This window comes from Wasmannia auropunctata, unplaced genomic scaffold, assembly GCF_000956235.1.
Source record: "Wasmannia auropunctata unplaced genomic scaffold, wasmannia.A_1.0 LD336088.1, whole genome shotgun sequence".
Taxonomy (NCBI): domain Eukaryota; kingdom Metazoa; phylum Arthropoda; class Insecta; order Hymenoptera; family Formicidae; genus Wasmannia; species Wasmannia auropunctata.
The window spans coordinates 1135683-1279861 of NW_012026802.1; the positions used below are offsets into that span (position 1 = coordinate 1135683).

Genomic DNA, 144179 nt, shown 5'->3' on the forward strand with positions numbered 1-144179 from the left:
CACGAATTTATCGCAATGAGATCGCAATTTTTAAAATCATTTAATTATATCTTATAATTAATTCACGCGCAGTCAATTTGATGTAAAAAAATCATAAAGGAACGTAGCCCTGGAAGAGCGAGTAATTCAAAATTTTAAATGTCATTTTATCCCATCCTGCATAATATCGTTGAATTAATACCGGATAAACTGTCAACATCCATTCGGCTGCCGCGACATAAAAGGATTCACGATGGGGGTGGGGCCCGCGAAGGGTACCGCGGGTTCAAAGGGTTTTTCGGACCGACGGACAGAGAGGGAGAGAGAGAAAGAGAGAGCATTCTCGAGATTCAAGATAAAGGGGGATCGTCTTACTCGCGGACATTCGTTTAATTTGTCTTCGAGGTGTTGAGCTGTGATCAATGGCGAGGCAGCAGTATATCCTTTAATCGGGTTTTCACAAACCGACCAGACGGTCGCCACTTCTCCGATTTGGAATCCTGGATTGTCTTTTTATCTCGATTAACACAACGAGCGAAATGGTTGTAGAGAATTTACTTAGAATAGTTCTTAACATATAAATTGGAAAATGTTTTTACTGTAATGCATTGCAGTCAAATTAAAAACGGGAATTATTAATGCATTGTATAGTGGAATTAATTAAACGGAAATATTAATTATATTATCTCGAAATTGTTTGGAATGAACATTGTGCGCAAGGACTTCTTTTGATTGTCACCCTGTCAAGGATATGAGCTATTTAATATGAAATAAAGTGAAAATAATGATAGAAGACACTTTTGTGATAAATTACAAATATCGAAGAAGCGACAGCTCGCGCGCACGAATGGTCGTGCAAGGCTCGATGAGGCGCGCATGTGTAAACGAGGGATTTCTAGAACACCTAACGTCCAATCAGGCCTCGTGATAACGCCCACACACCAATGGGAGACCCGCAGAACGCCCATTGATTAGATAGCAGCTCAATTTCTCTCACTATCTGAAGGAAGAGAAATCGATGCCAAGCGCAAAAGTTACTAATTTTTTACGCTTATCGAGTTAACTGCTGAAACTCGTGTTTTATAGGGTCTAAGTTTAATTCGGAACGAGAGAAAGATAGTAAGAAAAATTGACTGACATCGATGAAAGCTTCTCATAATTCATATGAACGATATGTTAATTTCAACCGTAAATTGTAATTTTTCAAAGAATCAATCATAGATCGATTAAAATATGCCGTTTTCTTGGCCCGAGATTAAGACGAATACGTTCGAATAAATCGAGATAAACGCAGATACTTACAGAACTACCATAGTCGATGCTGTTTCGTAATTGATGTCTCAGTGCTTTGTCGTGCCAGCCACGGTAGACGATTCGCGATCACTATGGGCGTCCTCCCGATGATTTATCACAACTGCGGAAACGCGCCACTTCGGGAACCACCGACGGAACACGAGGAGACTGCACTTCACTCAGGAACAGTTTTTTGAAATCTTCGAGAATCGAAATCTCCGAACATTTCGATCACCGTCGCGGTATCATGGGAAATGACCAGTTTCTCTAGCATCTATCATTTTGACAGTCGGTGAATTTACAAGCGCTCGTAGATTCATATTGCCGATGATGTTTCCTAGGCCGTTTTAACCTTTGACTCTCTCTCTCTCTCTTAACGAGAAGTGAATTAGATTCTCGCAGGCGTCTGCGGTACGTCGATCGATTTTGACGTTTCCGTCGCTTCAGAGTGAACAGGTTGCGTGCCGATGCGTGCGGCACGGCGTCGCTGCGTGAACTGAGCCAGCTCCACCACGGTGGAAACTAGCTGGACTCCAGGCACGTTGTGCCCGGCAGAACGCGAGTTATACCGTGGTTGCCACCATATGTCGGCAGGCACCGCCTATGGGAGTGGCAGTGGCTAACCAATCGCTGGCTGTTTCCCTTTTGAGGGTGCCTAATCGACGATAGCAACCCCTCTCGACCCACGGAGGAATCGATCACCGGAGGTTCCTCCCTGTGGCAACCGGATTTCTCCCGAACTTCGTGGTCCAAGGCTTCACCGGTGCTCTGTTTCGATACATCGAGATTTGCACGAAAAATGATACAGATAGCTTCGGAAACACATCTTTTTTGGATCTCTGTCCTGTAAAGCAAAAAAAAAACGATATTTGCAAATATTTAGGTAGATTTTAGAAGAAATTGATAAATTTTAATAGTTTTTTATTTCTTATGTATTCAAGAGTTTTGTTTTAACAACATTAATTATTCGTGAAAGAGTTACAGAGACGACGAATGAAATAGTAACAAATCGAGTCTATGGTTTACAATTACTATTAAATATTTAACTTGTTAATTACATTAAAATTATTTAACACTTAATGATACATTACATAATATTTTAATTCTATCGGACGAATACTTAATATAAATGAAATATCGTTGAAATATCGTTCATTGTGAAAGAACCGAGTGTTAATTGATTAATCCTGTGGCGCGATGGTCTGAGTTCGTAATCAGCTGGCAAGAGGGTGTCCCTCGCAGGAACCTCCTACTTCCTACCTTCCCTATCCCGTTGCCTCCCCCAACCCCAGGTACCCGCATCCAAGACAACGGCCCGTTACGCTTCGATCGAACTCGAACCCACGACGCAAACATATCTGCCGAGGTGAACGCGTCCTCGGAATTGTGAAGTTGCGATCTCAACCCAGAAAGAGGACATAGAACAGACACACCGCCTGCCGCGGATATATCGCTGTAACTTTTCGAAAGCTAGAACAAACCGTTTCGACATTGTCCATTCTCTTTATACACATCGCAAACGCGATTCGCGGTCTTTGCCACACGTTTCATTTTGCAGAGCTTCCTATAAATCGTCTGACGATACAGGCATGTCAGGTTGCTTTCGAAAGTCTTATCTCACATTAGATAGCGTAAAAAAATGGTCTTTGAAGTTTTTGCGCAGTATTTCTGGTGTTTTCAATTAAATTTTCGACGTGGCTCACAACGTTTATTTTTTTTCGCGCTTTTATAAAATGAGGCTTATCGTGTCCGACAATCAACTTCCGCGCTTTACTCGCACGTGCGATTTGAGAGATGCGCTTACCTATTCTGGCACGTGCGTATTGTAATATTTTTGGCGTTACTTCCTCCCACGTGCACGCAGGTGCATGCTAAGACTAAGCTTAAGTGAAATTTATCTAGAAATTTTTATTCCTTAAATAAATGTAATTCTGAATAGAATATGAAGTTTTCGACCGAATTTCTTAATTTCTGTTTATAAAATTTCGACCTGACTGATTTTTGAGGTGTTCATCATTGCTGTGAAAGCGACATTGTGTATTAAGTAATAGAAATTTATTTTTATACTAATACAAGTGGTGTTTGATGCTTGATTCTGCGTTAAGCATTTTCTTGAAATCAAAACTAATTTTTTAACGTTTTATATTTTTTATAATTATATTTATATATATGAAATGTACAACTATCTTTGGCAATGTGAAGTCATTTAGAAGAAATCAGACACTACCCTTATGTTTTGTGCAAAGCCTTGGATATATTACAGCGTTTTAAATAAAACCAATTTTTCAAAGTTGGAATGTCGCTACATAGCGTTTTACACCGGATGATGTCTCTCTTCGCTCTGCCTGTCCCTTTCTCTCTCTCTCTCTCTCTCTCTCTCTCTCTCTCATCCCCCACATCCTCTGTAGATCCATTAAACATGGAAGGAACCGTGGAATCGGCCGGGGTGGTGAGGGGCAGCGGCGGGAGGAGAGAGACACAGTTCGAGGCTGTTTAAATACAGAGGGTGTGCAATCAGGAGTGTTTGCTGCCCCGCGCGAGTGAGTGAGCGAGCGAACGACTGAGCGGATCAAAGGATAAACGTTGGTGGGTTGGGGTGGCTGATAGCGAGCTGATTTGATTGTCGGCCTCCGCTATTGTCCCCGAAACTGGCCTATTGTACGCCTCCGTGACAGTACACTCTGGTTACTTGCACACAGGTACCGCTCGCGTGTACCGGCGAGGCGAGTACGTTCCTGTGCATGACACTATCTCCCCGTTCGCGACGTCGCGTCCCCGCCGTTTCTACGTAATAAACGCGCCGCGAGATTGCACGATGCCAGCGACCGCTCTCTCTCTCTCTCTCTTCCTCTCTCTACCTCTGTCTCTCTCGTCTTCCGTCTCTCGAGACAATTATTGCGAATTATTGTGAAAGAAAGAAAAAGATCGCGCCCATTAGAATTTTTACGAGGCTTTTCTGACAAGCCATTAATTTGCCTCGTCGCTTCGCGAAATTTCTTTTATTACGTTTTTAAACGAATTTTTTTCGTTTTTTTTAATATTCCATAAAATATCTTACAAATGTCAAGATTAATAATATGCAGCTGGGAATTATAATTATTTTTTGTTTTTTTTTTGCTCATTTCTTTATAATTGATTTTATAAACAGTTGCGAAGTGACGGCGTATCACACTATTCGAGAAGGTCAAATTTTCGGGCTTATCCGCGCATCTGCCTCGCATTTGCATACAATGCTAGTCGCGTGCCTTAGCCAGCAACGTGTAGGAGGAGACTAAATCCCCTCTCTCAAAACTCTTAAATATTCTGTCACCTGTCAGCTACGTGCGCGCGTCCTTAAACGCAATGTTCACTTAACAATCCATGATTTTCCAGCATTTATATCGATTAAACCATTCATTACATTCCATGCCATAATTTGGAGCAGTCTATTTTTTTTTTTAATATTTATTTAAGATACGTCTATTTTAGATCTTTAAAATTTACGTCTGTTTGGTGATGCAATTTCATTTACATTTCCGATGATCGCTGCTTTCAGCAACACTTACCTGGTTGAAAGCCAGATGACGAGAATATAACGTCGGTAACCCGCTCACGTCTCCGGACTCGTGCCGGCTGCTTCCGGTTTTTCAATGCGATGCTGCCTTCTGGGCCCCGAGATCTCTATGATCTGATGTGAACTCCATAATCCATTCAGTGCGAGTCAATCCTCCGGCTGCTTTGTAAATCGCTCTCGGGGAAGTTACGAACTCGCTCGACGGAAAATGTTATTGACATAAACATACATGTACACACACAACTCGGAGAAATCTATTTTTGTTACCGTTGTCGCACACTTCAATCACGTGAATTAATCCGCTGATAAACATCGGAATAAAATTAAATCGGAAGAAAATACTCACCGATATTTGTCAGATCGTTACTTTTCGCGTTTACTTTGCATCTCGATTTTTTCTTTCGACGGCGATTTCCGTCGGCGGAAGCTATGAAAACATTACGGGCTTCATAGCGTGCCCTCAAAAAAGTTGATATCTATTGTCCCGGCGTTTAACCGATGTTACCCCGGAAAACGCGCCCTTCAGGTCGAGGAAAAAAAACCACCCCTCTGCGTGATCCCTTCGAGGCATCGCGACATATGCCTCGGTACTACCCACGACGAGGAGTTTTCGTAATCGCCGGCCAATCATCTTTCACCTCGGCAGGAAACGCGTGCGCAAAAGGGTTGACTTCGACGAAGAGGCGGAAAGGACTCGTCACTCTTTCACTTTAATGTTCATAATGCGGTCGTACGATTTATCGGTAGAAAAAATGTTTATAGGTCGGACATGCTTTAGGATGATTCATGAAAAGGTTTTCCCTGATAATCTCCGCTGTCATTTAATTACGTAATTAAAAGATTCGTGGTTCACACGGATGATATCTCCGTCTCTTATCACTTTCTTCCTATTTTCCCACATTTATTACGTTGAATCGAGAATCTTATCTGTCAAGTATCGATACATGATTTCGATTACCAGAGTTGAGATTAATGACGCATCCTAACGACTGGTTGTGAGAAGAATGGGGGTACTCTTGGCGATCGTGAAATAATGTCATATCTCCAATAAAAAGAGTCAATGATTATCCAGAATATTTTGTGAGGTTATTTTTTTTTGGACAGCGTGGAGCGGTGTAGGAAGTTTTAAGATTTAAGTACCGTGTTGGTTTCCCTTCGGCCGAAGGACTCCCGGCTTCTCATTGTGTGCCAATTGAGCCTCGTTTAAGGAGGGGGTGGTAGGTTAAATTGATTTAAATTGGTCTCGAAGAGCGCGCCCGCTCTCGCGGAGCGGCGTGAAAGGCAGGGAAAAATATCTCGCTCCTATCGCCAAGTTGAATCTTTCTATGATACGGGAGCATTTATAGAAACTCCTTACCTGTCTCTTTTCGTAGGTCACTATTATACATTTTTTTCTGAAATTTCGTCGTGTTACGGAGTCACCCATTAGGGCACCCGTATGCGCTCAGCTGCGAATTCACGATAGGCGTGCACGCGTTATATCACGTATGAGCCTATTTATAGGTCAGCTATCGTAGTGTAGGATCTTTGGCTTCTCGATTTCGGCTGGTTTTTTTCTCCTTTTCTTTTCTTCCACGGAATTTATTTTCCGACCAGCGAGATCGAGATACATCTAAATACACGCCACCGCATTGTGATTCGTGAGCGGTTCGCCGAAACATTTTTTGTTACGTTGAATTCAACGAAAATCAATTTGACATTTCAAGAATCGAAAAAGTTATACGATACATTTGCGATGCAATTGATATCGTTGAAAAATGATGTGTAAAGTTATATTCAAAATATTAGATAATTCTGAAAGATTCGACTAAAAATCGTGATTTATGAGCTAGATTCACCTCTTCCCCCCCAAAAACCGCGTTATTAAAAATCGGTATTATTAATAAAAGATAATAATTGATTTAAATTAATGAAATACGGACATTATTATCTAAGCTTGATCTAAGAGATTTTTCAGATCACTTTTGAAAGGCTAACCCTTCGGTTAAAAGCTCGTCTCTTCCGTCTCTCTATTCGGATGCACGCGAGCATTACGGCGCAATGGTTTGCGCATAAATTAAAACATTTATCCGACCCTCCGAGTCCGAAAATGGCCGATACCCCGCGGGGAAGATCCTCCGCAACGGAAGTTGGACACGCGCGACCGATATAAATTTTACAATTTTTAAAAACCACCCTCTTTTCTTCATGCGACGGGCCAATCGCCGCTTGGTTTAATTTTACAGTTGGCGTTATTAAATAAGCGCGGCGGGGTGGACGCGGAAATATCGATCTCGAATGCAGAAATACCAGTCGGAATATTGTTCCACGATATGAGATTTGAAGAGTCACATCTCCGAAGTCTCGCTGCTTCTTCTCTATTTGTACTTTGTAAATCCCTGTAACTCTATACGATGGGTATCTTGCAAAAGGGGTTATCAACAAATGTGTTCAAACATATAGGGTGTCACCAGACGCGAAAGGGGCCCAGCTAAGACTAACCAACCCCTCGTGTCAATAATCAACCCTGTAATCCTTTCAGCACGAGGGATCCGACTGATGCGCTTGTAACCGTTGAGAATCGATTTACAAATGACTTCTTAATTTAATAATCGTAGCTACATTTTAAAGCTATACGTAAGACATTTAAACCTAAGTTCTTTCTTGAATGTAATTGCAAAACGAAGCAAAAAATCAGATGATTTTGATCCTTTCATGTTATATATTAATATTTATTGGCACACAAAAATACATATTAATAATATATTAAGTACAAAAAAATGTCGGACTGTAACGTTTCTAACTTTTGTAACTTACCTTAAGGTCGACAATAGTCCCTAACAAGCATTCTCATGATGGATCGTATAGGTATTCTTCTTTTAAATGCAGACACGAGTCACGACTCGACAAAGAGACAGGCAGAAAATGTGCGGTTCTGCGAAAAGGATCGCATCCTCGACATAAGGCGAATTCAATCCGGAAGCTAGGCCCCAATTACACCCACACTATTCGCGATAACAGTTTAACGTTCCAGACATCAAGTCCGAACTGAAATGCCAACAAAGTCGAGTTTTCAAAAGTTATGCCACTACATCATCGTCCGTTTCGACATGAGGTACATACTTCGAAAACGGTTGGTTCTCCGGTAACCGCAAAGAATCAGTCCCATCAGAGCCTTCTATTTTTGGCCGCCTTTGGCACGCGCCCCTTTTGGATAGGAAACGCTCGACTTCGTTTACGTCGGCTCTATGAATGGCCGATCCTGGTCTATTAAAGTGAAATGATTATCTTCCGTACTGACAGATTTCTGTAGAGGGGGCGAGGTATAGACGGTTGCCTGTCCGTAATTCTATATGGGAGCGCGTTTAGTGAAAAACGCATACGACATTGAGCTCGTAATAAATCTGTATATTGTACCGGGCTTCTCTAGACCATCCCACGATGTTTAGAAATTTTTCTTATTCCTTACATAGTTTATATATAAATTGAGCTTGATTAATTATTTCATAATTAAGCATTATACAGATTACTCCGCAAAGGATTTCACGTGAAATTGTTGTAAAATTTAAACTTTATTGTAAATATTGATGAGATATATTAATCTGTATTAATTTAATAGAAAAATTTATTAAAATGAATAAGATATTTTTATACATGCAAATATACATTCAATTCATATTCAATACATTCATTTTATACATGCAAATATACAAATGAATAAGATATTTTTATACATGCAAATTCTGACATTCAGTACAATAATTGAATACTAGATGCATTCACAATATTGCGAAAATGCGCTCATGCCTAAGAGTTGAATATAGCTTACGAATTTTATAGTCAGTCGCAGTTTTCTAAATAATACATCTCTTTATAATAACGTAATGAGATTTAAAATACCATGGAAAAGCGATGGAAAAGTAAGATACATTTCGCAACGTTCGTTCGTAACTACCGCGAAACCCTATCTCTATCAGCGATGTATTAAAAGCGCCATAAAGGGGGTTGTCAAACGGCAATCATCCCCTATTATATAACGTCACTCCCCTCGCGACGCTCCGCCGTCGTTGCTGACTCGTGTGAACTCTGCGGAAAAGATAGGAAGATAGCGGAACTGTGGCCGGGAAATAATGCCGCGGCTCACGGCAGAAGAGGTAAACTGATCGGTCATGTCATGCCTTATTGGCTCGTCAAGCCGCCCACATCGTACGATTAAAGCTTTCGCTTTTCGCGCGGTGACCTTCTTTTCGCAGCCTCCCACGATACTGTCATCAAATCCCCGGCTCGGTGAGCGACAAAACAGACATATGCAACAGTTCACCATTCGGAAAATAAGTGGATTAAAAGAAATCTTAGATATACTGCTAGTAACATTTATAAATTATCTAAAAACATTTGAAATTCTATGAAATTATTTAACAAACTACAGAACAGAATTTGGATTTCATATTTGAAATCGTAGTATTGAATTAAGCTCTTTAGAAGATTTATAATTCGCATTAGATTACAAAAACAAATTTTTATTTATAATTTTATATGCCGTACATGTATATTGGTATACATTGGTATATGTGTTTTAATATGTATAGGATATTTTTTTTTTATATAGATATGTATATAGATATGTATGTATCTTGAGTTTTCAACCGTTTTTTAAATTACAAGAGGCACAAGTTACAAATAGAATTACTGAATCTTTCGACGCGAAGTATATATAAAGTGAATTTATCTCGGTGGCTTTTATTATTCAAAGAGTGTGGAAATCACGCGTGCCTTCTAGATCTGCCGGGATAGCTTGCGGAAAAACGTCACTTTGCAGGGCGCGTCGGTGCGGCCTTATCAGGATATATCGTCGTTTAACGACACGGTGCATGACGGCGGAAGGACCACCTGGCGTCCGCAACCACGTGTCGGGCCTAGTGGACACGTGTCCGCCATGCATGCTTTCGAAAAGCTGCGCTCGTGCCATTCGCGTATCTACAGCCGTGGAAACGTCACTTCGCAAGCCCCTTGAAAATGTTATCACCATGTAGGTACCATTATCGCTCAGTAGCTAATCACCATCGCACGCTCACCGGCGAATGAGTCTTCATTATCGCGTTTATTCGCACGCTAAAAGAAATATTGTTACTTGGAATATTTCACAATTAATTACAAGCTGACAAGTGCGATTAAAAATCTATGAAACGAAGGAAATATACTCGGGGGACTTTAATGCGTGAACGCAGATAGTATTCTGAAGTTTGACGAATAATATACTCATTGGCTGTACGAACGGCTCATCATCAGATCAACGTTATATGCGAATGCATCTTCGAGCGTCCAAATAAACCAATATTTTTCCCATGGATATACATAAGCGATTCTTACGACGAGGGTGCACTTCACTGACAGCATGGGGGTACGGGTGCGCCGCGTACATGCCCCATGCTGCGCGGAGCAATACGCTACCAGTCCGAAAGCAGCCCCATAAACATCCCGCGCTCGCTTTACTCGGACCTCGAGTGCGCTCATGTGAATGCGCCGCTCGAGTGTCTCGCGAATCGAATCGTTACTACTTTAACAAACTGTTAACAGCCGTACGGGACAATTTATGTAGAATAGCAGACAGAGCGCGGATAATAATAATTCCGACGTGCCGCGCTCGTCCGCATTAAAGTGCGCCGTGTAATAGCTAATTGTGTTCCTTTTTTCCTCTGCTTTGGTGATAACATTTTCCATGATAAGCCATCTCTATCACTACAACTCTTTGCCCATAATATCCTGTCTTGAAGCATAAATAGTCAGTAATCCTCCAGTATAAAATATCTCCTGTCTGCAATATTTAAATAAATTTAAAACATGCAAAACGTGCCAGTGTATTTATTATGAGACAGTCGACAGATTATAAAAGGGTTGTCAATTTTGGTGGCCGATAGGGCGAAAGACAAGGAGATCGGTGATCGATTGGTTTGCAGGGAGACGAGGAAACATCGACTGGTAAGGACGTTGACAGCTCGAACCCTCCGCCTGACCTTCGATACGGATGCCAGCGGTACAAATGAACGGAATTAAGGGGCTTTTAGAGGCGTACGTGCACACACACGCTCGTCGCATTCAGCAGGGGTAGATAACTCCCGGGAGAATCACGAGGGGGGCAGGAGCGGCGGGCGCGGTGAACGGAGAGGGAACGTTCGAGGGGTGCTCTTTGATTGGTGTGGGAAGATTCACCGCCAGTTAAGCTCTGCCACTGACTGCTCCTGCTAGGGAATTTCCCGACGTAACACCCACAAAGGAAATGCGCGAAGGGTGGTCGTGTATATATTCTCTAATTGACGATTACTACCGCTGCTATTTACTTACGTTATACTTCGCTAAAATTAACCCTCTAGACTTGAGAAGGAGTTTCTCCGGTACCCCATACGTGTCAATCTTTCGCGAGTTCGAGAACTTCGACGTATACACGGGAAAATCAGAGATTTCGTCGTCGGATTCTGTGTCGGAGTTTGACTGCACTCTATTTTTCTTTAACATACTAACTTCCACGCGATCTCTCTCGATCTTTCGGTGATTGTGGGGGCCGTTGAATTACTGATTCATTAGATGACCAACAATCCGGAGGGGCTGCACGAAGTAGCGTTTATCTAACGGGTGTCATAAACACGCCCCTTCCGTCGTAGTCGTCTCCGTCGTCTGGCTCCCCATTGTCTTCCCGGTACAAAGCCACAAAGCGATCCTTGCTTCGCGCCCGGCGATGCAACTCGGCTCGGCCGAGAAATTGCACCAAGTCGGGCGGTTTGTACCGCGGTCGTGGTTTAAGATGTTTATCTTGCGGTAGCCGGGCCGGAATGACGTGCCTTCACTCAGTACATATCTCGAGAGAGCGACGCAGTTAGGAACAAACGCGCGTGCTCCCAGCTCCACCTAAGATCCTCATCATAGGGATGGACACTAATTGAAGCAGTTAAAAGGACTACCCTAATCAGGAGCCGGATCCGCAGCTATAGTGCCTTAAAGTGGCGTGGCGAGTAAAGCTCCCTTTAATTCGTTTATTGCCCTTATTATAAGCGCCGGGCAGTGGCGCATCAACTTACAAAACGAAGATTTTGTTACGAGATTTTCGATTACCGTAATTCAACGTAATTCGCTTTACCGAACGTCTAACATTTCTGACATCGTCCGATATCGATGACACGCATCGTCCTGATGGCCATCTAGACAGCACATCGCTGTACAACGATTTCAGAAACGATAAGCTATCATCGTTCGCTAATAATACGTCTACCGCGTCATTTTGCCGCTTTAGAGCATCGCGCGCGTGCGTCGCTCGTACCGTCGAGCGAAGGTATGACGCTCCGATGTTCTGGAATTCGGCCGACCATATGCCGATGAATCTACCCCCCGTGAAGTGGCGAGCGGTCTCCATTCACCGTGAAGAATTTATTCACCGCCGGCGCTAATTTGCCTAACCGTCGTGACGCGCGCCTGCCCGACGCGATGTTCGAGGTTGCAAAGTATATCGGTCTCTTCGCCGTTTGTCTTAAGCCTTTTCTCGGTCGCGCCACTTCTTGCTCGTTGGCAAACAATATCCATTGCTCTCTTTTGTCTCGCCCTTTCACGGCAAGGGACGCGGTCTCGAGAGCTCGGAAAGCGCTCTTGGGAGATCCTTTTACGCTTTCGTTTTCCTTTACAAATCTCACAATGCTGAAAGCAGCGAAATGATGCTGCTCTTTTAAAGCTTTAATTTAATATAAATATACATATGCTCTATCTCTGAAAATTATGTAAGATTATTGATGTTTTTAGATTATTGGAGAGAAAGAGAGATCTCTGAAACCAGGAAAAGCAAAAATTATAGTCGGGAGACTGGCGACTCGCCTCTATAATGAGAGCAAATCGAGTTAGCTCAAGTTTCGTGTACATATTCATTTAATTCGTGCCTCTCATAATCGAACAGAAGGAGCCGCATTAAGAGGTGAATCATAGGTTAACGCAACGCGGGTCTACGTTCTCTCTTTTTGTCTTTCTCCTCTTCTCTCCTCTCCGCGTCATAATAATTGCAGCTTGGATCAGGGGAACGGCAGCCGAAAAGAGGACGGTAAGGGAAGGATAGATCCTCGTGCGATACGTTTGTTCCCTCGTGCCACGACGCAATTTGTGGAAATAACGATTGTATAATTGCCCTTTTTTTTAGGGTTGCCCTAAAAATCGCGTGCCGCGTAAAACGTTTTCACGCTACTGATGGGGCCCCGACGGCTTTTCGAGAAGTTAATTGTCGTTCCGCTTACTCCTGCGTTCGGAGCTATTTTTAACTATATCTTTTCAGTTAAGAGAATACGTTTACCTTTATTAATAATAATCCTCAAGTGAAGCTCGCGTTAATATCTGACGGGAGAAAGTTCTTTTCAAAGAGGACCTCTCAGTTTATCGCGCGAGGAATCACATGCGAGATAGAAGAGGTGTGGTTTCATAGGACTCCATATTGCCACCCCCGCATCTGTCGTAAATACCTCACTAATTTATGCCGTTTTAAACGCTCGACACCCCCTTCGATGATGTGCATGAGTCCTTGCGTAAAGTATCTAAAAAAAAGGCATACGCGCGCGCGCTCTCATCGCATTCGGGAACAGAACTGCAGGCTGCGTAAGTAGGGGAGGCACGACGGAAGGCACCAGTTGCTCGGGACCATAATCGCTGCAATTACGTATGGAAATTCCTGATTCATCCGATCATGTCCGATAACGGCCCTGCTTTTCACGTGAATTGCCAATGCTTGGCTGCCCACGGGCCAGTTTCCGCCCCGTTCAATTCCTCACGCGTACTAAATTCGTACGAGCGAGCGAATTTACATTGGAATCGATTTTGGCTCGTCGCTCATGAGAGTCCGTATAAAGAATTTCTTTAATCCACAGATAGTACATCTGCATCGAACGCGTGTAAACACGCTGGATTTCTCGCGACGTGTTTTTCGTTATCGTCGTATTTTTCGGTACGACGCGTCAATAGAAAGATGATCTCGAGTGGGGCCCCTGAAAGGGACCTCCCTCTCCGCGAGGAGCCCTTTATGCAAAGACATGTCTGTCGCGATGCTGCGCGCGGCGGGGTTTAGGAGTTTCGGGTTACCGCGCCGCCGCGCGCCGTGTGTGGCGCCTCAGGTGTCTTCGATCCCTTTCATAAGCAAATACGCGATTCATAGCTTTCACAGTGATGGTTCACCGCGACGCGTCTGACAGCGCGTTACCGAGAAAAATTACGAATCGAAACCGCGAGTTCTTTTTAATAAAAAAATAATAATAATAAAACTGATGCCTAAATGTAATGCAAACGATATATTATCCGCTCTATTGCGTGTCTCATGCTATCTATATTTCATTATTGTTTTTCATGCTGTATATTTCGTGATCTCGCTTGTAAAGTGTTACAAGCTTCGTTTGGCGAAAGTTGCCGGGTATCAAAGGCGTAAAGGCGAACGACCTCATCAGGAACCAATGAATAATTATCGTCTAGTAACCAAGCGAAATATCGTGTACACTATATAGGAGCAATAATTACAAGCGCGCACGCGTTTCTGCTTCGACCGAGCAGGTGATGCACGAGGCGAAATAGATAATGGCTGAAACAAATACGCGATGATTATAACATACGGGCTGATTATCTGTCCTGGACTTTCCGTATTGGGCTTTTACCGCGCGCGCGTTTCCTGTACCGCGTATTTATTGGCCAATATCTGTCTTGCCAATTCATCTTTGAGCTTTTGCATCGCGATATCATTACAAATAAATACATTCTTTTTCCATCATGGAATATCTTGTACAGAATAGAGTCTTTTTGTTAAAACCGCGAGAAGATGATAATTCTGAAAAAGATAAGTAAAAAATATAAAAAAACTTTAAAATTCTATTATTTTTTTATTTATCTATATTTCATTGTTCACTATCGTTGTGTCTTACGTTTCAAAGAAAATGTTACTTTATCACTTGATTGTACATTTTGTTTTATCGAATATATTTATTTTTTATCTCTTGTTAAATCCGCGTGCTATTTAGATTTTACAATTTTAAAATTTCAACAAGAATTTTGGAACACGCGCGAGGTTCAAGCAAATGACTCGACCCGATTCGAGTGGCTAACAGCGTCACGAGATGATTAACTTTCCGTGGCACATTTGGAGCGTCATCAAAGCATCGTTTAGAATCATAACGAGTGTCGGTCGTGACTTGTATGTAATCCCTCCTTCGTTTATTAAACACAGGGCGACATCCCCCCACGTCTCGACACGAGTTTACTCACCTAGTCTGCATTTCCACATCAGCGCAATATGCCTCAGAATGCATTCGCTATGCTGCTGCAGCATCATTCCCATTTATTTTTGGAATCATCGAGTATCATGAGCGAAGGAAACTCCCCTCCCTCCCCTTTCCGTGTTTGATGGTCCATATGCGAGTATATGGAACCTGATGTCGTTGAAACGTTTCGATGCACTCCACGTAAAACACCCCCGTCATCGCCGAATAATATATATCCCAGTGGAGGAGTCATGTTTTTATAGATGCGTGCAACAAATAAAATTTCTATGACTATATGTTACCTGTGTGTTAAGAATATTCGAACAATTAAAATCCTTTAATGTTGAAAAAAGCATTTCGATGGTGAAACGATTAAAAATCGAACTTACAACTATGACAAAAATGATCATTTTGAATATTGAATTGAAGCGAATAGTGAAGCTTTATCTGAATTACTTTATCAGAATACTTTTAATGATTGCTTATATTTCTCACATCCTGGAAAAACTGGAGCGATTTTTTTGTACGAATAATAGGACCAAAAGTTATAATGCCGTTATAGGTAATGTATTATACCATTTGGTATTCTTCACCATATATTCCATCGTAATCCGCTTGGTCGCATTTGTGACGCGGGTTATCGCACATAATCTTTACCGGTAAAAAGACAAAATGAAAATCCGCCATTTTTCGTACGCTAGATACGGCAGATGCAATGACGAGTGCTTCAGCGTCAGAGCACCTGTCCGTACATTATAAGCGCAAATAGATAGCTGCCTTCCTGCGTACTTGCAATGCGATTTTCTCGCGTCAGCGCATCTGCCGAAGCCTACGATCGTTTGATTTTCAAGGTCTGAAGAAGATTTGAATAATCGATTGTACCCGTTGTGTCACGCACGAACTTTACCTTGATTGTGAGTTCGAGATTATAATAGTGTTTAAAGAAATTGCTTAATGTTTTAAGTATATACATAGACTCTTTTTTATAGATTAATGACCAAAATATATAATTATATATAAATAAGTAGTAATGGTATTTTAAATCAAGACTGAGCATATTGAACACGATGCTCCATCCATCTGTCTTCGTGAAAAGACGCGCAGGGAAGCGCGTGAGACGATAGAGCAGGGACGATCCTTTTAGCGCGTATTTAGCGCTGGTATTCAGTTTCGCACAATAAAGCGCTTTGTGAGGTATCCGTTTACGCGGGGGCACGTCGTGCGCGTGCCAAAATGAAAAAATTGCGAAATACAGCGCCGCGAGTCTTTTGTAAAGAAGACCTCGCAGGCCGCGGCGTGTGTGAACTGTGAAGTTAGCACCCTAACAATAAAATTCCACAGCTCTGATTAGAGTGCCTGCTTTATTTTGAAAAAACGAAGAGTTTTCTGTAGTTTACAATAAGTGTTTTAATTAATAACAATGTTTAATTTAAATTTAAAAAATGGGATGCTAATTTCTTAGTAAAATTCATGAATTAAAAATTGTTATTAAGTAGAACTCTTGTTATAAATCATAGAGAATTCTTTGTCTTTTTAAAATGAAGCGGAACTTTAATCAAAACTATGAAATTTTAATGTAGGGTGCAAACTTCATACACGCACGCAGGCCTCTTCCGCGTATTTTGCAGTCGGTACAGGACAACTTGCTTCAATTCGCTCGCTTTTGTCCTTCAGCTCGTGCTTTTCTCTAATGTAACATGCGATTTTGTTTATTTTTTACTTTTTCTCATAATTACAATTAATCATCCATCACTCAACTTGGTATTCCGAAGGTAGAGCTCGCCCGGTATCTTTTTAAGTTGCAGCCGGGTTCTCTCGCGTGCATCTGCTGGGTTTTCTAAGGAAAATGATCCGACAGCTAGCAGCGGCGAGAGGGTGAAATCTTCCGCGCGATAACATCTCTTTCGTGAATAGGAGAGGACCGGCGCGGCGCCCTACAGGATCTCCATCGCCGCCAACACGACATAAAGCGAGAGGCGGTCGCGCGGCGAACCGCGAGAGTCGTAAGGGCAAATTTTTTGACGACCGCCGAGCGAGCACGTCGAACGCGCGCGCCTGGTCTCCTCGTCGTCGCGAAGAGGAAGCTCCTCGCGCGCGTCGTGAAAGCTCCTCGCCTACATTCTTTTTCTTCTCCCCTTCCGCCCCTTTCGTTTTGTCGCCCTGTCTTCCAGTCCTCTTCAGTCCGCTGTTTTACGGTTCTGATATTTTTATTCGTCGGCGACAGAGTACCGGCGACACTTCGAGCAGGTGCTAGGCCCAGTGTGGTAGTCTATTTGCGTTGTCTGTCCCGGCCGTTTGCACGCCCGGTGAGTCCGCTCGCGCGCTCGCTCGTCGACGCGCGCGCGCGCGCGCACGCGCGTGTGCGTAAGCGTCGTTTTGTGTATTTGAGACACGTTGGTGGAGGACCGCCCGATGCGGGCTCATTACCGGCACGAGCCAAAGCCGCGCCATCGAGCTATCGGCTCGACGTGACGCGCTACCGTCTAGCAAATTATTTCTAACGGCGACGAGCGCGCTCGCTGGCTCGGGCTAGGTGATGATATCGTAATCGTATCGTGTCCTCGATGCGCGGTCTCCCAATATTTCCCATCGACGACGCGGTACTGTTTTCGTCGCGTAATCCAGGTCGATCGATTGAGAAACGGAAAAAAAAGAGAAACACGGAGTATCCATATATCCGATGTTTCTCAAACCATAGATTGCACCACATTTCATGTTCATTGGCTTCGTTCATTTCTAAGTGGCTCCCTGTTACAGGTTTTCCTTTGTTACCCTGAGAAAGAACGCTTTAGGCAAGGCCGCGGGTCACCGTCCCGTGAACGAACCAATTTCTCGCTAAGGACGCATTGGATCGCGCTGCTTATCTCGCCAAGTACAGATCCTTGTCGATTAAAAAAAAAATCCAGAGGACAGTAATCGATTGGCAATTCGGTGGCGGAGTCTCCATCGTCTTAATTACTATCATCGTATTCCCCGCGAATAATTACTACGCGAGTGTAATGCAAAGTTTCCTTGCTTCGAATGGCATACGCGGTGGCACGTACCACGGACGATATGAAACGCATTTCGAAGATTTATTGAACGAATTAAGCGCGTGCAGTTTATTTATCGTACATATAACAATTCTTTATTGCATTATACTTACCCTTGCTCTTATTGCCGCGCGTCATACCGCCACTCCTTATTAGTATTTCAATTTTTATTGCGCGTTATTATAAATTACCGACGGTAATCGTAACGACGCAGGGATCTTAACGCAGGGATCTACACTCGTATTTACGCCACGCGAAACCGGCCTGCGAATTAGATGTGGGTTAGGGATCCCAAGGACGCCGCCGTGACTCGTTCATCTCGGTATTCTCGGTCCTCCGGCCTCTCTTTTTCTTCCCATTACGCTTCTCGCGCCGGTCGGCGCGCGTTTGCCGTCTCCGTCGCATCGGTTCGTTTCTCTCCCTCGGGTCCGTCCGTCGGAGAAGCCGCGTGCGTCTCTCGGCGTTTCTGCTAACACCGGTTTGTGGCGGTCGCGTGCCGCAGACCCCCTCCGCGCGAAGCGGATCCGACGCTTTAATACTCATCTCTCGAGAGCGGCGAGGCAATCCTGTCAATATAAACGGCCTCGATTTTCTGCGTAAAAAATCGTGTCTCGCGAACGCAAAAAAAAAAATAACGCCGATCTGGGCTTCTACTGTATTGGTTCCCTTCGGACGCGCGGATTTTATTCAGATATACCCTTTCGAACGTGTAGTGAAACGAGAGGGATAATTTCGCGTAATTTGCAAGGCTATATAATTCCAGGGAAATTATATTCTGACAATTTCATTATTATTTATCATCTATACGAGCAACATTGTGATACGTTGGTGTCATTTACGCTATTATGAAGATGGGTCTACGTGTCAGAGGAACGTTTGATTATCTGATCAGGTTGAACCGCGGGAGGCGACCACCATCATCTCTTCTCGAACGGCGCGATCGCAACCCCTTAGAAAATAAATAATGCTTAATCGTCGGTGTCATCTGCGGCCGCTGTCGATCTCGCATCTGCTCGCTAAAAATTGATAGTGATGTGATAACTTTATCCTCGGGATACTGCACAGTTAATCACTTCCTTGAAAAAAGTATTTACTTTGTACGAGAATATTATCGTTCCTGCCTCGACCCGCGTTGATTCGATTCTCCCTAAGTAACGAATAACTGAAATTAACAGCGTATTTTTCATTGCTAATTTTATATAAACTTGCGAGGCTTAACGAGGTACTCGAACTTTAATGCGTGTCCAAGGTAACCGAGCCGAACGCGAGAAAAAGATAAAGCGGATAAGAACAAATCAACGTCAATGAAGGCAGGATTGGAATCAGCCTCCGTGTACACGCGTTTTGTTTTTGACATTCGTATCTTAATAAAGTCGTCTCAAAAGCCGGAGCACAGTACTTTCATGTCAAGATCGCGGCAGGTGCGACCGTAAGAAGTTTGTGTTATTACCGTTGACATTTAATAATTATTAAATGACGAACTTAATTGCCGGTGCTCGTAAAACCCGCAAAAGAAGCGTGACTGGGTCTCCCACGTCGCGAGACTGCTCATCGGAGACTGTTGGAGGCGCTCATACGTTGCAAAGATCTTCGTATCTTTGAACGGTCTCACTAAGCGACGCGCCCCCGTACGAAGGACGATCGTGGCTCCCGTGGATCTCGGAATAATCGACGTCGGACCATTTTGTACGGTTGACCACCGTGGAATTTCACCAGGACGAAAAAGCAGAGAGAGAGAGAGAGAGAGAGAGAGAGAGAGAGAGAGGGAGAAGGAGATCGGAGAGTTAGAGCGCCCGTGCACGGATTCCCGCGGAGACCATCGAGCGTCGAGATTGCAATAAATCAAACGCGCTAGTCGGGACCTACCTTGGAAGGAAGATAGGCGGAGGGCGGGGGCGAGAAAGAGCCGGGACAAGAAAAGGCACGCTCTGTTGTGACGTTGGATGATAATTTGTCCGGGCGTTCCGGCAGTTTGCAAGATTTAGACACAAAGATCTCTATACTCTCCGCGCGATATCTTCTTCTCCGGAGGGTTCCCGGAGCTGGTTCTTCGACAGTGGCAGGTTCTTCTTCAGAAATAATGAAGTTTGCATCTGCCCGCTCTCCCCTTGCCTTTTTCCACACTCGAAGAGTATATATCATATGTTAGTATAGGTATATAGACTAATGCATAGCGTTCATAGTAATGTAAGTAATCAAGATTTTATTGCGTTTCTTTGTCACGATATTGCGATTATAATAGAACGGTAAGCTTTTTTTAGCATCTAAATTATGAAGTCACATTCTATTATGATTAAATTATAATCATAATTAACCTTATTAAATAATTATGTGCAGAAGTTACGGTTGAAGTAATTTATGAAACAAGAAAGATTAAAATAAATTTATAATATTAATTTGGTTAGTAAAAAACTTTTACATATATATTTTATATGTACTTAAAATATTTTAAATATATATATATAAAACAGATGTGAGAGAGAGAGAGAAAGAAAGAAAATAGTTGGCGCATTTCATATAAACTCCAATCTGAATATTTGACATATAGTAAATGATTTTTAGTTGCGCGGAATTGTATAGGTATATTGTTTGTGGTTTTTTTAGCGCAATTACTGAACAGCGCCAGGTGAATCCTTACGTTTTGAAAAAATTCTTGCAGACTGTGTCGCACGCACCTATCCTGTTCGCGGCACTTACATGCGCGTGCACAAACGCGGCTAGAAAAATGTCGCAGCTGCAAAACTTTGAAAAAGAAAGAAAGAAGGAGAGAAAGAGAGAAAGAGAGAGAGAGGGAAGGGAAAGAGGGAGCAAAGAGGTAATACACTCAACCGTTAAGGTTGCCGCGCTGGCCATGAGCAAAATGTAATAACAGCAATTAACTTCTGTATCTTTATACGGCTCGTTATCTATCACCCAATTTATCGCGTATCAATCGTTTTTATATACAAATAAAATCCGTCTATAAAAATGCAATATAAATATCTTATATTTATTGAAAGTTAACGAGAAATTGTAGGAAGATTTTTCGAGGAGAGCGAGAATGGATTAAAGAATTCCCGAGTTGAAGAATATCTTTCTTAGCAGCAGACAACTGTGTTGTTGCCATGCCGCGAAACTGAGAGCCGGCGGGAAAAGTTCTGTGTCGCGTTCGCTATCGTTTCGTTTTCATAGATCCAGTAATGCTACCCCCATCGTCTCTTATCATGAGACTTCACGAATACCCGCGTGGCACCGACTCGCGCGTATAAAAAAAATGGAACAGGAGAGGTAAGAGGGAGAGAGAGAGAGAGAGAGAGAGAGAGAGAGAGAGAATTCGCCTTATCTGATCCTACGTTTTCACGACAGATTAATGTGGGATCGAGCCACGATGAAGCACGGTGAAGAAGTCACTGCGCCTTTTATTACTCGCGTGATGGATCACTAATATGGAATCCGCCGCACGCACGTGAGAGGGGGAGAGGAGACACCGAGCGATCATTGTTCACGAGATCCTTTCGACGCGTACGACGCGACTCTCGATATCCTTTTCATTCCATCATCCCCACCCGCACGTCGAGAAGAAGTCATCCTGAAAGAGGCACCGTCGCTTCCTTGAAATCGCGGATTCCCAGGCGATTATATCTGTATGAAGAGTTAGATCTGGACACGGATGACGCGTCCATTGTACCTTACCCCATATCGGAAGAATTTCTTCCCTCCTGCCCGCGCCCCTTCCCCCGTTCTCTTTCTTTCTTTCTTTCCGCGCCCTTCTTTATCGGGGAAAGTACCCCCTTTCACTCCTCTCCACCTCGTCGCGAAGAGTCAATGGCTTCGGCTACGAGGCCCGAGTTGAAACCCAGTCTGAATGAAGACCTCAAACCCGGGCCCGGGAAGAGAGAGAGGCAGGTAGTCCTTCTCTTCGGTAGGTGGCCCGGCACGACCGCACTTCCAAAACCGGCTACAAAACGTTTTATTTACGTAGTTCGAGGGGGACCCGCTCTCTTCGGTTCTCCGCTCCCTCGTCTTCTTCGCGGGTCCCATTCTGCTTTCTCACACTTTGCGGAACTCCTCGAGGCCTCTCTCTTTCTCTCTTTTATTTTTCTCTCGTGCCGCCTCGAGGGAATCGCGCAAGGTGCTACACGGACGACCTGATTTCGGGACTTTTGCAACAAGTGCTACTGTGGCGATCGGTCGGCCGCCGATCTTGTACATCTCGTGTCTGCTTTCAGATGTGACTAGTAAGATATACAAACCTTATTCTTGCTTTTCCTCACAAGTTATCGCCATTGAAAGATTCCTCTTCTCGTCACAATTTCTCTATACCTAATCTTTTGCAATTTTGTAGAGGAATATCGGACGGACTCGTGACTCGATTAACCGGAATCGGATCAATCGGCTTTTGAATTGCAAGAAGCGCAGAATGAGGAGATTCCTCTCTCCACTAATCTCCGTCTCTCTTTCTTAAGCAAATGCACACGCGTCTGCGTTTGTAATTAATGTGATAACTGGCAATTCATAATCGAATATTACGGGCTGTTCGAAGATGCGTTAAGAGAGATGCCAATAAATGACAATCAGGGATTATTCAGCGATTGATATTTTTTAAATTACTTGGAATTATCCTACAACTCGTGAAATCATGGATATTGGCGATGTTGCCAATTGTGCGAATAATTCTTGATCGAGAAGGTCGTGAAGATAAATTTTAATTTAACAATCTGTACGTTAATTAGATCCTCATTTTACGTATTTAATTAATTTGTGCATCTGAAATTAAGAGATTAACGAGATATTAATGGAATAATTTGTTAAAAGATAACCTTATATTCTTGGATCTTTCTTGGACGCATCCATTTATGAAAATCGTGCTTATTTGCGGTGCAAGCGAAGATTGCGTTTACTTGCGTCGTTGAGCCTCGTTAGGCCGACTATGCGTCGATATGCGCGGAGGGATGAATCGCGCGATGTCGAAGGAACGGCGGAACGGCCCAAAGAAATCGAATTTACGAGTGATGCGCGAGTATATATGTAAGCACCAGCTGTTCGTTCGAAATTAAACGCCGGCTTAATGTTGCACGGCACAAATATGTATAGGCATTCGCGCCCTTGACGTACGCGTTCGGGATCTCTTCGTGCCCGTAAACGACCGTCTCTCGCCGTTTTATAGCAGTAATCATTTTTCTCGGAGAGTCTTCCGTGTATTGTAAATAAGGAGATTTTTACGGTATAATGGAGACTACGCGAGCACGATAAAAGGATTGTTGATTTCCATTTTCAATTGTCTTAAACCAAGTAACATGCGAGCGAGATTATCGTGCATTTTAAATCAATTTCTCCGCCTTAGTCTCACGAGCGACGGTAATTGCTTTTCGCCCAACGCTGCGAATTCGATTCGCGATCGTTATTAAAGAACGCGCGTGCACTGGAAGATTACAAGGGGGGAAGCGCGCAAGAAGAAATAAAAGATGAACGTGTGCAGAAGGTGGGACCGAGGTGTGACCGTTCACGCGCCTCGATGACACGAGTATGCACGCGTACACGTATATACACGAGCCCGACGGAGATGCGAGAGCCCAGCAAGGTCCGCCGAGCGACCTTCGATCGATTGTTCATCGATGATCTCTACAGCTGTGATATGCATTTTTGGCCCGCGTGAATTTACAAGACGCCGCATCGAGAGAAATTTCGCAACTTTTTTTCACGGTAAATTCTAATATTAGAATATTGCAAAATATTTCTGCTGTTGAAAGATATAAAAGTGATTTTTTTAGTGCGCGTCTTATTGGAGAACAGAGGATAGATGTAAATCAGTAATTTGTCGGGAACAAAGTTTTCTCGATTGCGAATCCCAAAAGTGTCACGACGCGATGACGTGGGGGCGGGGGGAGGGGAGTGATGCGTCAATCGCAACGCAGTTTCGGGGCGAAAAACATCCTTTTGTAAGGCGATTCCCTCCCGGAACGGGCTTGCGCGTTTAAAAGGATTTTCATTGCGAACCCGAAGGGTTTCGGGCGAAGCCGCTTTTCACGGCCGTGAGTGCGGCAGGTCACGCATCCATTGTGGCGAGAACTTAATGTCGTTACGTGGAGTCGCGATGTTATATGAGCGCATTATGGCGACGCGCCGTACGACGGGGCGGTCTCGCGACCACAATACGTACGTTGCATCGATATTCATAGGGAGAGACATTGGAACCCCCCCCCCTCCTCGCCCTCCGCCTGAACCTTCCTGTCGGAGCAAAAGGCGCGTGCTCCTCGTCCAGGTGATGCCAGACTGGTTGCCAGACCGCCGCTGCTCGTCCGCCGTCCGTTTTTCTTCATCCTTCTCGCTCGTCTCCTCTCGTTTACTCCTTCACATACGTACGTTCACGGGAGAGAACATATGTTTACGAACAATGCGATTTCAACAAGGGCGCATTCTCGAAAAGCCAACAAACCTCGGCGATCGCGCCTCCGTGATTCGACAGCTCGTCCAAATTCACCCTCGCTTTCCTATTTCGCCGTTTGTCTTAATTGCTCTCGAGGTTAGTATGAATTTTTATTAAGTTTTTATATAATAATCTATAGATTCGAAAGTATTATAGACCTTAGGTATATGCATCATTACATTCTTTGTAATAAATAGGTAAGATCGTTTCTTCAACTCGATAGAAGAAACTGAATCACGTATGACAAAGGATCGTCGTCTCATTATCGCGATGTCGTTAAGGACGATCGAGAATTCGGATGGGCTGCCGGCTTATCGGCAAATGTACGTTTCTTATCGAGGCGCCAGTGATCCTTGGGGTCGAGCACGGAGATGGCTCTTTATCCCTCACCGTTAATTCCCTCTTAAGCCGTGATAAAGGCCGCCCTTAAAGATCAAGTAATCGCGACCCAATGGCAAACCGCGCGTTGCTCTTAATTGTCAGGAATTCTCGGTTTCGTTCGAGATACGATCTCTATCAATGGTGCAGTTCATTCTATTCGTATATATTCGTAGCTGTTGTAAAATACTTCCGAGATACATCTCGCGGTCTTAGTGGCTACAAATTATACGCCGCAAATTGAAAGTTAAAAGAAAAACGGCATTGAGTGCACGTGCAACTCGTAGCGCGCTCGCGCGTGGCAATTTCCAAGATGAATAATCTTGCGTGCTCGGTTGTGCGAAGAGATCATAATGAGGAACCGCGCCGAGAGTCACGGGTTGAAAGGTTAACCCGAGCGAGGCGCGTTGCAGGCTGCGACGCATGGATAAAAAGGAGTATATATAATTTCGCGAGACACGCAAAGCTAAGGAGATGCGCGAGCGAATCGGGCATCATTCTTCGAGAACGCATCTGCTCGCCTTGTAATCGCGAAAAATTCTGTCGCGGAAAAAAGCCGGCAGCTGCAAACCGCCTCATCATGTGGCACACGCCGAACGTTTATTAGCTCACGCACGGTACACGATCGCGCGCTTTCACGCCTATTTCAATCTATATCTATATGTTGTATCGCTGTATAATCGTCTCTTCTTCGCGCATAATTACGCAAATCACCGTCGCCGCACACCGGGAGGATGAATCATCATAAAAATGATAAAAATTATTTGAGCCGGAAAATGACCAAAAACTATGAAAAGATAGATTAAAGAAGCTTAATAGAAAACTTCGCATATTAAAAGAATATAAATTATTAATAGTTACGATATATTTTTTAAATAAATTTGTTAAAACGTGCACGGAGAGAAATTTTTTTAAAATTTACACTGAAAATCATGTTAATTGTGGGACAATATAGTATTTAAGCAAATTTTACTATGCACTACAATAAATTTTACTGTAAAATACTTATTATAGTGCACAGTAAAATTTGCCTAAATACTATATTGTCCCACAATTAACATGGTTTGCAGAGTAAATTTAAAAAAAAATTCTCTCCGTATGTTAAGAGAAACATACATCTTGGAAAATTTTTAATTTATGTACATATATATTGCTTTTCTGCATCAATTTATATAATATTTAATCTTGCGAAAGAGAGAGAAGGAAGGATACAAAAGAAATCGAGAGGGTGAGAGAATAATAAAAGTAGCTCACCAATATTATAAAAGAATTTTTAATTAAACTTTTAAATGGATTGTTTTCACGCATTAAATCTAAAGAATAAAATTTATTATCGTTTTTGGGTATTAAAAAAGTATTTATATATAGAACGTCATATATAGAAATATGTGTTATTTTTAGTCGCTGATGGCTTTAATGCAGTTTTTACGAAATTAATGCGCAGCTGATAATACAAGATAAACGACCTTCAAAGTAATGTGAACTTCCCATTTTTGTTTTAGCGACTGACTCGTTGTGATCGAACCAGTTTCTCTCGTATAACTGACCTACACTTAACACTTTTGAGATCGCAACAGTTTCTGTCGCCTCACTTGCCTCAGGCGCATCGTCGACAAGTCATCGAACTCTTTATATGGTGCATTCTTCTGAGTCGGGATTACATCTCCAATACCTTCTTTCTTTCCAATTGTAGATTCTTTGTCTCCAATTCTTTCAACTTTAATTTATCTCCATCTGTATTTTTCTCTATCAGATTTTCATTTATCTTTCCCATATGTCTGTCTCGCTCTTTCCCAACTTCTTCCTATTCGTCATTTTCTCCATCCGTCGGTATCCTTGAGACGCCAACGTTCGGTTCCTTTTCTTCTCGGTATAACCGTGAAAATATTTGACGTGTAATAAGGCGTCGCGTCGAGCAGAGAGGAAAGATCTTATTTAGCCCCGAGCGCGCTGGCCTGTTATTAAAGGAATCCTGAATTTAAGGGAAACGAAAGTGCTCGTTACAATGATTACGCGCTGAAGACGTATCAAATTGGTATGTAATATCTTCGCACGAAACCATTTTCTTCATCGTTCCATTGCCTTGAAATTGGCGCATTCTTCCGAAGGATTTTAATTGATTTCTATCTCATATCTGAAAGGAAAAACACAATTTCAAGACACGTCATTCGCGGAGGCGTCTTGATATCTTTATGTAATTAAATTGAGCTTGAAATCGTGTTCATTTTTAGAAAGAGTTTTTTCGCCTCAAATCACCGGTCACCTCAATCAAGTCCTCGACGGATCGTTTAAATGGCATCACGTGACGGCAGTCGTTTTACTGTTTTTAGACTTTCCCAAGCTTGCACGTTTAAGTCAAGTACCGCACGTCAAACCCTCCTTGTAGTGTGTGAACACGGCGGTCGCTACAATAACGTTGTTCGATCCCTCGAAAACCGCGGCGCGTTCAAGTAGCCTCGATAAGTGCACTTCGAACGATCAATCGTTCACGCCCGTGCCGGCGAAACTAGGAAATTGCTTCCGTTCTGAGTTAAAGCCGCTTTGCTTTAAACTCAGCGTGCTCGATAAAATTTCAATAAATAAAACAATTTGTTGTTTCTTTTGCCGTGTATAATTAACGTAAAATGCATCAAATACCGGGAGGTGAGTGAGCTTGGGCTAGCAGTTACCCTTCTGACTTTCTCTGTACGTTAGGTAACCCCCGCTGCTTCACAGCCGCGTTCCCCACTGTTTGGACAAATTCGATGCTATCTTCGAAAATCGCCTTGAATGTGCCAAGCAAGACGCGAATAAAGGAACGACAAGAGATCCGATCTCTCGACGTCGCCGATCGGAAAAACCTCGACTGTTACGATTTCCTGAATAGAATCGCGCTTCGAACATCGTCGCGTCGCATATATTTGTGGCACTTTATAGGTCTTACTTGATCGTAGAATGCCCGGCGTATCGGATTTCGAAAATCCCCGACCTCCACAGTAGCAAGCCAGTTTGACATGCGACAGGTATTTTCGACATTCGATCGACTGCGGATATTTAGTTTCGTACGAATTCAAATCGAGGGGAATAGTTGGAGCCAAGAAGATTATCGCGGTATTGAAATTCATAGAATTTCGTAGTCGACTGTTCCTCCACGACTTCATTTCTATTCTTGTAAATCGATAAACCGGAAGTCACAGATTTCGACAGGTATTCCGCGTACGGGTGCTTTTAATGCTCTCATCGTAGCACGGATAAAATATTTCTGTGACCGTCGCTCCTGCCGACGGGTGTACTGTTCTCTTCGTGAACGCACAAGGGATTATCACCTTGGCGAGATACATCGAGCGCATTCGCGTGAGATTTCGTGAATATCTATATGCAATTCTTCCTTATTCTACGTTCGCGTATTCAACTGATATTTTAAGGACGCGACGACGACGCGTGTTGGTTTATATACGGGCTATTTGAGGGCTGGCGAGGGCATTCTTAGGGTTGTTTCTCCACTGTGCTCGTTGCACAATGTAACACTATCCCCCTTTGTAACAGCGCAGTCTTGGAGTGTCTTTAATGCGAAACCGAGCGCGAGCACGCTTGCCGCCCTGCATTATTTTTTCATGAATAATCCCGTTATGAGCATCTAAGAGGCCGGAACTTTAAGGTGGTGTTTCACTTTTGTTCGCGCGTGTATGAGCGACGCTTGTCAATGCTCGAATTCACAGATTTTCTTTAATCTCTCTATATCTAGAATTTTATAAGATTATCATAAATGTTCGCGATCTCAGTCAATTAACTTGGATCGCAGATCATTTGTTATCTCCGAAATATTTTGACACACGTTAGATGTCACAATTACTCGTTAGTATTCATTGTCCTCCATTTGCAAAAGCTCGAAGCCCAACACGCATGTCACGGATTAGGGAAATTTATGTAGGATCGAACCCTACTCGATGCTCGTTATTTCTATTTTTGTCACAGTCACGTCTCGTATGAATCGACCGTAATTTTGGAATACATTCTACTACACGTTTAACTGATACGAACACATCGTACATATATTATTCTTAAATTTTTATAAAAATAATTGTTTCTCAAATAAGCGGTTTTCTCTGAAAGAGACTAAATACAAAGAAATCTTGTAACTCGGAAATGGCTAATTCTGGTCACGCTCGCCTTCCGGACGGCTTCCCATTAGAGCAGTGGAGAATGCACGCTGAATTTCGTTACAATCGAACGTTTTGCAGTAAGGGGTGTGTGTTTCGCGCTCACAATAAGTCCCTGAAGTGTCTTTAGCGCGTACAGTAGCGCGCCGTTCAATGGTCGGTGCTCACAAATGCGCAGCGGGGTGTCCGGGGGCCTCTCTCGAGATTCGCCACTTCGATATGAATGTCGGCGATCGGGAGAAGAATTAATGTCTACGCCGTCACGGCTTCGGACGAGTCCTCGCGGCCAATACTTTACCTCATGGGTCGGGACTTAATATGTTTATTGCTGTGAGAATGTCGGCCTCGGATAGGTAGTAGATTTTTATCTGCCAATGCGTCTTTTAACTCGTCCCGTAACATTCAACGACGATTGAGAGAGGCGCGTATCCGGATCCTCTCTTCGCTCGATTCGGCTTTCGTCTCTAGATCTAATGACGTTCTTTACGATGTCGCATTTTTTTATATCGTTCTGGTACGTGAATCTCTCGATATTTATAGAACGTTAAATACGCGCTTTTACGCAAATGTCTAATTAACGCAAATGAAAGGGGGCGAAGTAAAAATCAATTGCCTGATAATTGATTTATTCCTTATCAGTGAAACTATTATAATTAAATTATGATTCCTTTGTGAAATGCTTTTGTAACATGATACATATATGCAATAATGCAGTGATACAAATGAATATAAATGTATGAATACAGACGTTATCGTCATAATTTACATTGTATATCTGTATGCTTTTGAATAATTGCATCTAGATAATATTTGAACTTATAAATTAATTGATATATAAAATCGATTGTCGGGATATTTGTCATTATTTTCCTAAAACAAAATTTTTAAAAATGTAAATTATTTTTTGTAGAACTATTTGATGTATTTTTTGTCGTTTCACGAAAGAAATTCTGTAGATCTTTTAAAATTTTATAGTAAATACATACATAATAGTATAGTAGCTGCACTTAATATAATTATAAATTTAACAGAAATACAACAAAATTTTTTAAAGCAATGATAGAGTTATTTGTTATAAAAATAAATTATAAATTTAAATATTATAGATTATATACATATATACTTTTTCTTTTTTTTTTTCATAGTTCTACCGATAGAAACGATTTCTATACAAGGTCTGCATTGCGTAAAGGCTAGGTACTAAAGGCATCTGTTGGGTCAAGGAAGAACTAAAACTGGGGTTAATGCTCATAAAAGATATTAACTAATAGTGAATAATAGAATAATGAAGTATATAATGAAGTATAATGAATAATATTTATAAATAATTATTTAGGTTTATTTCCTCACAGCTTTATTTTTCTTATTTTTCTGTGAAAACATTTTTAATATACCGTGATACAGCGTAACAAATATATATAAAACTCAATTTAATTATTATATTTTTTGATTTAGATAAAATGCAACAGGCAAATAAAAAATTTTGTAAGCAATCAATCGCATTGTACGCCAATCAATATTTGGGTATTCGTGAGAAATATATCGAAATACCGATAGTCGACAATAAAGAGTTAAGGTAAAATATTTATTCAGAGCTGTGCTTGTATATTTTTTTACTATTTGCAAATAAATTGACGTCAACGTAAAATTACACAATCTATCGTAAAATTATAAATATCGTATTGTTGAATCTATTGTAATTCACTTTTTTTTTCGCGTATGGTGCCCAGGGAGAATTTAATCGCACGCATCGAAGCTGTTACGCTGAAAATAATAGAACAGATATCTGCCGAACAGGCACCGCGTATATCATATTTCAACGGCCAAAATATTATTTCGAAATTGAGCACACATGAAGAAAATGTTTATCCAGAAAGTTCATCCAGCTCGAATTCAAACTCACAATTAGTCCAACAGGAAACGATGTTTTTCAAAGATACCTTAACCGAAGAGCAAGATGCAGATAATAGGGATATTCCTCAAAAATCGGAAAAGACAATTATCGATTTCACAATGAGAAGCAGAAGAAACAAATTTGTTTTAATAGTGGTAATACTGGCCGAGATTCATTATTTGCTGATAAGGAACATTACCAAGACCAGACGATCGTTTTATTACAATCTAAAGAGTGAAGCAACTAAATTATATTTAGTACCTAGCCAAAGATATATCGATCGTGCGTTGAATGATATCGCTAATTTGTTAGGATGTGCGCCGTGGGATTTGGGTGAGTTTGTCAAACACTCTTTAATTAGAAAGAGTGATCGTAAATAAATGATTAAAAACTACTGAAGTGATAATAATAAATATGAAAAAAATAAAAGATATGAAACAAAAATTTAATAACTAGAAGTCCTTCCAGGACTGTTAGCGACGGCTAAAGGATTGATGGCAGGAAATATGACCATCACATTAGTCGGCAATCAAGTCATTGACTGTACGATATCGGGTGGCGTGCAAATTCCGCAAAATTCGAATATAACTTCCATTCGTGCGAAAGCCGAGTTCGTTTTAGTTATCGAGAAGGACGCGATTTTTCAAAAGTTGCTCGAAGAAAACTGCTCTCGCGCCCTAAGATGCATTCTAGTGACGGGCAAGGGTTATCCGGATGTAGCTACGAGGATGTTAGTCAAGATGCTATCCGAGAAGATGGACTTGCCGGTCTACATACTCGTAGACGCGGATCCTTTTGGCGTAGACATTATGTTAACTTATCGGTAATTTAACTGAAATTAGAGAGTGACGAAATTGTCGTCAATTTTTATTTTTTTCTATTAAAAAAAAAATATGCGAGTTTTATAACTTTAGCGCTTTATCATGATCTTTCGCAATACAAAAGTTGAATATATCGTAATTTCAGTCATCACAAATATTAATTTTGCATATGCTAATTTAATTTTTACTCGGGAAATATTCCGTTTCTTCATTTCTATTGGTTTCCGCAGCTTCGGCTCATCGACCCTTTGTAAGGAAAACGAGAGCTTGGCTTGTCCTAACGCACGTTGGCTCGGAATCCATCCCTCGGAACTGAACTCTCTTACAGGAGTGAAAACAATCCCTCTCACCGAAGCCGATCTCGTAAAACTGAGATCCATCGAAGCCCGGAGTTACGTAAACGCAGCTATATCGAAGGAATTGAGCATATTGCGAAAGGGCAAGGCAGAAATAGAGGCGATGTCCTCTTCGAAGGACTTTCTTACGCATACATATTTATTTTCCAAAATAAATGATCGGGATTATATTTAAAGCGATTATATTTAATCTGTTTGATAAGACTCTAGAATAATTTAGTAAGAAAATATTTAGTTGGAATTAAGATACATATAATTCTATAAAATTACGTTATCTTATCAAACGGTATATGAAAAATAAGAATTTAAAATTTATAATGTGAATACAACAAATATATGTGTACTTTAATTGACTTCTCATTTCTGGCGTTGATCCATGCTTCCGATTGAACAACTTTTTCGGGGAAGTTGTCGTTGCTATCCTCTAACGTTACAAGCTGCGGGGTTTTACGAAACGAGCCCAAATATGTAACACTACCATTGGATGACCGTCTCGACGGGATGAGAGATTTAACCAAGTCTGTTGACGTTTTTAACTCGCGAAGACTTTTCGAACGCGTCTCGTACGGATGCTTGTGCAGTCTTGAATATAAAGTTGCAAGCAAATCCTTCAAATAACGCACTGTAGGAGATATTTTAACAAAATTATATTTACCGGTTCTCCGAATAATTGATGGTTTTGTGCACGTAAGAATTTTTTTGTTTTGAACTGTTTGAGAAAATCGTGCGTTTCTTTCTTCTCGTTCGACGAGAAACCATAATTTCTCAAGCCTGCTCTGCAACGTGTCGAGGTTTTTTAATTATTATATGCGCTGTCAAAAGTCATCCGTCAAAAGCTGCATCGTTGAAGAAGAATTAAGAATACTTCAGATAATGTAACAGTTTATTGAAAACACTTTATCCACCCGGTGTCCGGGCCGAGCTTCGCTGATATTAAAAAACGCAGAATCTTAATAACATGATTATTTCGTGGATGTTACGTGGAAGGTAACTTGGACGACATCCGCGAAATCGGCGGCGCGTTATACTTATGAATCCACAAACGAAGTTAACCGCAATCGCTTTCGAAAATTTGATCGAGTTGGACTTCAATTTCTTGTCGATCTGTCGATTTGCAAAACAGATTTGAAATGGATTTGCGTATATTTCAATAAATTATGATAACTGAAATAAAATCACGAATAGACTCTGCAAAAATATAAATTTTAAAATAACATTTCTGATTTCTATTAAACGTGATAATTCAATTCTGTTCACAACAATAAGTTTCCTTCGAAACAATTTAAAAAGTTATATTCTCTGATAAAAAAGATTGCTAAAAAATTAAAAGTAAAATTTTCGAATTTTAATCAACACATAGTCCCCGTAGATCCAGCGCTTACTTTGATTAGCCAATTTCGTGGATGTTTCCGGTGCAGGTCCGTGCGAATATCGCCAAAAATCGAGTAGAAATAACTTTCCGTGCCCGTTTCGCTCTACTAATCGAAGGCGAGTATCCCGAACGACATCGGTGGCTCTCATGTGGAGCGCGTATCAAGCATTTCGATGAAATCGGATATAAAAAACAATCTTTCGAGACTGCCGGACACGCCTCCGAGCGGATACAGACGCGTTTGGAGTTACAAATCGTTGAAGAAAAGTGTCACTCGTCTTCAAGAAGTCAATTCGCTCTCTAGTCGCTAAACTGACATTGATCGTCAAACGATTAAAAATCGAAATTTTCTATTCGCCAACTTTAAATTTATAGAGAAAAAGAGACTAAAAGTTTGTAAATTATCTGAAATTTATATTTCCTTTAACAATCATCACAGATTTTTGCGGATAAAATGTCGTATATTTATTTTTCTTCTGTGAGAAATCAGTGAATATGTAACATATCTTTTTTTATATCTAAACTGCCGGGTTTAATTAACGCGTTCTGTTTGACGATCGTTCTGATCGGTCGATCGACCTATGCGACGAGTGTACTTAATTCACATTAATTTATTCATGCGTTCGCACGGGCCCAATCCCTTATATTGACTTCCGCGTGAGAAAGTTTATCCCTTTCTTTTAATATATTGCGTGTATATGTGTGTGTTTGCGTGTATCTTTATGTATGCCCATACGAGTGTATTTTTCATTGCCTTTTACGTTTTTTTTCTTTTTTAGCGGCGGTAATACGTTTACCAAAAGCTATAATACCCTTATGCGCTGCTACCAAGGTTTCTTTGTTGCGATTAATTTTCATAATTCGCATGCTTGTGTTGCGTGCCTGCCTTCGTGATAATTTTTTTTTCCCGATACCCTATGCTTACGTTTAACGATTTGCCTCACTTTCTGCCGTTATTATATTTAATAATTGATTGTGATTTACACACGCACACACTCTCTCTCTTTCTCGCTCTCATTCGCTCCACCATTATTTCTCTCTTTCTCTCCCTCCCCATTTTTTCCCCCTACGGCTCTCTCGCATTTCCGATTCCAATCGATCGATCAGTCACTCTTTCTGCCGCTTCTTAATAGGATCGAACAATTTCGCGTTTCGATCGCTCGCGTTATATTTATTCGGGAATAAATGGAAGCGATATTGTTGACAACGAACATTTTGTTTCACTACAAACGACCATTCATTTATCGCGAAATGGAGGAATCCGGTTAAAACATAATGCTTGTTGCGCATTGTACGTAACGTTGCACGTTAATTTTATTGGAAGATTCATTACAGCCGTCTGATTTTCAATGTTTAACATCGAAAGATAGCGAAAGGAGAATTGGAGCAGGTCCTCTCTATAAGGACAAATCCATTCGACGAAAAATTTTTCGAGGCCTCCATTACGCGTTACATCTTTGTACTTTCTACAGTCGACAGCGGGCACATCATCTCGACCTAACGACCCTTCGCATATCTCTAATATTTTTTTATCCTCGCAAAAATCGCTCTCGCGAAGTCTTCCCGATCGCGATAGTTTGGCAATATATACTAGACTTCGTCGCGGTTTACAATTTACGCCCGAACCACAGCGATCATTCACGAGTATTAAATTATTAAGTAATTTTCTCTTCTCTCCGTTTCTATTTATTATCGTTTGATTAGTTGCACTAGCCTTGATTGTCGGCATTTAAGGGCTGCTGGTACATGCAGCATACACATGGCGACATGCGCCACTTCTTCGTCTGAGCGCGCCTCTTCTCTAATTAACATTCAGGCTCGTAAATTATCTTTAGTTTCGTACTAGAAATTATATTGACGTATATAGTCTCGAACATTATCTGTGGTTCAATAAAATTCTTAAAATTGAAATCATACGTTTTTCGTTAGTATTCTATCATGCGCAATTAAGACGGCCAAGGTATATCTCGCGTCTTTGTAATAAAACTATAAATATTCTAATATATGCTAGATAAATCAGTAACAGTAAAATTATAAGTCATAAATTAAAAGATTTGTTCTGTTAAAATATCTACGTACAAGTCTATAACTTTTTTAACAATGCAAATAAACCGTGACATTAAATCGTAAGGCAATAATTTTCGAAGTTTTCATGTTTCGATTTTGGAAATCTCAAAGCTTTTATTAAATTTATGTAAAAAACATTAAATGTATATAAAAAAAACAATACAATTTATTAAATTTATTGTAAAAACATTGATGTTACCGCAGATATTTTCGAGACACTTACGAGCCCTGTTATTCTCCGACGACGTCGCGTTTATATAAGGTTTCCGAGCGTTCGCTTTTACAACAGTGGAGCAGCGAAGTCAAGTTATATGTGACAATAAGCGTACGGTGTCTCGCCATATCATGTCTTCTACTGTTCCACCAAAAGTACGGCAAGCAAGCAAGTACTCGGGAGCCTCAACGTCGTATGCCGATCGCGCCTGATCGATGATCGACAGCTAGTCCTGACGATTGCAAGTATACAAAGATCGTCTGTTTAGTCGTAGTCGTTCATCCATTCGGGATCGATCGATGTATTTCGAAGAGGTATACAATGAGTCTGGTACCCTGCACCTTCGACGAGATCCGAGTGTGCTCCGACAAGCATATTTTTCGTAAATCTTGTCGAAAATCGGTTATTTAAAAACAAGTGATATCACTCCTCTCTTATCTATGGATCACTCAGGATTCCCGCAAGCGGAGACCTCGTCGAAGGAGCTTCACGTTTCTCCTGGGTGTATATATATGTACAAATATTCAAAATTCAAACGGGGTAGGGAGAAGGGGGGAGGGGCGGGTCGAGATGGGGGGATACTAAGGATTGTGAAACAACTCTTTACGCGTGTAACATTATGGTACATAGAACTAGGCGCCAAGCTGTACAACACAAAACTCACAGTAGCCGTCCGGATTCTATATATATAATGGTAAATGTATGTCGATGCCTGTGGACGAACGTCACCGCTTATAGGCGTATATACTTTTTCTCCGTTTAAAATTGGGGAGGCACCAGTGACGTAGCTAGAAAAAAAGGAGTGTAAGACGGAAGCTTGCAAACTCTTTCTTCCGGGCATACGTAACTCGAGACTCGAGAGACCTTAGAGATCTGGGATTCTCAACCCCGCCGTAAAAGCATCGATCGCGGTCCGCAGAGCCGGTCCTCCCGGTATCGAGACACATATATATTGGAGTTATTCGAGCACTGTGTTTCGATATAAATTCCGTCTGGAAAGTGGGTTACACAAAGTAAAGTGCAAGTTTGCAGACTCCCAATAATAAGCTCTGTACGTTGAAGTGTTATACAATCCGTATTAATCTCGCTTTCAGTCGCTTGCACGAAATCTCAGGCCTTTCCTATGTGAGCGCCTTTGGGACGTGGAACACAGCAAGACGTGTCAAGTGACGAGCTCGCAAACATTCGGCGCCGGTTTCACAACGTCGTCCCGTTGGCGCTACCCGAACGACGCGGATTTGCAAGCCGTCGATAAGCTCCGCGCGTATATAATTCGGTCTGCGCTTCTGAACACGCGCCTCGTCTCTTCGTCCGCTTCTCGCGAAACTCGCCCGATTTCACGGCATGTACGCGCGTTTTTGTCCCTTCAGTACTTTTCGCGACGCGTTTCGTCATCGTCGAACAAGCCGCTCGCGCTGTTCGTATTGCCTGACAGACTATAGAACTATCGTATTGAATTTGCGCAGGAAACGCGAGCGACGTCGTCCGATAATTTACATACAAAAATTCCGTCAAGCAGAAGGCGATCCGTCGCTCCTCGTTCTTCCGTCGCTTATTCTTCGTGATTACCGGATTCTCTCGCGGTTTGACGATGTGAGTATCGCTAGATACGCATTCAGAGAGAAAAGTGAGTGATTTCCCCGTAATAAAGAGGAATCTTTAGGCAAATGATATACATCATAACGATATTGCTCATACAAATCCCACTTTACTTCAATTGTTTTAATTCTTCCTATCAATCTCCATTTTGCATGATGAACTCGTACGTACGCGCGTCAAACGGCGTTTCTTCTCTTCTTCGCCTGCTTCGCTTCAATAAACGATTGTTCTCGCTTCTCTCGCGTTCCTAGCGGCCTGACTTATATCGCGATTCAGGCTCTAAACGAGATCATCCCGTTTACGAGTGTAATTGCCGTGACCTCGAGGACGAGTCTCCGTATTAACGTCCGTTCTGGATGTATTGGAAATAGACGCACTAGAGACAACAAAGGATTCTTCGGCTTGAGGCACTAGGAGGCATCCAGGGCGAGGCACTCGGCGAGGAAGTCCTCCATGGAACGATAAGCGTGTTCGAGCACGCCTTTCAGGGCGTGATCTTCGTTCGCGTAACTCTGTTTAAAAGAGAAAAAGGGAAGCGACAGTTAGCTCGAATGTTAAGCTCGATTTTTATTTTTATTTTTCTACCTGATATCTAAAGATGACTCCCGCTTCGGACAAAGCCTTGGCGAAGGCAACGCCGTGCGTGTAAGGCGCTGTGAGGTCGGCTAGGCCGTGAAGAAGATAAAGGCTGTGACTGGGCACCAATCTCGCCCGTTGCGTGAGATCGGCCTCCACGTAGCCCTTAAAATTCTCGACTGGGGCACCGAGGACACGTTCCGTGAACGCGGAATCTGCAGTTGGGCAAAGCGATTATTAGTATAATAATGTCTCAGCGAGGTATCCTCGGGCAGAGGAAAACATTCAGGCGAGAATATAAACACACTCCATGCGCTTTTGTAAAATCTATATTCTTACTATAATACGTCCAATCGGCGATTGGATTCACCGCGACGCCGCACTTGAAGACATTCTCCTGGTTACCGAGGACCATAGCGGTCACGTATCCACCGTAACCCCATCCCCATACGCCGACTCTGGTGACGTCGAGATACTTGTGCGTTTTCAATAGGTATCTCAGCACAGTGAGCTGATCTTGCACCTCGACGCCGCCTATCCTCCTGAAGAGATCCTTCTTTCCCTGACCACGGGCGCCGCGTACGTCCAGTCTCACGTAGACCACGTCGTTGTGACTCGACATATACGTTCCCCAGTCTATTCGGAACTTGTCCGTGACGGACTCGCTACCGGGACGGCCGTTCACCTCGACGAGCACGGGAAACGCCGCGTCCCTGAGCTCTTCTCGCCACGAGGGGGGCAACAGCAGCTGCACCTGAGCTCGCCAGCCTTGAGGTAGCGGTACCTACCAATCATTTCGAATTTGTACCATCGGCATATGATTGATCGAGAGTGAGAACGGAATGGAGCAACACATCAGATATTCACCTCGAAGTTTCGCCTGAGGGGCAGTGCCAGTTCTGACAATTTATCCGCGCGTTGGATCCTTGTGTCGTACAGCACGCGCATCATTTTATGCGACAACATTTCGTGCAAGCCGGCGAGAGGGAGGCCAGGACCCTCGCAGTATAATACGTAGTAACCATGCGTGTCGTTACCCATCGATGGACTGACCGAAGCACCGAAATGTGTACAATTCGTGTAATAGGACCTGCGGTGGTCAACAAATTCGCTTGTTACTTTTACATGACCGAGAATCGATTGTATTCTATCTATATCTTTTCTTACGAAAATTGAACTTGCCTACTGTTCCAAAGAACGTTTTTAAAATCACATGTCACGCACAACGGCTCAAAGTGACGGGGATCGTCCGCGGCGGGATCGCGTACCACGTAGAGATGTCTTTGACCAGGTATCTTCTCTCTAGTGCCTAGATAATACACGAGATGCGCCTTGGTGTCCCACGCCAAGATCTCGCTCACCTGTTTCAGAAAGCACTTGCGCGATTAAATTCTTTTACTCTAACTTTATTTTTTATATACTATATATTTTTTAATCATTATATTATATTTTCTATATTCTGTATTAAATTTCTATAATTATTGTTTATAATTCGTGATCTACAATTTTAAAATGCGGGATTCAATTTTTAGTTTTATATATATCGTGTATATATATTTTGATAAATGTAAATATCCTGATTCTCTTTAAACACTTTTTCATTGCATAGCGCATAAAGTATTACAAATAGAATTCTACTCTAAATTCTGAAACGAAAGTGGGCCTAAAGTGCGCTTTATACTCACGATAATCATGTATCAATTCTAAAAACCGCTTACCTCGTAACGACCATGAGAGAGCACCGCTATTCTTTGTTGCGTGAGGGTGACATGTTTTATATGCGTGAAATGTTCCTTATCACCTTCCTGTACCGTGGCCAACAGCAGAAAGCTGTCGCCGTCCGGAGCGAAGAGAGGATGCGGTTGGGCGTCGAGCCACAGTCCTTCGGGCGCCCGCTCCGTGTGGGTCACCTCGCATTCCCACGTGGGAGCGCGGCACGCCGACACTATGGACAGGTTCTGCATCCTCGTCATCCAGACGACGGCGATCTGCGAAGCGTCCTCGCCAACCCAGCCGGCCGATATCAGATAGTAGTCTCTGAAAATATCCGTGAAAACGGATTTCATTAATACGAAAATCGTGAACGAGCGAAGCGGTATCTTATATCGTTCAATATCGAGTTTTATAAGTATTTTCTATAGAGATGTTATCCCGTACGTTTCATAATTAGAGCAGAACAAATCTCAAATAATTGAACATACTGTTCATCCAAGATCGTTGGCGGTCTCAGCTTCATCTTCGTTGACCACGTGACATTCCCGGTACCGTTGTAATTTAGCGAGCTCACGTTACCAAGGTCCATGATCCACAGTTCGACCTCCGGATTGGGCAAACCCGGTCTCGGGTATCTAACCGATCTGGAAGGTGGAAAGGATCTGGACGCGCTTAGGAAATTCGGGCCGACTCCGTCTTGACCCGACGTACCGAACCAAGGGAACTCCAACGCGCTCACTCTGGTGTCGTTGAACATGGCGTAGAGGATATGCGTGCCGTCCAGGCTGGGCCAGATCGCTTGTGGTTTCGGTAACACTTCCTCCTGATACAACCAGTCGGGCACGCCATTGTAGATCACCCCGGGTACGCCCGTGTCGGTCAAGCGGGTGTCGTCCGTGGCGGAGGGCCCCATTCTAAGAAAAATGTCGTTCTCAGAGATCATCAGGAGACTAGACGTGTTGCCCAACCAGGTGGCGTATTGCAATCGCGTCTGATGCAAGTGTCGTGACGCTTGGCGAAGGGGTGTGTGATGGCTGGAAAATAATGGATTATAAAAGACAAATGTATGATGCATGTTGTATTTAGTTTCAATTACATCCCAGTGTTTTTTTATACAAGTATATTTTTGAAACGCATTCAACGCGGAAAAATAGTAAAAAAGATTCAATAATAAATCAGAGAAAAAAAGAATAAAAATTTGTAATTTAATACTTTTTAAATTGTTTTTGAGTACTAAAATTGCTAAATTAATTTTTTATATATATAACTAACATATATATATATATATATTGTACTTCTATATTTTGATTATTTACACTTACTCGTTTGTGACATCGTAGACAGTGTAAAGAGCGGTGAAAGTGTTCCGAAAGACCTGCAACATTGTCGACATCTGTACCATATGAAATATAAAGGTTGGAAAAAAGGAGAGAGAGTCCGTAGAGTGCAAAAGGTGAATGTGTTTTCAATAGCGATAATCGACAGCTAACTGCAACTAAATTGCGCGGCGTCGTATTACACGTCCAAGCGTTATCGATAAGCGACGGATCAGAAAGTTAGGATGCAGCTGCCGCGCGAAAAACTTTCCCGGGAGAGACTTCCAACATTTAAGCTACTTACCGGCTTGACATTGTGCATGAACAATACATAACGTAGATCAGAGCTGCATTCGTAGCCCTGAACGTTCAGTTGTCTCTGAAAGCAACGTTTAATAAAGATTACATTACCTTCTGTGCAATATCGAGGAGAATTCGATCTCAACATTACAATTTAATTCAATTGCATTGCTATTAAAAGCTCTTTCTCGAAATGCTTTTATCGCAAAAAAAATATCTTTGATCTTTTTAATCATTTCTATCAGATCAATTTTTATTCCGATATAATATTAATAATTTTTTGCATATACATGTATTTTGTATTTTATTTCTTAAATTATATCAGTTTAAAATCCAGTGAGAAAAATTTTTTAAAATTAATTTTTAATGTCCAATATATCCATATTTTTGTAGAGCTCTTATTCATCTTGCGGTTTTAATGTTGAAAAAGAACGAACCTAAATTAAGAGATAAAATGTTCTCATGTGTACATAAAAGAGTAGTTATTTTATTATTAACATTCATCGCGCCCGAACACCTGCGTTTTTAACTCCAATCCGCCCCCGCTGCGTTTTTTTTCTTTTTTAATCCGCGAGGTAATTTTATTTCGTATCTATAGAATTTAATGGATTTGCAATTATTGTGTGCAATTATAACCGGCTTTATGAAGATTGGTCTCGACGCGGATACATCGCGTTTATCTTTGAGCTCAAGTTGTGTGGCGTCGTGCATAGATATAGCACGAATATCGCAGCCGGCAAGTCGATACTCGTATCCGAAAGAGCCGGCGAGACGAGCCGGACGAGCGGCGTGTCCTGGTGGACGCCAGATCAGATCAATGCGCCGTACACACTCGCGTCTGTACATCGCTTCTCGGTCCGTGAGGGAAAAAGAACGCGGATTTGGAACTTGTCCAGACTAAGTGGATCGGCTCTCTTGTATGCGCACGCATACTTATCATGCTACCACTACCTAGATCGATCACTCTTTCCGCCTCGTTATAAGCCGCTTCCCTCCTCGTTTCTCTTTTTTTTTCTCTCATTGCCCTCATGTCAGACCTCGCTATGGAGACATTTTGTATATTTCATTTCGTGATTCTCCCACATTTCTCTTAATTTTTTTTCCCCCCACAACGTCGTTGCGTTTCATTCCTCGTGGAACGTGGCGCGTTAAAATTCTCGAAATAATATTATTAAGCAAGAACGTTTAATCATCGCTTTTTCTCGCTCCGAGTCTATATTGTAATCGAAAATGCCTCGAGATACAGATGGTACGAGTATCATTGAACCTGAAGCGCAATATCGCAGTATCCGGAATACCTCATATTTATCCCAGGCGCGTGCCTGAAGCCCCGGGTAAACCGTGGGATGCCCCGGATTCCATTTTATATGCGGTCTAGTCTTTGTTTCGTAACGCGCCGCGAGGCACACTCGGCTAGTTTGCCGATCGGCAGAACAAAACTGACTTTCGATAAAGGGTTTTAGCTCCCCTTCCTATGTAAAAAATCTCTCCATACAGAAACGCTCGGCAATGCTGTTTGACTGTTTGTCTCAATTAAAAATCTACTGGGAGCTCAAAAGCGAGAGAGAGAGAGAGAGAGAGAGAGAGAGAGAGAGAGAGAGAGAGAGAGAGAGCAGGTTGAAAAAGCAGTATTTTGCGTGAAAATGTCTTCTTGTATCCTCGACCGAATCTCTCGAGGGAACCTTAAACTATTGCACAGGAGAAATTATCCGTGCTTCTGGCGGTACATATTTACTCCTGTTCGGCTGTTGCATATCTCCCCTACCCGTTCACGGGCAACAATAATAAAGAAGCTAAATCACAAATGGCTCCAAATTAGAAATTATTCTCTTCCTGAGGGATTTAAAATCCCACAAGTTAAACATTTTTTAATTCATAAATCCTCTCAAAAAGAAGAGCTCTCGCATATTTACTTCTTCCTCCTTTTTGTGATTTATTCCTTTTCCTGTTCCTTCCTTTTCGCATTTGCACGTTCCATATAGGAATATATCTGCACGTAGGCAGTTGGCGCGTAATTATCTGGCGAGTGCGAGGGTCATGTCACCAATTAATCCTGGGATAAGCGCGACAATAGCTTGGTATCGGCGGATTAGATACCAAGGGAGCTGAGATACCTCGGTGCATCACTAATGCGGATATTCCTGCTGTGGCCAGTGATTTAGGGCTCCGCCGAAATCTGATGGAAATAACGGTCTTCTCTTTGGCCGAGCGGCTTGGATGCGGCGAGGATTATTATCGGGTCGTGAATGAATTTGGCATCCGTTTTCGACAACGGAAAATTCGACAACTCATTCGCTCGAATATTTCCATTCGCGATGTGTGTCAATCGATTTTATTTGGCATGATATTCCAAACAGGATTTGTTTAATGTAACGCGAAGCAATTAACCTATATAAATGGAATTTATTCTTTAAACAAATTTATTTACTTTAGACAGTGCGCATTGATAACTCCTTCGAATAACACTTAATGTTTGATTTTGCCGCTGATTAAAATAATCAATGCTAATATATGCACGAGATGACGCATAGGTATATAGGTCCACAGAAGTTCAAATTAATTATAAATTTCACATTTGCATCTCATCTTTTATGTCTTACGGAGTTTCACGCACGATTGTTGCATAATTTAAAAACGATTACATTAGTTTCGGCATAATTAACTGCGTAGCGATTACGCAATCATTTCTGAGAAAATTTAATCGAAAACGCTAATTAATTCGCTGGTTAATCAAATGATGAATTCGAATCATATTTTAAGCGCTCTTTATTTATTCCAAAATTTGTACGTTTTAAGTTATATATTCATTTGTCGTTCATAATAATTCGGATATTCAATGACAAAGTCTAGATTTGATATTGAATATTTTACGTCCGAATCATCTCTTTCATCAAAATTGCATGTTTATGAAACGTCGAAACGAAGTGCAACCGAAGTTAAGTCGTACTGATGATTTTTTAAGAAGTTGTTTAATAAATAATAATTCTCGAGTCTCTCGAGGAAGAAGGTTTCAAGTTTCTTGTGCCTCGCCTTTTAGATTCCCATCCTTAAAGTGACTTTAATCTCCTAATTCTTTTCCGTCGCGTTAGAGCACAATACTTTTTTTTCTTCATAAATAATTTTTCTGATTGCTCGATTTCCATGGGGAACTCTCTTTCTCTTAGATAATTATTTTCCTCTTTTTAAAAATTACCCACTGTATTCAGTTTGTGTCATTAGGGATTTAATTGAGAAAAAATTCATATTCGTTGCTGTAGAATTTTGTGTTGAACCATATTATAAATCTGTTCTTTAGAATGTTTAATTTGCGAAAAACTCTGTTGCAATTTTATTGTTAAATGAGGTTTCAGATATATACACACATGTATATACAACAAAGAATTATTTAATAAACGCAGGCCGTTATATTTTATAATTTCCACGGGATGAATTTACGATTGAAAATTTATCATCAATGTTCAATATGCGATAATCTTTGTGTTTATACACAAAATTTACAGTCACGCCATATAATATCATCGGAAAAGTTTATCGTTATTTCGCAAAATGCAAAGAGCGCAGTATGTATACGCGTAGTATGTATATGTACGTACAAGCGTATGATTAGAGACTAAGAGGGACACGACGTTGTTGCGGGTGTCCAAAAGGGTGAGGGAACCATCGTCGGCTTGGTAGACGAACTTTTCGTGGGTTATCCAAGTCGGTGGTAACCTGTGCGGTGTCAGGTCATCACGAAGGCACTCGTCTAACGTAAGACGCCTGCCGCTCCAGTAAAGGAGCTCGTCGACGTATCTGTAAACAATAAATCAAAGAAAATTAAAAACAAATTTAAGAAGACAATACAAGCATTCTTAAAGCATTCGTAATAAACGGATGAAAACCATTTTGCTAGACTCGGCTATAAGAGAAACACACGTTATAATGTTTCATATTATCAGCGGAAAAGAGTTCTGTATCACCTTTCCTTATATTTTATAGTTGATTGAAGGAATAGATTAATAAAAGTTAAAATAAAGGGGAGACAAAGAGAGCGAGTAATGCGAACTCACCCGAGGAGATAAATTGCCGTGACGATGCCAGCGATAACGAAACCGATGACAAGCAGTGAGAAAACTATACTCCGCCAATTGTGGCCGCCGTCCGCGTACGTTAAATCCTGTGGAGGAAGACAATTTCGTACGTAATTATCGGTCGATCCGCGAGATCGATTGGCAAGCTATAGTGCATAAGCGGATTGGATACAAGAGAGCATGCAGATCACGAATATAGAGAGAAAGGTTCAGAGGAATAATTAGGAAAATTTAACAATGGGAAACGAGCGATTAACATCATTGTAAAGATTTTGTATCTAGAGTGTCTACACATCTAGAGTACCTTCATTGTGTATCATGAAGTCGCAATTATAATGAACATGTATACATAAAAAGTTTTGTAGAAATAAATTACATATGTATTATATTATGCACATATTTTATAGAAATATATATATTATATATGTAATATGTGTATAAAGATTAAATTATTATCTTAAAATTTTTTACATCTCGAAATGAAATCATGTGTGATTTTAATATATTGAGAAAAAAACGCGCCATATTCTCCGCGACATTTTAATTTAATTTTCTTCATTCGTTAAAATAACATAATTTCGCTGCTCTCGGGACATAAAATTTGAAAAAAAAAACAACAGTAAATTAATTTAGGTAAATATTCTCTTCTTTTATTTCTCTTCTTTTATTAAAATGAAGATAAATTTTATTGTTAAAATAAATTGAATTTAATGTGCAACAATAGCTTATTTATCGAAATTAATTTGAAATACGCAAGGAATAGAATATCCGACGTGCAGTCATTTTATAATAAATTAAATATTTCGTGGCGGTGACATTTCTGTTTTGCACGTGATGTTCGGCTCTCGACACTCGTTTTTTCGCGACGTACATACAGCTCGTCGCTGCGTGTCATACAAGGTCATCGTTTTGCCACTCGCGCGTTGTCACACTATCCCTCGGAACGTGCGACCATTTCCTTATTACAATTACCAATTATCAGGCGATTAATTTTTGCAATTAACGATTCATAATTGTATCGAAGCGACGGCTATTTATCGAAGCAGGTATTCCGCGTGAATTACTCGTTTCAAATAGAGGAATCAAAACGATTGAGTATGGAAATAAATTTTTGTTTTCTATTGCGCGTCGTTAAATAGTTATTTAACTGGCGAACAATTAACGACACTATCTTTCATCTTTCATTGCGCTTTGAATTTTTCATTCCGTCTAAATATAATTCGACCGTTGTTTTCGAATGGAGAGGACGAAATAATGTATATATGCCCCGCCGGATCATGTGACTCAAGTAACTAAAAGTCGGAGGAGCCGATGTACTTCGAGATGATACGCCGAAAAAAAAGAAACTCCATTTCGCGCGATCGCCGACGTAAGCCCGCATACGACTCTTTTCCGACTCTCTCAGCGTACAATTTCTTTTGAGAAAACCATTTGTACAATCAGACCTTCTTTACTGCTTGCGAAATCCGATCTTATCGGATGCTGAAATTCGCGATAATACTTCTAAAGGCGAATTTTTCGTTACAATAAAATTACGATTACCACTGCGATGAGAATGTATGCGACGTTTGGCATCGTTATCCTATTATCGATCTCTCCCGTTCGATTCATCGTTATAATCAGTTAAAGAATTGACGCGTCCGTTATTTATCCACAGTTAAGATTTTCCTTGCAAAATATCGTGTTTTGTTTGCAGAAACGCATTTTATTCTCGTGGATCGTAAAAGTGTTTTTGAGGTCGCGACGTTCGATCGCGCCGCCGTCAAGAATACCGCGGTTTTCGGTCGCGCTCTCATGAAATACGTCACCGGCTGTGTTATGCATATTGCATACGGGTTATGTCCGGCGTCTGTGTAGTCGTCCTTCTCCTGTCGTTCACCGGCACCGGGCCGGATAACACGTGCAGGTCATGTAATACAGATGAGTCGCGCCAGATTTCGTACCAGGCGTGAGCTATACGACGTGCGGATCGTTATGTACCTGTTAGAATAGCCCCCGCACGTGTTCCTACACGCGAATTTGCCCTCGCTTTAGGTAAACGCTAGAAGGGACATTTATCTTTGATACATTCGGAGATTGGTGCTGAGTGCTGTCTCTTAAGAGGAACGGAAGAAGGATTGATTGTCAAACGCGTGCTTTACCGAATAATTTAATTACACGTTGGGATAGATTTCCTAATCGATTCTTGGTTGTAAATATTTAATTTAAAAATTGATGCAACCGTGTGTATCCTATTATGTATTTTTCCTTCTCCGTAGTATTTGTAAAGTTCACTCTGCAATAAGACAGTTACGGTTGTGCGATACAAACGTCATAACTACCTCCTATTGCTCGCAATAACCGATAACTTCGCGCGTTTGGAAAATAAACGTAAGGGAGTATAGCGTTTTCCTTCTCTTTCTCTCTCGACTGCGCGCCATTAGCGATGCAAGAAATTCCAGCCCTGAAATGTAGTTTAAAACGATTTATCCCCTCAAAATAATCCTCCATTTTATCTCGGATATCGCGCCGATAATGATGTTGCTAGACAAACGATCGACCGCCGTCGCCGCGCCGATTGGCCGACGTTATGCCTCGCCGTAATCGCTTTTGGACGACCCGACCTGCTTATCCGGATAAATAATCGCCGATGTCTCGTTCGAACGATTTGCTATTTCCTTCCCCGACTCGCTTCTTCCTACTTTCCCGCCGATCGATTTTCGCCGTTGCTTTGAATTCAAAACGCATCGCGCGTCGCGTGCACGTGTGCGCGGCGCGAGATATATGTATAGAGTGACCATAAATTCGCTTCCCCCCCGCGCATCGCGACAGCATCGGGACTTCGCGAGCTGATATCTACATTGCGAAATGTTGCACGATGCAGACATTATTTCGCGAAGATTCACGCTGCTTTATACGGCAATAACGCGAACGGTAGAGATAGAACATTCAATTTTTATCACCCGCGCGTTTCATACTTCAAACATTATTCCTCGGTTTGCAAAATCAGAGCATATACTATATAAAACTGCACACTACGTAAATAAATATATGTGCATATAAGCAAATAAAAAATGTGAATATACAAAATAATAATTGTTACAAGCGTAGAAGAAGACCGAAATGATTTTGGACGAACGATATTGGACAGTGCTGGTTTCTAATTTTTTTTATTTTTTTTGCTGAGCAATAGCATTGCTTGGTCACTTTTGTTTGTTTTTTCGTTTATGAGAAGCGACTAGTAGCGAATTAAATAATATACGATACCGCTCGTGTATGATGCTGACATTTATTGGTTTTATCTTTTACTCTTCTCATATTTGACTTTATCGCATTAGACGGAGATTGTAAAATTTTGCAACAAAAAAAAAATTACAACTAAAATATATAAAAACTTTTTTTAGGACAAATGTCTGCATAAAGGGAATTAATATTTAATTAAAAAAAGATTTTTGATATCAGCCGTCATATTTTAATACCTATATCAAAATTCTTTATTTTTCTGCACAATTTTTCCTATTTTTCTAAAAAATAAAATTAATTTTAAATAAACGTAGTTAAATAAAATTAATCTTTTTCCATTTGAATGTTTAATTAAAAGATAAGAGGACTGTTTTTGCCGCAGACATTCTGCATCGTTTGTGTGACGCATGTTGCGTTACGGAAAAATAGAAAAGCAGTTCATACGTGACGCGATAACATTACCGCTTTTAAATATTCCATCATGCTGTCGAGTAAATACGCTTTTACATGACTCCTGTGCGATATCGCGCCAAGAATAAAGACGTATGTTTGAAATGAAATCTTTGTCGATTGTCAATTAAGTTCCGACCGAGAACGGCTTTTAGATGCGCTGAGAAAACCTTCAATATTTTCCCCATTTTTTTCAACGTTTATTTTTTTCCGTTTTAATCGTTCGCGTCTGTTTCGTAGCCAGCTGGCGAATGGCCAAACGTTGCGAGGCGGTCGGTTCATTAAAATTTTTTGCAAAAGTTATCTGAGCGATGATCCAACTCCTCTACATGTATAATAATCGTAAAAAATGCAGTTTTCCAAAAGCATCAAATGAATTATATTTCATCGGAATGTTAGACAAGGCGAAAGTCGCACGTTTAAGGTGGATAATATAGTATAACATTAATGCGGTGCGATTAATTCGTACTCATTGGTGCGGTGAGCTTGTCCAACAAGTATTTGAGATAGTTTGTCAGACGGAAATATGCCTGTGCTTACGTGCGCTGGCGCTATAGCACATCGAACGCGAGCGCGAGTCGCGAATACAATAGGGATTAATTCAAAGGAAATATCTACAGCGATCGCGCGGTAATTCGACATGACGGTTTTCGGGTATTCCACCATGGCGTGTAGTGAACTGCAATAGCATATGATAGATAAGGTCGTCATGGATGCATCGGCACATTGCATTCAGCTTCATTGTTGCACGTGTTCGCGGTCACGTTGCATGCGTCGATTTATTTTCGTCGATTTACCGAGCGCCAAGAACTGACAAGAGTATGAGTTCACTCGGTTCTGCTATATTAAATTTTAACAATAGATTTCTGATCATCGATCACAAAATTTTTTTTCTCGAGGCTCGTGTTCGTGTAAGCGAAACGTGTAAGGATATGTAAAAGTATATTTGTAAAAATATTTGCATATGAAACGCGATATGAGAATATATAAATAAACTGACGGTAAAATAAATTAAATCTTAAAACATGAATCAATACATAGTACTTCTATGCGAACGATTGCTTTTTCAATCGGTGGTAGTGAAATTTATTTCGCTAAAATGGTGCAATTTTCTTCCAATATTTGCTACGACATCCCTATAACTAATTCCTCCAAACTGAGGCATTTTTTTAAAATTTAATACCACGGTGCAGTTTTTTCGTTTCGAATTCGCTACTTTGTCACATCAGATAATCAAGTACACGGAACGCGATCGTTATTACTGTTACAGCTCCAATGATGCTACACGATACCATCCGCTACCATTTCGCGTTTCGAATAGTAGACCGTACATACGCCGCCGTGCAATTTCATGTAAAATTGCTCTGCACTATATATCGAACGAACCTGCGTTGAGCCACGATTGAGAGAATTTGTCGTGTTACCACGAGGACGTCATTAATAATCGATAAATTGGTATAGAGTTCGACCGTTAGAAATCTCGGCAGCGGTCGATTGGCGCGTAACAATGCAGTTATTACGGAACGCGATCGTAGAAGCGAGAAAATTGGGCCACGGCACATCCGTGAGAACCCGAGGCACCTGTCGGCGCCAGATCCCGCAGTCGCTTTTTCACGGCAAAAGTGCTTCGCGTTTACGCGCGTTTAACTCTATACTGTTCTGGCGGAAGTTATTTACGACGTATTCGAACGCCTATCTTTTAAACGCCCTTCTAAATCCGAGAAGATATTGTAGACTATGGTTTTACGCCCGTACTGAAGCGTTTGCTCTACAGAGATCCGCTCCGATTACGACACGGGCCGCGATAAGCACAGTCGTGACGTTCGCGTAAATTGCCACCGTTGGACCGTCCCGTCCCGCTGGAATCGTCAAGCGAAATCTGAATTGTAAAAGTGATAAAGCTGTGATTGCTTATCTTCCGAGAGACTGGCGGAAGTCATGGCTGCTCCTTTCTCTGGCCGTTCGCGAAGATAAAAATCCGCTTTGTTTCGTCACGAACAATCGTCGGCACTGCGCACCATCGTCGTTCGGGCCCAGTGGTGCGGCACAAAGTCACCGTTTCCACCCGACACCAATAATTAATTCATCCGTTCAAGAGGCACAGATGCGCCGGCCTGACTGCCGAGCGCGTTTCAGCCAAGTATTTCAGCCTATCCGCCGCCCACCTTCTGACCTCCCTCTCTGTGTTCCTTCCTTCTATGTCCGCGCCTACACGTATATCTGTATACATTTAAAATGGTAAACACGCGCGCGTATGCACACGCGTCATTACGCCACGTGTCAAAATATCGCGGCGGCCGATCGTCGACGACTGCAGGGGTTACCCGCGATCGATCCGCAACCCCGCGCCTCGCCGCGAAAACGATCGAGCGATAACGCGCGCGGACGATCTCGATCGGGGACGCGCGCAGTGTCGGATTGTCCCCGCGAACATAATTCCGTAGATCGATCCCTCTGGTTTATGCGCCACTTTGTCGTCGACAGTTGGTCCGTTCTCCGGAACTATCGGCGCCCGACTGACCGCGCCACGCTTCGTAGACGTGATTTTCTTGAGGGCGGAGAAACGCCTCTATCTCTCCCGCGGCGTTCTGCTAGCTCTTTTTGCCCGTACTGCGGACAGGAAGTTCAAAGGGGTGTGACACATGTGCACACACCTATACGCCGAGGCCGCTTCACGTACGATCCGCTCGGGGTCACGGGATCAGTCGTGCAAAAGGGCCGATAATCGAGCGTAAGCAAGCCGTCGCCGATAACGCGTTCGACTGCTTTTAACGCGGCAAAATTTCCTCCGCCGGGTCACAGCGGAGACTCTCTCTCTCTCTCTTTTTCTTGCTCGCGCGATCGCGCGCCCCATGACGGGATGAAAGGACCCCGGAAATCTCGAAAATCGTCGGACAGGACGGGGCATTAAATTTTCCCAAGCGCATGTACCTGGTTGGAAATAATTCCGTGAGAGAGTTTCGACGTGATGACAAATGGGGACGAAGCGGTTTCAGGATGCGGCCGCGCTCCGAGAAACGGGAACCGCGACGTCGGAAGTCAAACGCAAACTCGAGGATTTCTCTACGTGCTGGCCGTGATACAACAACAAGTTCGGGAAATGGCGCGCGAGTTGAACTTACGAAATTGCAGCCAGTTTCAACGCGGCAATTCCTCCTCCGGGGTTGTAATGATTTTCCACACCGTGCGTTCGTTCAAATTAAAGGGACGCCAAGCGTGCGCAAGCCGTTAAGCCGTTATTTCCTCGTTTTCACTCCGTCTGCGAGAATATATCGTTGTTTGTTTGAAACGAATACACGCGCGTTGATAGAGATCTATGTATAAAAGCGGAACGTCACGCTAAAGTGGATTTGGATCAGGCTAAATCAGCCGAGACAGGAACGAATAATTACGACCATTTACGCGTGGACGAACGTAGCGAATATGTATTTTTTTTCTCCTTTAGGAACGTATTTGTCAATGCGAATTTAAGCTCATTCTTGCCATTCTTCATTCACATTAAAGCAGGTTCACTCGTTCGTGTTTGTTCGCACTATTTGCTCGGTCTGGTTCCATTTGTGGAGGCCCGTACGACGTCCTATATGTATACCGCAGAAGTGATGAATACTGCCATCGATCGCGAAGTGTTTCGGTCGTCGTCGGCTAAAGCCAAGCGCGTGCTCCGAGTTTCGAGTGACATTTAACCCTTTTGTTGGAAATTTACCGAGGGTCCCTGTGTGTGACTCCGAGGACACCAATGTCGTACGCGCGCGCGCGGGCGCGCGTGCGAGTTGGCAACCACCGGAACGGCAACGAGTAAAATGGCATTGTTGGTTTTGCGGCAGCGGCTTCGCCGAGCGCGTGTTCGGGGGTTTACCGGGGCGTATTGTGTTTGTATGCGTGTGCGTTTGCGGGACGCGTGGGCGTGTACGTGTACTCGCACATGCAAATCGAGGAAGGCGAAATGTCGTCGTCGCATGACGCGCCTCTCGTTTCTTCCGTTCCTCTAGACACCAACCCCGCCATCCGCCATCGGCCTCGTCGCGTTATCAGATAGTCCGATAATCGAGTTACTCCTAGGTTTGTGTGCGCCCGGCTAACAGAAGTTTCCCGATTCTCGTCGTCGAAATCCCTCCGCTACGCTGCCGCGTGCTCCTTGTTTCCTGCGGTTCTCTCTTCCTATTTCCTGCCCGCCCGACGCGGCGAGTGATAAATTTGTTTACGCTCGTAGGTATCGACTGGACACCGCGCACTCACGAAAATCGCATACGAATGAGAGGAGCGGCAGGCTGATCGATCGGCATGAGACACGTGATGTGCTTACGTATTAAAAAATTGTTGTAAAGTCGAGCAGCTAAATCTAGTTCGCGAAATCTAGTCTCACGTCATTAGTCATAAATCGACGGGCGTTGATGAATTTTCCGTTTAGTTCATCAATTACGAAGCTTTCGTATTGTGTTGACAGTTTCATTTTGTCATAATTTTCTGAGCCTTGCGAGAGATCCTTCGACAGTGTTAAGTATGAATTATTTATGGCTCGATAAAAGCTTGTGGATTCGAATTCTCAAAGAGCGAATTGTGTCAGTTGAAAGATACTCGTGACGTGGCTTGTTCCCTTCAATCGACTCACAGAGTCAGAAGCCAGTAAAAGTCAAAGGTGAGCAAAGGACAAGCAGACACGGTTCGTAGGATTTCACTGATAGTTCGGCTAATGGATCGGTGTGATAAGGTCGACAGCGGTCGTTAGCGCGCAATTATTGTGTAAAACATGACCCTCCTAGGTAGATTTCGTTTGGTCGAAATTCTCATCACGGCTAATTAGGAAGGGTTCGAGGTAAACGGCTAACTCTTATCAGAGTGGCTCTGACTGAACGCGAATAAAACGCAGAAGCGATTTCGATATAATTGAGAGAAACGCGCGCGGGCGGTATAACAAAAGCGACTATCGCGGTTTATATTTTATTACTTTCAACGAGCGCGATGATTTTCGCGAAAGTAAGGATGTCGTCGGATCGCAGCCTTTGTTCTAGACGGTCGGTTAATTTAAATATAATTAAACTACTTCTCGTGGAAACGCGGGGACGGAGGTGGGCGTCGCGGATAAACGGCGGGCGAAACTTCAGTAACACTTTCCGTAGACTTGCAAGTGTTCATAAACCAGAACGAAGGAGCCGTCTAGTGGGTAAAGAAGCCGTTTTACGTAACGAGGTGGCGTGCCACAAAAAGACATGTATGCGAATTATTCAACTTTACGTAAACACCGGATACTTTTGTCACGTATGGATTTTATTGTCATTTTTTTTCTCGCAACGTAACGGCTAGAGTGATGGACACAATTAATTATCACGTTATTTCGTGGCCTATCTGGAGTTTATATGGTCTATACTCGCGTTATTGCACGGCCTGTTTTTACACGCGCTCGAGAGAACGTTGATGTCGAGTTAATGAAAGACTTTAGCCATTTATTTAAACGCTCGCCAAGAATATTCTTTCGCATATTCTGTCGCTGGACGGAAGGCAGCGAGTGTAATTGACACTTCAACGTGGGCGTCAATTTAAAGTTGAGATATCGATCGGTGGCCAAACGTTGTAGGAATGTCGCAGAATAATTGTGAATTTAGCCCTTTTGCAGAAAAGTTAAGTAAACAGCTCTTGCAGCCTTATTGAGATTGCAACCGATTCTCCTATCAGAAGGCGGTGTTTTGTGGAAAGACCGGGCTTTTTGTGAGAGAGCTGAATATTTACAAAAATCGTGCAACATGAATATCTAATGTCTACTCGCGATAGTCTGCTGTGCTAACTACCGCTTCGGGAACGATACTCGTTACCGAGTTATACTCGTGGTTTATACGCGACGTACGTTATAACTACGCTATTTGAATGTATTACTCTGAGTGGTCACTAATGCTGCTATCGACACTTAACGCAAGTAATTCTACCAATTTGCAAGCACGTGCGCCTGCGAGGGGCTTAATCGCTGTACGATCCGACACTCAAACCTAACATTACCGTCTATGTAGGACGATATACAAAATACAACACAATCAAAACACTTTAACAGCAAACTAAAATTCTAATGAATCGGGCGTATGAATACCCTTTTCGAAAATCTAGAAATTCAATTACATGAAGATTTAAATTGTTTTGAATATTATTTGAAACTGAATGTTCTTAAGAACATTCTGAAAGTTTTGAATGTCTTGAAGCTTCTGAAAAGTCTCAAATGTCTAGGAAATCTTTTCTTAAAAGTGTTTGAATATTTAAAATGCTTAAAATTCGTAAAATTATTATCTGTATCTGTATATAAAATAATTCGTTGGACTAAGATCATAATAAAATTGTTATGGAAAAATATATTATCCTAAAGGAAATTTATTAGGAAAGTTCTTACAGGATAGTTTTTAGATAAAAATAGTGCAACATATATTTTCGCATTTTGATATCTATTATACTTCTATATTAAACACATATAATTTCAAAGACGTATAGACGAAGCTATCTCATCTAGTTAATAGTTCAGCTACTTGTGAGAAGAATTAGAATTCTATGAAAGAAAGATTAACAAGACCTGACTCTATGCATTCACAGATTTGTCATTGTGTGACTACACTAAACAAGTCAGTACACCGACCAATCACTAACATCAATTTCGTATATTTTTCTACGTTGTTCAATAAAAAAAACTTATTGCACAGTACGGATTATTAACTCGTTTTCCTTGTCGTAAGTTTTACTTCTTGTAAAATGCTCGCGAATTAATAATCGGTACTAGCGCCGTATCGACTTCCATCGATCGATACACCTACATGCATTTAAACCTGAATCGTACAGCTCACGAAAAGTACTCGAAGAAGATTAGGATAGGGACCACTGGTGAGCCGGCTGAGCGATTTACCTCTTTTACCTGGGCTGACTTTGAACGGGGATCGGCGACCTGGACGGTCTCATCGGGAGGCAGCCGCCAGGAGTTCCTCTCGATGTTAACGCTGGCGTTCATAGCGGCCTCCTCCTCCGCCTCCCGTGTCCTTCGTCGGTCTCAGCCACTTCGTCTTCGCGCGATCGCTTCCCCAAGGTCCCCAGGGTAACCCCCGGGCAACTCCTGGGGCCGAGGTTTTATTACGCCAATCCACAGTTCCTCACCTGAAAAAAAAGAAAGGAAAAACGAGACCTAATAAATTTATTCTAAAATATGGCTCGAAGCGACGCGACGGAAAGATATATACACTCGACCAATTTAGCGGTGGAATTACCGAATGAGCTGATGAAAGCTTATGAATATTGAATTGGGAGAGATGGAATATCGAAGGATAGTAGGAAGGTAAAAGAAGATAAAAAAACGATAGGCTTGTAAGCTCGTGGGTGGCACAGATCGGGGGAGTGAAACTCAATCTGAGCATCGGCCTAAGAGTTAAGAACGGTATATATAGATAACGGCAAGTTGAAGCCGCGAGCAAATTTTATCAGTACGATAAATAAAGCTGAATTGGACAGAATTGTAATCGCATATGTACATATATATACCTGTATATATATATTTGTAGATAAACCCGCAAGAAGAACTTCTAAATTGTTCAAGACAATCGGCGATTAAACCATACAATTCGATTGAATTTCTTTTGGTACTCGTATCCTTTTATTCGTATCCTATAGTATCACGAGCATTACCAGAAGCCAATCGACGATCGCTTCGACGCTCGACGTCGTAATTTTTCCGTAGGAATTTAATATCCGCGCGCACTACGATTAGTCAACGTTCCGAATTCCGCGCGAAAGTTGTAGCGTTTAAGTTGGGATTTGTACGGCGGGGGGGAAGGTTGAGGGGGGGGGGCAGAGGAAGAAAAGTTTGGCTAACCCAGTTATTGCGCGCTTTTTTTTGTGCAACAAAGTTACAACGGTGTATGTTCGGTAACTGAAACGGGATCGCGATAACGAAGTACCGATTTCGGCTACCGCGAATTTATGGAGCGTAAAAGAAATACAAAGGAGAAACAGGGCGGAGGAGGGATGGCATCGAGAGGGCGACCGATCGATCTTTCCGCTCCTATTTTCCCGTCGTTACGCGGAATAATGCGCCGCTGGAGATTCGGAAGAAACGGAAATACATCTGTAAAATTACACAGCTCTGTTAATCTTTACCGCAGAGTTTTGCGCGACGAAAATGGTTTTACATTGAGTTTGAATTCCTTAGCTCGCTCCGCGTCTCGAGTTATGAAGTGTGAGAGCGATTATCATAATATCATTTTAATACGACAGCGACTGAGAAATTATCTTGTCAAAAACTTTGAACGACATTATGAGGCGATTACGGATGAAGGTTAAACTCTTCTCGATAAATACATTTATCAAGGATGCGCGCTTGTATTTTCTTTCGATGTGCCATCGAAAGGCGCGTAGAGATAAAAAATTTATCAACTGTCACTTTACGATACCTACGTCGTTATGACCTTGATTGTACAATTAATGTGTCGAATACATGCCGTGAATTTGTGCCATCTTGTACAGGTCATAGTTTAATCATGCGTCTTGAATTAAATATGAAATCGCCGCTCGACCAGGGGCCGGCCCCGAGAGGGTTGCAATAAACGGTTCGTTAATCGTCGTTATTGCCTCTCAGCGCAAACATTCGTTGACAAACATCGATACGTCAGTAAGAGCGCAAGAGTGCAGCGAGAAAAAAGGGCGCGAGAGCTCCGGCGTGAGGGAGCGTTGTCCTCGTCCGTGGGGGATGCAGGGGCCGTGTTAGCTCCACGTGTGACGTCAGAAGGGTTACGTCAGTGGCGCGGTAGACTGTGTGGGTACATACCCCCTCGGCGGAGATGGCTGCGCTGCGGAAGGCACCGCGGGGCGAGAGGACGGAGGGATAGTCGAGAGGTCGCGGAGGCGAGGGAAAGAGGAGGAGAAGGAGGGGGCGAGGGGGGGGGGAGTGTGCATGAGAGCGATCGCGAGTGGATTCGCGAATGCTGCATGGAGGACGGGGCTGACGCAGAATAAGGTCGACCACCCCGGATCTCCATCCCCGGATTTCATTCATCAGTCACAGTCGAGCGTGGCCCGCGCGAGCTAACCGGATTAATCCTTCCGCGGTTGTCTGCGCGGCGGAAAGGCCAAAACCGAACGCGACTTGTGTCGCAATGGAATTTCCAAAAGCAGCGATTACAGGGCGGTGGTCGCGTCAAAAGTGCATGTACGTTTTACCGCAGGTAATGCGGCGTAATAAATTAATGCGGTGTCCCCGAGATAATAGAGAAGGGATTATTTTTCGTCTCTCAAGAGAGACAGATAGATGAATCAGTAATCATTTAATCTATAGTAGCGATGCAAAATATTTAAGATAACGGAAAGGAAACTTGAGTCGCGCAGCGACGCAACCGCAAGTTTATTTTTGCTGCGATAACAGTTCAGCCTGACCGATTCTGTCCCGTGTCGTTTTACTCGATCTGCCTCTTGTATATCGGCATCGTAAATCAATTCCAAATCTCCGTTCCGCAAGAAAGCCCGTAAGAAACGCGCACCGGGTAATCGAATTCTCACTGCTCGCGCCACGAATGGATCCGCAATTTCGCTAAGCTCACTTCTGCCCGAACTTTTTGCAAAAGCATCGCTGCTTCGCTTACGAGCTGTGTGGCGCCAAATTGGCTCGTAAAATATTTCATACGATGCCTCGGTGCCGTCCTCCTTATTTGATCGATCGACGGATCATAGGTAGATTAAATTGCAAAGTTGGCCATCGAGATACGGTTCGCCTTCCTTCACAAAAAAAAAAGAAACAAGAGATCTCTTAAAGAGTATAGTTTGTTATAATTATATATAGACGCACCGCCAGAAAGTAATCGATGACGGACAGATAGTTGTTGATGTGTATGCTCCAATAACTCGTTGTAATCGCATGCGAAAAATTCCGAATTGATTCTTTGTCATCCATATTTTTCGCATTCATACGTCCGCAACGTGAATCTTTTCCTGCTAAAATAGGACAGATATAGCGGCAAGCTCTGCCAAACGACATCCTGTATGACGAATTTTGCAGTATCCTCCAGATCGTACATCTGTATTGTATTCTCTAAGGATGAAAGGATGAAATTCATCGTGACTTATTCTTACTACCCTTTGAAGTATAAGGATCATTATCCCCGAGCCGGAAGCAATTACGCGCAAGCGCGCGCTTCTCCGTCTTGCAAAAAGTTCTCCAGATGCTCGACGGCATTTTTTTGTTTTTAATTTCGTTCCTCTTCGTCTATTGCATTCTCACGAAAGACGTAGACGATGCGCCCGCCGTGAAGAAAATATCGGGTGTTACGAAGATCGATACGACCCGCGCCGACCTTTCCGATGTCTTCTCTCTGTTGCCACCTGGTTTTCATTTCCATGTTACATCCACCGTCGTCGACGTCGGTATATCGAGAATTTTCCTCCCGAGGCTCGTGGATTATCCGAGAAGTCAAAAAGCCGTCAAGCCGTAACTATCGGCTGACAGATAGCTATCATATGCAACACGCGTTTATCGAATCCGCAGTATCGCGCGCGGCTTCAGCAACCATTTACCCATTTATTGCGCACATTAAATTTTTTGCGACGCAAAATTAGCCGTTTTAATTATTCCAACGGCACAACATTATGCGCGCTTTTGCAGCGAACGTCTGCCTTGATAATGTAACAACGCGTGCGTTTTTCAGGTCTTTGATTCCAAAATTAATGCGCGGTTGAAAATTGCGCAATTTATTTCTCGGTTTAAAGCCCCGTCGGTGTATCACGTAACTCATATTTGCGAAAATTTTCGATTTACTGGGGGAGTAGAGAAAATCCCCCGTAATTACGTTGTTGCAAAATCCATGAAGGTGGTATTTCATTATATTACCTTCGTATGCAATTTATATAAAATGTTGCGAGTGCACATTGCGAGTGTTGCTAATTTAATACATTATTGTATATTGTATATTGTATCCAGCAGGAGCTACGCTATCAAGCGCTACAGGATATTGTGAAATAAGCATAAGGAAAACCAGGCTGAGATATCGGGATAGAGAGCGGGATATGAGCCTTACTCGCCACTTAATATATTTTATCCTTTGGGGCAGAAAGGGGTTAAAAGCTTTCTCTTAAATTTGTAACTTTATTACAATTTTTCTTTCCATTTTTACGTTCACATACCATAAAGATGTTCATTTGAACTCTTTCTTTCACTTAAAAATGCTCTTTTCTTTATTAATTTTTTTTTAAATCGTTATTATTTTACTTTTCTTTGGACTCTTATTCGTATGCAGTTGTTTACTATTCGATTCTTTCAACGTGCGGACAACGAAACAATAAATGGCATCCACGTTCCCTACAGATCGTTTCTGGACAGAAATTTCAGGATCGTTTATCGATGGCGCAGACGCGTGTTGCTTAAATCAACAGACGCATATCGACGCGAATTGGACCAACGTATGTATATTACGTGTCGGGTTGGCATGCGATGGTGTATCTACAAACGCGGTATCGCTACCCGTCTGAAGCTCGCTACTGCGTATTGGATGCACGTTGCAGACGCACATATAACTGCAGACGCACAAATAACTGTGAAGTGAATACGTTGGCCCGCGCAGCATCGTTCTTTTCTTTCATCATAACGAATTTGCAACTCTCGCCGAGATCCATTTCGAGACGATACACTTTATTTCACAATTTCGAGAAAGACAATTTGAGAAACAAATGAGGCGTTTGTTTCTAAGAGGGCTTTAGTCTACTCTCTCTCTCTCTCAAAGCAATCTTCCTTGCTTGAATTGCTCTCGCAGTTACATGGAGGTACACATTTGCTTAATGCGAATCACACGTACACACTCTGCCATGAGCAACCGATATTATACCGTTCTCGAGTTCGTATCGCGAGGCTCTTGCAACCGCGAGTAAATATCCGGGTAGAAATCTGACATGTCTGTAGTAATAGTTTACACCTAGCCGTTAGAAACATTAGTTTCCAGCAATTTAAAGCTGAAATACGAACGATAGTGCTTGCCATATTTGCATCTGGTCTTCATTCTTTTTTTTTTCTTTTTTTTGTTAGAACACATTAACGGAATTGTGAATTTTATTTGCTTGTCTCACCTGTTTTAGCAATTAACACATAAATTGACGCGTATGGTTCTTCTAAAAAAAAAAAATTAAAAATCTGATTTTTTTTTACTAAAGCCTTCATGTTAATCTATTCTTTCAATACGAGTTTTGAATAATTTCAATTGCAAAAGAAATGTCAGACGCGAATATTACTACGCAGAGCGCAGTACGTGATGTTACGGTATCACATCCGTGAAAGCGCGTTTGGAGAACATCCGTTTCTCGTCGCAAATCGACGCATTAAAAGGCTCTCGCGTCAGAACCTATTATCGGATCAAGATCGCGTGGAGAATGGAGTATCCTCGATCGCTCGTAACTTCATGCCGGCTGGAACTTCAGTAAAGAGGACTCGGTATTACTCCCCTCGTGGGAACCGATGCCTCGTAAATAACGTTGCACTCACGCCGCCGCCGCGCCGGATCGCGATGCAAACGCGCGCGGTGCATGCACGTAAGCGCATGTCGATTCCCCAAGCGCGAAGTTAACTCTTTCAACTGCCGGTAATCAATGTCCGCTTACGCGGAAACGCAGCACGAAAACAAAGCCATTTGTCTGTCCCTGGAGCTGGAAAGGAGATCGCGAGCACCGCGATCGGACGTCGGCAGCGCGAAAAACGATGACGAATGCGCCGGAATGAAGCCAGCTTGCACTTCGGCGCCGATGATTCCGGATTCACCGGTTTTTCTACCTTCTCTTCGCGCCGAAGGGGAAAATACACTTTGCCGCGAGTCGCGCGGATAGATTGATGATGGTTCGTCAGCGCGTTTTCTGGACGCTTGCTTTCTACTTTTGACTATTCGCATCAAGTTCAAAACGACGTGCCTTTCTGATGAACGTTAAAATTATTTTTGCTTAACGGAAATTCAATTTAGCGCCACTTTGCTCGCAACTTTTGGTTGTTGCGATATTAAATATCTTGTGTAACTATAGAATTAAGTTTCATAATAAGTAAGCTCCGTATTAAAATTCCGTTAAAGAGAAACTCACTTTGAATTAACGAAGCCTGTTAACTTGCAATAAGTACTCACGCAATTATGTCGGTGTTTAAAATCTTCCCCAGAGGAGAGAAGTTTTCAAATATACATATCTGCAAATACAGACTTGTAACCCGACGTGACGGCAAATTATACCGTGATAGAACATACTTTGCATATCAGGCATTTGAACAATTGCGAAATGCAGTATGGATTTTTCTTATTAATTACGATGACTTGGTCGTTGACGTAACACACACAATATCCTTTCATTTTTTATATTTTTTTCTCAGTTATGATTTTTAAATTTCTGTTACTGTAACTAAAAATAGACGATGAAAATGAGCCAAGTAATTTTAAAGTCAAAATAATACACATGGTAATTCTAAATGAACGTAATGAACTGAATATCGATGAGGAAAAAAACGTAGAAAAAGAGGTCATCTTTTTTTCTTCATCTAACAATCGATTATCTAGAAAGAGATTGCGTAGTAAGAGATTTATCGTGCGCGGTCGAATCCAGGGGACAAATAGTTACTTAACTGTAACAGATCCAAACTAATTGTCGCGAACGAGGTAAAAGTTCCGCTGCAAAAAAATTTCAAGCACTCTAATTGGTACCCAGGACCGATTACGGTGTCTAAATTCTCCTTGAAAATACTGTCTCGAATTTCCCTGGTGTACTTCCTTCTCGAAACGCGAAACACATTAATTAAACGGTAATTGTGGGATTCTACTTGACACCCATGTTGGTTCCATTTGCGCCGACGGAGACATACGGGCTTCTTCTGTATGCGTTGTCTTTCGGCAGCGATCCACGGGGAAGACTGATCGCGCCGCGGATTCACGGCGTAATCGCGTTATTGTCTCATGAAACTACCTGTTGTATCCACGCCCGAACGCAATCGATCGATTTGCTCGAGAGCGAACACGCTTAACGTCCGTGTCAAGGCCTATCTAACACTCGCCCGAGAATACTCGCTGATGCTGTCCAGGGGTACTCGAATATTCAGACATTCTCTAATCCGTATTCGTGGAACTGCTTGAATTAGAGAAAGGGGGAAAGATGGATGGACTAATGTGCACTCATGTGCAATATTAGAAAATTAAATAGCGCTCGGAATATAATCCGCGCGTATATACACGGTCACCGCGGTCGGTGCACAAGAAAATTGGGCTCACAGGGTTTTTAGCGCGCTATACGCTAATCTCGGGATTGTTATTCGTGTCAGGGAAGCCGACAAAAAGTCCGCGGGAACGCGCGTAACCGTCAACGCGGTCGCGTCTTTACGCGCGACACAGAAATAAAGCGAGAAGGCGACCTGGCTCGTTACCAAGACGGTTAATCTCGCGGCCCGGACCCGATCTGTTCGACGACTACAAATCCGGGGAATATCCCGTCATGCAGTATGCGGCATGCACAGCGTGCAGCCGCGCTTGCGAATCGATCTTCCCCAGCGCGCGTATAATATCCTCCATCCAAGTTACGGGGGCCGATCTGAAAGTTCGACGTTAAACTCACGACTTTATTTTATCGTAAGTTACTACGCGAGAGGACGTGCTTTAAGTCCCTTTGGATAATGATTGAACGCGAATGAGAATTTTTCATCGATCTACAACAATGGAACAGCTATTAATTATTTGATTATACGACGTCCATAATATGGAGCATTATACCGCGACAGTGCCGCTTAAAGGATAAGTTATTATACTGAGATACGGAGGTATAAACCATAAATTCCACGTCGCCGATAAGGTTTAATTTTACGAGCAAATTTTATGTAAATTTTTGATGGAATCTGCTAGCAGCCAATTAAATATTCAGGTCTAATATGGCGGCTGGTCCTTAAGATTGCGCATTCTGAAGCATATGATGCATATCCTGCGATAAATCGTCGGTAGATTAGATCTCTTTAATTATAGCGTATTAATTAAGCGCGAAGTTTAAATCCGGCGACGGTGCGTTCGAAGGATATGTGATCGTTATCGTGAAGGAAAAGCTAATTAAATCACATATTTAGAATTATTCGACGTAATTATTCTCGGCTCCATTTTCCGTGCAAGAAGAAGAGATGAAACAATCGTATTATTTCCATCATCCGCGTTCCTTGCCCTTAATTGTATCTCAAAATTCGCCATCGTCGCGAAAAGCCGCGCAAGAAAATCGGCGTGGCGTTCCCGTCTCCGTTTCCGTATAACTTAATCCCTTACTCGGCCACTCTGCAGGAATTCGGCTTTAACTCCCGTCGTGAATCCCACGTGATATCTCGGCGCGCAGCTTCTGCACAGATATCTTCTCACCCCGCGCTGTCCCGTTGCAATTTCAGTGTTTCACATTTTCGATGTACCGCCGACGTGGCTCGCCGGCGTGGATCGCGCGTCGCGTCGTCCCAAGTTTTATCCTCTCGCGAGTCGAGAGTTCGATCCTTTCTCAGAAACTTTGCGCTGCTCGTTTCCCGGCTCTCTCCCTCCCTCTCTTTCTCTCTCTCTCTCTTTTTATCCTCCTTCGCAAAATGATCCTTCCCGGCTTGATCCTGACAGATAACTCGAGTCTCGTGTCTTTTATTTCTTAATTCCTGTCTCCTGATGGTGACTCACCTTCTCTCGGCCGTGGAAAGACAACTTTCGAGAGATCGCTTCTACCTCCGAAGAGATTTGCGGAGAATCGATTTCCTCTCTTTTCCAATTTGCCCACGCAAAAATCCCGTTATGATTTATAACATTAAGAAAGCTTTATATACTTTCTTCCAAACTCTTTTAATATGTTTGCAAAATCGAGTTATGTAATTCTTAATAACGAATTATACGATAAAAATACATCTAAAGATATCTTCTCTTATATAGAAACCTTTTAATTGCTAAACACCATAAGTATCTAACGTAAGACACGCTGAAACATTTTGAATGTATCTCTGTTAAATCGATTTGTTAAAAACAAACCACACTCAATTCTAAGGCGCATCATTTTATAAGAAACTAAAGTCGCACGCTACATATTGCGAGTTTGACAGCTTTAGGACGATCAGATTGACATATTTTCGAATATATATAGTTATATATGGGCACTCTGGCGGACCGCCGATTCTTTCCGGTTGTAAAATGCTGCGGAAACTTTTATGCGTTTCCGTATGAATTGGACGCGGTATGTTGCCGAACTGTTAGGTCAACGGTAATACAGTTTCGCTTTTCTGCCATGCGAAATCTCAAGCCAAATTTTACGCGACCAGCGGATTGGCACAATTTCCTATTACGTCCGTCTTGAAAGTGCTTAAATAAAAATAAAACAGCTGCATTACGCGGAACGAGTGAAAAACTGAGCTCACTTTTGCGTTTTCCCAAATGGAAGATACATCAAGACTCGGAAGGACTGACAGTGATCGAGGGATGCCAAAAACGCGATATCGGAGCGCGCGATACATTTCGCGAGCGGGCGCAGTTATTTACAGAATTGACAGGTGCAACGGCGACGGATCTCCCCGAGTGCGCATCTGGAGCTCCGGACTCCCCGGTCTGAGGATGCAAATTTAATTTTCACGAGCGCGGCGAAGTCACGAGCAATCTAGGCAATACGCTTGTCGCGCTTATAGCCTCTCTTTTCAGGGCTTTTGCTCTCGATGCCCCGTTAAAATTTGCGTCGATTTTGTTGCGCGGCGAATTTCTGCGAATAAACGTCAGCGCCAACACGCCGCGCCGGGTAATCCATTTGCCGCGGTACATTTGCCGCGTAGTGCCTATTATAACTCAAACGGCATTGTGTCGGTTATCCCAGCGCGAACGCACGTGTTGCGTCGCTTATCGGCCACCTTCCGCGTGGACGATTCCGCGGTAGACGAGGGAGAGAGAAATACGCGGCGGTATTTTATTCCCGTAAATGGGACCGCATTGTGCCCGACGGGTCGGCGCTGACGGGATTGGTTGGCGGGGTTGGTTGGTAAAGAGGCGACTGGAAAAAATATTTTTCTGTTCGAACGATAAAAAAAAGAGGAGAATTTCCGCCGCGCCCGCACGGATCGGCGTCTCTCACGCGGTATCAATTAATTACCGTCCTGGCAACAATCGCGATTAATTGCAATAAACTTCCATCGTCCCGGCAATATTCTCCGCGAAAACGATAATACACGGCGAATGCCCGTTTACCAATGCATGAGCGATTTTTTTTTCTCTGTTGGTCGACGTTGCCGTACTTCTTCTTGCCGCGTGCCTTTTTTTTAGGAATTTTGAATTATCCAGCAGAAGAGTTAATTGAATTGCATTTCACGGCACATTTACGCCTATAAATATTATATGAGTGTCGGATATACATGAAATTTAACGCGAGTATATGTTCACTTCCGTTGAACGAGCTCGTTTTATTTTACTAGTCAGCGGATATTGTTACGTAACTTCTGTTTAGAACCAACACTATCTAGATATTTCATACTCGCGAATAAATTTGCGATGAAGTTTCTTCATACCGCAAAACGTGAAACATTAAAGTTTCTTTTACGAACTAACTAGCCCATAAAAATGGAAGATTTTTATCGAATGAAATTATTGTGAAAGAACACTATGCACTTTCGGCACCGTTGAAATCAGTGTTGAATGCATTTTAACAAATTCGTCGATAATGCACAGTCGTTGATAATGTACGCGTGTATAAATTTCGACACGTGGCATGCATGGAGGCAAACAAATATTTTGCATCGCAGGGCGGAACACGCCCATAAAGTATTCATGACTGCCACTCGGTTTTGACTCCGGTCTCTTTTTTTTTATTATTATTTTTTTTTGTTGCGCACGCCCTACTACCGTAAGAGCGGCAGATTGTAACAATAAATATCCTGCGTTCGGCCACGCGGCAATTAAAACCGGTTATTACGTTTTCAACATATGGCTTGCGGATACAATCAGTTCCGTTTTCTAGACGTCGAACAACAATGCTGACGTATATACGCTCCATGAAAAACGTTCCCTTTCGTGAATTTAATTTAATTTTATACCTTTTCTTTCGTTAACGAGTTTGACTTTCCCTCGAATTACCGAAATTAACTTACGTCTGTACGACCTAATGTTATTTCATCCATCCGAAAAAAAAAAGCGATGACACCGGTGTTTCGGCGTTAGCCTAAAACACGTGATGTAATACGATGTTTACGGACGCGCTTTACGACGACGGCCTTTTCTCGTTTGTGACTCCACCGTGACCCACCCTGTATATATTTACGATGTTTGACTTCTGCTGGCACTCGAAAGCGCGATGAGTACGATCGCGGGAAGATGAAATTCCTTTCGATTCCGAAGCATGGCTCTCCGCCAAGAGAGGCTGGGAATCGTGTGTCTCCTGTAGAGGTTCTTCTCTCTCCCTGCCTTTCTTCCCGTCGGTTCTTTCTAGTCGTCTAAATTCGACCGCCGTCGACTAAAACGAACCTAAAAATTTCGTGAAGAGATACGAAATACAGATTGGGGAGAGATGGGGAATTGGCAGAAAAAAATCGTGAACGAGAGAAAGCACAATGCGATATTTGGAGACCTTTTGGAGACCTTTCAACTTAATCCTACCCTCACCCTCTCTTCGTACGTCTCCCGGAGCAGATCTTAGAACTCGCGGAACTTGAAAGTTTTCGACGAAAGTGTCATTTTATTTTTTTTTCTCACGTTTCCTTAACATTCTCATCTTCTCACCCTGAGTGAAAAAGCATTTCTCGCGCGAAGAGCAGGTGCAACATCCTCCATGTCGAACTGCCACGTCGAGATTGCTGAAGTTACGTCCTAATTGTCCTACTTTTCGCGATGAAATTCGCAGCTTATTGTATAAGTGCGAGGTTGCAGGTGGCTTATCACGCCACGAAATAAATGTTGCAAGGCGCTACCGCCGCATTGACGCAGCGTCCTGAAAGTTTCCGGCGTGTTTCAATCAGAAAGTGTTAGGCGAGCAGGTACTGCCGCCAGTCTACTGCAGCGCATTAATTAATCGAAGACGAATATGGGCGAGGCGCGCTCGGATCGACACGGCGGATATTTCCTCCCCGCGTAATAAATAACGCTTACACCGGTCGAGCACACGGGTTTACGGCAAGCGTTTATCTTACCATAAATCTTTATTCTATTTTTGAAAATGTAGACTCGAAGACGCAAATTAAATACACGCTGGGAAGCCATTATTTCAGAATTAACTTCATAAAGCATTCATTTGCGTATTCCGAGATTAATTTTCCAGTTTTGTTTTATCTTGACGGAAGAGGTTGGATAATTAAATATCCTTAAGTCAATTATGTAATTTCGCCATCGGTTCAAATGTGAGAGAGAGGATAGGAGGAAAAGAAAAAGAAGCTGAAGAAAGCTGGAACAGTTTCAGAGAGATGAATACTCGTGTGTGTTCGTATGCAAGATCTCATTCTTCCGCTCTTTGTCTCGCCATGCATTCTATCCACTCTCATCGTGCTGCTCGAAAAGTAAAGAGACGATCGAGAATCAAAAGTAGCGCGAGAATCAAAAAGAAGAGGAGGAGAAAAAGAGACCGCGATGTAGGGAAAAAAGGGACACGCGATACAATGCCAGTGATGCTGCGGATTCTCGGATTTCCGCATGGAATGCGATGCATCGAAGCTTTACCGCTCACGGAATTCTCCGAGTTCGCCGCGGTACACGCGTGGTGCTTGAGCGTTCGTAATTTTCGTGTCTGAAATTAATTTGCTGTCGTAATCGTGGAAGCACCGACAGATTTTGTCGTTCAAATCTTCGAGAACGTTGCCAAAAAGATAAAGCTCCAACTCGCTCGCATCTCCGCGCTGAATTAACTCTGAAATTTCTGCTCCGCGCTAATTTTACGAGAGACATACGATTCATAATAATTCGCGGTGACCAAAAATAAAAGACATGATCAATGAGAAGATATAATCTTCTCTGAAAGTTTGCAATTCAGAATCCTAATATTCTTTACATTTACACATTTCGTAATTTAAAGAACCATAAATTTCTATTCTAATTTCTAAAATGTGTAACTTGAAAAGGCAAATTAAATACGCACTGACACGGGAGGACATTATTTTAAAACTGATTTTTTTTTAAGCATTCATTTAGTTTATAGATAAAGCTTATATATTTTTCTCAAAAAAGTGAACACAGGATATCCGAAAGTAATGTGTCTCCGCGAGAATTTCTACGCGAGAATTCCTCGCGAAATGGCGCATTTCGTGAATAATATTTTTCGCGTCGAAACGAGGCCGACGTTCGGCAGTGATTAATTTCTTTCTCTCGCGGCGCACTTTGCACGCGATAATGGAGATTTTCGAGGAACTTTTTCCCTCTCGTTTCCTCGGCGTTGTGAGCTTCCTCGTTGCACCTTCATGCCCATTAGTCCGTTAGTTCTTTCGATGTCAATGTCGTGGGTATATAGGTACTCGCAGCCGACAGACGGATCGTTCTTTCTTATCCGGACGCTGATACTCTTCTGGATTAGGCATTGTGCGGAACTTAGCGTGACGTAATTTAAGAGCCGGAAATGTGATGCCGGGAGCACACCATTAATCCAACGCCAACCGCAGATATTCGAGTTCTTTCGATTGCCCTTTGCTGCTGCTTTATTTACATTGTAACCAATATTTCATTGTTGTATCACCGTAAACAATTGTAACGCTTCAAATGAATATAGAGATTACAGAGAATAATACGATTTTATTTAATTTGGCAATATCGTATTTTTAAAAAAGATATGTTAACAAAAAAAAAATAGAACCTTTGCCTATCGCATCAAAACGGTCGCTGTTTTTGTATATATTCGATGAAAATTCGATTTCAGTGCAATAACCAATTATTCGATGCTAGAACTTTTAACTCGAAATAGAAAATATTGCCGAATTTAGAAACATTTGTCTCACTAATACAGTAATTTATACTGCTGAAAATCTGTTCTCTGCAATTATATTTCGTTGCGATAACCAACATTTCATTGATGATAGAAAAATCCGTTTGTCAACTACAGGGTGATAATTTTTAGATTTAGCAAAATTATTTTTAGCAAATAAAAATTTCAATCTTGCTGTTGTGTGTCCATAAAATTTTACCACGGTAATGTCAGGGAATTTTTTTCCGTCGATGAACAGATAAAAAGGGGTGTATATGAAAAAGTTATGAAAACTTTCTAAAGTGTTGCTTTGAAAGATTAGATCTTCTGCAAAACCCAACAACATTTCCTTTATACCCCAGATCGTTTCCTTTGTACAGAGGTGAAACGTTTCAAATTTCCTCTATGTACGTTGTAATCGAGCGATCGGCTGAAGTGTTGGATGTTGTCACGCGTATTGCAGATCTCGTTATAAAGCCGCCTCAAGCTACCGCGCGCGAGGATAGACGACTATACGCCGACGTTAAGGCGTTAAGCGCGAGGGAGCAACGATCAACAAATTGTGGCTGATTGAAGTTTGGAACGTTCTTGTAGCGATTTTTTTTAAATGATTTGTCCCATTTCTAGCTTCGCACGGAGTAACTCATAAGTGTCACAAATACAATACAAAATATTTCGATCAAATACACCCATCGGAGGGTATCCTTATGCTCGATAAATCACCCTTCCGATCATGTAAAAAGTTCTAGCTACATCAAAAATAATTTGTCCCATTTCTACTTTTGCACAAAGTAACTTCTAATTGTAAGTGCCAAACGCAAAATAAAAAAATTGTTCTTATTGAATGCACGCGTCGGAAGGTATGCTCGATAAACTACCCTCACGGTCACTTAAAAAATTCTAGCTACGCCAAAAATGATTTGTCCCATTTCTACTTTTGCACAATATTACTTCTAGTGCCTGACATAAAGAAAAAAAAATTCCGATCAAATACACGCGTCGGCGTAGCTAGAATTTTTTAAGTGACCGAGAGAATAGTTTTGTCGAGCATAAGGGTGCCTTCCGACGCGTGTATTTGATCGAAATATTTTGTATTGGGTCTGTGGCACTTATGAGTTATTCTGTGCGAAGCTAGAAATGAGAAATCATTTTTAAAAAAATCGTTCCAGGAACGTTCCAAACTTCAACCAGCTCGAATTACCGTCGAAGTTAAGAGTCGCTCGTCGCCGCGCCATTATCGCGTGGGATAGACCCCTGATGTCGGGATTGATTATCGCGGCACACCCGGCGTTACCCGAGTTATTCGACGTAATTACGACGAAATTTATCTCGCCGCCGCCGTTCTCCATTTACGTCACGCCGCGAAAATTTACGCAACTCCGCGACGAAACTCGCGCGTAAATAAGACTTCCTGCACGCCCGCTCACGGCGTGACTTGAGAATACTCCGTTTTTTCTTACTTCTTTCACCGGCACGCTCGTCCCTTTTATTCCCGACGTCGGCCGTAACGATATTAACTTTGTGAATTGTCGCGGTGAGCCAGCGACGGGAAAGAGATAGATATCCTTGTGTACGGAGAATACGCGCTAAATCAGTCCATAAATCTACCGATCGGTGGACGCTTCTGGACCGGTTGAGAGATTTACGGCTTTGGTATTGCGCGCGACGTTAGTCAGTCGAGTTCTGCGAAATCTGCTCGAATCGGATATTCCCTCGTGATCGGTAGCCGATCGGATACGTCACGCGGCGTAATGAAGTGCCATATCTGCGACGGAAGATGTCGAATGGCTGCGGGGGGAGGGGGGAGGGGGGTGGCGACCGAAGGATAATATCTGCGGGAGTTTGAGTGCGGTCAGACGCGTGATTAATTGCCCGAGTCTCTCGAAATGCTGACTAAAGGCCCGCGTGTTCCGCACCCGCGGGTCTGGCACGTCGACCGGGCTCGCAAAATTAATAACTAGCGTTAGATGAAAGGTATAGGCTTAAGAGGTTTCTCACCGGTAACCGGCACGCCCCGGCAACTGTCGTTCAACCCCGTCAAGCAACCCCTGATCCCCGAAGACACCACCGCCCGTCACGGCTACGTGTCAGCGATTTCTGCGGGGAGTCATAATCTGACGCCTATCTCGTTTCCCCGTGACGAGAAGAGTAGAGAACCCGAGCGAAAAGCGCGATTCTTTTTTCCTTCAATCATTTGACACGCAAACAGCTAGTTAGAACGGGGTGTGCTCCCTAGGATTCCTGCACCCCGGACACTGAGAGAGATGCATAGGATTTTATTCGAGCTCGCGATATCAATTATTTATGTTATAGGCGAGGATTACGATCCGGGAACTGGCAGATATATTTTACGTAGAATCTTAATACGTCGTACGTGTACAGAGATGGAACTAAGCCCGCGGATTCCCGCATTTCCCTGGACGACTACTCTTTTAAACAGAACAGAGATTCCCCGAAGGATTGCCTTCGATAGCTCGCGCGGGTGCAATCTGTATTCCTATACGGCCGAAAGATGAACAATTTGATTGTGAAAGATGAGAGAGCGCGGACGAGTGCGCTCTCTCGAAATATGGACGTAAAATATAAAATCGTCGAAAGAGAGAAGACTGAGAACAACAAATCCCCAGAATGGAAAATTGTTATCGTGAGACAGAGTTTAAGTCGCACTCATCCTTGTAAGATGTCCACTCGAAACACTCAGGAAGGAGTCGAGAGATAATTGAACGGCGTGTCGCGGACTGGTGTAAAAGTATCGCGGAGTATCTCTACTGCAACGATTCGCAGTTAAATCCGTCGCCGCCGATCGATACGTATTTATTATTCATTAAAACGTGGCTCCGAACGGTGTTTATCTCCGCGAGTAGCGATTAAGCGGATCTGGTAGCTGGATATTAATAACTCAGATCACATTCGTCGTCACGTGCTTGGGCACCACTAATAATACTCATCTATTCTTACCACAATGTATTGCAGCAGATTTACGAGCCCCTGCGACACAAAATGTGCACTTTGTCAAACTGTCAAACTAATTGCAAAGTATCTTGCTATCCACGAAGTGGCAATGTGTGCTGCTTAGGTTCACTGCAGTAATATATGTTCGCTCACAAAATTCCTCCGGGATTTCAAGCCAACGTGATTCTTAGAAAAAAATTGGGTTGCATGCATGCACCTCGCTGCAGCTTGCAGTATGGATAAAACTCTCGAAGTTCTTAGCTTATCCTGGTGCATCTCAGTGGAATTGGAGACTGAAGAGAGGGTCTTCTTGATAGCATGGAGATAACACATACGCGTTCACATGCGATATTATTTTTTGATAGATGCACATATACACGATGTAATATTTTTTTAACATCCACCGTCTCTCAGATATCATATTTAAATTGAAAGAATAAATTTCAATAAGAGGTGATTCAATTTCACACGCGTTAGACAACTATCGAAACGTTCCAAGTTTCCTGCCGTGCGGCAGACTCGTTTGCATACTTCCACCCTACCGTATAGCGGCTCCCAGATGCTATTTAAACTTTAAGTGACTTTGTGTTGAAGAGCCTTAAGCACGCTAATTGAAAACAACGAGCTACCAAAGCGGCCACAGGCGGGCTAACTATGGCCGTGGCGATTCGCGTGGCCCACTTAGGCGGGATCAGAATAGCATGAGAACTGTACGACGAAAATTTTGGGAGAACCTCTCCTCTTCTGTGCGTGCGACGAAAGTTTCTCGCGATATCTAAAAGCGACGTCGCGTCGCGTCGCGTCGCATCGCGTCGGATGAAATTCTGCCGTTCGCTCGAAAAATTCGAGTTCGCGATCAGACGTTAATTATAAACAGATATATGTCTAAAATTTTATCTTTTCCTTTAGTATTAAACAACGTGCTTGATCTGTTTGATAAGAAATTGATAGCTTGAGCGTAAAATTATGTCGGACCGCGCGAAAAGATCACCGGTTACTTTTAGCATTGTCGTAGACAGCGTTTAGAAATATCGCGACCGAAGGAGCTCTCAAAGCGACGCGGAGTGCTCTCTTCTCACAGCGCGACATGCGCGACAAATTATGCCATATCAGAGAATCGCCAGCCGGCAGATTCCACGGATCGCGAATCTGTGAATGTAAATCTCTAAATGCATCTGGTCGCTCGCACGAGAATCGCATCTAAGCGTCCGCATTCGGGAGGCGTCTTACTTTACGGAGCATACACCTGGCGTATATATATATATATATATATTCAACTTCGGTGTGCAAAGTTACAACGGCGAACAAAGGCAAGGATTAACTCAACTATCGGTGTAACTTGAGCATTCTGAGTATCCGACTGAAATGTATCCGACGGGTAAAGATATTTCGGCGAGCGAATGCAGTAGAAACGGTCGCTATAAGTCAGCCGCGGCGCGCACCTCGCCGAAGCATTGACCGGCTGTTGCAGTTGCAACTGCATTGAAATTCCTCACGGTCGAGCACACTCGAATCGACCCGAGTAGCGTCGTCCTTTTTTGCGTTAACTCGGCTCGACGCAAGAACTCGCGGCTCCATTGAATTCATTGCCGTTACATTTCCCGCTCATATCATCATTTTTGCCGGCTTAATGTCGTATCGGAAGCTGCAGCGAGATGAACGATTTTATATTGGGACATTTTTTTATGGAATTATATTGCGAGAATGCACGAGGAAGGTTTAGAAAATTCTACGTAAAGTTTTAATGCACTCTCGCGTCATGAATTGAATTCGCGGAAACCGACACAATGATTCAAACGTTCCTTAGTTGTAATTATTATATTTTAATTTTTTTTATATTTGTGAAATTGCATTATTTATACGCAACTTATATACTAGCTGTTTCATTCTTAAAAAAAAAACGAACCAATTTGTATGTTAATTTTTACTAGCACTTCCATTCGCACTTGTAAGTATGTCACTGTCATACTTATCAGTAATACATCACGACTGGCGACGCTTATCAGTGCCATTTGAAACGAAAGTTTCTTTCATATCATTCTGCAAAATTCACTAGGAAAAAATGGTAATATCAGATTATGTCAACGTTGACAAACGACGTCCGTTAAAATACGCCTTGAGAGTTTCACTGAAAAATTGCAACGTGCAGCGTCGAGTTACGTACCGAATCATTTTTTCAGCACTCACGGAAGTAAAACTTATGTTCGGACGTCGCACGATTTTCACAGCGCAAATAGACGAGCGTTCATCTCATTCGTTCGTATGTTTCTTTCTTTCTTCCTTTTCATTTTTAGAACAGAGCTCCAGCGGCTTCGGACTGGCGACTGAGTAAACACTCGTCGTCTGTCTAATTTTCCGTTCCCTCTCTTCGCGTTCGTCACTTTGTTGCAACTTTGGTTGTCTCATACTTTATATCTCCCCCCCCCTCTCTCTCTCTTCCTCTTTTATTCTTACTCTTTTTTCCTATTATTCATATTGTTTCGGAAGCATTGAGAAGTCGGTACGAACAAACAGAAAAAAGAGAGAGAGAGAGAAAAGACGAGAGAGCCAAATTTACTTTTGAAAGAGTACTCGAATGCTAAATGGCTGGGGGCACTTAATATTTTCAATTGATCTAAAATTTACTGGCCGAAAATGCAAACCCCATCCCATCGCAGCTTTTGTTCTCATCTTCATTTGATGATATCTCGGTCAGTTTTGATAATCGAAACAGAGAACAAAGAAAAAGCGTGGGGAGGGAAAACGTAGAAAAGAGAAAAAGCAAGTGATACATATACATATATACATATATACATATATATACGTATAGAGGAGAGAGAAATAGCGAGCACGCTCTAGAAGACACGATTGATGGAAAAGTAACTGAAAGTGACGTGCTTTTCCGGCGTGCAGAATCATAATTGCAATTTCGCGTACATAACCACTGTATGCTTTTTTAAAGCGCGAAGGTACAAAAGCACGGCTTGCCCTCAGCATTCGTAAATGTCATCCCGCGAATAACGAGACGCATGTACGCAAAGTGATATTGGCTGAAATATCATACGCGATAATAATCTCATTTTTTCCTTCCGTCGAAATGCCCTTCTCAGTTCTTTGATGCTCACGTTGTGCGCGTTTCCCATTCCTTCTGTCCTATTCAAAATAAAGGGGAAAAACTTCAAAGACGAAGAGGAGACGAGCAATTCAATACAGCCATACTTTTTTTATGCAAATAAAAAGTTTTTATACTTTTTATTTGAATAAAAATCATTTTGACGCATCCCATAAATTGTGATAACTACGTGCCTAATCTCATATCGGTTTAAGGGTTAATATAACAATCCAAAGATTGATTGTTGATAACATCTATCTCTCGGGATTATCTCGCGCGGCGGAGGGACCAGCGAACAATCTTATCGGCATTTTTAATTACCTTTGCCCGAGATTGTCGAGCCGCATCCCTAATTTAGCTTTTCTCGACGAGCGATTCCGCGCTAGCCCTTCGGCTCCACACTTTGCAGAACAATCGCCTCTCGAAATTCCGGAACAGTGGAAACGAAGGAGAAACCGGAATGAAACTTTGCGGATTGGACCGTAATATAACTTAAAGTTAGTTTTCACGGACTAACGCCTTGCTGGAGGACGATAAAGTGGGGAACCATAAATAATATTTCCCGATTAAAGAGCGGCAAACGTCGGGACGTTACTTCCGAGTTGTGCAATTAAATCGATCTTGAAAATCTATTATCTCGCTCCGAAAGTATAATACCTGCTTCATCAGCATCATCTTTTAACGATTAAAATTGAGAGTGATTTATCGCGAAAAGTCTTCGCGTGAGATAAAATGATAGATTTTGCGCTCTCATATAATTTTTATCAAACTAATTTGTGTTCCATTTTTAGAGAAGTATTATATTAATAAAATCGAGAATTATTTCGGATCGTATCCGGTTGCAAAACGAGCTGGTTTCGTCTAACGCGACGAGAAACTTCGAAAATAGACACGCACGCTGGCAGTTGCCGGGCGTTATTTCATTCTCGAAATTGACGGCGGCATCGATCTTCCGACGTAAACCACGCGCCAGTATCACGGTCGAAGTGACACCGTGAAATCGGATTCCCCCCCGTGAGTAGAAAACACGCGGCCAATCGACGAAAGATCGAGAGCGGTATTCGGCTATCGGGAAATAACGGGACGTTTATCGTTCTTCTTCCTCGCCCTCCGCGAAGCCCCCGTACTCACGGATGAAACCTGGGGAGTAATCTAGGTCCCCGGGCGTACTCCGAATGGCATTTGCGCGCGGTAGGGGTGGTTGCACGGGCGAGGACGCGTGTTCCCGAGTGCGGGAAATACTGAATGGCCCCGGCGCGCGCCGTATATACCATTCAAACGCAGGCAGCAACGGCCGCAGACGGGCGGCAGGGTCGGCGCAGGGTTAAAGATCGATGTCTCGATTCTCCGGCGCGATACACCGCGAAATTACCTTCCAGGTGAGGCTTGTCGTTCCCATGGAAACCAAGTTAGCCCCCGGTTCTCTCTCTCCCTCTCTCTCTCTCTCTCTCTCTCTCTCTCTCTCTCCTAGATCAGGGCTGATCTACATTCTCGCCCATTCGGTCGCTTACCACCGCTGCGGAAGCGTCCTCGCGCAAAACGAGATGCGTGTTCATCGCCGTGACTCTTGCGCGTCCGATCTCGTTTATACGAAGTACGTACGTAATGCACGGATAGCGGAACCGGCTTTAACTCTGGCGACGCTTCGACCACTCTCCAGTTGTTGCCGCCCACCCACAGTAATCCCACGGTAACGCGTGCTGTTACGATTATTTGTATGCATCCAGGTAATAACGCTAACGAGTAATGACGGCATCACTCGAGTACCCAGTTGGCGTAAACCGAATTAACCGATCGTTCATCGGATAACGACCGTTGACTTTTCATCCCGACTAGCGTGGCTAATTAGCTAATTCGATACGGAGATACGATGGCAGGAAGCGTGTACGCCCTTAATGAGATAATAATTTGCATATTAATGCACCCCATCGGAAATTCACTCTCGGCTCAGCACGACGTAACGCGAAATTTTATCCGCGTAAAACAACGGTCGCGCCTCGCGCCCTCCGCCGTTAATCGCCTTGGCTGTTGATTAAAAATCGAAACAGCTACAGCGCGCCAAGAATTACCCGGCGCTGTATACGTTCCGATCGACATTAATTATTCCCCGGAATTAATGGCACCGCTATAGAGCGCGCCGCGTCCGGTCTCTCGCGCAGCACAATATTTCAAATAACGCGATATTCCGGTATTCACTATTAGCATATTTTTTCATCGCACGTTAACTGCTTCCCCAAAGTGTATAACAGTGTCGAAAGTAGTAAAAGGAATAATCGATTTCTCATGGCGCGGAGCGCCGTCCTTTCGCTATACGTCGATCCTTTCCCACGGCCAATCGCGAGGAAGCAGAGAATCTTCAAAAGAGTCATACCAAGATGCCAAAAGACGCGCGTCATATCGCGCGGACGCACGCGGGACATGTATCGATATATATAAAATGTCGTGACGTCTCCCCGATATGTAACGTCCCTCTTCGCCGCCGACGTGAATCCAAGTGCCGACCAGACGGATGTACTCCCGAGATAATTTTCGAGACGTCTCGGAGATCGGATTCGTCCTTGCCAACATGACGTCAGCTTCTTTAATCCTCGCCTTGGAGGTGTGTCGTTTCGAAGTCGGATTTAGCTCCCTTACCCCGTCTGAATTCCGGGGAGAATCTACTCTACGGCCGGCACACGTGTGCGTGTGCCCCCTCTCTCGGAGGATCGATAGAGAAACGAGCCACGCATCCTAGCCCCCTAGAAAGAGAAAGACGAGAAAGGGAAGTTCTCTCCTTCGAGGATCTTTCCTTCCTTTTCCTCATCTTTTCCCCCTTTCCTCGCGACATATTTAATTACTTACTCGAGCATTCCGTTTAATTTTCGAGACTATCTCGCGTCATCCGAGGGGGGATATTCCTTTTCTCCTTCTGATTATAAATCCTGCCTCTCTGTCTATACATACATACATACATACATACAGCCTGAAAATTTTTCAAACGGATAATCTATTAATCTCTTACTTATCCAATCGTATCTACATTGATCTGAATTTGAGTTTCGAAAAAGTTTCAGCAATTTGTAAAGTTCATTGACAAAATAAAAGATTTAACTAATGGATTAACGAAAAACTATTGGTGTATTGTACTTTAATAGAAATTTTCGATTTGTTAGATCACGCTTTTACTGATATAAAAAATTAAATATTGTTATTAATTTTTGAAATTATGCATCAATTTTTTTATTTAAATGATTTGAATTCATCGATAAGAATTATCATTTTTACATTGTGCTTCCGAAATGTTACAATATTTAAAATCTCTGATAATCTTGTATATCGAATCGCTGTAATATGAATGTAACGTTAATTGTTATTGAAATTAATGAATTATTTATTTCTTGATGTTTTAATTTTTTATTGTGTTATTTTTTAATATCTTTTTTTCCATTGTGTATATTAAAATTTTTGCATGTTTCCACGATATCTGTGCAACTGGCAAGATTGCAGATTATTAATATCTGTAGATTATTAATAAATTATGTCTTGTACGCTATTTCCGTCAACATCATTTTTTTAAGGCACTATAATCACTCGCTTGACGGTCCCTGAAAATACCTTATCTCTGTCGGCTTAGCTAACTGAGCTGTTGGAAAGGAGAGATCAGTGTCGCCTTCACTCGCGGTGTTCCGTTCTCGCGGTTATCGCGGAAATGTCGGCAACTTGTCAGACATTCCGGGCAAGTCGTCCCATAATACGCGTATGATTACGCCCTCGTTACGGGGAGACTTAGAATCCACGAGAAAGACATTTCGAAGCGTGTCGTGCCCCTTGCAGTGCATCGATTCCACAGTTTACCGCGGCTCCATTTACATTTAGCGGATAGCAATCTTTTACATGTAACCACTTTCAACTCTATAATGCACACAGTGGCCTTTCCCGGCGAAGAAATAATTCTTCGACGAGGAATATATTCCCGCCGTAAAAGCTTCCCCACATATTTCTCCGCGCGAACGAATTTTCCCCTCTTTATAAAAGAGGGTATATTTTTTTAACGGCCGCGTGTGCTTTTAAATTGAAAACTACTTTGTAATCGCTTAATTATCGGTATCGCGGAGGATTTGTTTCTCGCGTTTTTCCCGGCGCGCGCGACCCGATTCTTGTTAAACAAACAGCTCGCTGAATGTGAAATAGATCGTCGTTTAAACCCGCTCCTCGGCGCGGCGCGCCTGATCGTCTACATTTTACCGTTATCGCGTACATCTCTACGCGAGAGGACTGTACACACGCACACAGCAGCGTGACGGCACACCCGTGAAGGGCGACGGTGATATCAAGACGGAAATCTCGATATGCAGATGACGAAGGTCGAATATAGAGAGAGCGAGAGCCTGGGCCAATCGGCGCGAGCGAAGGTCCGACTCTCTTTTCTCTTTCTCCCTCGCTGCTGCTGCTCGCCCTCCAGGGGTGAATTTCTCATCTTCTTCAACCTTCCACTGTAGAATATTCAATCGCTCATCCTCTCCGTTTCGTCAGCCAGGCGTGAGTGCGAAATTCAAGCGAGCTCCTTCACGAAGTTTCACCCTTTTAACCGAACCAAAAGCCATTCCCTTTCTCCCTTCGTGCTTCGTTTTAAATGCCGAATATATTTCCCCTTCCCTCACCCCTCATTCTTAACTTTGCCTCGATTTTTCAGACCAGCTGCATTTTTTCCGGCTCCCCGACCACGTCCACTTAACGACTCCGCTCGGACTTGACACCTGATATGCAAATGTCTCACAATGAAAACGTCATAGCCTGGTGAGTAAGGAATAAGCGCGCGACGCGCAAAAACTGACAATCGTAATTGAAACGAGCGTACGTTCATTATTAAATTAGCCGGGCTCTCCTAAATCCATAAATTTGACGAGAAAAATGCATTGGATCGCACTTTTTAAAAACTGTAATATTCATAATTGTCGACGGTAGAGAATTTTTTTTTTCGATTTAAAGTTTTCTGTTAATATTTATAATTACGGTATTGCCACGTCGTTGAATCTCACGGTGAATTTCGCATCTGTGATTATTCGGCAGCCCAGCAACCCACCGATGTAAAACAATTATAGTACAGGGCGAAGGGAGGGGGAAGGGGGTTCGGACATAACCGCTCTCTGATTACGCGCTTGACCGCACAGAACACGCCGCCGCACACTAATTACATTGTAATATTCAGGCAAATGGTATTTCAAAAAACTGTAGGCATGCTTGCACGCGACAACGCCGTGCCGCGTCGCGCCGTGCCGGCCAGTCGGCTTCGTCGTTGTGCAGAAAATGCTAATTACATGGCCTGCTTTGGGCACGTCCAGCGGTAGTTAATTCAAAACGTCGTATTAACACCGTGTTTGGCGAACCGCACGGATCTCACCGCGCGATTTAACTCGTATATTTTTTTTGACGGTCCTCGGCTACGAATTAAAATTTTCTTTTTGCTTTCGCAGAAGAGTTTTCCTCTCGTCGCGTTAATTACCCGTAGCGTCTGTGCGCATGCGCTTTTATTCATCGCATATAGCTCATCCACCCATATAAATGCTAATGAAGATCGCGTTTATTCTTTATCCGTCTCGTTTTCATTTCCGTCTCAGACGTGGCCTCCTAAATTTACGTAATTTGCAGAAATTAAATAATTTTAATTTCTCTTTCTTTTCTACCTTCCTATCGACAAATCGCGTCGAATCCGCTTCGAAGGACATTTAAACAAGATCCCCCTCCATATTGAATAGGGTTACGCAATCAGCTTCCTCTCTACGGCCAGACTTGTTAGTGCTTTTCTCCCAGCAATTGCGGATTTTCGCGGCTTGATGGAAAAGCGAATTCAGCGCGATCGGCCGAGATGGATAGGCGCGAAAGAGAGGTGGAAAAAGAGAAGAAAGAGGAGAATACGTGCTAATAAAGCGGGTATTACGAGTATTACCGACTACGAAAATACGTCGAGTTTGCTTTTTCTGATGTTCTCGCTAGTATAGATGTCCTGCGTCGACCTCTACGCTATCGACGATATTATTCGCTCTAATGACGAGCGCGGATTATATCGTGCGATCCGTTTCGCAAATGCGTAACTTATATACCTTTCGCCGAGCCGTTTCGACCGCCAACATCCTGAGGGTGCGATGAAAAGGGATCGGTCTAAAGGAGAGCCCTTGGCTCTCGATCGAGATTTATCGCCGGTCCAAAAGCGACGATTCTTCAGTGTCAGTCTTTCCTTCGCGACGATAATAGAAGGAAAAATAGATTTAAACGAAAAGGGGATATCGCAAAATTCTTATTCCGAGCGTCTCGATTTGCTTTGTAACGTGTCGAAGATCAAAACTTCTTCCGCTCGATGCATGCAGAATTGCTTCGCTAATGAAATTCACATAAAAGGTATGCTGGTCACGTTCTTCCCTGACGGATTGCATTTCGAACCGAGAGCAGGGGCCTAACTGAAACTGTCTCCGGAGGATCGACAACGATTATGCCCATATGGCGTACGACCGCATCTCACGTTGTCTGTCTTTCGGATCGACCTGTGTCTTGAAAATTGGCGAAGAGTCCTCGAAGATGGATCGCGCGGTATATATAAATAAAGCGACGCTCCCATAGAGGTGAATGCAGGAAAGAGTGAAAGTTTCTTAACTGAGGGAAAATCAAATCGTTGACTTTCTGCACGTCTCTCGCAGAGTCGCGACGCAACGCAATGTGTAACTTTCTGGCATAACTGTACTTTTCTTAATTGTAAACTGCCGGGTACACAATTCTTGCTGGGGTGCGAACGTTTCTGCGTTCCGAACGATAAAGAATGCACGACGGACGATGAAGAGAGCAGAGCGCGCGAAATTGCTACTGTCGACGCTACTAGTTTCGATGTAGAAATATAATATTATACTCGGGGCACAGTATAACGAAATGCTATTTCCGGGCTTCTCGCCTTTCTTTAACGGCTTCTGCAGTTTATTTGCATTCCTTCGGCGCTTCTTTGTTCGCATCGTCCGTCCTCTCTCTTACGTGACGCGTTCGCATCTCATCAAAATTACCGATGATCGGTTATCGTCGTCAGCCTTGTCGGTTATCGTTATGAATTTTTGAAGAAGCTTCTCATTGTTATTTAGATCATTTTATTCGCACTCAATTTTTCTATACTTGTTTTGTGTGTTCTTCGTATTTGTATACTTTAATTGTCATTGCATGTTATATTTTAGCATTTTATTTTTTTCTAGATTATTATTAAAATATATAATTATTAATAATAAGAATATTATTGAGAAAGGCAATTAAATTTAACAAGAAACAGCTAAAATTATTTAAAATTATTTAATTATTTAAAATTAACGCATTTTTTCTCTTGCGCAAAGTATTAATTAATCCGAGATAGAACGATAAAAATGTAAAAGATTTTATAATTAATCCTTAATGAAACTGTAAAATTTATACACGGCCAATAAAAGAGCCACAAAAAATTGTGCTAAAAATTAGCACCGAAACGCACGCGACATTCGTAGATTTCTCGTAGATTGGGGATTTCCGCGAACGAAGGAAAAAAAACATTCGAAACGTGAGTGACCCGATCGAAACTGAAATTGGCCCGGCTATCCGTCCTTTTTAATCACCCTTGTTAATTACTAACGGTTTTCTCTTTGGCAACTGGCTTTTCCGTATATTCGCCTCCACTCATCATCACGCTCGTCCCCATCGGGCAATCATCAAAGTAACTTCCTTCTAGCGGAAAACGAAAATAGATACGTCCTCGGTGTAATTTCTGTCGTACGTAAAGAAAATGGACTAACGATTCAAATCCTTAAAAGAACATATTTTTTATTTTTTTGTTCATCCTCTTTTAAGCGAATACGTAACTCGCGTTATCGTTTCATTTGTTTCTCAACAATTCCTTGTACGTTTCGCGAAGCGTATTGTCTTCTCTCGCGCATCCCAAGAACTCTTCAGTTTCCAGAAGAGCTATGGCTATCGGAGTTCAATCTCCAAAGGTTGAAGGCACAGAAAAAGAGAGAGAGAAAGAGAGAGAGAAGGTAGAAGGGAGGAGGCATAGGAAAGGTCAGCATAACGAACGCTGAATTTTATTTGTGGCGCACTTCCAGACATTGATTTCCATGGCCGGCGGCGACACGTGCGCGCCGTTGACGTTTTATTTCTATTGACGGCGGAAAAAGCACGGTTGCCATAATGAATTACTCAAGATTCGCACCGCGTCTCGCGAAGCGGATAATCGGCTTTACGGGGGGAAAGAGAGAGAGGAGGGGGGGGGGAGCTCTTTTTGCCCCTGGCCCCGCGTTCCTGGTCGTCGGCTGTGCAGATTGTCCGCTCCCTTCGGTCTTCCCGTCTGGGATTTACTCGAAATGCGCTCACGGACAACGCGATTAATCGATTCGGGGAGTACGTATTCGCGGGTAAAGGAAATTCCTCGAATTCGGTTGACGAGGCCTGTCGTCTTGGCCTCACGCCGCGCACACGTCGCCGCACATTAGCAGCGGGATGGGCGACAGAGATGGGCTGTCGTTGGAAATGTGTCGCGAGCTTTCAAGCATTAACACGATAGGTGTGGGACCGCGCGCGAACCGCATACAAGACCAACCACACAACTTGCGAATACGAGCGTAAGTAACCGAATAATGTGTATTCGTGTCTCTGACGTGAGCTGGACACGCTGCCGGGTCTCCTCTCGCTCAGAAGCGAAAGACCCATCGCTCTCGCGGAGATCTGTTTGACTATTCATAAGTACGGATGCTGCATTCCGTCGCGGCGCACTCCGCCGTGGATTATAATTTCGTTCCCCGGAAACGTATCTCCGGGAGGGGCGCGAAAATCTCGGCGACGAAAATCGCGTTTAAATCTATCTCCGTCCAATTCGGTGCTCGTACGTGTCCGTATTTTTTTACCATTTTCATTCGAATCAACAGTACTTGTCGCGTGACATGAGTGGAAAAAAAAATATATTCCCGGCTTGACTACGAGAGCCGAGCTAAAAACGTAGCGACTCGCATCAAGCGAGAGATTAATGAATCCCCGTATTAATGGACGCCCGAGTAGCTTTCGGCATTATCGACTAACGCTGCAATTGGTCCTTTCTCCCCCTCTTTCTCTCTCTCTCTCTCTCTCTCTCTTTCTTTCTCTTTCTCTCTCTCTCTTCTCTTTCTCTATGTGTGTACTGACCCCGACATAACGGTCTCCCGCACGCCCGTATGTACAATATACATCGGACATCTTTTTCACGTGCCGAGGGTTTCAATTCGTCGCAAGTTTAACGCGAACCGGAGACGGGAACTACGAAAGGGATCGATCGAGGTTTGTTTGCCGAAAGCTTGCGCGCGGAACCCCAGAGGCGGCCGCATCCTCTCTCTAAATATGCGATGTAATACTGGATGCCGCGCTCACTCTCCAACGATTTGTCATCGCTCACACGGTATCGCTCGCACCTCGTTTACGTTGTGCGTTATCGTCCAGGACAACACGCGATTTTCGCCTCAGCCCCCTCTCCCACCGCAGAGAACGTGAACAACGCGAACGTGTGCGAATCCTCCGTGACGTGTTCTCCCGTGACGGACGAAGAGACGGAATATGTACCTTCCGAGAATATCTTATATAATATAACGAGGTGTACCGCATATAATTGTTCAAAAATATCCTTACATATTTTAAGTCGTCCGTTATTTGTCTGAGTGGTCAAACGTTACTTTAGATAACCTATAATTTTATGAAAACATTTAAAGAATTAGAATATACGCATCATATAAATTGTTTAGTTTATATAAAATTCACACACACACACACACACACATACGTCACAAAATGGCATATAAAATTATAAATAGAATTCTATCCTGAAATTTAACGTGAATTATAGATCGTCCAAAATGGAGTTGAGTTTTTATTTCAAATAATTTCCATTAGATAAAATCGATACATTTTAACAATTTAACGATTTCCATTTTAGATAATTTATTATTTGTCAGACTTTAGAATCAAATAGAATTATATTTATAATAATTTTCTTTATCCAGTTTTGATCACGAATTTATTCACCCATATTAAATCTCTCTTACGATTATGTACTCTTTTATGTTTGATGAAATTTAAGCTATACATTTTTCTGTACAAACAGTGTATATGCGTGTATGCATTTCTGTACAAACTTTATATAAAATATCACGATCTCTTTATTTTTATAAATATATATATGTATATGTGTCCACTTTTCAAACTTACAAAGTAAGGCATTACGAAGTTTGTAACCTCCGTGTGGCATCGTTACCGTGGAAAGGACCTAAGCCAGTCTTTACGGCATCCGCAGTTAAAGATTAACGTAAGAAGTAACGCGGGACCGAAAACTTGACTTTATATTCGCGCCGTTACTTATGCAAATGCTCCGCCTGGAACGCGAAACTTATTAAAGCTCGCCTGCAGGCGCCAGCATGAGGAAAACCGCCTCGCGCCGTCTTATTGCAAGGAGACAAAACTTTGACATTGTCGCTATTGGGAGACGTATAGGAACGTGGATAATGGCTTGGTAGAACGGTAACAAGATACCGATGTGACTTTACGTTTCCCTTTTCATATTTCCGACATTATGAATCCTTGTCGCGTTGCACCGTGCAAGCGCAAAGTGTTGGTGTTGCGCGAAGAAGAGAAGATTACTTGCAAGAAAGTATTTCCGCGCTAGTGGAAATCGACTTACGGGCAAGTGTACAAGAAACATTCTACGGAAACAACGGCAAGGTAATGACCCTCCTGGTGCCCCGGTATGTTTTACAGTCTTGCAAATTTTAACGAAGTCTGCACCACTCCGCATATATTGTCCGTCGTCAAATAAAACGCATACACTCTCGTACACGAGAACTTGCGGGCGCAAAAGCAAAGTTGGGGGGGTGAAATAAGATCTCCCGCGTCTGTTCCGTGCCACTTGGAACTTTCTAATCAGGCCGCTATTGATGAGATGAAGAACGAAAGGGCGCCGACAATATTAACCCGCGATAGTCGTGCTCGGCGGCCAAATAGAGTAACTTAATTGTTTCTCCCCACTAACGTGCCGGTAATGGCTTAGCCGAGGGTGTATTTTGCCAACTAAAGTTTCTCATAGCGCTGTTGGTGCTTAGGACAGGATAGTTTATTTCGGTGCGCGCGCGAGCGCGCAAGAGAGAGAGAGAGAGAGAGAGAGAGAGATATCAAAGGAGATTCTCGGTCCATTACTTTTCCCATGTATAATGGTTTGCCGTGTGTAACTGAGCGGATTACCAGATTGCCAGTTTGCCAGTTTGATCAAAGGTGCGAAGCGCGTGCCGAGTACTATCAATAATTCCGCGCTCCAGAAATAGGATAACATTTCCCATTGCGCAGAGGGAAGTTTACGTTTCTCGCTTTCGAAAACGCAACAAAGGCAACTTAATGATCGTGGAATCGCGCGAGTGTCGAAATCGTCACTTTTAGCCGACACACAGGTTTTAGGGGCAGGACTGCACAATTAGCCGGAGCGGTCCACCACAGTTGGTGTCTCCGTTGGCTGGGCGTTGACGCCAAAGAGAACGAACAGGGAATGGCAAAAGGGCGGCAGAATGTGTCGCGGACCACGTCGGCCCGTGTTCAAATGAGAAACGCGCACGAGCAAGTTCTAAAATTAATCCTTTCATTTAAATGCGCGGTGGGACGGCCGAGTAGATAATCATTGAATCTCGCGTCTGGTTTGCGGTCGTATAATCGTATTCCTTCCTTTAGAAGTGACGTAATAATACCACTTGGTTTTAACAATTTTCTGAGTGAATCGGAAAATAGTTAAGGACGAAAGAATATTTCGCGCGAGCTGAGTGGGTTTGTCCTCAGCGCTCAGATTCCACAGGTGCTTATACAGTCCCGACGTTGGAATATTTCGTCGTCGAGATATCGCGCCGGAAATTGCGGATAGCGATTATTTTTTTACCCAGATCTAGAACGCGCGGCCGAGAATAATTACCAAGAAATCTCCGCATCTACCCGAGGCGTCCCACGTTTAAATTTCTCTCGCACATCGTTCACTCGAGCGCTCGGGTTTCATAATGCGCAAATGTAGTTTTGCGCGCTGGAAACGCAATTCCATTTTCCGCGACAAGGAACGAACAACGGGAGAGCGATGTAAAAAAAAATTACGTTGTACGAAGCGTCGGTGTAAAGTGTCGTTTACGAGCGCTCGCGCCGTTCGTTCTGAAAAGGCTGTACTTTCGGCCGGAAATTGAATTAACAATGCTGTGTGTGTAATTGTCGAGATGCCTCTAGGCCTCGAATCTTTATTTATTTTTCAAGAGAGCCCGTGCGTTTTAACGCAGAGATGTCGTTTTTTACAATCTTGCATTAATAAAAAGGATAACGACAACAAATGTGAACTAGACAGAAGGTAATAGAAACAGCACCTGTACAATGATTGATCCCGGAGATCACTGAGATCCCTCCGTACGTGCGATCGTTAAAAATCGCTTAGCGATGTTTTTCCTAGCTGTATATACGTAACTATCATGAGCTTCAAAATCGCGGTCTTAGAAAATATATGTTAATATGAAGCTGTGCGGTAAGCATTAATGTGACGTATACTGGAACGTATACTGGTTGTTTTGTGCGGAGAGAAATTTTCGTCTGACGATCTCGATGAAAAATACATTAAATCGAGTCTTTGGAAGACAATGCAAATATTCTTTCGCGTCGCTGTCTGCTACTTCGGTCACGTTACGCGAAATTTTCTCCAGCTCTTTTTCCTTCCTCTCTCGTTCGTTCGTTCTTCGTAAGAGTTTTCAGCTTTAACGTACACCGAGAAGCCCTTAAAAGGAATGCTGAATGTTCTTCGGGAGAAAGTCTCTCTTTACCGCGCCTTATTTCTGACTGAAAAGACGCTTTTAACCATCGTGCCCGCCACTGTCCCAGCCAATCTGGTAAGAGGACGGCCTAGCTGTATGCTAATACTGTCCCCCGGAAACCGCCGAAGAATTCACTTCGGGATTCATCGTAAGGGATTCCCGCATCGGGAATTGTCGTGCACGAATACATTTCCTTCCCCGACGTCTCGCGGAAGGTCAGCTCGATGAAGGTTTTCCTTCCTTCGGAACATTTCGGTCCCGGGCGATTTGACGGTAGAGCCTTTACGAGGTTGCATTAAATAGCGAAATGGCTTTCCGTTTTGGCCAGCCACACTCTTCGCGCATTCCTGTATGAAACATCAGCCGAGTTGGTTCTGGGACAACTTTATTACTCGTCCCGACAGTGGAATATATCTCGAGGACTTATGTCTGCAGCTCTTGTGCGACTCTTTTTGGGCAAAAGTCAAATTTTAACTCGACTTGCCTACACGAAAACGTATGCGCGACGACTCGATTCAATTGTGCCGTCCGGGAACATAATCCGCCACAGTATTGCAACGCAGCGGGCACCACGCATGCGATCGATACCACCGCTGCGTCCGTGCCAGCTGACTTGACTGACTAATCCCGGATGCACGTGTGTACGTGCAGAAGAGACGTGACGCTATTCGCGTAGGACAATGCAAGGAGAATTCCGGCAAGACCCGCCGAAGCGAAATGTTCGCCGAATGGCGGCGACGTCGTCGGCGACGGTTTAATTGGCGACCCGCATCCTGCGGGCGCCACGAAATCGGGAGCGTCTCGGGATCAGGGAAAATATCGAATTAGCGACGGATGTGCGCGCGCGCGCGCGAGCACGCAAATCCCGATGTACTCACGTTTCCAACCGCGTGGTCTTAACCCGCGCCGGGTTCCGTCGTCCTACAACGTGTCGCTCAAACGGGCGGACTACTAATTATTCGGCGGCATTGTTGGGAACAGTCACTGTAGGTCTCGGCGCGGTCGGTTCGCGAATACACGGCAATACAACCGGCTAATTCGCGTCATGAATGTTAATCACTCGGGATTAATCCGGAATAACGCGCCTCGGCGTTTTCTCCTTTGACACGGCCCGTTGTACGTGCAAGCTTAAGTACGCGACGATGAACACCGGCATTATTTCAGCACAATCGCGCGACGCGGCAGAATGGACCTAATTATGCGGCGTGATGAACTAACTGCATATTTCTCGATAAAGCGATTCGAGTTGTGCATTATCGGAAGGAAGATAATCGAAATGGGATTCGCGCGCGTATGGTGGAGAAAATTGAAATGTTTAAGTTGTGACTAATAATATCGCGCGATATGAAGGAATAATAACCGACTGAGTTACTTGTGCATTCAGGCAACGTACGATAATAGGGAAATTTGATAATACTTTAAGTGAATTTTATGTATTTTAGATATTTTTCTTTGCAAATGAAAATAAACGGAAAACGTCCTTTATTTTCGTAAAGATACTAAATGTCTATCTAGAATTTCTGCACAGACTCCATTCTTTTAATTTTTACTTTATTGTGAAAAGTTACGTTTTTTTAATAATAGAAAAGATAATTTTATAATGAATGAGCTTTGGGTAGATTAGGTTTTATTTAAAAAAAAACATGTAGTAAAAAAATCAACGTTTTTTGAAAAATATTCTGCACTTATAGTTCAATTTAAATTAACATTTTCGAACATATTAACAAGATTAAAAGTATAAAGTGCTACATTAATTCTGAAAAGAGAAACCTCTTTATAAAAACAGAATTCAACAAATTTGTTGTATTCGCTTTTAATTAATTTATTACAACAAGTATTAAATATAATTTTTATAATAATTTTATAAAATAAGATAAATGTATACACAAAATTCCATAATTGAAGAACGGTCGTCGCCAAGTTTTCTGTATCAACAAAATACCTCGCCCTATTCCTCAAGTTGAGCTGAATGAAAGATATTCGATAAAGTATCTACAATGGGCATTTGAAATTTATGTAAAGGAAAACCGGCGATACGCCGACAGATTTCTCTGCGTCGCTGGCTCGATGGCCGCAGGCGCGTGTTTTCCGAAAATTAACGGCTACGTGCCTTATCTGCCGGGCCTTCCTCTTTACCTTGATATCCTCCGGAGAGAAAATTAGGCGAAGGGGGAAAAAGAGCGAGAACGAGAAGCGCAAAGAAACGCGCAGGCAGCCGGAATTCAGAGAGAATCATTTCGATTACTCGAGCCATTTACATGAAAATTTTCACACATTCTGCTGTTCTCCGTGGAGTAAAAAAACTACTCAGAGAAATCATCGCATCGCGGCTTTCGAAAACTGCAGCTAACAATGAAAATTCATTTCTTTTACGAACGAAAGTATTTTATTGCGAGCAAGTAAAATGTCTTAATGCATATAAACAAATATTTTGTTGTTTAATAATAAACTGTGATCCGACACTTTCGCGAAATTGAGCAATCTCTCGCACGTCATTTATTCTATTTTTTTCGAATATTTCAAAATCGAACGGTGAGACACAGTCGCGACAAGTCATGCAGAATTCGTCGCGCCGTCATTCAATACTGATTCATCGATGGCGCATCCAGCCGGCGCGGCTGTAATTAATTTCATTATATGGAGCTGAACGAGATTAAGCCGGTATCTCGTGTAAAAGTTGCCCGTTCCTTCGTGACCCGAAATCTTATTAGTCCCATTAAACGGACGCTCGAGCCCGTTTCCTAGAAGATATTAAACGAGACGAGTAGACGACAACGCGCGAGCGCCGCGCCGCGCCGCGCCGGCTGGGGCGGAGACGTGTAATGGGATTTGTGGTTGCCCTGGCCAGTTTTGTGGTCGTCGACACGCATACAACGATACAACGGGCTCGCCTGCACGGGGAACCGCGACGACGAAGCCACTCCTTCGCTCATCTCAATTATAAATACCGGGGTAATTAATCCCGCGTGAGCACCTAAATGCCAGAGTGTACGCCAGCCCGTCGTTCATGCGGATCACCGCGAATGTCGGAATCTTATCTACGGTGATCGACCGAAGTCCATATCCATCATTCCATAATTTCTTTCGTAGTAACGCGGACTCCAAGAATAGACGCGTTTGCGCGCGCGCACGCGAGCGTGTCAGAAGCGATTGTTAGGATATGGAATGGACATCGTGAATCCTTTCCATGGCTCTGGGATGAAACTGCCGGGCGGATCGATCGGGACGGGCGGTTGCTTTCTAGATTGCCGCTATTCCGCAGAGAAAATGATTTCCGGCAACGAAGCGCACATCGTCGTCTCGCCAGTGTGTCAACAAGGATCGGCATTGACGACGAGCGATTTCACTCGAGAGTAGACAGTTGGTAAACCGAAGTTTCTTATCAAAGATACAGTGTACGTGCACGTGTACGTATTCGCTGTATCTTCCGTTTTCCGACATCATTCCCCTTCATCTCACACAACGTGAAGGATTGACGTATTATTTTACCCCCTCTCGTATTTGCTCGTTACCAATAATTTAGGAGAAGCCCGGAGTCGCGTTACAGAGATGAATCGTCGAGCGATGGTGAGCGCGCGACGATGACACGCGCTCGCTGCAAGCTGCGCGGGCTGCGCCGCTGAGACCGCGCGCGCGCGCGCGCGAGTGATGGGATATTAATTCCTTGTTCGGCCGCGCGTATGAAACGCGTGATGAAATACGATGAAACCTGTCGTGTCATCGGCAGAATTCATTTACCGTGCGCGCACATTCCGCATTCAGCGCGAAACTACGCCGCGGACAAAGCCGCCTTCGCCACGCCGCGCCGGCGCGACGCTTTGTCGCTTTTGTGCGTGTCTCTCTCTTTTCTATTTTCTCCCCCGTTCCCTCTTTTTTTCTCCTCGCAAAATCGAAAATGGTCCAAGAACTGCTCGAGCGAGTCGCGAAGCCTTCGGGAAACTCGCGAGGAATGCGCGCAGCTCGAATTTCCTTCTTCCGGGGCTCCGGAATTTTTTACGACGTTGAAAACTCCCAATCTGTTCCGTCGCACAAGTTTATTTGCTCCGGAGAGACGAGTCTGTCGCACAAAAGCGATTGGGGACATAATTAATTCGCGTTCGCGCGTCGTGTCGGTAAACAGCATCGTCCATCTGCGACACGTCGCAACCGACGAGAAGTTAGGGGCCATCCATTTGCGAGTGAACGTCACAGTCGGTTGTTTTCAAAGTGATCGCTCAATTTTGAGAAATAAATTTAGCTCGATAAATTCATCTGCTGTCGAAGATGAATGAACATGTGTCGTGATAAGAAAAAAATATCGTGATAAAATAAAAGAATTATAAAGTGTTTTTGCTCTACTGATTAATGATTAAATTTGGCAGAAACGTTGCATTTGCTTGTCCGTCTTCGTACCTTCCGGTGATCCGCGTCGAGGAGGAAGCAACGACATTGCAGCGGCGGGCTCTAACTCAGCTTTATTTCGTCGCGGAAAGTGCAAACGCTCGTTTCTCGCGAGTGCAAACTCGACTTTATTCGCACGAATCTGATGTTCGCCTTGTGTACTCTGTGCTCCGCGGCCCTCCGCGATTTACTCTACCCACGGCGAGCAACTGTCGCCGAAAGCGGGAAGACGGTGTGTCTTCTGGCGGCCGCCGCTGGTCAACAGGATTAATTAATTTTATTACTAATTAATCTTAATGTTACGTTAATTAATTTTATTAATTGATTTATTAACCTATAAGAGACGTTTGATTGCTCGGCGAAAAACGCGGCGCTCCAGGCGACGCTCGATTTTTCGCATAATTGCGTTCCGATTTGTCTGCGCACACGACAACGATGGAAGCAATTTTAATTCTCATTTTGCGAATTAAACGTTGCACGCGTGCATGCACAAATGTACTTGACGGACAGGAGCTTTCGCGTCGCGGCGCACGGATACACCGGTACCGCGGAAGCACACAAAATGCCACGCCTCTTCGCGGCACTTCTCTACATTACAACAGAGATAATGGAACGGAGATTAATTCCTTTTAGTACGCGAATTAATTCTAGCTTAATGCGCGAGTACGCTTCGTGGATTTATCGCACGATGCCCCGATCGCGGCTTGCACAGTTGGGAGAGAGAAAGAAAGAGAAAAAGAGAGAGAGAGAGAGAGAGAGAGAGCGTTTGTATCGTTCTACAAAAGGGATTACAAACGTATAATGTAATAATTCGGTATAATGAGACAGTCACGTGGAAGAGAAAAAAAAGCACCGCGACGCGCAAAGGTGTGTGCGACGTGGTGACAATAATTCGTCGGAGCTCAGGAAACAATGATCCGGGTGAATAACAATCGGACGCTAATAAATCATCCTTTGGTCGAAGAGCGAGTTCTGATGCTCATCGGAACCGTCGTGATAAACGACGGAGTCTCGCGCGTCGATACTTTATCGCCAATTAAACAGAATTGTCGCGAATACCCGGCTTTCGTTTCGTCGAAACGGCGCGGCCGACGATAATGGCGCGTCATCGGTGTTATTTTAAGTGTGTTTGAACTAAAAGACATGTGTGTATGTATGTGTATATATATATATATATATATATATATATATATATAAAATACACCGCGGCAATTTGTAGTAAATCATCGATAATTAAACTGCATTATTACGGCTTTGACGTTGATTAATTGGGCATGATCGATCGCCATCGGGATGATTTTCGAGTGGCGTCGCTTTATTCAGGCATCGCGGACTGAACTATTATTTTCTCACATCTCTCCCTTCCTGATCTACTACTGTTTCGTTCGTGCTCGAAGATGCGGAAATATCCGTTTCCCCTGTTATCGATAGCCCTGTTGCTGGGGGATCCTAGCACCATCCGATATATCGGATACGAAAACCGCCCGCTGATAATAAAAATAATACAAAAAGAGGAGAAGGGAAAGGAAAGCGGATGCTCGAGAGATCGGAATGCGAGCTAAAATTATATCGGATACGGCAAGAGGAATCAAAGTCTGTCGAGATTACGTTGGGCTATCAAAACAAGCATGGATTTCGCCGCGAGAATAATATCCTAAATTTTTCTTAATACTAAATTTTTCATTCAGTTGCAAAAAGTTTGTGGGACACGCGATTCCACGTAGAAGACGTAATAACATGAAATTGTAACGACCGGAAACTTCGTCAATTCCTAATTCAAAGGGGCGAAAAAATCTGATCGGATCGATCGTGTGTGTTTTCTCGTCCGGGTGCCGGATTTCTACGATTTTCACCGTTCTCCACAAGCGGAGTTATTATTATTGTTTTGCGATTTACGCGACGAGTACGTGCCCGCAAACGCGCGCGCGCGCTTCGTTAGGTATTCCCGGATGGCGTCCTAATTCACCGGCGGTTTCTCCTAGGAAGTCCACGTCCCACGGAGAATTTAAAATTAGGAGAGGAAAAACTTTGCGCGTTCACTCGACGACGGAGACAGAATTTCTTCCGTCTCTTGAGGCGCCCGTTAACTCACTCAAATTCTAATTTGGCCTATTGGCCTACTTGAAGTAGCGGCTAATGCGAGGCTAAATCGCTAAACATCGAGGACACTGTCTCGCGAAATTGAAATTAATGATTTCCTCTTCCTCGGCGCTCGCGATACCTACGCCTGGGGACGAATGCGTGGTTGTTCTGTGTCGCCAAGTCGCTGTAGTTTGCGTGTAAAATTAATTTTCTCGGTGTACCGAGATATTTTTGTAATACCAATTGTGCGATCGTCTTTAACTGTAGCGACTTTTTTTTTAAGAAATCCACATTGATGACAAACGCGAACGGATAATTGCTGGACGTAAATAGATAATTGGCTTATTTTTGCACCATCCTCCGCGGACAAAGTTACAAAATTGGAAGTCACAGGAAGCTTACGACGGGAAATTAACAGATGTGCAGACCGGAAATGACTGTCCGTACGTTACCGTTAGAAACCGGTCGAGCTCGCGAAAACGATTTTGTTAAAGGAAATTAGTGTGCCGCGAAGAGAAATTATGGCTCGCACGGCGCGCGGCGGCAGTGTCGGAATCCGACATTCCGATTCGATGTCCGATACGAGAGTAACTTTGTCAGCTGCGCGCGGTTACCGAAGTTGAAAACTCGTGTCACTCGATTAGCCGGGAATTTCCCAGCGTAAGGCGCCGGCCATAATTCAGAGACAGGATCGGCTAGTTTAATTAGGTACGTACGGGTGTCGATAACGTGGTTATCGGGCAGTAACGAATGCCAGTTTGATACGCTCCCCCGAGAATGAACACCTCCTCCCCCGATCCCAACGTCCGTATTCATATCTTGGAACGAATGTCAATAAATCCGGATGCGAATTGTAATTTAGTTCGTTTCGATTATGGATGCAGGCGGGATAGAGCAGACATTCAAGTAGGATCGAATGCTAAAATATTCGGGGAGGGCGCGAATCGACGTGGATGAGTATTAATGCAAAAATGCGCGATAAAGTTTCACGCGATCGTCACGCGACGGCGATCATCGCAATTCCAAGGCTGTTGTTCCCGAGGCGCAAACGGCCGGCGTGGTTTTTACGAGCGTCGTCGTCTTGCTTTACATCATCTTAAATGGATGTGGGAAGAATAAAACGAGCCTACCGGCGCCTATCTCCTGGGGGAGTCACACGTTCCAACGACTCTCCCATTCTCCTTCAGCATCAGGGGATCAGTCTTAAACGCGTCTCGTCTCGGCAAATATCACTCGTAAATGTGCAAGAGAGATATGATTACATATACTCGAGATGGAAAAGCTTAGAGCGCATGTGACGAAATGTGATATGGGAAAAGTATTTTGATATGTCGAAGACATATCAATTAAATACTATTATAGACATATCAATCCAATAATATTATAACTCTTTTTTATATTACATGTATATATCGTATTCCTTATATGTATAATATATATAATAGAATATAATATTATATATATAAGGTTCTCCCAATACATGTGGTTTTCCTAAAATATTGTCATGCCCTCTTAACAGCGATGATAAATCCTCGATATAGAGTTTCACAACGACGTATTTCGTGGATCTTCATTTCGCTCTCGATAAAATGTGATACGTGTTTGGGCAAGCTTTAATTAACACGATCGTTCCTCACGATACCGGAGATACCGGACCGTATGAACACGCTTGTAACACGCTCGTCTATTCTGTCGGCCGGGATTCATCGACAGCGGGACCGCACGGTGTACCGGCCAAAATTCCTGGAGCACACGATAATAACGGGACGGTTGACGTCCACGTCAACGCTCGCATTGTGCGTTTCATCATGATTCATGCTTGGATTTCCAGTAATTAATGCGGCGCTCGTAGCCGCCGGAACGTCGCGTAAGTGCCCAGGGCTGAAAAACAAAATCGAAAGGATTCCGAAATCCCAATATCGAGAGGAAGATTTCCAGCATTTAAGAGATTCTCGGATGAACAAATGAAAACCTACATAGTGGTATTTTCAGAATATTTTTGCACTGCATCGGAAATTTTTTTTTTTTTATAGAAAATGATATAGAAAGGAGCAAAATTTCTCGAAGTATTACTAGCGGATTTAACGCACAGTTACTGCTTGATGGAATATCAGTTTACCAGACATTTATGTTATTATAAAATTATTTTCTTTTCCTTTCCAATTCTCTGCGGATCTTTCACGCAGGAATGCACTCGTTTATTCAAATTTCTGCGATTTGAATTCTTGCGGTAGTAGAGAGAGACAAGACTACTTGACGATGATCCTACGCGAAGGGGATTGAATCACGTTATGCTTGCGATACCAGGTCATCGAATACATTCGTGCATTTCATGCGGGAGACAGTTATCCGAGAAGGCAATCGAATTGTGGCGTTTATGTCGCAAAGCAGCGGAGAGCCGATCGTTGTCGCCGAACCGACGAACGGTTATCCTCCAAGGACATGCCACCGTTGGCTCGGCTATAATACAAGTCGGAGAACTGTGCGTACCATTGACATAATCCGACGTAGCTCCGTATGAAATGATCAGGTGCGATTTATGAAAACGAGATCAAATCCGGACGGGGTTTTGTGAGGATCGCGAAGAAATTTTGCAGCAGAAAGGGATCGGATTGAAGAGTCTATCGACTTTACGATCGCTTTGCGTAATCAGATGGAAGTATCCTGGGAAAACGTAATTCATCAAACGATTTCTGAGAGAAGCGTCGTTGGGACTAAGTTTCAAAGTAATCCTCTTGACTTTTATTACAGCGAGGAGCGCCGAGCGTCTTCCAATCAGCAGCCGCGCGGAATCCGCAGCCCGGAAACTCACGTTCCGGAGTTCTTTCGCAAGTAATCACAATTACGGATCAACGAGGCTTGGTTAATTATTAAATAGATTTTACAACGTTTTATAGCGCGAATGGATAAGATGGCGTAGTACAGAAGAGGCCGGAAGAAAGAATTTTGTTTTTCTTCGCCGTAGAGAGACAAGAGGAGTGCATATGCTATAACGGGAATATAAGCTCTCGATAGATGTTCATATTATCAACAAATGGAAATTTCTTATTTGTACTTACAAAGAAATCTAATTTGTATCGTTAATAAATATTGCGCTGCCGCGAAGTGAAAGCCTCATTCGAAAGATAATAGAGACGCGCGCGCGAAACGGGAATTATAAAAGAAATCTCCAAAACTGTACTTACGATTTCGAAAACGCCATTCTCAATCACGAGTCCCCATCGAATCCTTCACATTCGAATAAGCCGATACTGTTGCGAATGCTTACTCCATTCACGTAGTACGACCTGCGTCCGTTCAGAAGTCGCGCTCTCGATCTCTCTCGAGCGGGACGAAGAGAGCCGCTCGCGATTTCGAACGCCATCAATAATCGCATTATTCGTCCTGTCGGAGTCCAGGGATCCCGCGGGCTCCTTACCTCTCAGCAAGAGCGAGCACGAGCAGGCAGCCGCATAGGACAGGAAGACAGTAGCTGGACGATCCTGCTGGCTGCCTCGAGGGAAGCTCGCCCGGGCGGCATGGCTCCCACCTCTTCACCTCGATCCTCCTGGCCGCTGTTGCCCGGCGAAGGATGTCCCACCGTTCGTCACTAATTCCCGGGTAACTCGTATCGCCGCTCTCCCGTACCGTCGGCAATTCGCACCTCCTGCGTCGCTCTTTCGTGGCCGCGCACCCCCGTACGTCAGCGACGCGAGTAACGCCTGTTAGCAACAACCCACCCTCCCCCCCCCGCACTAGGAAGTCAGGCCGCGTCTCTCGCGAGGGCGATCTTACCGGGTGTCGTCGCACCACGACGCGTCGCGCTGGCTCTCATCGGGACGCGGACGACGCGCGATTCGTTCGATCGTCGACTCAACGAAGAAAAGACTGAGAAAGAGAGATAGGGAAAGAGAAAGAATGAGAGAGAGAGAGAAAAAGAGAGAAAGAGAAGATAGAAAGAAAGAGAGAGAGAGAGAGAGAGAGAGAGAAAGGGATGCGCGATGCTGGCAGGACACGATAGAACACCACGGGGTAAGGACTTTGCGATCGGAACAGATGTAACGATGATGATAACAAAGGTGACGGTGACGACGACGGCGTTGCACCGTGCGGAGTTCGTATGACTGACGACAGGATCAGAGACGGAGAGAGGAGAACACGGAGACCTGGGCACAGGACACGATGGCCCGGCCACTGCGCCGGCACTGAAGCTACGCCGCAGCCTCGGCCTCCTGGTACTCCCTCTTCCTCGCTCTCTCCTGCCGTCCCGCTCCCGCTCTGCCTGTCTCACTCTCTTCTTCGCTCCCTCCCCCCCCCTCTCTCTCTCTCTTTCTGTCTAACTCTGTACTCTTCCACCCCCGCTGCGGGACCGCTCTCCCTTCCTCGCGCCGTTATTCGCGCGCTCTTTCTCGCGCGCGGCCATGCTATGGTCGGCAAATTTGGAAAATCCTCCTGGCGCGCGTGTGTTTCAAGCTCCCTCTCTGTGTCTCTTTCTTTCTCTCTTTCTCTCTTTTTTTTCTTGTAACGCAAACACACGCCTGTTTTGTAGAGTCCAAATGAACTCTATTCTGTCGCTTCTGAAAATTTATTTTCCGTCCTTCTCTTTTCGAAGGACCGCCACCCTTCCGCCAACGCCGCCACGTGAATTCCTCTCCCTCTGTTTCACGCGATTTCCCCATCCGTCGACTATCTCCAATTTGCTCGCGTTTCTCTCGATCTCTCCTTTCTGTGTTTCCTCTCTCTCTCTCTCTCTCGTCTCCTGCGCGCAACCCTCTTCTTCCTTCCCGCCCCTCTCTTTACGTTTCTCCTTTTCCATCGTTTGCTAAAACTCTGTGTCTTCAGCGCCGTCGTTTTCGTCTCTTTCTATTTCGTTCTCCGCGTTCACCGACTCGAAATTGCTCTCGCTTTCTCACAGTCGGTATCCGTGTCGCTTTTCAGCCACTGCGCTTTTTCCCTCTTTCTTGCACACATCGTTCATCCCCTTCAATTGGACCGCTTGAATATCGCTCTCTTTCCTTCTAGCATCATGCTTCCTGTGAGACTTTCTCTCCCCACCGTATGACTTCTCTCTCTCTCTCTCTCTCTCTTACTTCATCTCTTTCGTACATCCTTCCCCAACTTGCGTATCCCTTTATCCCTCCATTCGCACTTTCTGTCCTTCCTTCTCACCTACCATCGACTCCCCACCAACTACGCGCGATTCCACTCCTGCAGGCCCCCTCTCTTCCAGGATCTTCCATCCCTCTTCCATCTGTATCCTGACTTTCATCCCTTTCGTTCAACCCGACGCGCTCCCCTCCGTTCTTCCAACAGCCGCGTCGCGAGATCCCGCGTTCTTTACATCTGTCGCGTTCCACCGCGAAAGTCAACCCTGTATCATTGGAGGGTGCATCTTCTTACTTACTCCGCTCGGCATGGGCAGCTGGGTGCGGAAGCCTTGCGAATACATTCCTGAATCAAGCAAAATACAGACGTCCGGACTTTTTATGTCTCTCTTAAGAATAACAGGCCGTTCGCGGACGCATGATAAACACTTCTGATAATTTGCATCAAAAGCAGATATAATAAAGAAGCATAGCGACGGATTATCTAAAATGGAACATTTAAAACAATATTGCATTATTACTCGTATAATGACATTATGATATTTAATTTCAAACATTACTATTCAATGTAATTTTAACGAGGAAATAATATGCTGTAATTACAGCTGCAATTGTGTGGAGTTCATAACGAAGAACTTACGTAGCATTTTGCGGTAGTGCCAGGTGGTAATATCAGGAAAGGGTATTTTCGAGCGGGCTTTAGCAAATTAATTAAAGGTATTCGACCGTCGTGCGAAACCAAACGTGGAAATAATATCGTCTGGTTTTTCGCCTAACCGCAATTCCCGCATTCTCTTGAAAATCAGCTTGACGATGTCGACGAATACTCTTCCACTTCGTCGTGAAATCCTCCTCGCGCCACCTTTATGCGCAAAATCAGAGCGGATCGCGAAATACCGTATCACGTTTTTCAATTAAACCGCGCACCGCTGTTCAACCTCTCCAAATCTCTTTCACTTTTGTTCATTGACTGCTTTTTCTTTTCAGAATTTTGTTTATTTATAAATTAGTAATAAAATAAAATAAAATAATTCTGTTTTTATTTTATGAATATATAAGAAACTGCTCTTACGTCTGTCGCGTTTAAGGCTAAATTCAATCAGACTTCGACATTTATTTGACGACAATGCTGATGAGAAAATCTGAAGTTAAGAGGGCAAAAACCGATCGAGGAAAATGGGGTAAAGGGAACTAAATGCGCGACTCAATGTCCTTAATCGATCATTAACTCCGTTTTAATCTCGCGAGGAATATTCATCGTGCTTTTTTTTTACAATGAGTGACCTAGCAGTTTCTCTTATACCGAGTGATCTAGTCTAGACAGCATCGTCATATCATTGTCAGATAAAGATTGACTTTTACAGAATTTATTATATTATATCTTATCAATTTTTCAGCTCAGATTTCTGCATGATTTTCCTCTTTCTTTCTCCCTGCGTTCCTCTCTTTCTCTTCTCTCACTCTTTTCTTTCTTATTTCCTTCTTGTGGCAAGCAGCGCTGTGCCGAGATAAACGTTCACGGAATTGAGTTTTCCGTGCTTATTTAACTGCAAAATGGACGGAAGGGATTTTTGTAAGAATTCTTGCAATATACTTCTTAAACTATTTTACTCAAATAAATATCCAATATGGTTTGATCGATCGTTTTAAGATTACAAAGACATGCAGACGTATAATACTAAATACAACTTTTCAAATTGAAGTTAGAAACAAGTTTTTATTCTGTACTTTTGTCATATTCTATAAATTATTTTAATTTATTGAAAAGAAATCTTTACATCTTTTTTTTAATTCGATATTATTTAGCGTAAAGTGAAATATTTTGGAGATATAAGAAGTCTAATGACATTATTCAACTATCGATTAGCGATGTCCGTTTTTATAAAATTTACGATATTACTATTATTTACTATACTTAACTTATTAATTTGTCTTTAAAATTTTTTTTATAACTTTTAGACTCAATAACGTTTGTCCTTTTATATTTTCTTTCATGTTCTAACGATATATTCATATTTTTCAATGTCATGCAGAGACAGATATTAATACAATACTAGTACTAGGGCACGTATTATGAAACTGTTCGGAATAGATTCCGATCTGGAATTATTTCGTTTTCCCTAGAAAGCACAATGGAATAGGAAATAATTGAATAATTCCGATCGGAATCCATTCCGAACAATTTCATAATATGTACCCTAGGTATATAAAATTTCATTACATGTACCCTGGGTTTGACAAAAGGTTGCAATCCTCATAGTTTGAAAGAGGCAATTCATGCACAAAAATGTCGCATTTTGCTGCTGCTTATATATAAAAAGATACTGGGGCTGGTTGTTTAAAGACTTAACGTTTAAAGACTTACATGTGTGCGGTGTATAAGGGACCTGAACGGCAACGATGCCGCGACGTCATAAAATACCTCGCGTGATACCGTCGTGTCCGTCTTGCTGTTTTACGCACCCCGGCTTCCAAGGATGCGCGCACGAGCGCGGAGCGCATATAAACGTCGTCGGTTCATTCCATAAATTCACGGAGCGACGAGGATAAACTCGCGGCACGGGATGCAGCACGCCGCTGCGCCGTGTTGGTATAAGGTGCGTATTCGACGACGCTGGCAATGACGAGAGCCGGTTACATAAAAATGTGTCTGCGTGCGGTTTTTGCGAACGATCTAAATAATTCTGCGGCTCTTAACAATCCTATCTTCTGTCCTTTCTTTCGGATATCGGCGCGAATGTTCGACGTAGATACACGTGACGCGGAAACCGCCTATACTCGCAATAATAACGTTCCCACACGCGAGACCGTTATTAGACTCCGTATAATGGGAGAGACGACGAGAATAGCAGTGCATAATTTCAGATGTAGTCTCGTCTAGTAAAGGGCTCGCCAGCGAGGGTAGCCGCCGCGTTACCGGCTGGTACCACCCAAGATCGTGTGTTCGAGGCCGACTATAGTCCAACACTCCTTCCTCCGTGGTCACGCAAAATGAGAAGCCGCGGGGCTAGCCTTATTCAAGGGATATCGATTGGCGGAACAAGAAGCGTTGCATGCGCGTCCTTGACTCCGAAAACCTTTTCGTTTCAGGGGCCAGGGTCGGCAGGTGGGAGATTAATCGTCCAGGAAATCTTTCGCGCGCGCGGCCGTAAGGACGAGACCTTCGTTGTACTCCTCGCAAGACACCCGTCCGATCGCCACACAGATAAGTCACACGGTGAGTTAGCGAGCAACTGCTATTTTCCCTTCCAAGAGAGAAATCGTTAGTGCGCACTTAATGACGACGCGGGGGTTGCAAGTGCAAGAGAATCCATTTGATCTTAAAGGGGCTCTCTGCGCGAATACTCTGCACAGCAGTAGAATAAAACGCGAATGAACCCATTATGTTTTCACATCCCATGTTTTCGTCTGTTACAATTATCCTGTTCTTTCTTAATGGCGCTTTTGCTTTTTAGGACGATAAACATTTATATTAAGGTCGATGCGAGAGATCTGTCGAGTTTTGTACTAAAAAAAAAGAGTCATAAAGTTGAAATTCTTTAAAAAGAAGATTGAAAAATTTCTCCTCGGACGAAAGAAAAGGATATATTGCAGCAATTTTCCTTCGATTTTACCGAAATTTTATTTTTAATTTTATTTTTGACAAATCTCTTCAATCTACAAGTATATTACGTTTATGGTTATATCGGCAAAATAGTTGCATTTTCGCTTCGACTCTGAATCTCGTAGCAAAACCGACGTCGCTGCACCTGCTCTTGGTAGCGCTCCCGCCCTACCCAGACGGCGATGACTTGTCCTACGCGATGAATTCGAGAATGACGTCGTGCCCGCACAAAGGGCAATAACGAGCTTTCGGGAGAGACCCGCGCTCGAAAGACGGAAATTCGTCTTTCGGGCGCGATCGAAAATGCAGTTTCGACCCGCGGTAAATTCGCAGATAGAATCCGGAACGGATGTACACGCGGACGTACAAATCGGCCGGGCGAACCCCCCCCCCCCGGTGACATTTCGCGCGCGAAGGCCACAGGTCGATTATGCGACGATCGACGCGGTGGGAATTTCTGCGCGAAATTCGAGTTTCGGGGGAGTGAGAGAGAGAGAGAGAGAGCTGCACGAAAATGAGGTCGGCATTGACGCCGCGCGACACGATGAAATCACGGTACAACGTTGCGATTCTTTCACTGTGTATATACGAGAAAACGCAATTGAGCTAAACAATTGACACTGATCAAGTTTAATTAACAGTTTATCGTGTAGCACCGACGTACGAGCTCTTAACAGCGAGATTTTCTCTAAACGGAGAGGAAACGCATGCGACGATATATGTACATACGCATTTACAAAACAACTTTTGTTGAAAGTCCATGTTGCTAAACGGAAAAACAATAGGCGAATCGCGCGTCACGTTCCGTATTCGGAACGGCTTTGACACTTTCGCTTTACAATTGACTTTTTTTTTTCGTAAAAGCCATCGGCACGTATTGCAGATATAGGTAGAAATGGAGTTTCTCGGCTCTCTCTCTCTCTCTCTCTCTCTCTCTCTCTCTCTCTCTCTCTCTCTTTCCCTTCCTGCCCGTCGCTGGTCACACCCATGGTGACGTTATTCGAAAGCGCGCTAACGCAATGCTTTCATGGTAACAGGATTCTTCAATAGCGGGATGAACGTGCCATAGACACCCGATCGCCTATCACCCGAATCTACCACGGTTCTTCACTTTCTATGGATGCTATTCGGACGATAGATCGCGGGATCTCGTTGACGATGTCACCGGGTACCATCAATACGAAATACATTCACTTAACTCGAGAGTAGTAACAAAAAATTGATCGCACATTGGTACGCGCCTTCTGTTCCACTTGGGAATTAATTCTTGAGATTTCACTAGTATTTGCTCTCTTCATGATATTCTTATTATCTTCGATTGAACTGTTTCCCTTTAAATAATTTTACGAAAAATCTTAAGCTCGTTTCGTAATTCCTTATCCTCGTTATATAATACTTTCACTGTCGAGATATCCTCGGTGAAATATCAAGTAACAAAAAAAGATGCTCTCGTTTCGCTATTATTAAATAAAATGGAATGAAATTATCTCCGAGGGGTATCAAATCAGTTCGTCGTCGCGCTTCGCTCTGGTCGCCCACTCAACCCACTTCCCGACTGCGTCACGGTCCGCCCGCTTCCTTTCCAGAAACTTTCTTGGCCGGCGGAAAAGGGTTGCGTCTCGTTGGTCGGTCAGACTCCGCGCGCCATTCGTCCCGTCCGCGGCCGAAGATCGCTATCCGCTATCCACCGATAACATTTACGAGCGATGAAAAGCGGCACGATGACGACGGCTCGATGACGGCGCGTGTGGCATTGTTTTTGCTCGCCGGGAACTTGCGGCGACCGACAATGGCCAGAGCGCGCTTTAATGTCTCCCTCGACGAACCCCCGAGCGCTGCCACAGATTCCACCGCACAGCCCGGGAAATAGGCTGCCTCCCTTTTGTTCTAGGAAAGGAACTACTCGTGTAGTCGCGCGCGAGCCGCGCGTAGTTTCCTCTTTTCTTCGGGCTCGTCACAATTCCATCTTAAAGGCAGCTCTTTCTGCCGCGACGTGAATCGATTTTCCTGACAATTTCTGCACTGGTATAGATTCGTGTCTGTCCTTCATCTCGCGTTTCGTTTCATTTAGTTTATTTTGCATTCCTTGTAATTGAACTTTCTGAAGTATTTTTAGAGACTGTTGTCTGCATTTTCTCATTAATTCCACAAGAAATACTGAGCGTAATATAATATTAGTTAATCAATTAATCGGAATTCATTTTGATTGTTTCCAACCGTGAACTTAGAAATCTATTTGGCGGCCGCGATTCAACCTTGTCGAGAAAGAATATAATTTCAAAGTGTATCTGAATCAATCTGATCTTATCTATCGCGTGCCAAGGCAACCTTCGCGATGTTCTTCGGCTATTAAAGCATGATTGTTTAAGCTGTCGGACGTGTGTGTACACGGATGAGAGAGGTCTCACTTCAATTCTCATCGAGGTGGATGCTCGACGTCATTAATCGTTAATATTATTTCCTCGCAATCTCGGCGATCCGACTTGACGCGAACGTATGAGAGAATGGAAATATCGATCCCGCTGCCTCTAACGCTATTATGTGAGCGGGGCGCGCCGCATCCGTATTATATTATGTAGCAATTAACAAGAGTAGGTCTAATTTTATTATTAAAATACGTTGATAATGAAAATCCCCAGTATTTAATAACACGGATGCGGTAATACGGACAGAGATACTGCGAGAGAAGTGTAAAAGAGGTATTCTTGCGAAAATCGCTACCGGCGCTAGTATAGATACAAAACGGTGTTTAAGCAATATCGAAAATAACAATTTAAAATTGAAAACCCAAATCGAATATCCGAGAGCCTTTTTGATCTCCGCTGACCGAGAAGAGTCATGAACTCCGACTGAAAACTCGCTCCGATGTTTGAGCAAACATTTTTCTCTCCGACTGTCGAAGATTCCAGGTCAGCGAGCCAAGTTGCCTCGAAAATTTTCGCCCATCCTCTAGATTCAAGAAGGGCTCGTGGACACGAGAGATGAAATGATTAAATTTTCCAAAAAGTCACTTTGTCCGGGCCGACTGATCGAATTGGGCAGGTAAACGAGATGTCAGATAAAAATATAACCGACAGCGGTTGAGAGAATGGAAAAACGGTGTATTAACAATGCATGTTTATTATATAGTGTTTCATAAACAGGAAGAACAACACAAAACTTAGTTTGTCTTGACCGAAAATATGAAAATCTGGGTCATTGAGTAGAGGGATAAATTTTGAAATCTGTTATCCTATCGACAACAACATAGTTGTATTGATTTTTTTTATTCTTAGAAAATAAATTTTAGAAATAAAATTTTTCACATTGCACAATGCAGGAGTCTTTTTGATATTTAAATTATCAAAATTCATAATCTCCGCGATGACAGCTGATTGCAAAATATGCACAACTTAAAACAAAAGCATGAATCACGAAAAGGCAACAATATAATTTGACGTGTCTGTGAAGTTAGCACGACATTTTGTTAATTTTTAAAAAACAATAACAGTTCCAGTAGCACTTTTCATAGTTCCTGTTGCCTGTAAATAGTAGCAAACAGTAGCTTGTTTCGATCGAGTTTTACGCGAGTAAAATCGGAACAAGCTAGAACTATCACCAGCAGTACCGAAAATTATCAGCATGACACATTTTCGTCGAGTGTCATGATGGCGCGGTAAAAGTAAAATTGTTTAAAAAAATGTTTATAAGGCGGAACAAGTTTTGAAAATGATTCACTCGTGTAGAACTTGATCGGAACAAGCCGGAAGCGGTGCCGTCAGCAGTGCCGAAAATTATCAGCACAACACATTTCCGCCGAGTGTCGTGCTGTCATGGATTCAGAACTGTGTAACAATGATTAATTGTTGCACTTTTGTCTTGAAATTCGCTATGTAATTATGAAATTAACTGAGGATTAATGGGAACATTTGACAGATGTAATATTTGATGGAATATAGTACTTTAGAAGCAGATGTGCCGTGCTGGAACGTGAAATTTTTTCACGTCATTTTTTTAATCTCCTAGAATTATTACAATCTTTTATTTAATTTGAACATTTAGCAATATGTTTTACTAAAGATATATCATGCGCGAGGAGTATCCAGTGATATTCCTCATTCATCTAAACGTCATACGTCGAATGAGTAGATCCGAGGGAATTTTCTTCTTTAGTCTTCGAGTTGAGAGTGTGTCAGTCATTAAATGACAAGCTAGTTTGTTGAGGTGATTTATAATTCTCCCCATGATGTATGTCTTCTTACATCATAATTCTCCCCTTGTATTTTTCAGTCATATCTTTGATGGCTTCTTTCACCATCGGTATTTTCAAATCCCGAAATAAAACTTAGGAATATATATCATGGAGCATTAGTTATGATCCTTAGTATTTTGAACTGGAATCTTTGTATTATCTCAAATGCGGGCCATGGGATTACGTTTTTTAATTGTTTTGTATTAAAAATGCGGAACATTTTTTAATGTTTATCAGGAGCGGTAAAACTGTGGAAGTGCTACTATTATTGTTTTTTAAAAATTAACAAAATGTCGTAATTTTCAGACACTAATTTGGTTTAGCTTTAAGAATGCGTAATTATTGTAATAGAAAAATTATAATAATACACGGGACATATGGTTAGGATATACGTTAATCTAGAGATAGAAAACATTTTTTTATTTCTTGTCCAATGTGAAAAGATAAGTCCACTTTATTTTGATGTCTTTATAGAAAGATATAAAAGACAAGAAAGGCACATTTTTAAGAAATGTTTTATGTAGGAGTTCCATCTTACATAAATATTCTATATATTTTTATAAATTTCGACGCATTCATAATATATCCTCGGAAATATGGCACGAGCGAAATTTCCATCGCTCTGATCGACAGACAAGTTAAGAATTATTAAATTAATTATAATTTTATATTTGGCACTAAATAGTAATAGTAACAGGAACTTTTTTGTATATTACAGGCAAACAAATTTCTTTGGTAGGGATTTGCCATCGAGATCAATGAAACGAACGTGAAGATAAATTAAACAGTATTAAATATTATATAAATAATTAATCCTGTCTCATACAAATTTTATATACGATTAAATTCAGTCCATTTACATATATTGGTGACGTCAATAAAAAATATTAGAATTGCAAAACTTTACAAATTGATTTGTATGATAATTTATAAGTTAGCCTTCTAAAAATTATAGAAATACAGAATTGTATTCGAATTTATATATCTGCATGAAGTTGTATTTATATACCTGCAAAGAAGTTTTATTTCTTTCTCAAACAATATATTTTTATACGAACCCTTTCTTTAATTGCTGATAAAAATGTTCACATTGCGTCAAAGTTTACTTACAATACTTTCCATTGCTACCGTCGACATTTTTGAGATTAAGGTCAAGGCGAAGTGTCCCAGAATAGCCACCCTTAATCTTAATGATAAGCACTTTGACGCCATTAATATTAATAGAGGCACGCTGGGGTAATTCTTTCACGTCGAATCAATGTAAAACTAATCAGAATCAAATCTGAACGAATTCAAAATAAATCTTCGATTATTCTCGGTTCACGCCGATTGCGTTTCTCGTGTCATTAAGATACTGGCGCGAACGAGTTTGTATAGCCGCGAGGACGATTCTCGTCTTCGGCGAGACCGATTAGCGAAGCTAATCCCACCCGAAGCACTCGCCCCAAAATTTGTCCATTGTGTGATAGAGGTGAGGCGCCACGTGCTCGAGAGAGTGCGCCTCGTCCGTGTACGTGACTTGTTGGAACAGGATGTCATTACGCTCGAGCGACTTGGCGAGCGCCATCGCTTGCTGGTAGTGCACGTTGTCGTCCCCGGTACCGTGTATCAGCATGTACTTTTTGCCGCGTATTCCCTCCGATCGTCGCGAGATATCCGTGCGATCGTAACCGATGAGATTGTCCTCCACAGTCGGCAGCCCCATGAATCGTTCCGTGTAGATGGAATCTATAACGAATCGGGCAGTAATTTTAAGAGGGTACCACTGAGGCTCGATGTCCGAATTGGAAATGCATCGACATCATTTGGAATCATCAGTACAGAGAGTCAAAGTTAATGTTATAAGAGATCCAAGATCCCCAATTTCCCTTTCAATTACCGTAATAGATCCAGGAAGACACAGGTGCGACGGATATACCGCACTTGAAGACGGAGTCGGTATCCTGGGCCAGCGCCATGCCAGTGGTGAAGCCACCGTAGCTCCAACCCCATATGCCAGTCCTGTTCGCATCGATCCATTTGTATTGCTTCTGCAGAATTCTACAACAAGGCATATTCTCGTTTTTAGAGCGATGCTTTACTATTTTTTTTTTTTCGATCACTTTCGTATTACTCACGCGGTGACAGCGATCGTATCTTCAATCTCTACGGTGCCTATCTTTCGGTATATCTCGAAGAGCATGTTGCTGCCCTTATAGGCCGATCCTCGTACATCGATCCAGGCGTGGACTATACTTCGATTGGTCGTGAGATAATGCTCGAATCCGATCCTGGCTTCATCGACGATCTTGACCGTGTTTGGACCGGCGTAGCTGCGGAGTTTTAATGTTTTACGAGATGCTTAACCGCGAAATGAAAACGCGCGAGAGTCAAAGAATAGCCTTTCAGTTTTCATCCCCCCCCCCCCCAGCATTACGCGGGTGTTCGATTTTATCCAGCTCCGAGCTACAAATGGCTAGCATGAATTTCTAAGTAGATGATGCGCTCGATACGTCGCAAATGCTTCTTAAAAAAGAAGGGAAAAGTGAGTGAGGGTCATTAAAGGTAATCGATCGTTGCGAGAGCCCCGGCATGAATCGGCCAAACGGATCCGATCAACGGTCCAATTTTAAATGGAGATTGCAATCCTTTTGCGTGCCGATCAATCATCAGGCGCGTACGCCTGTTCCAGTTCCAATTGCGTCGTAGCCGCAATTAGAACTGCTATTAACGAGATATACGGTAAACATTAATGCTCGAAGCTGATCAGGTGTTTGAAATATATAATATATATAACTGACACATATTAATAAAATAATGAAAATAAAACGTTAATTCCACTTGAAAAAATATGCAATTAGACTTGTGATTTATAAATTATTAGAGAAACGTGGTTTTAATTCTATTCAAATTTATACATTGCACTTTGCAAAACGAGTTTTGCTAAGCAAAATATTGTGCTTTTCTTAAAGTTAGTATTTTATTATGCAACATTAAAATTTTTCAAAATCTACACACGATAACGTCATAAAGATATTCGTGTGCATTCGTTTTCGAATCAAGCGTGATTTAAAGTATGATAGAAAATACGGAAATGTATTTCACAATAAAGCTGATTTGTCTAGCAAATAACTGATTTATCGTTAAATTTTATTCGCTATACTTAAGTTTCGTTTTCTATCTTATGTTTATCTTAGTAATAAAAAAAATCTTGTTGCCGAGCGCAAAAGCATAAATAAATCTTTCTTGGTGAACTACCACGTGGAAAAATATTAACTGATATTTTGACGCTGTCTCTTTTTACTTAGACCTGGATACTCACACGAATACCAACAAGGAATACGATTTGCTTTCGTCGAAATCTGGCGGCAGGAGCAACCTGACTTTGCAGTCGTAGCCGTTCACGGTGACGTTGAAATCTTTTCGTTGCGGTAGCAGTCGTCGCGACAAAAGCATCCTCGACACCGGGTTAAGATTCCAAGTCAAGACTGGCCGATGCTTCTCGTCGTTAATCGTCACCGTAGTCGGATCGGGCCCGGAACAGACGAGGGAATAGTACGATCTCCGGCTCGAAAAAGACGCGGTCGCGTAAGTGCACTTGTTTCCTGCAACATTTAAATTCGTCGGAATTTTTCCGTGGAGAGAACTTTTTCTCGTTTTCTCATTCTCTATGTAACAAGATATTCATTCGCGCCGCTTCAATTCTCCCCAAATTCGATGTTGTCTTCCACTTCTCCCCCCCCCCTTTCGCGCACAGTTATTTCCGCTTTCATTTTTTAATATTATACATATTCGGATATTGTATGATACATAATCGAGAGAATTTTATCGTGCACATAAAATTCTGCCCACCGGTGTGGGCGTACGTTGCTCTAGCTGCCCGTCGAAGGTAGGCAGGGGGCATAAATTTCCACGCGCTTACTACATTTCGCCGATCGAAATAAATTCCGGTAAACATCATATTTTAGCGAATGTAGGGTAAACATGGCATCGACCGAGGTACACACCTCTCATAGACGTTGATTTTTCTCGCGGGCGCAAATAGCCCGGCGAATTAATCTTCTTTACGCGATAGCGCGCGCTCCGCGCGTGTCTGGCGAACGCAGCTGCCGCCGATGGCCGGAGAAACTTACGCGAAAAGTAATATTTCAGCCTCTTTTACGGACGAGCCGCCTCGCCGTCGTCCGGAATTAAGAACCGGAATCTTTCGGAATCTCCTCGCGTATATGTGGATGGGAGAAGAGATAAGTTCGCGCAAAAATAAGTTGAGCGCGCGCGCGCGCGCGCGCCTGGTCCCATGTCGGAGGAGAATTCGGAAATTCTCACTTGAATTCGCGCAACTTTCGACGCGCGCTTCGCGCGCTGCACAAATATGCGAGGGAGAATTGCGGCGATTTTCTACGGGAGCGCGAGAGGTAGGTTCCCGTAGATTACATCATATCGCCGCCCGCGTAGATCTTTCCCGCGAGGTCTACCAACCCCCCCCCCCCGTCTCACACACACACACACACACACACACACACACACACAAATAATATACGCGCGCGCGCGCGCTAAATATTCATGAACGCGACTTGCGGCTTTCGTCAGATGAGATTACTCCCGATGGACTTTCTGTTTTAATTGGAACGTGTACCTATCGCCCGAACAAGTTACAAATACTCTGTCGACGATGAGTCCCGAAATTTCTCCACCGCATTTATACAGGGCCCCGAATGCTTAAGCATCCCCCGAGTCTATATAAGGTCTCGTTCGACGGTCGGTTCGCGAATCTAAGTAAAACGAACGATCGGACACTAAGGACTATGAAGTTTTCGTGCTTCTTGCGTAAAATATTCTCCCCACGGGAGATGCCGTAGTTTAAATAGAATATTCCGACGACGCTGAACGTTCTCGCGAGATAGGGCCATCACGTTCGTGCACGAAGCTCATCGTCCAAATTGATGAAAAATGCCAAATGTTACTTCTCCCCTTTTTCCCCCTTCTCTCTCTCTCTCTTCTCGCTCGTATTCATGATTTCGAGGACTTACCTTCCGGCGTGAGCAGCTCGCAGGATATGCAAGTCGGTTTCTGGCTCCCATCCAGAGGCACCGAATACAAATTCCTCTGCGACGGTTCACCCGGCGCCGTGGCGAGATAGTAAACTCTGCCTCTGGGCGAATCGGCTGCCAGGATCGTGTGAACCTCGGAGGGACCGGGCGTTAAATCCACCGGCATAACAAACTGGCCGTCCTTATATTCGTACCTAACGATAACGACAGGAATAAAATTACGAGAAAAAGCTAATAAACTTAATAGAATTTTTGGAATTACGATTGTCAAACTCTTTTATCAGTTACGAGGGTGTGTTGCAGAAACTTTGCGATTAATTCAGAATTAAAGAAGCAAAAAAGCTCGGGATATTCTGAGAATAGTAATTTTCTTTGTGAATTTATACAGATACATTTATTTATAAATTGCCTGACTTATCTTACCTGTTTATATGACGGAATCTGCCCGCGCTGGTGCCAGAAGGCTCCCGCCGTAAAAGCAATAAGTAATCACGACTTCTTATAGGAAAATTCGGTTGAAGCCAACCCTCGGTTTCCTCGTCGCACAAAACTGATTTGGCATCACCTTGCGTGTTGTACATAGTTATCTGGGATTGATTCTGCACGCGGTTCGTCCATGTCGCGAGCACGTGTGTTGCGTTCCACCAGTTCACGAAGTACAGAACGTTGTCGCTGCGAACGTCAATGCGTTAAACATTATCAGAAAATCGTTCGAAGACAGTTACGGAGATATTTGTTGTTAATAGCAAAAGTTACTTGCCTCGTAACCTCAGCGGGCGCCTCCAAGGTGACTGCTTCTGATGATGGGTCAGATAAATCGATCACTGATAGAGATACCATCGGGTTTGTTGTACCTACCTGAAAAAATATATAAAATATATAAAATATATAAAATAATATTTTTTCATTAATATAAATAATATTGTAATTTATACGATATTGCAAAAACATTTCCGAGTAAAACTTTACTTACATAATATACATATTGGGATAATATTAAAAGAGAAAAGAAAAAATTGATGCTTCTATATGAAAAAAAGAATAAAAAATGTACGATAATTCTTTTTAGAGGACTGGTATCTTTGAGAAAATTTACTTTAAAATTAAATAGTTATTGATATTTTTATCATTATTCATAACATTAACTTTACTTAACATATCTCAATGAAAGCACGATTAAAAAATTCAATATCCTGTTCAAAAAAATAACAGAAAATAATTAATGTTTCCGAAAAAGTTTGTAAGATATTAAACAATTATTTTTAAATAAAATGTATTTTTATACGTGCCAGTATTGAGTACTGTAACATACGAAAAAAAAATCACAGCTTAATTTCTAAACTTTAAGAGAAAAGATTTTTTGCTTCGGGAGATCTCAAGCGAAATTGAAAAAAGAATTTTTCGACTTCGCGTACATGATCTCAGAGTTGAGGATTTTTTGGTAATTTTTCACATCCGACTTTCAAATGGTACCACATGGCGCAGAAGCATCACCGGAGGAAAAAGCTTGAAGGGATTTGAAAGCTGAGATTTCGGGCTTTAAAATATTTCTTTGAGAACATCGCTCCATCACCATGTCTTGCATAAATAAATTTATATTTCATCTTTGCCACCAATTTAAAATGAAGCGTAGATAGTTAATTAATTATATTCGATAATCACTGAAGTAGTTTTAATTTGATTAATCCGGGAGATTAACTGACTATAGCTAATGAAGAGAGATTTGCTTGTCGCTTTTGAGAAATGAAGACCTGACATAGAACGAGAAATGATTCGCGGGCTTTTTTCACGGAAGATTGCACTTCTGCCGGCGCACTTCGACAATTGGATTATCCGCACGTGCCGACACACGCACGTGGAAAATGGATCTATGGTAGAGTAAGCTCGAGTTAAACGGAAGAACAGCGGTCCTTTCAACTCGTTACACCAATAGCCGGTTTTACCGAGTGGAGATGATTAGCCGAGTCCAATGGTGACTTAACAATATTAGCGTGTCAGAACAATTCGAATGATTTTACAATATTGTTGCATTATCAATAAAATATTATTAATAATTTGCTATACATAATCGAAGCTAAATAGTTGATACTTTTGTTGGACAAGCAGAGGAGAGAAAAGCTTTAAAAGATACTATTGATTTTAAAAATATTTTAAAAAATTTTAGAAACATGTGTATGTATATACAATGTATATATATTTGGAAATATCAATAAGTATTTTCATTCTTCAGACAAATATGAATTTATTATATGAATTGAATATGTAAATTTAGAGACGCTTTTTGAAGTAGAATCTCACCTTGGGATACTTTATCTTCACTTCTGTAGGATATTGGTCTTCAAGAGAACCGGGAGCGCCGTAATGAAGATATGCTATGTCCTTTACTAAGGTATCATTGAAACTTGCAAAGGCCAAATATCGTCCATTCGGTGAATACCACATCGCGGTCCCAGATCCAAATACTTCCTCTATAATCATTCGCAATGATATCTGTTACTTGTAATTATTCAATACAGATACGATAAGTACATATTGTACGATATATAGTTCTTCTTCAAAATGGATTTCTTTTTTATATTATATATATATTTTTTTTGTGAGATAAAAGGTTTTATAATATTCACATATTATCGAATATTTTTAATAAATATACATTAAAAAGATTTTATATATGTACTATAAAATATTTTATGTAGTACATTTATTTACGTCACAAGAAGACAGGGTTTACCTTCGTATACCCAATCCGGAATTCCATTGTAAACGATTCCGGGTTCGCCGTTCGTCGTCAATCTTCTTACTACATTCTGGTCGTGATTGAAAGTCATATGATAAATATCGTTATCGAGAACATAAACCAAGTCGCTACCGATCGGCGACCATATCGCCAGGGAGATAAAAGCTTCATTCGCGATTTTTACAAATGTGCTGCAAATGTATAGGAAAAATGTTGTTAAAAGTATTTCCTTGCGATGGAAAAAAGTATTTCCGTGCGATGGGAAAAAAGAGTCCATTAAAATATAAATATGAAAAAAAATATTTATACAGAATGCACAAGTTTATATATCAGTTATGATTGAGATAACGATTCGAGATGGAGATAACAACGATTGAGATAATGATTAGGAAAATTCGCTGGATAAATTCAGTGAAATTGGATTGAGAACGGAAATGTTATGTATTTGAAACATCTGTACGTGCGGCAAAAGAAATGCTCATTAAAATAATGAGGAAACAAAATTTCTAAGAGAAAAAAAAAACAATCAGACGAAAAGTTAAATTTTACTGAAGCTAATTAGGAAAATAGATACAATTAAATAACTTTATCTTGCACCGTGGCTTTGAAACTTAGTTGCAAAGTGATGACCTCAATCACATTAACACTTATTGCTTCATTTAGAAATATAAAAGATAAAAATTTGTTGTGTAGGCCACGCAGTTTTGCAATCAAGCTTATCGACGAATAGTCATAACTAATATTATCAACGGCAATATAAACGGCAATATATACACGCTAATAAAAATATAAACGAATAAACTTACCCGTTCTGCACGTTATACACCACGTAATTTTTAACGGTCGAGTGTCTGTACACCTGCGCAAATCATTTAATTTAGTTCTCATCGTATTTCAACGAGCAAAGAGATATTAAACAATTAATCACTCACATGTCTAATGTTATAACTAAAGAGAATGTACTGCCTGTCGGCCGAAATAGTTGCAACGCTGATTCTGTATGGCAGCTGTAAAACAATTTTAACATTGAACTTTGAAGAAAAATATTCGCTATATATTTAATCTAAATGTTTTGGCTTGTAAACAAATTTCTATTTTGTGTGAGATATCAAAGTAAATAATTATCTCGGGACAAATTGTTTTGAACAACTTGTTTCAGATATTAGCAAATTGAAATATTTATTTATAGATGACATTAGTAACTCGTAAAGAGTACTTTCTTTTAATTTCCGTTGCGATCGCAACGGAAGGACGTTTATAAACACATAATATCTCTCTGATAACGCAACATCAGTAGATTAAAATCGTGTAGGTTAAATTGCACAGATCATAAAATGTCCTTACTGGTAAATCCAGTCCATTGAAAAACCGTCTATTTTTCTTTGTTTTTACATCGGTAATGGTAATGTCGCCTGTAATTATGTTCCCAACCATGATTTCATTGTCAGAAATCCACGTGCCGTTGAAGCCAAACGAATAATAGAGCCCTAGATATGTCTCCTCCAAGGTGAACGGTTTCCTGAGTTGAATGTCATCTTTGTAACGAATATCGGTGTCGTCGACACGTGGAACTATATAAATAGAGTCGACATATTTTAAAGTAAACAACATATGGATTAAGATTCATTGAACTCGTCGGTAACTATACATTTTCATAAGTAACAATCAAATTCCATATTTGCCGAATATTAATTACGCTAATATATAGTTATGCGAGCTATTAAATTAATTGACCTACTTGTCTTTGATTGACCGATGACGATCGTGAAGGCGAATAGTATCAAAAGTTGAAGAGGCTGAAAGAATTTCGGATTGCCAAGATATACCACGAAAATTTCTCTCGGAATTTTCGTCCCTCTTACTATTACATTATATACATAAATTCAACGAGTGTACAGAATGTACCGTATAAAAAATTTGGGAAATAAAATTACTGTTATCGCCCAAACTTCCAACTGCGCTCGTATCTTAGCGAATTCTTCGGTCTGCGGTAACCGCGAAGAGCTTTGTTCCGTTCCACGGATCGTTAGCATTTCTTTCGGCCAATGAACATTATTTTTACGAGGAAAAAGATCATTTTTCTGTTCCTTCACTCTCTAAAATTGAAACTTCGATCGCAGATAAAAAACGAAGAGCTATCTTGTTAACGAAACGGAATCGATCTGAAAAGTCCCATCTCTTTCTGCCATTATAGCGAGAAGCATCGATATTTCTATTTAATTTTGGAGATTAGCATTTTTCTATTTATTTATCAATCGAAAGGCTTGCTGCAACAGCGGATTGACTCACATTTTGTAAAAACGAAGAAAACGAATTCTAAAGTTCAAGTGATAGGAAAATACGCCTGTTTCTATTCAATGTCACACATTCGACTACATTGTGAGTTAAAGTCCATTGCAGCGAGCCCTTCGCTCATAATCTTATCATTAATACGAATATAAGAAAAAGAAGTTAAGATTAATTGAGATTGGAGTCAGTCAATGTTGACGCAACAGATTCGCGGTGAATCGAAATTGATGACAATCCCCGATATCGGAAGAATTGAACCTAAAAATAACTTACTGCTACCGAGTTTAATACCTCGGGCGCATCACCGTGTATATTCTACAACGAAGAAAAGGGACGCGAGAGAAAGCTTAGGTGGAAGGCGATAAATCGAGACAGTTCGGACCCTCGAAACTTTTCCATTGGTGGCGCACATCTGACGAAAAGTGCTCTCGCGGACTTATCGATTCGATATGTCGGGACATTGTGCCTGTCCCATGAGCGAAATCGAAACAGAAGTAAGTCGGATAAAAGCCCTTTCACAATAATGGCAGATCGCGAGTTCCTATAGTCGATACTTATTTTCGCGGCTGCTCCTTTTAAATGCATCGCGGGAGAGGCAAGGAATGGATCGAGGGGACAAGTGCAAAAAATAGGGCATTGGAAACGTATCCATCTTCTCTTTTCACTTCTTAGAAATATCTGCTTTGTAGGAATATAAGAATTGAAAAATACCGTTTCTTAAGGTCAGATAAACAATTCTTCTCTTTACGATTTACTGATCGAAGAAGCTCAAGGGGCTTATTGAGGGAATTAACAACAAATTTAGGGGAAGAAATCGATTTCTTTCTTCGTCCGACGATTGTCGCAAAAATTGAAGTGGAAAAGGGAAGAGAGAATTTTCGGCAGATTTTCGCCGTGCCGTCGAATAACGTACCGTTTGTCCCGCCATGACGATCATCAATCGATCTACGAGCCGCGAACTCCGGATGGTGTTGATGGAGGAAACCGCTGCTGGCGCGGCAGCTGATCTCGCGCTCAACGAAGACTAATATATCGCATGCTTTCTCGGCGTATTCGCGGCAGCGGCGGCACGTGCTCCCACCTCTTTCGACAAATCAGGGACATACCCACGCGTGAGCGACGTATCTTCCGTCGTGTTTACGTTTCTGCCTTGGACTTAATTGTGCTCTAATATTTGCCGACACTGATAAAGATGATTTTCTTCTTACACAAAGTCAGATCCGTGTGAAGAGATTACTCTTTTTTTTGTCTCCTAAATCCGGGGAAATCCGTAGAGATGTCAACCGACTTGATATTGTTATCTCTCAAAATTGCAATTTTGCGACAAAGGAATTGAAAGAAAAATATGTGAAAATGTAGAAACAAATTGCGAAATAAATTTCAAAATAAATATATTATATATATATATATATATATATATATACATAATATATATGTAATCGTGTATCTTTTTCATGGGAAAATGATATCATTAATTATCAATTTTTTAAATATATTTTGATGTTAGAATTATCGTTGGCAATTATTTTGGTTGTTTTTTAAATTTAAATATGAAAATTTTTTGGAATTATGTATGAAGTTAATTTTTAAGTCGCCATATATGAAGAATAGACAAAAAGGCTGCATTCATGGAGCGCGCTGTCAGCGCTATTATATGTCATTTTATTTTTATCGTTAATTAGACGTAAAATAAGAACGAAATGATGTCATAGCGCTGATAGCACGCTCCCCGAACGCAACCTTTTTGTCTATTCTCCATATATGACGACTTAAAAATTAACTTCATACATATAATTCCAAAAAATTCTCGTAGATATTTAAATTTAAAAAGAACAACCAAAATAATTACCAACGATAATTATATCATCAAAATATATTTAAAAAATTGACAATTAGTAATATACAGGCAATTTTTGTAAAACATATAGGTGACTTCTGATATGTTTCACACATATTTACGCAATAAAACATATTTATTTTTATGCGCGATTACACGTGTCTTTCTTCTTGAAACGTCACGAATTGACGGGCGTGTCGTTATAACGATAAACTTTATAATCCCACCGTAAAATTGCGACAGAAATCGTGACAGAAATTCAAAAGCAATGGCGAACGACAATGTGTACTGCAATGCGTACTGCACTAAATCTCAGCTGACTATTATTATTATCAAGGCCGGCTGTTATTTAACAACACGCGCAATAAGAGACGATTATCTCCACACGCTCCCATATGATAAGAAACTAATACATATACGCTCGGTTAGTACAGCGCCGAATATGTTTATCAATTAAATAGATTAGGAGTTGATCAATTTCATCAATCGAGTTGTTTTTTCATCAAGCGGGAGGAAATTAATTTTTATAATCAAGATAAGTTCATCCGGTAGATTATTTGATTAATTATGAGTTAATCGTTAAATAAAATACTGTCTGCAAAAATGAGAGAAATAATTTACCGTCATTTCTTAATTTAACAAACGAAGATGAAGAATGATCGAAACGTTTGTTGGAAGTACATTTTCCGCGCTTGCTGTCTAAAACTGCTGTCAAGCAATAAAGGCAAAAAGTTGCTAAAGATTTTCTCCTGTCACGAAACACGTCGTTTCGAAATATTGCATCGCGCCCAGGCGTGCACCGTTTTCAATATTGTGACGATCGAAATGCACAAAGTACCAATGTCTGAGCGCGCGCACACTTGGCTCCTTTTAATCTTTTTACATAAAACTTCTACAATAAAGACGTCGAGCTATCGCACATTTTTCGCTTGCTGCAAAAAAAAAAGACAATATCACTATCGAAAAAGGAATTCGTGACTCCTCAACCGTAGGCAATAACATCATCCGAAATAAAAATCGGAAACTATATCAATTTCTCGATGTCTCTTCCATCCTTGATTTTATCAACTGTTTCAACAAATTTGTCGTCACAGGGTAACTTGAGAAATCTCACACGTTGTGCCCTTATCCTTCACAATATGGCTGCACTCTAAGCTCTTGTCAAATTCTTCTTTCTTTTTTTTTCACAAACGTTTCCTTCTACGCTTTTCAATCGACGCCCGAATCTTTCGCTTCGCACGCAATGCAGTTCGCGAAGGACACGAATCACGAAGGTCACTATCGTAGTTCGTACGTAGGGGGGAATCTCAAATCGTGTGATCACATTAAGAAAAAAAACAATCATCCGTCCTTCCTCTCGTAGCTTCATCTCGTCGCGTAACGAGTGACACACTTTGCGGGAGAAAGAATTGCCGTCATCCTCGTCGGCCGCGTCCGTCTCCGTCGCACGTCACGCACGTGGGTCATCATCGAATCCCTGGCTCGCAGCAATCAGCCAATCTGATCCGGTCGTAAGGTCGCCCGCGCACTCGCATCGCTCTGGCGACCAGACGGAGAGACGCTCGGAAAATCGCGACGTTTTGGAGAATACATGAAACGGTGTGGCGAACGAATGAGAATGGCTATCCGGATTCGCGTAGTCCTTGGAAGATGCAAAATGCAAAATCCAACTGGAGAAAGTACATGTGAATTTAATTTCTCTATAAAACTTGTACGTTTTTCCTCTACCTTCGCCTCCTTGTTTTCTACATTGTAGAAATCAAAGCGGAAAACGCGACGACAAACATCCGGAAGCGAGTGACGATTTCTATTTTAATCGTCGATATTATCATCATTGATAATTAAGCGGAAGTCTACATAGATCTTCTTCATTAGAAATCTAATCTTTCCGCGCTTCTTCAATTTACATTCCCTGTTTTCCTAATACACGGGGAAGTACAATGTAATTTATAATAAGTCCCAAGGAATTACCAACAACTGAAAACGTATGAAACAATTTCAACTTTTTTTTATTTAAAGGCATATTACATAAGAAGACTCACTGCAGTGTATTGGAGGTAGTCGCCATCTCGTCTTAACGACACACAATGTAAAACCGTCGATCGCGACCTGGGTTACCTACCGCTAAGCCTCGCATTCGGTTCAGTATATGCTTACCTCAGCTCGGAACTTCCTGTGGTGTTACTTGCCAGCAGCTGTTAAAATACGTTTACGAGAGAATTTCCGATGTTTAAAATGCTAGAGCACATACATTGTCTTCTATCTGCTGCACAGACACACATTGATAAAATTATGTAAAAAATATTATATCAAAGTTTAATGTAAATAGAATTTAGTAATAATTTTTGTATGATATTTTTAAGCAAAGAGAGTATGTCGATTGGATATTAGATTATTTTCGTGCGTATAGACTAACATATATATAGAGCATTAGATTAGCATTATTGAGAAACAAATTTTTGTTCTCTAAAATATTAAAATATCTCGTTAAGAGAAAATGATAGTGGAAAATGACGTGGAAAATATTAATCTCCAAGCTAAAATTATCAATATTTGTTTTTTCAACACGAGTCCCTCTCATCGCTCATAAAAATAGATTATTTCGCAAATTTGGTACGTCAGCGGCGGGGAGAGAGAGAGCGAAGGAGGAAGTGTATTATCACGGAAACTTTCGCGGGACAACAATTTCTTGCGTCAGCCCTTCTTGGCGCGCAGCCCCGCGAAGAATATTTGCGACCCTTTCATGGGCGCGTTTACTATCGATCGGGGAGGATATAACGCGTACCAGTCGTCGTTGCCACGAGTCGAGGAATTGCCACGTGAGAGCAAGAGAGAAAGAGAGCGAGCGGAAGAGAGAGAGAGAAAGAAAGAGGAAGAGGGAGTGAGGGAGAGGGAGATAGACAGGGTGCCACAAAGGCCACCCCTTTCGGACCGACGACTATAAGTACCGGTCGCGGTCGGTTCGCGCGGCTCATGTGCGCCCCGTGGTCCCGCCGGCGTGGTATCGCTTTCGCGTACGCGGAAAAACCACTTGGACTAGGGCGCCGAAGTCGTTTCGATCTATGAATAGATCCTGATCCGTTTCCAATCGCGCAACACAGCCCGCGATCGTCCGTTTCGTCCGTTCGATCGAGCCGCCGAGGGCCGTGTCGATTCGCCGACGGGAAGCCGACGGCGCGCGACAGCACGTGGAAACCTCCGACGAGGAGCGCGGCGAACGATGACGGCGATCCCGCGGGATCGGAGGACGGTCCACGAGGAGCCGTCGTAATGGCCGGAAGACTCCTGGTGGCGGAGGACTCGAGTGATCGACCGGGATATACGTGATGTCGCTCGGGGTCATCGAGGGAAGTCGATCGAAATGAGGAGGAGCAAGTCGCGGGGGAGCGTTATCGAGGACATATGTGGGTGTTCCGCTCTGTCGTCGATCATCCAAAAGAAAGATCTCAACTCCACCTCAGGTAAGACCGGGAGAAAATTTACGAAGTAATTTGAAGAACCGGAAAAATGAAACCGCTTCTCCGCGATGCGTGTATCATTAGGTGCGGGATTTTTGTAAAATCTTCGATGTGTTCGACACCTCTCTTGAGATGTTACATGCAGTTCTTTCGATTATCAATGAACAAGATAATTATTCGAAATGTCGCATAAAATTAGAAGTACTGTGAAAATCTACAATGTACTGTAACATAATCAATCCGAACGAAACGGATTCCGACCCTGTCGGCACCGGCGAACCGTTCAAAGTTCGTCGACGGTTTGCGATTCGATCGATCGTCACGCACGTGTTCTCCGGACGACGGAAAACCCTGCGCGATCGATGACGTGCTGGGCGCGCACAGCCTTGAACGAGAAAAGCGACCACCGATCGCTAATTCCTTTTTCTTGCAATGGAGAGAACTCTTCGGGATAATACTCGGTTGAAAATACTTCCGGCGTTTGGCAGAAATCCTGCTTTTATCGGATTTGCCTCCGCATTTGTCTTTGTTCCCTTCTCTCTCTTTCACACTTTGAGTTGCGCCGTTTATCTCACTATTACACTTTCTTCATATCTCCTCGAACCAATGAATGCTTTCTTCTTGTTGCTTTTAGCGATTACCGCATTGTTTTGCCTCTCGCTGTTCGGCCTCTCTTCGTTCGAGAAGAAACATATTGCCAGTTTCAAGAACGTACTGTTAATCGAGATAAACTTAATAGACGAAGGAAGATAAAAGAAAGCACTGTATTTCCCTACGATAAAATTTAACAGCCGCCTTCAAAAAGATGTCATCACGAAAATTGCGCCGTCACTCGAAAACAAGTGTTATAGACGTCGTATTTACTCCGCTCTCTCGTAATTGTCTCAGCCCTAATTGAATTGGTTCTAGTTTCTACGATCTTTCTACTTTTGCGGACTCAGCGAGATACGATAATTCGCGCCTTAGCTCCCCGGTACATCATCAGGGCATAAAATAAAATAAAATCCGTGAAGAAAGATCTCGAAATCGCGATTCGACGCTTCGAACAATCGACGCGTGGCGATATTCCCGCCTCTTCTCGCTATACCTTTCTTCTTCTCTTCTTTCCCGTTCTGCGTGCTCTGCCCCCTCCATTGGTCCACCAGCAGCCACCAGCTGGTTTGTTTCTGGCTGCATGGACGTCCCCGACCCTTCGTAGAAGCCGGCTTTGAATCTTCGGAGCCAGTCGGCAGTCGGTGGCGCTTACGTTTCCTCGATCGAGATTCCCTTCCGATCTCTTAAATTCCATCCGCCTTTCGCCTCTTTCGTCGCCGCGGTTTCGAATTTTTTTCCCGCGCAATTTCTTCGCGTTGAATTCTTAGCGATATATTGGTCGCACACTGTCCAAGGATACCGAGCGTGGCATAAGCGAGCAGCATGAGTTACGTGAGTTCGAAGCCGTGTCAACAAGCATCGTTGGGCTTGCCTTCTTAGTTGCCCCACTACCTAGGCGGGGTGCCGCTTGTGGTCCCCTCGTCTGGACCAGGGGGCCCTCGGGGCCCCGGCAGGTGTAAGACTGTTTCCATTCACTGCAAAGTGGCGGCGAGGAAAGCAACGACGGAGACGTTTTTCCTTGACGAGCCCTGCTGAGCGGTGAATTAATGGTGTAATTAATGCGCAAACGTTTAAGTAGTGATTTACAATTCGACAAGGCTAATCTCGGGGTAGCCTTGAGTTTCGAATCTCAAACTTGATTTTCGCGTTAAATAAGAAACAGTAATACTTCAGTCTTACAATCAGGATGACAATTTTACGTGGTAAAAAAATGTGCTGGAAAACGTGAAGGAGTAATAATGTGAATGTGTGTGAAAGCGTAAATAAACTCGCGGCGAAGTTTCGAAATCGAGAAGACCGCCGGGAAAGAGTGTCTTCGGTGTTCCGGCAGGGGACACGAAGTTGAATGTCGCAATCATGGTTTTCTTCGGGAGAAAAGATAAGCTGGAGGATCGGCGACTGCTGGCCAGTATGGATGCCATGAACGGCACGATTATCCATCAAATCGACAACGGTAAAAGTTTATCCATTATATCGCGCGGCGATATATCAATACGCAACGTCCCGTCTCATCGCAGACGAGACACCGAGAAAACGATTTCTCGCGTACGTAATGAACGAAAGTGGTTTCTAGCGAGACTGTCGTTATGGCTTCTTTGAAATTAAAGAGAAATATTTTCTCACTTTATATGCGTATATACGAGTACGCATTCTCGATAGCGAGGCATATTTCCTCGAACATCCGGTGGGAGCGAGCGCAAATATTATCCGCCAGCCGCATATTTTTAATTCCTTCCCTTGCCACCTTTCCCGCCCACCCCGTTTGCCTTTTCCCTTTTATTTTAAAGTTGACCGTGGCATAACGGTTACGCCTTTCGGTTGACGACTTTCAACTGTCGCGTTTTCTACCCGCTGGCCTGTAAAATTTATCAGTGCATAGTAATAAGCGATCCACTTTGGAATTGCGTTTAATGAGTTAATTAAATTGGTGGTAATATTATTGAGAGAAAGAGAAAAAGAAAGAGAGAAAAGCGGAAGAACGGCGCAATAAGAAAATAATTAATTTACAATGATGGTTTGTAATTAACACTATAATTATATATATATATATATATATATATATATAATTTTATACATATTGCACCGTTATAACCAATTATAACTCTACTATAATTATTATATATAATTATATATAGCATTTTTATTTTTCTGTTTGCGTGATAATCATACTGTTATATATGCTGCAATGCATTATGTTTCATTGCTTTTATATTATAATTCGATGTCGGACGCTAAAGCAACAGACATAAAAAATATATTCTCTCGATTCATGAGCGTGAAAAACCGGCAGCAGTATTCTATACACGTTGTGTGCCTCTCGCGTTCCCAGCCATGCTCCAATGCTTTATAATGGCATGCATTTATCATTCATACGCTGCATAGTTGGCGCAGGTTATTATTACATAGTCAAGTGGCTTTTCATCGAGCACGCGGGAGTTCCAAACGCGTCGTCGGCGCATAATCAATCGACAAGCCGTGCATTTCGTAAATTATCAAAAAGCCGCGTTTCTAAAACTGCGAATAAACAAGACATACGTTTTCTAAATATATTCTCGCTCGTCCAATCCTAAAAATAGTAATCGTACATTATAGACAGGAATAGAGAATATTTTAACGGATTTGAAGGAGTAACAGATACATCGCGATCAATAATATCGAACCGCCAACAGGTGTAACTCTGTTTAAATGGAACGTGATAATAATGCCTAAGAGGCCTTGGGCAAGGCGCAGCACTTGAAGTCGCGAATATAGAAGTGACGTTAATTGAATGCTCTTAGATATGTTATTTAACAACTTTGCGCTTTTCGAGGTCCTTGAGCTTATTCCAAATAAGTTCTCATTATACACACTCGCGTATTTTACTTTTAGTCTCGCATTCATTAAAAGCAACAACAATCTAATTTTTCAACCTTCAAAAAAAGTTACATAATTATTTATTCTTTTCAACTGTGTGTAGGCTATCCTAAATTTTCGAAAAAAAAATTTCTCGTACGAATATGATCAAAATTTGTTCGTAACGGAAAAGAAACCAACACCGATATCGCGCTTATCGAATCGATCAGACAGTTCTAAATGTCCTTCAGAAGCTAGTCTTCTGAGTTCTCACATTATTCACGCGTATTGTTTATTTATAAATTTATTTCAAAGTTCTCTCCGTTTATCTTCATTTCATCTCGTTTTTCAGCTCGTCAAAAGAAAGCGATAAACAATCGTAGAGAATTGCTCGGGACTCAAGTTGAGAGTCGAGGGAGATCTCGCGTGACAGCTTCGGCCACCTGTAGCTGACGATATTGATCAAGCCGAAAGATGGCCACGCCCGGGCTCACTCTCTCGCGTCACTGCGACCCCCGTGTTGGCATCCCGCTTCACCCTCATCCAGCCTCTCTTCCTCCTCTGTTACTCTTTCTCCCGACTGTCGCTACCCCGTCGCGGCCGCATGCCGCATGCGGCAATGTGCCGCGCCGCCCCCGGCCCCGGTGAATCCGCAGCTGATTATGAACAAGTGCGTCGTTACTGTTCCAGCCGCGTTCATGCACGTGCGCGACAACATCGAGGAGCTGGGCAAAGTCGCCGACGACACGGACCTGCTGTTTCTGAAGGGCCTCCTCGACAGCCCGGTCGTCACGTCCCTCGTGAAGGTGAGTTGATCCTTATCTCGAAATTGAATTGCAGCCCGGCAGATCGTCTCGCGAGATTACCTGAAGTAGCTTGAATCTTCTTTGATTTCTTCGGTTCTTTCGCCGGTAGATTAGATACGAAAAGAAATGCCACGAAAAGCACTTTATCGGTGTTGGATTGTTCAACGCGTAGAACGCGAAAGAAGAATACACAGTTCTCTTATTCGATTGAATAAGAGAGCTTTTCTTCTTTCTAAAACGTTGCCTACAATGAGACTTAAGACGTAAAATTTAAGAAAATTGACCATAATAGTCGATTATTCATCTCACGTAAGAAGAATAATCAACTGTGATTGGTCAATTTTCTTAAATCTTAAGTCTTAAATCTCATCGTAGTGACGCCACTTAAAGGATGAGGTTTCGTGCTTGTTGCTTTTAATTTCCTATTTTTTTATTTTTATCGCTTGGCATTGGATACGAGAAATTGTAATGGGAAACGATATCGATTCGCAATTTTATTCACGGCGTGAACGGGTCGTAAACGCGCGAGTGGATATCATTTCGGTCCGCACACATTGCGCGCACGGCTTCGAACGCCTGTACGTGTGCTCATCAAACGCTGTTTACTACGATCGTGGAAATTTATGAGGGACATGGATCTGTCTGCGGCGCTTACCGCCGCGGTATTCCTCTGATTCGTTATATCACTGAATGAAAGAAAAAAAATCGAAACTTTCGCGCGCGTATTCTGGCCGTCTGCCCGAACAATCCGTGTCGTTGAACCGTCCTGCAGCATGAACGTGTTCGCCACGTTAATGGAATCGATCATTTAGAATGGCGAACGCGCGCGACCACAACCGAAATAAACCAGCCCAGGTTAAATCAGGGAATATTTTAGTGTGCGGCTACGCGCGGTGTGTACTGCACGATTCTACAGAGAGAGAGAAAATGTGCAGTTCTCTAATTTCTAAATATAGTTTGAAATCTAGGTTTGTGCAGCCTCCGCGAGGAGCGGGGCAACAACTGATCCGTGGAACAGTAACATTTCGATCGTTTATACTTATCGCCCGTACTCTCACTTTAACGCAACACGGCAATACGTAAATTTAAGTCGATATGTTTATTTACTATGCCCGAAGAATATCTTCATCGCGATGCAATATATTTCAAACTTATTTGACTAATTCTAAAAATTTCTTATAATATTCCCTGGATTAAATATTGCTTTTATAAATTGGGTACGCATGTGAGATACCGTAAATTTTAATAGATTAAGTTTTGCACGTAGTTTACGGTTTGGCTTAGGAAGAGCGGATATAGTATCACCTCGCTGGAATCTGGTCGAGCTGCGTGCTCTCCTCCGGCGCGGGGTCGCGCGGCGGAGCGGAGGACCGAGGCTCATTCGTCACTCAGCATGAAAAAAAAGAGGGAATTTCGGGAACCTAAAGCGCGTGCCAGAGTGTGAGTTTTATTTCCCATCCTCCGCCTCCCTCTCTCTCTCTCTCTCTCTCTCTCTCTCTCTCTCTCTCTTTTTCTACGCGCCTTCACGTGCCTGCATCACACGCTCGAAACGCGCGACACCCACGCTATTTCGGTCGCGACACACTTCCCGCGAATCGCGGGAGGAGAGCCGCGAAGAGATGGCCTTCGACGAGAATATTACCGGCGATGGGCTATAGAAAAATATCGTTACGTGATGCGTGCGTTTTGACTGTTCGGCTTCTTGATTGATTGGATTTTCCCCTTTTTCAGCGATATTTCATATTCGAGAGTCTTTTCATTCTCCCTAACGACCGCGTACGCGCGTTTTCCCCTCGTCCGAAGGACCTACATTCCGGTAATTTTCTCTACCAGGCACGCAGGTAGAGAACACGTGTGCATCACAGCAGGTAGAGAACGTCCGGTGTCAAGAAGCCGTTAAAGAGTCGGCTCACGTCTCCCGCCTTTTACACCGAATTGAGCCAACAGTGGTGCTGACGACCGCGACGAGTCGTCCGTGCCTTCGCGGAAAAGCTAAATTGAAAAATCTCGCGGAAATTTCCAAAGGATGTTCAATCGAGATCTGGATAATTGGATGATTTTTTTAGAATATTAAGCAACGAAACGGCGAAGGAGAGAGCAAAGAACAAAACTTACCCAGACTATCGATAATCACCTGTAGATGAGTAACCTCGTGCTGCATCATCTCGTATAGGAAAAATTATATCATGCGAAGGCCTGCGAGGTGCGAGAGAGGGAGATTGAGATTTACGGTCGCTTAATTGGCGAAATTGCTATCTTTCTGTCCGCAATAATAATTACGGTTAATTGACTGTGACCTCGCGGGACCTCTTGATTGGGCATAGGTCATAGGCGCCTCTCCGAGTTGGAGTCATCGCTCGTGCAACGTCGCAGAAATCCAGGCGCGAGCATGCGTGTCGCGACGGTAACATGTTTTGTAAGTCTGTAGCGTGTATGACGAGACGATATGTAATTTCAGTCGGTGAGTCGGCTTTGTGATCGCGCACGGGAGGAAGTGGGAGAGACACACACACGCGGTATGCGTGTCGGTCCGCGTGTGTGGGTGACAGGACTGTACGTTGGCTGGACTCCACCGTGGCTGTCTTATCGGACGCGTTTATACTTCTTTTTTATCTCGCGCGTTTACCTCGGATGAAGTTTCCCAAGTAATCGAACTTCGCCGTTCCGACTTGTGCGCAGAATGACTTTTGACGGCTCTCTCGTTGCAAACAAGAGCGAATACCGATTTCGCTGATGCTGCATGTTCAGTTGTTGGTCGCGTAGTTGTTACGTCACTCGGCTCTGACATTGTTTGCAACTCGACTCGTACAAAACTGCCGAGTCCTCAAAACGGTGGCACATTTAATAATGGAGCGTTCAAGTGTGCTCGATCGTTAAATGACCACGCAGTTTCTATCTGCGACAAAGGGAGCGTATGGTTTTTAGAATTGAAGCGTCTTTACAAAAGACGTCTCGGTCGAAAAACATATTTTCTTTCCACCTGTTGTATAATCTAGAGCGATTAGTTCGCACCGAACAAGTTCTTTCCTGAATACCTGAATACTTTCGTTTGCAAAGCAAACAATCGGAACGAGTGTAACTGGTACGACGCCACCACGACGCGACGGAAGTTCTTCATTGCGAGCTTCTAAACTTGTCTTAAACCACTTTCGAGAAACATGAAAGAGCAGCATCGATTTTATTTCGCAGCTGTCTTCTACAAATCATTCGTAAAGACTCGTAAACGTGACAGCGACATGACTCTCACTTGTATCAACAGCGTTTTCTAAATTAAAAGCGATAGATATGCGGACGTTTCATATTCATCTTTGGCATGTTTTTTTATGTTAATGAAAAAAAAGAAGAACGTTGTTAATTTTACAGTGTATTTCCAAATTCCGAAACATTCCTCCGTTCACTGAAAGAGTTTGACTTTGTATCCAGCTTCGAAAGCCTGAATTATAAAACCATGCTAATAATAAGTCAATGAGCTAACACACTCATGATCGCGTCAACTGCTGTCATATTTTTCGTTTGAGGTAGACCTAACTTTGATAGAATCGTAATTTGCAAGCTCAGGTGTAAACGAGGAAACCGCGATAAATGCGATAACATAAGGAATATGCAAAGTGTTCGAGGGAGAGAGAGGCGGAGTGCCTGGAGTGTCTCTAAAGAGACGTACGATTCTGCTCCGTTTTAGAGACGACCTTGAAACAGGTGGCACTCAGACGAACGAGCTACGCTCCTGGAGCGAACGTAGCGGAGTATTGCATGCCAGGAGAAGGAAGGGCCCCCACCTGTTTCAGAAACGGCAGGCGACTCGCCTGAACGGGCTGCCTACGCGGAGGGAGGCCAGACGACGTCAGTAGGCGCGGCAGAGTTTTCTGACTTGCTGCTTATGCGAGAGAGTGTCGCGCGACGTTAACGAATCACCCGAGCACCACCCTCGTTAGCACCCTGCGTGGTCGCTTCTGCCGCCCTGTGTGTGCGACAGATCTGGTTTCCCTCCGTTCGAGAGCCGGGCTCTCCCTCGCCGATCGATACCACCGCGAGGGCACCGACCACGACCAGTTAAAGTCGGTTAGCTTCACCAGTTCGCACGGAGCACCGCGTCGCGAGTCTTTCTCCAGGTGAGGGCGTCATTCCCGAGGAACGCGGGAAGCATATATAGTTCGCGAAAGAGACGTCTGCCTATATAAGTGGGCGGAAGATTGTCATCATCATCATCATCTTCTTCAATTTCGCGTTGCTCCGCGTCCACGAGTGGAACGTAGCCGTAGTTTGGAGAGGACTGTGCGATTCAAGAAACACGAAAGTACCGTTAATGGCGCGATCGGGGTAGGATTTGGGTGTGAGATAACGACGGGGTGGCCGAGAGTTTAGGACCGTATGGCTTCATCAGTGGGCATAGGTCATAGGACCGAGATAAATCTGATAGAAAGAATGTCGGGGAAAAAAACGTAGAGTCTGCGTTCGATGCGCGGAGTCGACTCGTCTGATGATATTCGGAAGAGAAACGAGACGGGACTCGCTCGCCTTGCCTGCATAACTTCGCCGATCGTTCTTGCCGCGATCGCGCGTGGCGAGGTGCGGCTTTTTTGCGGAGATCGTTCGCAGATCTCCCGGAGCCGCTCCCTCGCGGAGAGGAACGGGTTCCGAGCGATTCGTCTCGCAAAGGATCTCTGCAGCGAAGCGGATAAATAAATGCCGCGGCTTTACAGTCCATAAACACAAGTGCGGCGTGCGGCGCGCCTTCGGACGCAGTCTCCGGTAAATCTCGCGTCCCTCCTGACGCGAATCATACGGATACAACGCTCGGTGCGCGAAAGTCCGTTCGCAGTAAACGGGAATGGGAAAACGACCGCGTCCGACTTGATGAGCCGCGACGAAGTGCGCCGATAAATCCTCGACGTACAGACATCGATTTAGACGGATTTTCGCGTTTGAACTTCGCGGAGCACGTGGGCGCGCTCGTTGAGTAAACAAGTCGAACAAACACAGGAAATCTGACGTCGAAAGATTTCCGGAGGAACGTCGCCGCTCCTCGCCAGTCCGTTAATCGCGTTGAGAGAAATTGTTCGGCAATGCGCCGATTTCGCAACGCGCCTCGCGAGAGGCACGTACGATGAGGAAACTCTCACGTCTGATCGGTAAAGCGCGCGTGTGTAATGATCGTTGGAGTTTCGCGAATCTCGAGAGGAAATAATTTAACGGTGAATCATCGGTTTATTCGTCACGTGCACGATAATCGCACAGTGATCTAAAAAAGGTTTACGAGTTTACATTAAACGCGTTTTCGTTTATTTTTATATCATCATCATCATCATCATTAGCGCAGTAAAGTCGTTATATGTGAGTCTCGCTACATGTGAATCTTAACTCTCGTTTTCATTGGTTTCGTTATAGGTGCAATTTTTATGGCAAGGAATTGTAAGCTTCTTGCGTCATTTTTACGTAAATTTCTCTTCTTAAATCTCGTCGTAATATTAAAAAAAAACAATGCATTAAAGCTGTATTTATTAAGTCAGCTCATTAAGATTGTCTGAATATTCAGAAATGTGCCGTCTCAAACGCGTCATCGAACGTGCCGGAATGACCTACTTTCTCAATTACTCGTTCATTGTAAACTCTGAACCGCTCCGGGTAGGGTGAAACTTAAATGTCTTTCGTGTCGATTAGATTAACTCTAATCCGATTGAACGCCGTTAGTATTCGCACCACATTGCATGTCACTAATCATTATCACGTACGTTAGCCGGATTTTTTCTAATGTGTCTCGCAATTTGTAAATTCTACAGCTCTTCAATCCTCAATTATACATTTCAAGAAATGTTTTCCTTCTCAAACGAAAATGGTCAAGATTGATTTCAAAGAAAGTCTGGTTCAACGCGGCTTGTACTTTCTCCTCTTGATATCTTTCTTTCTGATTAATAGAAAAAAAAAATAGATTGAAGTACCGCGTGCTATCTCATAGTGAACTTAACACGAGTGGTTCTTTTATGATTTTTTTATGATAAACAACAAGAGCTACTAAATAAATAGATAAATTATTACTATAGTTTTGCGGATTAAAGAATATGAAACAAGCGAATCAACAGGCAGTGTGAAACAGAGTATATAAATGGTAAAGAAAAGAAATAAAATCACGAAAGCGTTAATCGTCACAATAGCAAAGAAACGTTACCACGGTTTGAAATTATCAGCGACGCGTGTCAGCGTGAGGCAGATAGGGTTGCGTATAGGAATCATCTCTAAGGTCCGTGAGAAACCAGTTTTTAACCAGGTCCAGATTTGAAGTCCTCTCTCTTTTTGTCTGCGTGTCAGGTGCAGGAGCGTCTCGAGGATCCGCCGGTGCCCGTGGAGCCGGTATGCTCGTCCGTCTGTGACATCGTCGACGAGGTGTGCCACGCCTTCCGGGCCTCCAGGGATTCGCACGCCAGGGAGCTGGTGAATCTTCTCGGCAACGCGCATCTGAGAGCGCTCCTGGAGACGCACGACGCGATCGTAGAGCGCAGAGAAGCGTCCTCCGAATCGTCCGATCCGCCCGCGTTGACGATGCCGACGAACAAGAAGGAGGAAATGCCTATTAGGGTGGTCGGCCTTCGGAGGCAACCAGATGAGCCCCTGGTAAGTCCAGACTGGACTGGTAACGTAATTGTAAAAATAATTCTGTGGCAAGATAAATAAAAATTGATAAATGAAAATTGCATCATTTAATATTTGAGAAAAGATAGTCTATTAATTGTAGTTTCGGCAGTCTGTTCAAAGATTTTTTCTCATTCTTTCGATTAAATTTAAAAACAGCATAATTACAGCTTTAAATACTTAAGAAAAATATTCGATACACGTGGGAAACTAAGTTTAGAATTATCTAAAGCGAGATTGAAAAGTTTATCGCGAGAGAGGCTCCCCACTCGCGAATTAGCCCACCAGATTCGCTCGAAGAAAAGACGAAGATGCTACTTGCAGTTCGTAAATAAGTACGAACGTTTATTTCTCCGGCATGCCACGTGTTTCGGCGATTTTCTGGTACTGCGCGCTTCTTTAAGATTCTCCAGCCAAAATATGACTAGCAATTTTCATTCAGCGTCGCCACTTAAGGTTTTATTACATCGAGAAGACTCGAATGTCACAAGCGAAATGCGCTTTAATTCGATAACTGGATAAGGGCGAGAAGTTTATTTTTTTTTATGTACGTATTTTTTTCCAGGGTCTGACGGTGCAGGTCGATGAAGCTGGGAATATGATCATCGCCAGGATCCTTGGTGGCAGCACGGCGGCTCGTCAAGAGCTTCTGAGGACCGGCGAGGTGATACTCGAGGTCAACGGCAAGAGAGTTCGAAATCCTGAGGAGCTCCAGCTAGCGATTCAGGACGCCAAGGAGAATCTGTCCCTGAAACTGGCTCCAGGTATCGCCTCGGACTCGAACCGACCTCTCAAGTCCACGGTGAGTGTTACACGGACTGTTTTTCCATCTCGATGCCTCTGGTAACAGCTATGTTCCCATTCTCCTTGCTCATACGGTGCTCGTTCGAGCGCGGAGAACACGTCTCGGCGTCGTAATCGTAGAGCAATGAAAATTCATAGTAATTCGTCGAGCCGCCTATATGATTTGATTTGTCGTTGCAGTGTTACATGAGGGCTCTCTTCGATTACGATCCTTCGGAGGACACGATTCTACCCTGCCGGGAAATCGGTCTGGCTTTCCAAAAGGGCGACATCCTCCAGATCGTCGACCAGGTCGACCCGAACTGGTGGCAGGCGCGAAGAGTGGAGGGCGAGAGCCTCGGATCGCCCGGGCTGATACCCTCGCTGGAGCTGGAAGAGCGCAGAAAGGCGTTCGTGCCGCCTGAGGCTGACTTCGTTCACAAGATCAGCATCTGCGGTACCAGGATATCCAAGAAGAAGAAGAGAAAGATGTATCAGTCCAAGTCGAACGGCGAGTTCGATGGTGCCGAGTTGCTCCTCTACGAGGAAGTCGCTCGGATGCCGCCGTTTCGACGTAAAACCTTGGCTCTCGTCGGACCACGTGGCGTAGGTCGTCGAACTCTGAAGAACAGGCTGATCAACAGCGATCCCGACAAGTTTGGCACTATCGTACCCTGTAAGAAATATTCGATTAATCTGTGTTTTATCAATCGATGCGAGTAACTTGATTATTGTATGAACGAATATGAATCTGAAATATCTTCACAGTCACATCGAGACCGCCCAGAGTCCTCGAAGAGGACGGCAAGAGTTACTGGTTCACCGATCGCGAGTCCATGGAGACCGACATCAGGGAACATAGATTCCTGGAGCACGGTGAACACGGCGGGCACCTGTATGGCACGAAACTGGACTCGGTGCGGGAACTGATAAGAGCCGGCAAGATGTGCGTGCTAGACTGCAGTCCGTCTGCTCTCAAGATCCTTCATAACAGCACGGAGTTCATGCCTTATGTCATATTCATCGCCGCGCCCGGGATGGAGCAGCTGAAGTCTTTATACGATCTCGGGAGATCGACTGGCGCCAGCAATCGAAATCTAACGGTATTCTTATTCTTTCACTTCGTTTCTATATATATTTTTTTATAAAAATCGTCTTTCCCTACGTCTTCTGTTAAATTTCCTATACTCTTTAGAGCTCCTCCTATCGACTCCACGTAATGCTAGCAATCTATATGCGACAACTTGTTTATTTCGTCATTTATTTCATTTTTATTCCATCACTTTAGTTAATTCGTTGTATAAATTTGATGTTGGCTTCGCTAGTTCGACCGCCAGAGTTCCATCAGGTACAGCTCGAGAAGAGCCAGGACACTGGAATCCCTCGCATCTTTGTACGAGGTTTGTATCGCATGACTCGTATTGTTTTATTGTGCAGCACGTATTTACAGTAATCCGGAATGTCAGAAGATTATTAGTAGCCCCCTCCCCCCCATCGATTTTTAATTATATTTTATTGCACAATATTTCTACATTTTGGTTCATAGAATAAAATTCTTTAATGCTTAGTCACGGGAGCCACGAAAATGTGAACTTTCTCTTGGCAAGTTCGCGTCCTTATATTAATCAAATATTTTTGTAAAAACCTTTCTACGACCGTAATTAAAAGAACCAAGTTACGTTCGTGATCCCGTCTAAAGTGCATCTATCACACCGCTTTTATTGTGAACCATCGTACAAAGCATCATCTTAGAAAAAAATACTTTACGTAATAAGGTATCGAAAGAACAAGAGATTAATTGACAATCTATCTCGTAGGAGGACGATCTGAAATCCACGGTGGAGGAATCTGCGGCCCTGCAGAGAGCCTACGAGAAGTACATCGACCAGGTGATCGTGAACGAGGACTTTGATAATACATTCAGGCAGGTGATCGCAGCTTTGGATTCCTTAGCCACGGAGCATCAGTGGGTGCCGGTCAATTGGATTTACTAATTGATCTCCGAAGGCAGAATATGATATCGGAAGATTCGAAAATCAAGAGTCAGAGGCTGGCGAGAGGCCTTCTTCGAACTTTTAACGCGCGAATGAAAGTTTTTTTATTACTGCCTATAAACGTCACGTACGAAAACTGTAAAATTACACTACGGGAAGTGGAATATTCAAAATCAGGCTTCGTTTGTCGCGCGGCTAGGAGAAAAAAACGCAAGGCACGTGTAATCAGAGTACAAAGAATGCTACGAATATCTCACGCCGCGTGAAGCGTTATATCGACGTTGTCGCGTAAACGGGCGCGATCGAGAATCTCATTGTTGCCGTTTAATTATAATTAAAATACAGCGTTTACGTTTAGAATTCGTTATAGATTTCCAAACGACCCGTTCTGCGTACGAAATCTCATCGAATTTTCTTGTTTCGCACATTACTATGTGTATTACGTCAAAATCGTAATGTACAAAGAATCGCGAGACTTCTCAACCATTTGGCATAAATGATAATGATAGAGGAGACTAATTAGTCAAAAACGAAGAAAAAGGATGCTTTTTTACAACGAAGAAAGTCGTATCACTCGCTGCATTTTTTACTGCCAATCTCGACAACGACTGTATTAGTAGAAACGGGTCGATTGATGTGTTAGACCGCCGTCCAGTTAATTTTAGTGTACTTTTAATTTAGGCTTAACGAATAACCGCGCGTATACGCGCGCACGTACTATCATTTACCTGTTCGACTTCGCTACACACCTTCCTCGTGAATAATTCTGTTTCGTGTCTCATTTTGCTGTTCGTGCACGCTAAAGTAAAAATATTCCTGGCATGGAGTGCCTTAAATAACGCGAAGCCTATACGAAATTGGGTTGACGCGAAGACCTACTATGTCGATTCGACAGACCAGTCTTGCATTCGGGTTTCATGGTGGACAAAACTAATAATGCGCCTTTTCTAAGCCGTCTCCGACGGATATACACGCATACGCATCCCGCACGTACACATCACATATATTCGAATTTTTCACTCGAACGTACCTCTTCCGAAGAAAAAAAATACATCCATTTGTAGATTAAAAATAGATCGCTTTGTACAGATACATACATAACGACTAGAAAAAAAAATATATATATATATATCTGTATATTAAATCGAGACACCTGTCCCGAAGAGCAACGTGATGCACGATGTGGAATAAAGTTTATCGAGCATTTGTTACGAATTAGAATCGTACAACGAATGGATTATTATTTCAGTGTCTATACTCCTGTCCTCGCTCCTTTTTCAGGGCTCTGCGAAAGGACGTTAACCGAAAGTGTTACTAACGATAAATATAAGGAATTAATATATTTTTTATCTTCATTGTAGATCGAAAAATATGTAATTAGGTAAGCATTTTATACACGTGTATTATACTCTCTTTTTCTTTTCTTTAATGATGCTACATCTGTATCAGATTTTTCTCACATACATGTATAAAAATTAAAACACAAAAGAAAATAAAAATCTCAGGGGAGTTAATCTCTTTTATAAATAACATCTTATTTATTTAAAGGAATACAGGAAGAGAGGTTCTTTATAATTTTATTATCTCAAATATTATTATGCGTACTTTTATAAACAGCACCTATAGCGCTTATCTTATTTCTTTTATGACTATAAAAAAATAAAAATCTATTTTTTATTTGTAAAGCCTAATCTAAATTTAAAAATTTAATTACAAATTTTATAGAAATTCCTCGTGATTGAAATAAAAAAAAAATAACGCGTTATCAAATCGAGAATAAATTAAGTAAATGGAGAAAGAAACGTAACACGAGATACCGAAAGCGGTAATGTTTCCCAGCGTAAAAATAATGATTTGTGAATTATAAAATTTGTAAGGCCGGTTTTTCTTTTACTTACACCATTTGTGCTCGGATCCCTCGCTCTTTTTTCTCCCTCCGACGTGCGGATATATGTCCGTCTTCTTTACGAGTGCAGTCGACATGTGCGAGAAGGGCCGGAGCTATCGAGCCGGTCGGCCAATGGCAGCGTGCTGTCTGCCACGTTTCAAGGTGGCAGGTTGGCTTGTCATGACACGTACGTGTCGTGCGGGAAAACATCGGGCCGCCGTGAGGAGTGATCGCCGCGTACCGTCCCCACGCCGTCGTCGCCGGGAAGATGCAGATGCTACGGCAGCTGGACGTGCACCCGAAGGTGCGCGAGGAGGCCGATATCCTCGTGAGGACCTTCAGCGGCGCCATCGGTAAGCACAGTGTATACTGTCGCGCTGTCGCGATTACCGCGGGCGACGACGACGACGATGACCGTCCGTCGTCGGCGAGGACGAGAGACCCGGAGAATCGCCACGAGGACCGAGCGTGTCGTTTACGTTCCGTTGCGCTGAACAGCGTTGATCGGTGCGAGGCGCGAAGTGGTGCCGGCGAGCGATTAACCTAGAATTCTCCTCTGTCAACGTGCAATATTAAAATAGTTAAATACGTGAAATATTTCATTAAAATATTTTATCTGGATTGACATCCGACACCTGAACGCGTGCCGTGATACTCGCGTAAATGCTCGTGATTGCTTTGTTTTGCTTTTCCACGTGCGTTTCTTGACGTTTGTGATAAGGACCGTTTGTTTACCACTTGACGGGTAGTAAATAAAGCGTAATTTTTGACGTACTTATGATTGATAAGAATCGTCGACCTCTTATGTTACAACAATGCAAATGACGAAATGATGCCTTTTCAGTTACAATCATTAGTACAATCATCATGGGCATACTGTTTTTGTCAGAGGTAAACTATTATCTTACACCAACTATGAGCGAGGAATTATTTGTAGATACATCCAGGGGTTCTAAACTGAGAATCAACTTGGATATAATAGTCCCCGCTATATCTTGCGATCGTAAGTACAAATTGCATTCCGGTTACTTAGGCGAAGAAGGAGGCGATATCAGTCTCTGTCATTTCAGTATTTTGCAGTTTTGTCGATAGACGCTATGGACACGACGGGCGAGCAGCATTTGCACATAGAGCACAATATTTTTAAGAGACGGTTAGACCTAAATGGCAAACCCATAGAGGATCCACAAAGAACAAGTAAGCAATGCTCTTGTCGATATACGCAATGTCAACTAAGAAGTGCCATGTAAAGAAAAAAAAAAAAAAACTTTTATTGCAGATATTACAGACGCAAAGGCCGTCAGTAAGACTACAGAGAAGGTAACGCAGGATTTCTATAGGTATCTTCCGACTGAAATGTCCCGTTTGCAAATTGATTATTATTGGATAAAAAACATTTTTACAGCCAGTGGAGATCGGCTCCACCACAGAGGCCTGTGGAGACTGCTACGGGGCAGCCACGGACACTATAAAGTAAGGATCCTACTTGTACATTAACAATAAGATGTGAAATCTATTGAACACATTCTATAAAATTTTGCTTTGTCCGCAGATGTTGCAATACCTGCGAGGACGTGTGGGAGGCCTATAGACGCAAAAAGTGGGCTCCGCCGGATCCGGCTAACATCAAGCAGTGTCAGAATGACAAGTCCATGGAGAAACTCAAGCATGCCTTCACGCAAGGCTGTCAAATCTATGGCTACATGGAAGTGAATAGAGTCGGTGGTAGTTTTCACATCGCGCCAGGCGTCAGTTTCTCGGTCAATCACGTTCATGGTGAGCTATATAACGAGAGGCTCGAATTCTCTTAATATTTCCTGTGTCTCACGAGGCTCGTTCTTTTGATGCCGCAGTGCACGACGTTCAACCTTACACTTCGTCCCACTTCAATATGACGCACAATATCAGACACTTGAGTTTCGGGCTCAACATCCCGGGGAAAACGAATCCTATGGATGGCATGACTGTAGTCGCCATGGAAGGTAATGTCCTTACTCCTTAATGCTACTTTTATTAAAGACTTAGTGACTCGCGCTTACAATACAAACAGTTGCAACAGAAAAAAAAGAGGGGCTGCGAGATACTCCGTAACGTAGCTCCGCCCACGCACTAGCATCGTATCCCCGTGCCGATAGCCATAAACGTTCCGAATGTGCCGCCACCCTGAAGCATCACCTTGCCGACGCTGTTTAGCAATTCCCTTCCTCTCAGTCCATATCTGAAAAAGAAAGTTTTGTGATTATGCATACTCAAATAATGCATATCTACCGGATTTCAATTCCTATACATTAATTGTTATATATTATTGTTATTTGCGTTATTTAAATACCTAAGAGCGGAAAATCCTCCGAAGAGCGCACCGGAGGCCATCCCCACGCAAAATCCAATTGTGAAGCCTAATTTCATTCTATCGAAGCAAGAGGGTCCTTGTTGATAGGCTCCTCCGGGTACCACGGGCATCTTGCGGCCTGTAAAACAATTGTAGTTTCAGTGTTTGTTTGCATAAACTTTTTTTTTCTGATTTTAAGTCATAATTTCTCCGAGGTCGAGAGGCAACTTGATAAACTTGAATCCACTCTTCTTGAATAGCTTTGCAAGTTTTTCATTCATGACAAGTAGAAAAATTCTCCAAATTTTGAATGGAATTAAATGTTTTTATGATGTTTATATATTGACACATACATACGGGATGAATTACGCACGCACTTACTGTTAAGGTGTGTCCGTTACGTAATCTTGCGGCGCGCGCGGCTGATCGGGGATGATTTTATTCTTACTTTTCAATTTTGGAACTTGATCGCGATCTTGGTGCAATCGCCGGAGCCTCTTAACTCATTGCACTTGTATCGCGATATCGGGAAGGCGCCATGACGGTTTCGCAACGTGAGCGAAAAGACGGTTGCGCCGTCTGCTATTTCCGTTTCGTCTGTGTCGTCATTCGTGGCGGGAAATTCCAATTGTTTGTCGTTGAAATTTATGTGTACAAGTTGTTTTTTATTTTTAACTTATTGTTAGAAAAATTAAATTTTCTCAAAAAAAATTAAGGAATGTATTTCTACCATTCGTAGAATAAAGGCAATTGAAATCTTATCCTTTTAGAGGGTAGCATTTTAATAATTATGAGAACTCGCTTTCATCAATGAATTAAAAAACTTTTAAATCGTTTCCTTCGAAAATTAGGGATTTAAATCCGCCAACGAATTCTCTTACAAGTCCCTCTCATAATTTACCCAACGCAAATTTAAACACATATAAACGTATATTTAGACTGCGTTCACTTCGGGCACTCTATAAGCTTCATTCTATTTTCCTTTCGCATATAATGAGCGATGAAGATAAAATGACAGCGCGTGAATGTCCGAAGCGAACGCGGCTTTAATTGGAAAGATGTGGCTATTTCGAATCAGACTTTACAAGTTTTTCTATCAATATATATGATGCTGTTCGTTTTGCTTTTCAGGCGCTATGATGTTTTATCATTACATCAAGATCGTCCCGACGACGTACGTCCGCACGGACGGCTCGACCCTCCTCACGAATCAGTTTTCCGTAACGCGGCACGCGAAGCAGGTGTCCCTGCTCAGCGGCGAGTCCGGGATGCCGGGTATATTCTTCAACTACGAGCTGAGCCCGCTCATGGTGAAGTACACGGAGAAGGCGAAGTCGTTCGGGCACTTCGCGACGAACACTTGCGCGATCATCGGCGGCGTATTCACCGTGGCCGGTCTGATCGATTCGCTGCTCTATCATTCGGTGCGTGCGATACAGAGGAAGATTGAGTTAGGGAAGTACAATTAAATACACTTTGGGCCTGGATGCCAGCAGCATTGATTATCGCCGATCCTAATTCTGTTCTTCTCTCGCGTTAAGATCGACCGTATCGGTGACGTATCTTCTCCAAAAAAAAGCGAGGTGGATGATCGCTGAAAATGGATTGGTGTTAATCGTTGACGCGACACGGCCTTAGGCGAATAATAATAATAATCCGATTGATAAAAAAAAATATATTAAAAATACCCGATTTTCCATTGGAGGCCAAATTTTCTGGACTTGCATCGCGCGACTTTTACCTGGGTAAGACTGTTTTCATCTCGCGTTTATATAAGTATTGCAAATATATTGACCGACGATACTTAGCGTTATAAGCGCAACTGCGAATATCTTACATTGTTTTTTTTTTTCTTATAAAAAAGAAAAATCATACATAACTTATCAATAGTGGCGTATGCGTTATCTATAATACTTCTTTACTTTTTTTTGTTATTTAAAGAATGATAATCTTAGTTTTAACAAATGCGATGTAAAGAAAACCTATTTATACGTGATGTACATAAAAATCAGCAAAATATATAAGAGCCTATTGAGGTCTCATGGAAACAGGAACATTGCTACCGAAAATAATTCGAAAAGATGTATTAATTCATTTATTTACATCTATAACACAATTAAAACGTTTTCAGAAACGCATTGTAAATGTCCGTAGACGTCTTCGCGATATCTCTACAGAACTCGGCGTCTGTACCGCTGACTAAGGCTCGCGGTGAAACGTACATCGGTTTGGAGGGATCGTACTGTGCCTTTTTTATCTTCGTCAGGAACAAATGCCTCTGCTCGAGCCTAGTTTTTCTACAAAGTAAAACGTGCGGCATCCGCGCAATAAAATCACGCTGCAGCTGCATTTCGTTATGAGCGTAATCGAATGTACCCAGCAGTCTGTCGCGATCTGAAAGGACAATTTAAGAGAAATCAATATAAATTTGTTCACCGAATCATGAAATTACGTCGCCTGCGTGTGTTGCTTACTCTTGGTCCATATCTTGGGCAACGTGAGGAGCAATCTCTTCATTTGCAGCCGATCGAAACCCATCTCCTCCTTGACGCTGAACGTGTTCTCCAGCAAATGTATCATCCTGTACGTCACCACCTTGGGCCCCTTGACCGTCAGCATTCTCACCTCGTGGCCGTTGAGCATGAAGCTGTTCTGGAAGTAGCCGAGTCTGCGGTCTATATCCTTCGTACTGTACAGGAGCCACTTGGGATTCTTGCAGATTATGATCTGTATCATCGGCACGGTGAACTCGTGCGCCCTCAGGTATCTTATCCTCGTGTGCAGATCGTCCAGGTCCTCCTTGAAGATTTCGGGATTCTTCGTGATGAACTCGCCCAGGTAATCGGCGGGCACTCCGCAGTCGTGCAGGAACGT

The 144179-nt window shown here is 42.8% G+C and overlaps 8 protein-coding genes and 1 long non-coding RNA gene across 15 annotated transcripts in view; 3 read left to right on the forward strand and 6 right to left on the reverse strand.

The window, feature by feature from the left end:
- The window catches only part of LOC105448193 (transcription factor glial cells missing), a 10270-nt gene extending 8978 nt beyond the window's left edge, over positions 1-1292 (reverse strand). Inside the window, exon 1 of the mRNA XM_011686635.1 lies at positions 1282-1292. Within this exon, the coding sequence (XP_011684937.1) occupies positions 1282-1292 (11 nt within the window). The remainder of the gene's footprint in view (positions 1-1281) is intronic.
- A 24850-nt stretch (positions 1293-26142) lies between these two features.
- Positions 26143-27270, reverse strand: LOC105448192. The gene is made up of 2 exons (XR_974201.1): positions 27149-27270; positions 26143-27019 (listed from the first exon to the last, which is right to left on the reverse strand). It is a non-coding gene; the product is annotated as an uncharacterized LOC105448192 (long non-coding RNA).
- A 2919-nt stretch (positions 27271-30189) lies between these two features.
- Positions 30190-32270, forward strand: LOC105448365 (meiotic recombination protein SPO11). Its single transcript, XM_011686887.1, has 5 exons — positions 30190-30264; positions 30480-30600; positions 30755-31251; positions 31387-31741; positions 31970-32270. The coding sequence occupies exons 2-5, from the start codon at positions 30485-30487 to the stop codon at positions 32268-32270; spliced, it is 1269 nt and encodes a 422-aa protein (XP_011685189.1). The 5' UTR covers positions 30190-30264; positions 30480-30484.
- Positions 32271-32960: 690 nt separating this feature from the next.
- Positions 32961-98873, reverse strand: LOC105448191 (inactive dipeptidyl peptidase 10). Its single transcript, XM_011686634.1, has 13 exons — positions 98371-98873; positions 55869-56113; positions 45302-45408; positions 44846-45044; positions 41257-41331; positions 40959-41011; positions 40125-40670; positions 39642-39960; positions 39106-39284; positions 38791-39013; positions 38263-38707; positions 37933-38138; positions 32961-37859 (listed from the first exon to the last, which is right to left on the reverse strand). The coding sequence occupies exons 2-13, from the start codon at positions 55968-55970 to the stop codon at positions 37758-37760; spliced, it is 2556 nt and encodes an 851-aa protein (XP_011684936.1). The 5' UTR covers positions 55971-56113; positions 98371-98873; the 3' UTR covers positions 32961-37757.
- A 9645-nt stretch (positions 98874-108518) lies between these two features.
- On the reverse strand, positions 108519-119522 carry LOC105448190 (venom dipeptidyl peptidase 4). 4 transcript variants are annotated; one of them, XM_011686632.1, is made up of 15 exons: positions 118434-119066; positions 117806-118033; positions 117610-117667; positions 117216-117442; positions 116804-116878; positions 116678-116730; positions 115866-116062; positions 115433-115602; positions 113895-113992; positions 113558-113806; positions 113114-113328; positions 111406-111688; positions 110222-110416; positions 109984-110144; positions 108519-109832 (listed from the first exon to the last, which is right to left on the reverse strand). In XM_011686632.1, the coding sequence occupies exons 2-15, from the start codon at positions 117902-117904 to the stop codon at positions 109525-109527; spliced, it is 2388 nt and encodes a 795-aa protein (XP_011684934.1). In that variant the 5' UTR covers positions 117905-118033; positions 118434-119066; the 3' UTR covers positions 108519-109524. The 4 variants fall into 4 exon arrangements, with proteins under 4 accessions (XP_011684934.1, XP_011684933.1, XP_011684932.1 ...); XM_011686631.1 differs by having other exon boundaries at positions 117806-118049; XM_011686630.1 differs by having other exon boundaries at positions 117806-118083.
- A 3633-nt stretch (positions 119523-123155) lies between these two features.
- On the forward strand, positions 123156-138602 carry LOC105448189 (MAGUK p55 subfamily member 6). Of its 2 annotated transcripts, none has more exons than XM_011686628.1 (8): positions 123156-123458; positions 127572-127687; positions 133991-134293; positions 134877-135113; positions 135296-135770; positions 135863-136197; positions 136420-136494; positions 136912-138602. In XM_011686628.1, the coding sequence occupies exons 1-8, from the start codon at positions 123359-123361 to the stop codon at positions 137086-137088; spliced, it is 1818 nt and encodes a 605-aa protein (XP_011684930.1). In that variant the 5' UTR covers positions 123156-123358; the 3' UTR covers positions 137089-138602. The 2 variants fall into 2 exon arrangements, with proteins under 2 accessions (XP_011684930.1, XP_011684931.1); XM_011686629.1 differs by lacking the exon at positions 123156-123458 and adding an exon at positions 124728-125502.
- A 483-nt stretch (positions 138603-139085) lies between these two features.
- Positions 139086-143359, forward strand: LOC105448188 (endoplasmic reticulum-Golgi intermediate compartment protein 3). 2 transcript variants are annotated; one of them, XM_011686627.1, is made up of 8 exons: positions 139086-139329; positions 139914-139979; positions 140057-140173; positions 140256-140296; positions 140382-140449; positions 140529-140752; positions 140830-140958; positions 142437-143359. In XM_011686627.1, exons 1-8 carry the CDS (start codon positions 139245-139247, stop codon positions 142772-142774), a joined length of 1068 nt encoding a protein of 355 aa, XP_011684929.1. In that variant the 5' UTR covers positions 139086-139244; the 3' UTR covers positions 142775-143359. The 2 variants fall into 2 exon arrangements, with proteins under 2 accessions (XP_011684929.1, XP_011684928.1); XM_011686626.1 differs by having other exon boundaries at positions 139087-139329; positions 139821-139979.
- LOC105448187 (reactive oxygen species modulator 1) lies at positions 140834-141889 on the reverse strand. 2 transcript variants are annotated; one of them, XR_974200.1, is made up of 4 exons: positions 141687-141889; positions 141306-141444; positions 141016-141194; positions 140834-140925 (listed from the first exon to the last, which is right to left on the reverse strand). XR_974200.1 is itself a non-coding variant. In XM_011686625.1 (3 exons), the coding sequence occupies exons 2-3, from the start codon at positions 141434-141436 to the stop codon at positions 141086-141088; spliced, it is 240 nt and encodes a 79-aa protein (XP_011684927.1). In that variant the 5' UTR covers positions 141437-141444; positions 141687-141888; the 3' UTR covers positions 140968-141085. The 2 variants fall into 2 exon arrangements, 1 of the variants encoding a protein (XP_011684927.1); XM_011686625.1 differs by lacking the exon at positions 140834-140925 and having other exon boundaries at positions 140968-141194; positions 141687-141888.
- A 26-nt stretch (positions 143360-143385) lies between the features above and the next one.
- The window catches only part of LOC105448186 (transcription termination factor 3, mitochondrial), a 2795-nt gene continuing 2001 nt past the window's right edge, over positions 143386-144179 (reverse strand). The window contains exons 1-2 of the mRNA XM_011686624.1: positions 143780-144179; positions 143386-143699 (exon numbers count right to left, since the gene is read on the reverse strand). The exon at positions 143780-144179 is cut by the window's right edge and continues 2001 nt beyond it. Of these exons, the coding sequence (XP_011684926.1) occupies positions 143422-143699; positions 143780-144179 (678 nt within the window). The 3' untranslated portion in view covers positions 143386-143421. The remainder of the gene's footprint in view (positions 143700-143779) is intronic.

Excerpts from the sequence above, each read along its gene's own strand:
- LOC105448187 (XM_011686625.1), bottom strand. The coding sequence starts at position 141,436 with ATGCCCGTGGTACCCGGAGGAGCCTATCAACAAGGACCCTCTTGCTTC. Across the intron at positions 141,195-141,305 it reads GGAGGATTTTCCGCTCTTAG|ATATGGACTGAGAGGAAGGG; the intron begins GTATTTAAATAA and ends TTTCTTTTTCAG.
- LOC105448188 (XM_011686626.1), top strand. The coding sequence starts at position 139,245 with ATGCAGATGCTACGGCAGCTGGACGTGCACCCGAAGGTGCGCGAGGAG. Across the intron at positions 140,297-140,381 it reads TCAGTAAGACTACAGAGAAG|CCAGTGGAGATCGGCTCCAC; the intron begins GTAACGCAGGAT and ends ACATTTTTACAG. Across the intron at positions 140,959-142,436 it reads GACTGTAGTCGCCATGGAAG|GCGCTATGATGTTTTATCAT; the intron begins GTAATGTCCTTA and ends TTTGCTTTTCAG.
- LOC105448365 (XM_011686887.1), top strand. The coding sequence starts at position 30,485 with ATGCAACAGGCAAATAAAAAATTTTGTAAGCAATCAATCGCATTGTAC. Across the intron at positions 30,601-30,754 it reads GTCGACAATAAAGAGTTAAG|GGAGAATTTAATCGCACGCA; the intron begins GTAAAATATTTA and ends TATGGTGCCCAG. Across the intron at positions 31,742-31,969 it reads GACATTATGTTAACTTATCG|CTTCGGCTCATCGACCCTTT; the intron begins GTAATTTAACTG and ends TGGTTTCCGCAG.
- LOC105448190 (XM_011686632.1), bottom strand. The coding sequence starts at position 117,904 with ATGCTAACGATCCGTGGAACGGAACAAAGCTCTTCGCGGTTACCGCAG. Across the intron at positions 116,731-116,803 it reads TTAGTTATAACATTAGACAT|GTGTACAGACACTCGACCGT; the intron begins GTGAGTGATTAA and ends TGATTTGCGCAG. Across the intron at positions 111,689-113,113 it reads CGAGCTGCTCACGCCGGAAG|GAAACAAGTGCACTTACGCG; the intron begins GTAAGTCCTCGA and ends TAAATGTTGCAG.
- LOC105448189 (XM_011686628.1), top strand. The coding sequence starts at position 123,359 with ATGAGGAGGAGCAAGTCGCGGGGGAGCGTTATCGAGGACATATGTGGG. Across the intron at positions 127,688-133,990 it reads TCGTCACGTCCCTCGTGAAG|GTGCAGGAGCGTCTCGAGGA; the intron begins GTGAGTTGATCC and ends TCTGCGTGTCAG. Across the intron at positions 136,495-136,911 it reads CCCTCGCATCTTTGTACGAG|GAGGACGATCTGAAATCCAC; the intron begins GTTTGTATCGCA and ends TCTATCTCGTAG.
- LOC105448191 (XM_011686634.1), bottom strand. The coding sequence starts at position 55,970 with ATGAACGCCAGCGTTAACATCGAGAGGAACTCCTGGCGGCTGCCTCCC. Across the intron at positions 45,045-45,301 it reads ACGGCAATTTATCTCCTCGG|ATACGTCGACGAGCTCCTTT; the intron begins GTGAGTTCGCAT and ends TATTGTTTACAG. Across the intron at positions 39,014-39,105 it reads AACGTTCTTTGGAACAGTAG|GTCCTATTACACGAATTGTA; the intron begins GCAAGTTCAATT and ends TGACCACCGCAG.